We start from the raw sequence: 127,884 nt of genomic DNA, 5'->3' as shown, positions 1-127,884 counted from the left end.
ACCGGAAAATGAAATGTATCATCCAAAGCAAGCTCTGAAAATTATGCAAATAAGCGTACTCGGTGACAAACTCGAAATCGAATGTTCCTGTGGTGTCGAGTGATACTGCTCCGGATAGCGCATGGGGCACAGCATCGCTCCATGCCCCACGAACCGCAGCCAACGCACTTCTGTTTTTCTTTTTTTTTTTTAAAGTTTGTTTTAGAGCGCAGCTCAGGCGCCCGTTCCTGTAGCGAGCGCCGGCGTAGCAGCAAAGGATGAAAAGGCGAACGCGGAGCGCAACGGGGGATGAAAGACTCGAGGAGTTCAAGGAGGAGCGTACAGTGGAACCATGAGGCGGAAAGTGGAGGAGGAGGGTATGGCGAAAGAGGAGAAAAGCGTAGTGCGGCGACCACGGCTACGAGATGGCACCAGAGTAGTGCGCGTCATCTGGGAGGTCTGTGGCAGCTGCTGTGAATCGCGCCCACGCGCTGCCTCCCGCGATCTCTCGCTGCAAACTTGGCTCCGTTTGCAACGCGCCACGCGAGACAGATTGTCCGCACCAGCCAATACATCGCGAAATGAAAACGCTTGTAGAGCTGCCTCAGATTTTGCATTAGTGAGTAATCGTCGGTGATTTTAGGAGGAGCGAACACTTTATTTAGTAACGTTGAAATAGCTCATCAATTCGCGCTGAACTTTCTTCTTTTCAATGTCCATGAAGTGCTGGAAGTTGAAAAAGAAGCCACTGTTTCGTTACTCAACTTAGCAGGGGCGCACCACCAGTCCTCGTGGCCGCACCGCCGCAACAGCGTCTTACCGCCGCCGGCGCGCCGCGTTCGTTTTCCCGGTTTTCGTGTTTTATTAGCGTGGGAAAATATCTACCCAGCGGTCGATTTAGGAAACACTGGCCTCCTTGAAGACGTTGGGTTCAGCGAGAGCAAGGGGAAAGTAAACATGTCCGCAATAGAGATTAGCAAGAGGCGATTGGAAGATTGGTGGAAGGATAGTAGGGAAACGACAAACAACGGAGGCGTACAAAAACAAAGTTCACAATATGGGTTCAGAAACTTTGGTTATGAGCATTCATCGTGGGCTTTTTTTTCCCTTTTCTTTTACTCTTTTTTTTTTAACATAGGTAGGACATTGGGCAATAAAATAACAAGAACTTGGTGGCTTAACCCACGGCCCCGTTCCAAAGGGGACGCTCATAACATCCGTCCATCGATTAATCCAGTAGGATGCTTCGATATCCTCCTCGCCTGCCACTCCGTAGCGGGGGAGGGGGTGTCCATTGAGGCACCCTATTTTTCACTAGGTTATCTCGATGAGAGCGCTCTCCTCTCATTGAGGCGTCTTATCTACTCGAATAAGGGGATCATTGCGCGCCTTCCCCCTCCCCGCTATTTCTCGGTAGTAGGTGCCTCGATGCGCTCTCTCTCCAACGGAACCGGAGAAGTGGTGCACATTAAAGGGCCCCTCACCAGGTCTGGTCATTTTGAGCTGACAAGCGCAGAGCATACAACGCGCAATAACGATCATGCCTGCAAAGTATTACATCGGTACTCGCCGCGGAAAGACCTGAAATTTCAAACCAAACGTCGTTTTCCCTTCTCCTCGCGGCCGCCACGCTCCAATCTGGAGGATGACGTACACGTGCTAGTGCGCCTACGTACACGTGTTTGCGCTGTGACGTCGCTCGTGATGACGTGACTTCGAGAATTATTCAAGGCGACATCCGTTCTTTGTGTAATATGTTGCTTGAATAGACGAATTAAAGCTTAGAGAAATAATAAGACACACAACCCGAATCTCTACATATCTTTGTTTTACTTCGCACTGCAGCAAGAGAGATGTACTACCGTTTCGTCTGCTTGTTCCCGCGTCGTGCAACCGGATGCGCAGACAGCGAAACTATGTCATTTTCTACCGTGTTCCAGCGCGGGATCATGTTCTGTGATCCGCTTGTGTCTGCTTCAGTATTCGTGTAGCACTGACTTATACCGCTAGTCAGGTGTCCCCGTGCGCAGCGCGCAAAATCGTGCCCTGCGCGGAAACGAGACGATCACAACAGCGCGCGCGCGACAGAGAAAGTGCGCCGCGCCACAAAAAAAGAAGAAAAAAAAGGAGAACAAAAAACATGAAGGCGGGGCCCGTGACGCATGCATCACGCGATCCTCGCGCTCCGGTATGGGAGAATGCAGGGAATGAATTTCGCTTGCGGAGGCTAGACGAGGCAAGTGGAGAGAGTGTCTCGCTTAGCAGTGTAGCTCGCCTCCTGAAATCATGGGTTGCGGCACTGAAATATTTCTATCTCGGCTATTAATAAGCCGACTTGAAAAAATTCTGCGGCAGAGCGCTCCCTAGAGGGCACATAACAACTTCCAGTGAATAGCCAAAATTTGCTACGGGGCCTGGTAAGGGACCCTTTTAGACACCTTATTTCTCTGTAAGGTACGCGCCTCGATAGCAGCGCCGCCGATAAGCATGCGTGGGCTGCACGTTCGTCTTCGTAGTTCGCTGCACGTCTCTTGTCGATAAGCGCCGTTTCGTCCTGCGTGGTTTAAAATCAGATTGTCGGAGAGGTATCCGGACCCCGTGAAGCAAACGAGCGAAAAAAAGAAAAGAATAAGCGCCGATGCGTAGCCATCGTAACGCTGCCATGACGTCTTGATCACGCTGCCGTCGCGTCGTCGCGCTCTCATGCCACGCCGTCTATACACCAAACATGGAGACGATCATTTGTACCGCCATCATCCAACATTATTATCCAGGCTATAACATGCGTCAGAAGTATTGTTTGTATGTACATTTGATTTCCGGAAGAAGGCAGCTATTCGCTCCCTTTGACAATCATCTTTGACGGTTTCTGCAGCAATATTCTTTTTTTTTTCATTTCTCTATGCCTGAAATTATGAAAGTGGTTATTGCTGGAAATATCTGGCCCAAGACACACACACACACACACACACACACACACACACACACACACACACACACACACATACTGTGACACACAGTGTTTCTTTGATAATGCACATTTTTATTTGCATTGCGGATAAGTTGCTACATTGTAACACACGTAACACATACATGTATTTGTGATGTCTTTCGATGCCTGCTTTTACAGGTGGTATTCATCAGCTCGTGCATAACGTGCGCCATAAAACATCAGTTGCTCAGTCTCCACATTGCGCCGGAGCTCTCGAGTGACCGCATCCGAGACGGAAGATCGCCATTAGGCGTGGCGAAACTTGTGAGCGCGTAAAGTGACTTGTCGCCCAGAGTGCTGTGTACTGTGTCGAACCTGAGTGTAGCGCTGAGAACTGTGGGCTAGCAAGCCCCTTCAACTTCCCGGCTTATGAGAAGTCCCGTCTTTCTAAAAGTAATACGTATTTTTATTCTGGGTTCTTGGGTACGCGAGCCGCTTGCGTCCCCTTATGAAGTCTGCTTGGGTTTTTCTTGGGGCCCAAGCGGCTCGCATACGCAAGTGGAACATAAGGTTCTTGCGTCCCGTCACCTAGAACTTTCTATATGGTAAGCGCTATGTTAGTAATCTTTACCGTATCTTGTCACAGACCATTGTGGCCCCGTTCTACGTAAGACATGTCTATACTCTGCAACATACCGTTGATCGGTTTATACGGGTTTTAACCTTCCAAATTACCAAATGGGCGGCGCGTACACCATTATAATGTTTGATTGCTTATGTGACCATCCGGGGTCCTTTGAAGCGCGCCGAAAATATTAGCACGGGAGAGTATTTGCATTCTGCCTCCATAGGAATGCGGCCTTCGCGACCGGAAGTCGAAACTGCGAATTGGTGTCTGGCAGTAGATCACCACGGTCACTGGGACACTGTGACCTCCGCGCATGCAGCTGCTGAAGAAACGTCGTCAAAGCTTAACTTTCCATATCTTCAGGTGCGCCTGTTCTGCGTGATACAAATAAATCACACGATCGACAGATTAAACACTCTGAATTCGCGCAATAATTGTGCTGTTGGGTTGAGCATGACCTGTAGCAACTGTACAGCAGGAAAGCGAAGCGCACCGATCGAAAGCCTTTAGTCGAAAGCATTCGGTGCCAATTGTCTTGTATTTTCAAGCCGTTATACCCAAGGCACGTTATATGTATGCCATCAACAGCACGGACGAACTTGGCCTTGCGTGCGGTATCGCGTTAGGTTATTGCCCGAAACAGTGACAGTGTCCTCCGCGTTTTCAAAATGACAATCCGTATTTCACTTAATTTCGCACGGACAGCGATTAGCTGGCTGGAGTTGTGTGGTAATGGCGTCCCTTGACTTGGTTATTTATATGGCGCGCGCTGCAAAATGCCCTTTGCAGTATCGCGTGCTCACGTGCTATTTTGTTATTCGTTGTCGTTTGCAAACGACAACGAATAACATTAGCAACAATAGCAAGCGGTGAAGTCCGCTTGCCGTTGAAAAAGCACACGGGTGTGCTTTCTCAACTGCAAGCGAACTTCACCGCGCTAGATGGTGTGTTGCAAAAAAGCCAATGTAAAAGGAACAGAGGCATAACCATTCGAAATATATGGGGCAGTCTTCTACAAAGATACGCACGTTCAGAATGTTGTTGCCGTTGAGCTTGGTTAAGGAAAGCCGACAAGGAAGTTTTTAAGTAAGCTTTATCTCCTTTCATTTTTAACTTTCGTGAACAAACTGTACAAGTACGCGTTTCTTTCTTTCTACTTACTTAATTCATAGTAGAGCCTGCTGAATTAGAATGCGTATACGGACCAACAAATTTTGTGCCTTCAGCATATACAAGTTTTCTAAAATAACCATGTTTTATTCACGTGGATAAACAGAAGCGAATACCATTGAATATAGTTTCTCGCTTTAGTATGTAAATACCCCTGGCACGGTTGCGAAGACCATCGAGTGACATAGCCCTTCGATTCTGATGCGGCAGTTTTCCAATATCCACTGAATACCTGCGGTACTCAGTTGAAATGATGCTCTGGCCTTGCTGCTCATAAAAAGCTCGCAGGCTCGGCTCCCGGCCGTGATGATCACATATAACTATGGGCACTGTGTGCACTAACGCCCGTGTATTGACATTTTTGACGCGTGCTAAACAATTTTTAGGCAGCCGAAACTATGATCACGTGACCCTCCGCTATCATTGCCTCCGCCGTAGAGAGGTTTCGACTTCTCGGGCCGAAAACGTTAATTTTTTTTGGATAGCGCGCTAAACCTATGCATCCGAAACATGGCACGGCCGATGAAAGAAGTTTGGCTTTGACTGGCGGTAGCAAAGGGCGCTGCAGTGAAGCGTGATATTAGTCTTAATATTGACGGGGACTCGCGCAAATGGTTGCAAAACATTGGTCAATGGCTGCTGACATGAATTTGTTCAGGAAATCAGTGACTAGCTGAACAATTTAATTTGCCATGAAAAAAAAAAACTTTTATACTCTTATACACACCTTCTTTCATTAGTCTTGAGAGCAAAGAAAAGAAGGAAATTCAATCCGATATGCCCGAATTGTGGACGCGCACCGTGTGTTGGTCTTACTATCTTGGCACCCCGTAGCACTGGGTTTTATCGCAGGGATGTGTTCAATGCTGCGTGTGTCTTTCAATCAAGCAGCAACACCCTTACCGGGCTACTTCATACATTTCTTACTGCCCCTATTGTAATGCTTCTGAATTTTTTTCTCACTAAATCGTTCAAAGAATCTTCCTTTTATTTCTTTTAATGCAGTCATCCAGTCATGTGGCTGACTTTTAATTTACACGCCGCTCTTTTATTCCGCTTCAATCTTTCATGTTCGTTTTGCTGAAGTCATCTGTATGTACAACCAACTGATTCTTGGCCAATCCGCCACTGTAATTACGAGCCGTGTTATAATGATAATCATTATCATCATCTGAAAGGAGCGGCTTGCCAGAGCGATAGCGCCACCGTAATAGACGCGAATGACTAGCTGCCCTATTCAACGTATGCAAACTGCAAAAGATCGAACACCTGCTGTTCATGCAAGGAGGCAAACCGATCGATCGACTAGCAGATGCAGGATTCAGTTGCGGACAAACTTTACAGCTCCGTTTCGCTTGCAGGAGAAATGAAAGACGCTTAAAACAAGTTCGTGTTTAAGGGGGCAATGGGGTATGATAATACGGAAAATCAACGAAGGGAAATGTGGAGACTAATCGGCTGGAGGCTGTGACCCATGTTCCTGTTAATTCTGACGGTGGCAGTAAGATGCACGGCAGCACTGGCTGCTCATACCGCGACAAATAGTCGGTTTCTCTGTATTCCGTATTAAATCACTCATACGTTATACTTATGCTCAGCATGTTCTGAATGAATCTATCTGTTCTAATGCATTATACTATGGAGACTGCTCCTCTCTACGTAAATCATTATGCGAGGAAGAAATAAAAGAGTGGATTAATGCATACGTTTTTCGAATTTACGAAACGCATGTGGAACGTAGCGGAGGACTAGGATAGTTGAAATTGGCGGAATTAGATTGGAGGCGGAGATAAGCAGCTTTCAGTCGTAATGAGCGCGCCTTCGAGCGTGCAGATGTTCTAGTATAATGCTGCTTGCCATATGGAAACGTTTCCCTATCGGTTTGCTCTGCAGGTCGTAATCGTGACTAGTCACACTACAAGGAATAATCTACGTAGCGTTGTGCGTTATGAGCGGTTTACGTATGCCGGATAGCTTCACGCAATGCGAAGTACAGAGCTGTACCTTACAGCGGTTATCGTTTTCTACTGCCGAGCACGGCGCCGCAGGGTCGATTCCTGGCCGCATTTCGACGGGGCGCAATGCAAATACGCTCGTGCACCGCGCTTTAGGTGCGCGTCAAAGTATGCCCCACGTGGTCGAAATTAGCCCGGCGCCCTCGAACACGGATCCCCCTCTAGCCCGTTTCTTGTTTCGAGACGTTAAACGGCACACATATCCTACTTTCGTTTCGTAAAAGAAAATGTGAGGGCAACAAACTGCCTTATCTTTTCACGTTCTTGTGCCGTATACCTGGAGAACGAGGTATACAGGTCACCTTGAACCAATGCACTATACCGAAAGGGATAGGATAAAGTCTGAGAGCGGTTGATGGCGTCAGGGAGACCGTGTGTTATCTAAAACATGGCGGCCACGACGCGTTTCTGGCTCTGCGATCATTTCCGTAGCCTTCGAGATCTGTTTCTGTTATTCGGAGGCAACTGTCGCTGGCGAGTATATTTGGATACCACCAATTAAGTGGTGCGTTTACGCTGGTGTTCAACACGACACACGTGACGTTTAAAGCCTCGAATTTATTGTACGGTTCCGAGCAAAAAATTGCAACATTGCTCATTACTGTAATCGCAGTGCGCGCTCAGTAAGGCATGCATATTCTCATGTGTTTGTGCGCTGTTTCAGATGCCAAACATTGAAACTCATCGCACATCCGTAAGCGCACGTGTGCGCTGTAGAACGGTTGATAACTAAATACAATAACACTGCACTGTGCATCACAAATAAATATGGTTAAAGTATTTATTTCTGGCGACACGTTAGAACGAGCTTTATGCTGGATTTTCTTAAAAATATCTTCTAACAGATGCATGCGTCAGACTAAGTCGGAACTTACTATAATGCGCGCTTGAGAGAGATATGCATTGAAACCACAGGGCTGGAAAATCGTGTCAAAGCTCGTGCAACTCTTTATGTACAGTGAAAAGTGCATACGCATAGTAAATGACCCGCATTTTCTGCTCGGCAGTTGCGCTGATAAATATGTCTGCATGTGAGTCATAAACCTCACCCATGAAAAGTACGGTTGAAAAGTGCAGTATCGCTCAGCACACGAGCTCAAACACGCATGCCGCGAGCGAATTCTGCAGCACATCGCGAGTTTTGCGTGGCGATATACCTTTGAGTGACGCATTCACCTAAGGACAGAACTATAGAAACCATCAGTGTTTAAACTGCGTTTTCATCATTAAGCCCGTTACGTTGTCACTGACCGCAAGCGCCGAGTACAGGTCGCGCGTGCACTGCCGTTTCCCTGCATATTTATGAGTATAGCCGCTATAGCGACGCCCTGCCCTCGCTTCAAGGTGTCATCTCACCCGCGTTTGCCAGAACCGCATAATTTTGTGACGGTAACATAACGCTCGCTTCTCGGAGTTGTCAGAACAGCGGCTGCGTTTTATAATACCGCGTGGCTTTCCAAAAATACGTGCGTGTGCTGAGCAAACAATTAGCGAATTCATTTGCTTATTCCTATGACTTCTACTTATTCCTACTACATTTACTTATTCACGTAGCACAGCGGCGTGGCGAATGCCAACGTCACGGCTTCAGAGAGGGATCCAATAGTTCGCGGCTGCTCACTGTTCACAGGCCATCGCGTTCTGGGTTATACTGGCCGCGACTGTTCCTAATGAAATCACGTAGTAATTAAGCGCGCGGCGCTATGTTCGCTGCGTTAATAAATTCCTCTGCCCTCCAGTCCAGCGCATGTGGACCAGCCCAAGGCGAGACTGTCTCAGGGAACGCACGCTATACGTGCAGTTAGCTCTGCTTGACCTTGAGTTGCTTGCCAAAGTCCTGGAGAGCCTTATCGACGAAGCTGACCATCTTGATGACGTTCTCCTGACTCAGTAGCGACGACTCCGCGCCTGTCCACTTGCGTCCGGCGGCCGAAGCGGCCGGGTAGAGTCCACCGGGCACGCCGGCGCCGAACCCTCCAAACCCTCCGGCGATGCCCGTGGTGAAGAGCAGCCCGAATATTGGGATGATGATGACGAACAGGCCGAGAACCAGCAGGATGGGCAGCAGCAGCGTGAGTCCCGAGCCGCCCACTCCCGTGACGCCGAAGCGGGCCTTGTTGTCCACGTCGTGCAGGTAGTAGGTGCCCGAACGCTCGGCCTTGAGGTGCTGGTGCGCGGAAGACGGAGGCTGCTGGTGCGAGTTGTGGTGCAGCAGCTGCTCCTGGTCCTGCTGCAGCGAGTCCGAGCCGTGGTCGCATAGGACGCAGTTTAGTCCGAGCGCCAGCAGGCCGCATAACAGAAGGAGCGAGCGCCGGCCACAGAACATGCCTGGAACAAGAGCGCGCCTCCAGTCAATTCCATCACTGTAGTGTACTGCCATCCGTGCCACTGTTATTGCGTCATATAACGGCGTTCCCAAACGACACAGCAAGCTGTTGATTTGGCACCTCCCAATGCACTCATGAAGGCACAAACAAGGGCGACCTATACAGTGGGCAGAACATGGAATGGAGAGTCGCGATAGGTTACTGCATACATGGGCCTCTTCGCGTGCTCTTGTTCCCAGTAAAAGAAATGAAAATTAAATCTACTGCTGGCTAGCTTTCTTGAACTAGGTAATGAAGCACATTCACAAGCGCTAGAGTGCACTACTATTCCGTGACGGCACGAGCGTTGAACTCGCCTTACCAAAGCCGAATCCAATGTTTTTGCAATGAAGTCAAGAAAGCGTGTTTCTTATATATGACATATATTTCAGGTACCCTATAAAGCAATCCTCTTTTTTCGTGATTGAAGTCGCCAGGCTGACAGAAAACAGCATGGACGATCTGACAGACCACGTTGCCGTCTGCTTATCTTCAGGGATTCACCGTCCTTTTTTCGCTGTGGCGTGTTGTCCTCGTACATAGCGCGCGCCACAAATTCTAGAGTCACTAGCTTCAACACACCAGAAACGCACTGGCGTATTCCAGCGTGTGCTGGATACACGTTTGGATTATGCTTTCATGGAGGAGAAGCAGAGCTTGTGGAAGCATCTTGCGACGCTGTATAATCAGCCGTAATGCGCTGAACACGCTGTTGTGTTTGGTGTCGTCGCCGATGCGTCTACGCCAACGGATAAGAGGGACACTGTCGGTCCTTGCAGAAGAATCTGGGCACACTTTAGTTTAACACAGTTTCAATAAATGCAACAATGCCGATAAAATTGTATTCGGTGCTAAATCGAGGTCTGACAGCACTTCAACTTTCCAGTTGCAGTATTAACGACCTTGCGTGCGTTGTACAGTTTGCAAAATAGTGAATCGCCATTCGCGCTCCTGAAGGTCTCTTTAGAACGCCGAGTGCATTTGAGACATTATTGCGTGAAAATTTAGGCGCCATGCAGCTAATGGGTTAGCATATACCGGGAAGTGATCTGGTTAACATCTCTTCCGGCTCCCTCATTATTTTATAAATGTACACACGCAGCGTAAGATAAAGAAAAGTGTGCGCACGCTACTCACTTTCGATGCGGGTGGTGTCACGTGATGAACGACGGTAAACCGTATACGCCTTTGCTTATCGCCGCTAGCAGGACCGAGTGACCCGAGCGGGCGCTTTGCACGTTGGCGGTTTCCAACGACAAGCACGTTATCAGCCTCCTCACGGCAGCGGTGGACGAAGCCGGAGGAGGCAGAGTCCACTCCTATATAGGCGCCCGAGCCGCATTCAATTCTGGGCGCGCGACCTGGATGGCCAGCGAAAGGTGACACGACGTCGCACGCTCCGCCAGCTGCGCCCCGAAGAAAGCTGTCCCTGCCTCCCCCACCTCGCCGCGGCCGCTCCGGGTGCGTCCGCGCATAATGAGGACCACGCGTGGACGGCGATTCTGCGGCTGACGGGAGACGAGCGCGCCGAGCAGAACGAGAGAGTTGCTCCTGGATCGTGCGGCGAGCTCACGATGCGAGGGCAACGCGATGCTGGGCAAACGCGCGCTTGACGCCTCCGAAAACGGGGCAAGGCGTCAAGCTCTCCTGTCATCGTTTAACTGGTTACGCCGAGGACGATGGGCGATAAATTTGAGCGTGTGCTGACTATACGCGTAGCCGCCAACGCTAATCGCTTGCTATAGGGTACTTGCGAAGAATTTTTTTTTTTTTCCACCTTGCATTCGTCTTTAAAACAGACACCTTTTAAAGCGAATTTTGTTCGTCCAAGATTAGAGTATGTCGCTGCCATCTGGGATCCCGCTCAAGCATCACTAACCCTTGCCCTCGAAGCCATTCAAAGCCGAGCAGCCTGCTTTATTCCATCCAGTCATTCCCGTTATGCCAGCGTTACGTTCATATGAGAGAAACACTTAATTTACCAGATATTTCATCACGTCGCGAGTGCGGTCGCCTTTGCCTTTTCCACAAGATTTACCACCACAGGCTAGCACTAAAACGACATGTACTAGTGCTTCCTCCATACATTTCCTCCCGGACTGATCAGGTGCACAAAGTCGCCGCGCCGTATGTCTTGTCGTACAAACTGGTATTTCGATTCCTTTTTGCACCGTACGTGCACCGACTGGAACCACATTCCTGCATCCCTCGCTACCATTCCGGAGACATCAAAGTTCAAGACCGCTATTTACCCCGCCAACTGTTAAATCTTGCATGCTATTGTTCTGCGTTGTGTGTTCTATTCTACCACTCCTTTCTGCAGTGGTCACGGGCCTTGAAAATGAATGAATGAGGGTACGGGAAGATGCAGTACCTAGGCATAAAGTCCCTACCTAGGCACGGGCACCTATAGATCTTACGTTAACAACGGCGAAAATGTGTAACGATATATATAGATTCAGCAATGTTGATATATAGTGGTCAGAAAGTAATGGTAGTCCCTATTTAAAAAAAAAAAAGACGCATATACACTTTTGCCCCATATCCATGACCTGATATATCGTATAATACGAGACTCCGCGTATAAGATCCCGTGTGTTCCCTCATCCATATATTATTACATGAAATTGTAGTAAACGGGATGTATGACCGTTTTTAATAGGGGTTTGCTTCTTTATACGGAAAAGTATCACAGGTAAGCATCAGGAAGGAAATATAAATAGAAAAAAAGCAGAACACACGAGCATGTTTCGCAGGATACGTGCTGCTTTTCCTTATATTACAAGCCCTTATTGGCATATACATTACAGCATATGCATTGGGAGCACTTCTGTGTTCATCCTAGAGCTGTCGGGTCTGTCGTCCTTGTCTGTTCTCTTTTACTGGTTCCCAATATACGCTCTTGCAACAAAATTAACGCAATACCTACCCTAGACGCATCAGCCACCCTTCTTTGAACGCAACGTAGTTGGGTAAACATCCTTTCAACGTCACAGCTATCACAATTCAGAACAACGTCAGCGCTGCGTCAATTCGCTTCAGCGTATTACCACCATTCACACGTATGCGACGTGCGAGGCATGCGATGCAATGCGCTGTTGTCACATTCATGTAAATGCTACTACTGAAAAGGCAGCAAGTAACAATCGTTCATTAAACGCCGGCAGGCACTGATATTGCCGGTTTTCGCTTGAGTGTTAAGCGAAAATGAGCCATATATATACCAACTTTATAAGTCCATCCTTATGTCCACTGCAGGATGAGGACCGGTCCCTGCGATCTCCAATTCCTGATTCCAAGTTGTGCCTGCAGATTTCCTCATTTCATCACACCACCTAATCCTCTGCCGTCCTCGACTGCGCTTCCCTTCCTCTGGTACCCTTTCTGTAACTCTAATGGTCGATCTGTTAACTGCCATACGCATTACATGGCCTGCCCGGCTCCATTATGTCCTATGATTGTCTACTGGAATATCGGCTGCACCACCGTTTGTGTAAAAAGCATGTGACGCCTCCTCAGGCATAATCTTCATCAGCCCGCCAGGCTCGTTGGCCTGTTAGGCTCGGTAGGCAACATTGGTCACCGCACCCAATAAACACCGACGAGCATAGCTGCTCGGCGGTCAGTAATCGTTCGTCACCACCACGCTGCGGAACGTCTCTCTAACGGAGGGTGCCTCGAGCCCTCCCTCGTTCACGAACCCGCGTGGATCGTGACAGTTTGCTCTCTAATTCACACCACTGTCTTCCTGCTGTAATGGTTGGAGTCGGGCATGAAATAGATGGTAGCTGGAACATGCCGTCGTCGACGAACTTATCCACGCTGAGGACGTTGTTCAAGGGAGAGACTTGTTCTCATCGAGAACGAGGAATATGGGATTTATTTACAGTATTTACATGAGAACGTTATAGTTCATCAGTCTAACATGACTGAAAGAGGAATGCACACTGAGGAGCCGCCAACGGCTCCTTAAGTACACTCTGTCCTCCCTAGATCCCTAGGTGAGGGAAAACGGCCGTTCCACCTTCAACCAAGGGGAGCGTCCAAAGTTATCGTCGTCGACCCGCTTTTGAGCGGGAGGGTTTACACACTCACTTCCGCACACGTTTCACTGAACACACCGAGGTGAGTGGGTTTCTTGCAGGCAGGGGTATTGCCCCGAGCAGGCGCCTCTTCATCCCAGTGTTGACTCCTCAGACAATGGCCGCCGCGTATGTCCACGACTTCAAAGCCCCGTGAGACGGCCGCAATACATCTCCCAGGAGTTCCACCGCTTCAAACAAGCCGTGACGGTGACGGCGAATCTACTAACAATACTTGATCCTCCGACCACGTTTAGTCATAGCGGCGCCGAGAGGGTGTTGATGCGGCACATCGTCGCCCCTACAAAACGAGTCGCCGCAGCAGGTGGGGAAGGGTTCCAAGGTCGCTTCTGGGAAGCTCGCCACCTTCGCAGCTGCAGCTGGCTGGGATAATTTTGTAGGTTGGTACCCTTGGAGGCCATTCGTGACACTGTCTCTTAGTTGCGGCTAACATTTTTCGTTCCCTGTAACACCCGTTGCGCGGTCCTTAGCTTCTTGCCGAGCTTCTAGGTTAACCTCCAAATTTCTGCCCCATGCGTTAGAGCCAGTAGAATGTAGTGATTGTACACTTTTATTTCCAACGACAGAGGTAAGCTGTCGGTCATGGCTCGGTCAATGCCTGCCGTATGCGCTCCAGCCAATTTTAAAGCGAAGCGTTCTTTGTTTAGGAAAAGTTTATTCAACAAGAGAGGATACGAACAATAAGTCACAATCACGGCACAATTCCACCAGGACGATCACATATACAAAGTACGAAGCACTGTATACACGGCACGTTTTCAAAGAAGTGTCCGAGTCCTCACTCACTAACACATAACCACATAGAATCACGCGGCACAAAGTTATACATAAACTAATTGTCACGTTATATAAACTGATGTTGATATATACAGTGTACAAAATGGTTATGTACAATGATGATGCGGCAGAGACATTTTTCATAATTTTGAAGTGTTGCTGTGAGATGGGTACATACAAAAATGTGAGCCTTCCCCGACTTAATTCCCTGATTATGGCCTACTATATGCTGCTCTCTTGCCGAGGAGCCCGTACGCAGAACAAAACGCTACCATTTTTTACTGCCCTTACAGGTGCCCAAGCTGCTGGCCTTGTTTTCTACGTCAATGGCAAAACAAACGATACCTTTGCACCTTTACATACCTATCGCAACAAATCATTTCGTCAAGAGCACACTTTCTTTAACAAAGCAAACCCTTCCATCTTTTCTAAGGCTAATTTTCTAGGGTTTAAGGTTTGGGCATTTGCTTAGTCGGTCTTTCGCCGAGTAAAATGCTGTTCACTCCAGAATCGGTCCGCTCTAGTCGGCGCGCCGATCCTGGGTACAGCGCCATAGCAAAGGGTGCCCATTCCCGAGACAGTATAATGTGCGTGGTCACGTGGATCACGTGGTGCGGGTCTCCGCGTCTTGCCGTCTTCCCTGACAGGCAGGCAGTCGCTATGGTGCAGAAAGCAGTGCAGAATATGGTAAGTTGCATGACATTTATTTAACCACTTCACGAAAGCATCTCTTCTCAGGTTACATCGTGCGGGTTGGATCTGCGTAACTTTTAAACGCTTTTCTACGCTTACCCAACGAGAAAAATGTCCCTCCGTCCCCTCAGACGATCGCTTACAAGGTAAAGCTTGCAGCAGCGAGATACTTTACCTTCGTGCTGCCTATCGCTTCAACGCAAACGACTCGGCGAGAACACAACGCTAACGAAGCTCTCAGCACAAGCCGCACGCTGCAACCCTTTCGTAGATCGCTTCCAAGATATGGGCCCGCGCGTCTCTCTTCATCGCGAGGCGGCGAAAACACAGCGCGCGGAGCTATCAGCAGTCGGTACTTTCTGTCCGCATCGCAGATCGCTTTCAAGATACGGTCCGCGCGGCCGCGCCATACACGCAGCCGCCGCCGGTGTACGTTTGATAACGGTTCACAATAGTTCCATGCGGATGGATAAGGCGTTAAAGAGCCATAACGGCTTATAATGATCGGAACATGATCTGCAGCGCCACCTGCAGTACTTTGCTTGCGTTGTCAATGCACCTTGCACCGCCGTTCTCACCAGTTCGTGTCGCCGCAGCGCTGTCATTCTGGCCGGATCAAGTATCATAACGTTGATAATGACACCGGGCTCCGTGGAGATGAGCAAGTGGCACAATGCTTACGTATACTTAGACAACTCCCAGAGGAGTTTCGGCGTGATGCTTTACAGCGGAGCTGTATGCTAGGTTTGTATGTGTAGGCAAAAAATGATGGCGGCCACCCCGGAGCTAAAACAGCTAAAGCAAAAGCATATCGCCGGGTATGCCCTATAGCTGTGTTGGCGAGAAGTGTCAAAACGTGATGCAAAAATATCGTAATAGAAAAAGGTCAAACCGGAATAGACACTGTTTAGTATGGATTGCGGTTTGACGTGACGGGCTCTGTAGGCAAATCACGTAACCTTATCTCAGTTCCCGCGCACATTCTCAGAATGTGCGCGGCGACGGCGGGCGGCACGTAATACGGACGAAGATCGTGCCGCAAACGCCAAGCGTGCGCACCTTTGGTTGGGTCACCTTTACCGACTACACTCCCATCGTAATTGTGGGTGATTTCAACATAGACGTGTTTCGGCCTGGCAGAAAGTGGTTTGTGGCGTTTCTTTATGAAAGGTTCGGCATTCATTGTTACACAAACATCAGTGTGCCCGTCCGTGACGCGTCATAGGTAGCGTATAGACCTCATATTGGCCAAGAACCTTTCCAGTATCGCCACAGAGTCATTGGCCGTATATGATAGCGATCATAAAGCGATAGCCACCTTGGTGAACAAATAATAAATTGAAAAAAAAACAATCAAAAGAACGGTAAAGATTAAAAAGAAGTGTCACATCCTTTCACAGAGTGGAATGGCTCTGAATTTATTATTTGTTATTCTGTGAATTGCGTTCTCATGATCAGGGTCTCCTGTGTGCAACTGACTTAGATAAACCTATAACAGATTCTAGAGACATACTGCCGATGAGAAATTCTTGTTCTCTTGCCAGGCTGTTGAACATTACTTGTGTATTCAGCATATTAATCTTGAACCATATTCTTACACTTTCTCGGTTAAGGTCTACAATAATTTCTTGCAATTCATCCCCATCGTCTACGAACAGGAGTCCAGGACAATGCCATCGGCAAACCGGACATTGCTCAGATATTCGCCGTTGATCCTCACTCCTAATCCTTCCCAGTCTGATAGCTTGAATACTTCTAAGCATGCAGTGACTACCATTGGAGAGATTATGTATCCCTGTCTGACCGCTTTTCTGATAGGTATCTTTATGATTTCCTTGTGGAGAATTAAGGTAGCTGTAGAGTCTTTATACATATTTGCTATGCTATTTACCCATGCTTCCTGTACTAGTTGATTACGCGATGACTGCATGAATGTTGGTATCTCTACTGAATCAAATGCATTTTCACAATCTATCAAACACATATCGAGAGGTCGGTTGTACTCCGAAGGTTTCTTGATTACCTGATTGATGACATAGGAGGTGATCCATTGTAGAATACTCGTTCCTGAAGCCAGCCTCTCATCTTGATTGATTGGTCAGGTGTTGCCCTGATTCTATTGGACATTACCCTGGTGGATATTTTGTACAATACTAAAGGCAAACTAATGGGCATATAATTCTTCAATTCTTTATCGTCTCCCTTCTTATGAATCAGTATAATGTTTCAATTATGTTTATATTCTCCCCACTCTCCATTACACTCGAAGTCGGAAGGAATCGCGTATATTGCGTACCTTTATCTAAGAGTGCACTCTTAGACAAAGGTACACCCTTTGGGGTGTGTATTTGCACCACAACGATAATCGTCATCGACCTTGCCTGCGTTTCCTTTCTTGAAAACTCGGCGCTCGCTACTTTCCTGTCGAGAATGCTCTGTCATGCTGATAACGCGCAAGCCGTTCGTGACTGGGAAGTACCGGGCTCGCAGCGTTAAAGAAAGGAAATGCGGCACAGACATATGACGATTATTGTTGTGGGACAAGATAAGCCCCAAAGGGTGCAAAATTTTTAAAGCTGGAATGGAAAGAATAGAGAGATCGACGTCCCTGTGCAATATTTCATAATACTTTCGGTACTGCCATATACTGGGCCGCCCGCAGTGCCAAAGCACTGCAGGCTCTAGCACCCAAGACGATTTTGTTTAGAGAAGTTTTTGTTGAGTTAACAATACTACGTTTGGTCCTCAATTCCCGAATTGCAATGTTTCCTATATAATCGCTAATTAAGCAGTTATTCAAGATATCATGTTTTAAGATAGCGCGGACTGAACTGAATAGAGACCCAAGAGCCACATCGCCAGACTGTATGTTTAGCAAAGCCAGCTCCGAGAGCGAGCGCACCGCACATCACACGTTCCGCTAAGGCGAGTAGTTTAGCGACCACTTGGCCAATTAAATTTTTTAGCCCGCGTATTCGTGCAGTTATTACGTAGGGTGTTGATAAAGCCGCAACCGACAATTCCGCAGCAGCATACACATCTGGTCTATCGGGTACATGAGCTCGGGCTGCTGGTGCAGTCAAGCCGGCGGAAAGAGGGGGGTCTGCAGACATGTATTACAACATTATATATATATATATATATATATATATATATATATATATATATATATATATATATATATATATATATATATATATAAACTTGCCGCTTTTACCTTCACCGAATACGATCAGTAGTTTCCAAGTGCCGTAAGGCTTGACACAGGCTCCCCCACTCCTCCCCCTCCCCCCCCCTCCGTCAAAGTTGGGTGTGTGCGGCTGGCTCATCGATAACAAGAGCGCGGCCGCGGCTTGTCACGGTCGGCGGGGCGGCCCCGATTGCGCGGCCGAGTTGGCCAGCGCGACATGGACGACGCGGGCTCGTGCAGCAGGACGCGTGACCCCGTGTCCCGCGGGGGGGGGGGGGGGGGGTGCGACCCTGAAAACAATGGAGGGACGCGGACGCTTTCCCGCTTCAAGGGCGCGCGACGGGTCGACTATCTCAGAAACCGCAGACGCGCGCCATACACTGCGCAAACAGGCGCGCACCATGCACGTAGAATCCCTGTTTGTGGTGAAAGTGCACGCGGAGCAGATAAGTTGATCTCCAGTTGCGTAGAGTTGCGCGTATCAGGAATTGCAAAAAACGTAAAGCGCGCGATAGCATGACTCGACAAACGCATATATATATATATATATATATATATATATATATATATATATATATATATATATATATATATATATATATATATATGATGCGGATCCACCTGTTGGGAATCTCAGTGTCTGCGTACATCTCTGCGCACGCTTCTCTTAATTTTCACCTAATATGCAGCGTGTAATCTCGTGCAGCAATCTTTATGCGTACGTACCGTATACAGGCCACAACCTTAATGCGCTGCTACGTTTGCGCGCAACACCGTTTCCAATCTATAAGCCGAAATTTCAGTTCGTGCCGCTGATGCGCACTGGCCGTGTGACGTCGACGCAGTGATGTCACGGGGAGCAAGGCGATGCTTTTCGAGGGAAGAATCGTGAGGAATGCCGAGAGAAGTGCGATGGGAAAGGAGAGAGGGGGTGGGGGATGGCTAATGCTGATTCCGGCGTTGTTTTAGTTGAAACTGGCGCGCGCACCTGCTCACGCAAAGCCACATTCAGGAATGTCACATTCAGGAGGATTCACTAAGAAATTAACTAGTGACGAAATTTCACCTCGACGTGAGCATTTGGGGTTTCTTCCTCGAAAAGTATAGCTCAACACTTGTGTCGAGCGGCCGAAGCAGCGAAAATCAACGTTCTCGGCTATAGAGGACGCCATCACTTGCAACCCTTTGCGCCAATGCCAACGCAGAACATCATAGACTGCTGTGTGTGGCTACCATGCGCAATGAACGAGCGCAGTCTTTGAGCACGCGCATGTTGTTATTTTTTATATAGGGCGGCTTGCGCCTCTACGTCCACTGTTCTTAGTATTGAATCGCTATTTGATTAATACTTCCCGTGCCAGTTTTTCAGGGTAAGAGGATCTACCTGTACATGGAAATATAGTTCTTCGAGCTATAAAGGCACAGGCAATCGTATATAAATCGGAAGAAAGAATTTGATCACTCCCCCATTCTACGTATGTTGTTCTGCAATGTTTAATATTCAATCTTCTAATTTCCTGAGCGGTGTAGTTGCTACCGGAATGAAATCCATCGCCTCGTTTTTGTAGAAGCAGGAAGATCCAGACACCTTCAAGACGACCCGCCGACTCTCACACGTGCGAATAAACGATGCTCAACGTCAGGAGCGTCGTTCCCTCTGTAACCACATCGGACGGCTTAATTCATGCCCGAAAAGCGCTGTCGGAGAAACTTCGCACAGCTGAGAAAAGGCGCAAGCTCTGGCACGGGCGACCTGAGCAAAGATATAGCAATTCTCGTGATTTTTTGGCGGATCGACAACGGTCGGCGAATTTCCACTTTGTAAATGTACAGTTCGCGCGAGACCGCACCGATGGTGTATACTTAAAGTTCAGCAAAACTTGCTGGGCAATTTGGTCGTAGTTAACTTGGTACATATTGAGAACTTGTTGTATCTTATTACATGCCTATTGTTGCGTTTCGCCTGCGACACGTGGTTTTGCCGGCGCGACTGCGGCGGGGCGGCAGACATTTTGGCGCGATCGTCGTCGCCGCAACACTCATCGCCAGGTGTTTCCAGGCGCGACTGCGGCGATGCGACCGCCTAGGGATCATCCTCGCATTCCAGTCATTGTGCCCGAAACAGGCGATGCCAAAGCAGGGATCTCATTCCAGTCATTGTGCCCGAAACAGGCGATGCCAAAGCAGGGATCTCGTTCCAGTCATTGTGCCCGAAACAGGCGATGCCAAAGCAGGGACCATCCTCTCATTACAGTCATTGTGTCCGACCGGCAGCGCCACGACAGGGTGCTACGAGATCGTGCTCGACATGGTGCTACGGCATCGCTACGACAGTGTGCGTCACCATTAGCCCATTGTACATTCACGTGCTCGTCTTTTGAGGGGTTCCTTCTTGCCCTCAACTGCGAGAGTATAAAAACAGCTGCCCCCGGACGCCAAAAGGAGGGCTCCGATTTCTTCTGTTGAGTGAAGTGCTCTCCCGTCTCTCTACTTCGGTCAAACCTGACCGCCAACTCTTTGCGATGTTAAAATAAACAAGTTGTTTCGTTGTTACCAGTCGACTCATGCTTTGCCGGGACCTTCGGATGCTTCCAGTTGTACCCCAGGCCGCCAGGCCAACGCTACCCTTGGGGCTTGCGACCCAGGTACAACCACGGGCGTCAGCGCCGAGTTCCCAACAGATCGTACCAGCAGTCCGATCCAAACACTATGATGATGTAAGCCCGCTCCCTGTATGGGTCTGCAGAAGACCTACAGTATTGATAAGTAAATAAAAAAAATAGCGCAGTACGACAACAAACGCGGAAGGAGACTGGGGACATAATCTGGGACGATCACTTTGGGCGATACTATCGCTTCGGCCATCAGGCGCGCACTGATTGGCATGGTTGAGCAAAACCGAATTAGCTGATTGGCTGGTTGAGCACCGCGTTATGTGAAGGCGATAGAATCGCCGAAAGTGATCGTCCGCGAATACGTCCCCTGGACATGGCCTGTACCGTTTTCTTTTGTGCTGCCTTCCTATTGTGCAGACATCATATGTGCCAATCTTAATACATGCTTATACATTTTACCAGGAATACTATATATGAACAAGGAAACAGGGGGGCACGCTACAGTAATTATTTATGTATCATGTTAACTGTGCACAAAATGTACAAGAAAAATGAGTTGAACTATATATACAAAAAATATCACTATAAACCGCAACGGGAGGCTCGGTATGCCATATGCACGTTAAATAACCCTAGGTGGTCAAAATTAGTACGAAGTCCCCGAGTACACCGTGTCTCATAGTAATTATCGGAGTTTTGGCACGTAAGGCCGCGCAATTTAATACTTATTTTAGGTATACCATAAAAGGGGCAAACACTTGTAGTGAGCAACCATTTTTTTGTAGAGCCTTTCTCCCATTCCATTTGTATAACAACTCCTATTTGTATCAAGTGACCCGCTGCGCGACTTGAAGCAGGCTGTTTACGTTGGGCCACAGGTGCTTCGCACCGCCCCAACCGCTGCTATACAGCATTCCGCGCATTTTTTTTTTTTCCTCGTGTCTATCCGGCTGCCAGCTTTCACTCAGAGCGCGCCTCGCGCACATCATTCTTCCTGGTTTCGTCTATCTCGACGTCGCCAAGCGCAGCGGACTGTCACGCTTGCACCCCCCCCCCCCCCTCTTTTGTCCGAAAGCCGCCATTGTGAAGGCATCCGCGACGAACGAGTATATACTCGCTACTCGCGGCGGTGCTCCCCAAAGGAGGCGCTGCTTCACTTTCTAAGCAGTCATCGCGCCAACAAACACCGCGAGAAAGCGAAGCGATGGTCACAAAGGGAGCGAGGTGAGGGGAGAGGGTCCATCATGGGCTGCGTGAGAGGCCATGGAGCTATACTCATGAATGACACACGCTTGATGTTCCAGACAGTTGCTCGCGGAGGCGCCAGAGTCCATGCTCGCGAGGCAGAGACATCTCGATCTCTTTACGACCACGTCGGGTGAGCCTCGAGTACGGATGGATTTTTTCTTTCTTTCGTATTTTTTTTTTTATGTGGGACAGGACGCACCGTGCAAAATCGAATCGCTGCCAAGAGTATCCACAAACTGAATCAATCGAGACTTCAAAATGCTTGTTGATGTCGACGGATATTTCTGCTAAATCAATTCCCGTCACTTTCTTTTTTTTTTTTCACGCCTCTCTTTTTGTCCCCGCTCTTCTTTCCGTCCTCACCTTTCCCTTCCCCTAGTGCAGGGTAGCAAACCGGTGGCTTGAACTCTGGTTAACCTCCCTGCCTTTCTATCATTTGCATCTCTCTCTCGCTCTCTCTCTCTTGCGAAATCAAGGTTTCCCTTACGGCTCCACACGCGCGCGCGCGCTGGCGCGCACGCATAGATTTCAAGGATTGACTACCGGGCCGCAGATGAAATTAGAAAATGAAATTTATGAGAAAAAGTGTAACGCGCCTTCGCTATATATTTCATGCAGCTGTGAAACGCCTGAAACACCGCAATGACAAAATATGTGTGATGCATGGACCGAAAATAAGTTGCACGAAGTAGTCAAACTTTGGTGGTACTAAAACCATTGAAACCTTGATTTCGGCGAGTTGGTTCATTATGACAAGGAGTGAATGCGCCTGTCCAGAAAGAGATATTCTCGCCTCCCCGCTCGCCGAATAACCGGCCCGCGTATGTCTTGAGCCAGCCCTCCGGCCCGACGTATTGGTTATTATGGCTGCAGGTACGTGGATATCGGCAAACGGCTCATGAGAAGTGTCTGCCTTGATAAGCAACAGGGGAGCCAAACACTGATGGGGTTCACCAGAATTTAATTATATCGCCACTATAGAGCGTACCTTGGTTTCCATTGTCCGTATATATTGTTACGCGAAGGACGAGTCATTAAGACGAGCATCTATTTACAGTACTTAAATGATATTGCGCGACACTAAAAAACGACACGGACGTGAGAGAAGACGACCCACCAAGCGCTTGGTGTGTCGTCTTCTCTCACGTCCGTGTCGTTTTTTTGTGTCGCGCAATATCATTTAAGTAATGGATTAACAACTTGCCCGGAACGCTGCTTTCATTAACTATTTACAGGTTATATTTACAACAGCGGTTGCAGCGCTGACCGGTTAGATTCACAGCGCGAGCCCAGCTCGTTCTTCCTACTATTTTCTCGAGTGATGGCGCCCACGCGCCTCGTTCAAATAATAAAGTACCACACGCGTGTAGCATATTCCCCCGGCGGCAGAAGCGACATCCCTGAGCATATAAATGTCATCACTGGGAGGGTAATACTGCTTCAGTCGTGTAACGTGCACGATATCACTGGACTGGGGAGCAGATGGGGCGTCAGGGGCGATCTCGTAGTTGACGGGAGTCACGGCACGAAGCACTCGGTATGGGCCTGTGTAACGAGACAGCAGTTTGTCTGACAAGCCGACCTGACGCGACGGAGACCATAGAAGCACCAAAGAACCAGGCGGGAAGTACACGCCTTGGTGTCGCCGGTCGTACAAACGCCTTTGATTCTCTTGGGATTTCAGAAGGCGGCCACGGGCAATTTCCCTTGCGTGGGCACAGCGGGCGATGGCGTCAAGTGCATATTTACTAGTCGGTGCCGCGTGAACAGGGAGGGTTGTGTCGAGGGTTAATGCTGGTTCTCGGCCGAACAGAAGTGAAAATGGGGTATAACCGGCTGTGTCGTGGCGCGAAGAAATGTAAGCAAATGTGACAAACGATAGGGCGAAGTCCCAGTCAGTGTGGTCTGAAGAGACATATTTCGCGAGCATGTCTGTGAGAGTGCGATTGAGACGCTCCGTGAGGCCATTTGTTTGCGGATGGTATGACGTGGATAGCTTGTGCCTCGTGGCACAGGAGTGCAGGATGTTCGCGATAACTTTTGATAGGAATGTCCGGCCACGGTCTGTGAGAACTTGTCGCGGAGCTCCATGTAGTAAAATCACGTCGCGGAGAAGAAAATCGGCGACATCTGTGGCGCAGCTTCCAGGAAGCGCTCGGGTGATGGCGTAGCGCGTGGCGTAATCCGTGGCCACAGCGATCCACCTGTTCCCAGCGGTAGAAAGAGGAAAAGGGCCAAGTAAGTACAAACCAACCCGAAAGAATGGTTCCGCGGGAATGTCGAGTTGTTGAAGGTACCCTGCAGAGAGAGTCGATGGTGTCTTGCGTCGCTGGCATTTCTCGCACGCAGCTACGTATCTTCGAACGGAGCGAGCAAGTCCTGGTCAAAAGAAGCGTCGGCGGATCCGGTCGTAGGTACGTGACACACCCAGGTGACCGGCAGTGGGGAGGTCGTGAAGTTCGTGGAGAACAGCCGAGCTAAGGTGTTTAGGGATCACAAGCAGTAATGCAGGGCCGTCGGAGTGAACGTTGTGGCGGTAAAGTACGCCATCTTGAAGTGTGAATAAGCGAAAGGAACTGTTGGCAAGTGACGATGCCAGGCAGTCAATGACGATACGCAAGAACGGGTCACGGCGCTGCTCGTCGGGGACATGGAGCAGTGGAAAAACAGAGAGAACACAGACGTCGGTGTCAGTACCAGACGTAGAGGTCGCGTCTTCGACTGGGTAGCGAGAGAGGCAATCTGCGTCCTGTTGTTGGCGTCCCGACTTGTAAGTCACTGTGTAGGGATATTCTTGTAGTCGGAGGGCCCAACGACCGAGCCGGCCAGTAGGATCCTTGAGCGACGAAAGCCAAATGAGCGCATGATGGTCTGTGATTACTGAGAAGTGCTTGCCATATAAATTTGGACGGAACTTTGAAACAGCCCAGACGAGAGCAAGACATTCGCGCTCGGTAATCGAATAGTTGCGCTCTGCAGTTGTCAGGAGCCGGCTAGCGTAGGCTATAACGCGGTCGTGTCCGTGTTGCCGTTGTGATAAGACGGCGCCGATCTCATAACCACTGGCATCGGTTCGGACCTCTGTAGGTGCGGACGGGTCAGAGTGGGCCAAGACCGGTGGACTGGTGAGAATCGTGATAAGGCGTGAAAATGCGGCAGCCTGAGGGGAACCCCACGTAAAAGGCACGTCTTTCTGCAGAAGTTAAGTGAGTGGTCGAGCGATTGCTGCCAAATCTTTCATGAACCATCGGAAATAAGAACAGAGCCCTACAAAACGCCGGACGTCTTTGACAGACTGAGGTACAGGAAAAGCCTTTACTGCTCGAACCTTCTCCGGGTCGGGTTGTACTCCGGAAGCATCGACGAGATGGCCGAGCACTGTAATCTGTCGGAGCCCGAAGTGGCACTTCGTTGAGTTTAATTGGAGCCCAGCCTTGCGGAAGACGCCAAGGTTAGCTGAGACGCGTTCAAGGTGCGTCTCAAACGTCGGAGAGAACACAAGGACGTCGTCGGAAAAGTTAGAAACTTGCCCGATAACAAAGGCAAGTTGGCCATTTGAAACCTTGAAGCAGAGAGTCGATCACCCGTTCGAACGTGGCGGGGGCATTGCACAAACCGAACGGCATAATCTTGAATTAGTAGAGGCCATCTGGAGTGACGAAAGCGGTCTTTTCTTGGTTTTGCTCATCGACGGAAATCTGCCAATAACCACATCGAAAGTAGATGGACGAAACGTATTTGGCACCATGAAGACAATCAAGAGCGTCGTCGATTCGTGGTAAAGGGTAAACGTCCTCTTTAGTAATTCGGTTGAGGTGGCGGTAATCAACGCAGAAACGCCACGAGCTATCTTTCTTTTTGACGACCACGACCGGTGACGCCTTAGGACTCGACGAGGGCTCAGCAATGCCTCTGGCGAGCATCTTGTTTACTTCCTGCTGAATAACTTGCCGCTGTGCCGTGGACAAGCGATACGGTCGGCGGTGGATGGGAACAGCATCACCAGTTCTTATCCGATGCTTTAAAAGAGACGTCTGACCAAGTTGTCGATTGTCATATGTGTCGCGGTAGGAAAGCAAAAGGCGATAGAGGGCGGCTGCTTGGTCAGGTGCGAGGTCCGGGGCGAGCATGGGACGTAACGGGCTGTCCAGGTTCAAGGCATCCTGCGGGTAGTCAGGACGATTTGTAGACGCGTCGGCTGCAAAAGCAGTGACGTGGTCGTCTGTCACTGACCGGAGCGTGGCCACCGCAATGTCTTCAGGTAACACTTGCTTCGTCAAGCCAAAATTGATAACGGGGAGACACATCCGATTAGCGGCAAGGGTTACAACGGAGTGTGGCACAGAGATCTCGCGCGCCAGGAGGACATCACGAATAGGTGCGACGACATAGTCGCCATCAGGCACGGTTGCCGTTTAGGCCAATTCGACGAAGGTTAGGGCTTTTGGAGGTAAGCGAACAAACGCTGTAGTGCAGAGGGTGTTCGGTTGTTCGGGGCGAACGTCTGAAAGAAGAGGAAGCTGGTGGCACAGTCGATGAGGGCAGAATGCGTCGTCAGAAAGTCGAGCCCGAAGATTAGGTCATGAAGGCAGCTGGTCAGCACGGTGAACAGGACTGGAACTTGGCGGCCAGCAATTCCTATGCGAGCAGCTCGAGTTCTGGCAGGCGTAAAAACTTTTTTTAGGCTACGACATAGGTTAGCGCTCATTATGGACACTGGGTTCCAGTATCAATGTCGTCAACGGAACACCATCTACGTCTATTTCAATTAGGTTCGTGTTGGTAAGAAGCGCCAACGGAGGATTTAGACAGGACGAACGTGATGCAGCACTACCTCCAAGAGCTGCATGGCCTAGTTTTCCGTCCGTCGGTTTGGCGAGGAAAAGCGGCGAGGCTGGGGTGACAGGGAGCGACGGCGTTGAGGCGCCGGCGATCGCACGGAGGAGCGGCTGTCAGCGGCATCAGAAGTAATGTACAGACGGCGAGGAGAATAAAGGCGAGCGTCGGCGTATGGGCGAGGAACAGGGAATGAGCTCCAGTACGGCGGCATCCAGGTGGTGCGGCAGTGGCGGGATACATGGCCAACGCGGTGGCAGCGGAAGCAGATCGATTTGTCGTCTGGCCGGCCGCGCGCCCGGGGTTTGCCAATCAGCAGGATTGCGTGGTCTGGGAGCGAAATACTGGTCATTACAGGTTGTGGACATGGGAATGGGTGCCGAATCAGGTCGGGAGACAGAGCAGGCGGTAGGGATGCCAAGGTTTGCATTTTCTTGCCGCACAACTGCTTGAATAACGGACATAGTGGGAGCCGCTTGGTCAAAGGTACCGTCAGGGGGTCGTGGATGAGGGAGAACCGGACTCGCCGCTTCAATCCTACGGCAAACGATACGGGTGACGTTCTCTTGAAATGGTCGTGTGGTGGTAAGAGCGGAGCAAGAGGACGTGGCAGGGGTGTTTGGGAGCCGGAAAAATTGTGGGACGACGCAGCGGCTTTTGGCTACCTCGAAGCCATGGCATGCTTTGACGATGGCGTCGACGGTAGAAACGTCGTTATAGACGAGCAAATTGAAGGCGTCGTCCGCGATGCCTTTTAGGAGATGGCCCACCTTGTCAACCTCGGTCATGTGCTCGTCAACTTCCCGGCAAAGCGCGAGCACTTCCAGTATGTAGGAGACATACGATTCGGTCAACGACTGGACACGGGTGGCAAGCTCTTTTCGTGCAGCCTATTGGCGACCTGGCGGGTTGCCAAATAGGTCGCGAAGCCGCTTTTTGAAGATGTCCCAGCTGGAGAGCTCGATCTCATGGGTACGAAGCCAGACACGCGGTGTCTCGTCCAGATAAACGATCACATTGGCAAGCATGAGGGTAGGGCCCCAGTGGCGGCTTTGGCTAACACGCTCATACATACTGTCCAGTCGTCGACGTCAACGTCATTTTGGGCGGAAAATGTCCCAGGATCACGGAGACTAGAAACCGTAACGTACGTTGTGGTTGGCGCCGCATGTGTAGGTGGCGACGGGGTTGTTCCATCGGAAGCCATGGCTGAGAAGACGACGGTGCGGCCGCTTCGGAGCTCCGTGGCGAGGACGGGGAACGCTCCACCTCCACCACAATGTTACGCGAAGGACGAGTCAGTAGGACGAGCAACTATTTAGAGGTTATATTTACAACAGCAGTTGCAGCGATGACCGGTTAGATTCAAGCGCGAACCTAGTTCGTTCTTCTCTTTTCTCGAGTGATGCGCCTCGTTCAAACTAAAGCCCCTGCATCTACGGCGGAAACCTGGTAGGCGGAAACGTGTATGGAGGGGCTTTAGTTCAAACAATCAAATACCACACGCGTGTAGCAATATGTTTTACAAGCTGCTCCGCTTTGGAGTGTACTTCCTATATTACAGAGAAGCTGTTAAGGGCTATTTTCCCCTCTATCGTGTCCGCGTGTAGCAAAAAATTCCGATGAAAGTGCAATGTCGGGCCGACCCGCGGCGGAGGTGGAATTCGCCATTAAGAGGAAGCCTTAGCTCGGGTTCTCCTATCTAAATACATGTAAAAGGATAATTCGTTTTTCTCGATCACTGCACCAAATTTGGCGAGGTTTGTTGCATTTAAATAAATACTTGAAATCTAGTGACTGTTGGTTTCGATTTTTTTATTTTGTCGTCAATATTTTATTAAAAATTGGCAAAACTTGAACATTTTCAGAAAACGAAACTATCATGTTTACAACTCTAACTCAGCAATGAAAAATGATATCACAATTATGTGAATTACATCTGATAGTACAGCTAAGGCTGACAAAATTGATATGTTACATATGAATTAAAATAAAATTCAATAATATGGAAATATAGATTATGCAGAACCCTCGTACACAACGTAACAAATTCACGGAAGATACAAAACGACATATTGAATTTGTCCGCTTTGAATGATCCAATGGGTGCCGTTTACAGAACCGCGATACCTTTTCTTGGTGCATCGGTATTTTTTTTGTAAACTTCGTGCTTCCATTTTTTTCAAACTTTCGAATTATTGAAAATCCTTCTTACAAAATTCAGGCCCTAAATCGAAATTCCGCGTCCAACAGTCACTAGAATTTAACTTTCTCTCTCAAATGCAACAAATTTCATTAAAATCGGTCCAGGGGTTATCTCAGAAAAACGTTTTTGCGTTTTACATGTATTTGAATAGGCCGCGTCGGAGTTGGGCCCGAGCTAAAGCTTCCTCTTAAGGGGGCTCACATACACAGCTTCGCTGGGCATCCTTCTTTGCAGAGTGGAAGGACACCGAGTTTTGTTACAACTTTCATTTTTTGTGACAGCCATTATCTGCACAGTCGAGGCGCGCTCTTGCCGTCACCGCCGTGTTGTCCTCACGTGCGAAGAGAATGAGTCGCCCGCAAGCCGTGCATGGTCAAGTGATCTGCTACGGGCAAGTGCAGAGCGAGCATGCGAAGGCAAGCCAAAAATGCTGGTGGTGCATCGTCATCTTCCGAGCGCGCAATCTAGGGACGTCACGTGACCTTGTCCGAACTTCCGAGCGCATCACTGCCCGCGCTCAGAGGGCACGTGACCCACGGGGGACAGTTCAGAAAGCTGGCGGCTTCATGCGCGCTTGCCTTCCCGCGCGCCTTGTATCGGAAGTCACGTGATGTGCAAAATTTTGGAGACGTGGCACTTGGAATGGTGGAAGGAGTGGCAGCACGCGCACGGAACACTCCCTTTGGAACAAGCATGCGCGCTCTCAGCTGCCGGCGCATAGTCGTCACGCCAGCGTTGTGACGAGCGCTCGCGACCATCGACTTGACTTTGTTCACAAGGTGTTGCCAATACTGCACGTACACTTGCGGACGCGCACCAGCTCGCGTCTGCGCGCCCACGCATGCGCAGACGGTGCGGTACGGCTCGTACGCGTCAAAACGCGGCGCGATCTCGATGCTGCATCTTTCGCCATCGATAAGTTGGTTTTCCAGCAATATTTCGTTGTACAGCGGCTAAGCACACCGCATTTTGAAAAGCGAAATTGACGGAAAAGAATTCCCCGTTATATTCGGAGCACGATTTCGAACATACCTTAAAGATCTTTAGGAGGCGGGCAATTATTTGAAGAAAAAAAAAAACGCATCATATTCGTGTATACTCGAGTGCTATGTCGTGATGCATTATGTCCGGCTTTCTTTACCACTTTACTGGTTATATGCGCACTGCTAAATTATGGTGCTAACTACGCCATCCGTATTATACAAAAGCGTAAACAATGGTGCGAAAACAGCCAGTTTATATGCTTAGGCCTCGGTGCATACTGAATGACATCGTTCCATGCATGAGCAACAGCTAACACTGGCTTAATAAACCTGTCTTTCACCACTCTCTCTTAAGAGGAAGTTTATGCTTGGGAGATATTTAAATACATAGGAAAGGAGAAACTGTTTCTCTCGGCAACCCCAGTGCCAAATTTGAGATCTGTAGCATTTAAAAAAAAAAGATAAAATCTAGCGACTGTTTGTAGCAAATATTTGATTTAGGCCATGAATTGTTGAATATTGCCAATTTTCACAAAGCGAAACAATCAAATTTACCCCTCTAACTCAACAATGAAAAACAATACCACTGTTATGTAAATTGCATCTAATAGTACATCTAAGGCAGACAAATTCGATGTATTATAGAGGGCTCTGAATTAGACTGCCAATGAGGCAGTGTGACTGCTGCAGAACCCTTGTAAACATTTTAACGAATTCACGTAAGATATAAATTGATGCTTTAAATTTGTCCGCTTTGGATGCTCTAACGGAGGCAGTTTACAGAACTATGATAACTGTTCTTGGTACAGAGCTACAAATTTGTAAACATAGTGCTTTTATTTCTTTCAGACTTGAAAATTTTTGAAAATTCCTTTCAAAAAATCTGGTCTTAAATCAATAGTCCACTTCCAACAGTCACTAGAATTTGCTTTCTTTCACATGCAACAAATTTTATTCAAATCATCCCAGTGGTGATTTCAGAAAAGTGTTTCTGCGTTTTACATGTATTTGTATAGGCCGCAACGCAGCTGGGCCCGAGCTAAAGCTTCCTCTAAACTTAACCAAAATATCGCATTGTAGTGACAATGAACAACCATGTCACGTTGTAGTGACTGCGAACAACCACAGCAGCACAATGCAAGTCACGGAAACTAACTGTTCATTAGGCGAACCTGTGCCCAGCTAAACAAGTAACAGTCGTAACAATTATAGCCATGAGCACACATGTGGATCATCAAAGTCTGATCTGCAGGTCAAGCATGTCAGCTTTTTATATATGCATGACTCGTCGAAGGTTCCAGTGCAATAGCTGGTGCCTGCGTGCATTCCAGAAAGTACATCGCTATCCGAATTCTGCGAGTACACAGTCTGCTTACACAAGCTCGGCGGCAACAGATAGAACCAACGAAAACATTTGAGGAAGTTTTGATTTATATAGGTGCGTCTTGGCGCTTAAAGATAACTTAAGTTGTTAGCACTTGAAATGTGGTCCCCGAAAAAGCATGAACAAATTATAAACAATGTAAGCATGTGAATATAAAGGCAGGCTTTCTAAATCGCTCGTCTTCAGAAGAAACTTTTAAGACATATTTCCAGAATTTACCAGAGGCCTTAACTTCTGGGGAACTTGTGTCATCACTGACAGCTAGATTGAAGAAATGTATCAAGAATCTGAGATGGGTGTATTAAGACATTTTATTACAAAATGAAGCAATTCTTTTTTCAATGTACAATAAAAATAGCCACACTGATTGTCAAGCAGCTTTGTCAAAACTTAAACTGAGAACGATCACTTACCAGCACAATGGAACATAAACAAAAATATGTTACAATAACTTGTAGGCAAAACAAACATAAAAAAACCAAGCTTGTCAATTTATGACAGGCACAGCTTATTAAAATTCCTCACTGACTTCTGGTTCCATAGGTTCTTCAGCTGCATTTTCTTCGCTCTTGTGGGAGGCATCCTAAACGAACAATACAATTTGAACAGTTAAGTACAAGACATTCAGAAGCAAGTTCAAACACCTAGGCTAGAACTAGTTCACAACTCGGCGCCTCACCGAATCATTGCCATCTTCGGCATCATCTGCAGGTGCCATTTCTTCATCTGAGTCCTCACGTACTGATTGTGTCAAAATCTCTTCACCCTGTGCAAGCCATGGAATACAATTCTTACAAAACTAGGCCACTTAAACACATCAAAATTCTTTTTTATACAATTAAGCCTCGGTATAATGAAGTATTTAACTTTTTATATGTTCTTGTCTAAAGAGCACGTATTTATGAGTGTGTGCTACGGTGGACCAACATATATCAGTACCCTCAAGTTCTTGGAACGAAAGAATTTTCATAAGTGGGGGTGTTTGTGAAGAAGTACTCACAAAGTAAGGAACGCAAGAGCAGATGACAGTGCAGCAGTCCTCAACAAGAGGAAAAGAAAGACAAGGGAGGCTCGTGCAGCGAATGAAAAAGGGGCTCGCGCAGGAGAGATCGTTGGAACGCCGGCATAACTAGGGCCGCAAGGCCTACGGAACCCACATCTACGAGTGAGGCTCCCTTGACTGGGCGTCTGTCTTCGGGACAGAGAACATCTCGAGTCGTTGCACGGCATGGGACCTCAGAGCGGCCTGCTGCAACCTCGAACCTGCATCTATGCGCGAGGTTCAGGAGACTGGGCATCCGTCATCGAGACAAAGAGCATCTCGGATCGTTGCCTTGCACGAGGCCTCAGATTGGCCTGCTGACATCTCAGAACCCACTTCTACACACGAGGTTCAGGGGACCGGGCGTCTGTCATCGAAGCAAGAAGACGGCTTGGGCTGTCTTCTTGCATGAGACCTCGGAGCGGCCCGTTGCCGTCTACGGAGCTGTGGGCCGTCCACCTTTTCCTGTCCCGTACTGCTGCGTCTACTTTTCCATGCCAGTCATCACTCTACCAGCGAGTGTTCCACCTCAAAGGCTCTATGAGTTTCACCACACTCCGGACTTCAGCTGCAACCTCGTGAGACTACTATTTTTTTTTTTTTTTTTTTTACGAACAACCTTGCATGCGTGGTTCTAGTTGAAGATATTATTCGTGTTTATGTGCCGTCTAATATAATTGTCGTGTGTTTCTTAATCCTGCACCATCTCCTCCATCTTCCTCGCGTCACACGCCTTGCAACGTGACAATCCTACCGTCACAAATGGCAATAAGAACCTATCGCATATCGCCCAATGTGTGCTTTGGGTGCGAGTGAAAGCTTTTGAGGGCAAGCTGAAAAGGTTGGTGGCTTGACGAGTCCTGTCCTTCCATGGGAGCAAAGGGAAAGGGAAGTGCACATGAGGGGATGGGGGAGGGAGTGGGGGCAGGTTGGCATGCATCTTTTTTTTCTAGCACGGCTGTCAGTGCAGCTAAGTGCGTATGTAGCCTGCCCGCCCTGTTTTGAGGTTATTTCCTGCATGTGCAAAGGGTGGACTTGCCGAGATGCCGTGGAATCATGCGCACGGTCTTCACGCGTGTTTAGTACTGGAGGTTCTGTAATCTTGAGTTTCACAGACATATCGAAATTTCAAAATTTAGAATACTGAAATTTTGTCACATTAAAATTCCACCTTTTATGCAAATAAGCACAGTCACTGATGGATTTTTTTTTACACGGAAGAGGCCACAAATTTATTTGAATAATTGGGAAATCTGAAAATCAAATTTGAATGAGAAAAAATTTCATTTTGTTGAATTTGAGAGTCGGCAACAAAAGTTATGGTTTCATGCCCCGTTGACAATATCTTCACATAGGAGGTACGCAGCGAAGCCAGCCATGCTTTCGAGTCCACTCCACCTCTGCGGCTAATAGTGCCACTCGTAGTGGGACGATGCTATAATGAAAAGCGCCAGCAGTGGGGAGCTAATTTTTAATCTGCCTCTCACTATAACGTGTCTCAGAAACTCAAGATTATGCAACCTCCAGCACTAAATGCACGGGAAGTGCACATGACGCCATGCCATCTTGGCCCGCCCACTCTTTGCACATGCAGCAGGTTACCTCTAAAACACAGCGATAACTGCGTATGCGCTTGGCCGCGGTGACAGGCATGTGTAGCCATGGCTGTGCTAAAAAGGACATGTGCGCCAATCTGCCTGCCAACGGTTATCTAACCTGCACATTACATGAGACACGACCTGCCCAGCTCTATTGTTTTCTCTTAATGCCAACTAGATTACCGGCTATACCCGTTTACTCTCTGATCCAAACTGCTCTTTTTCTGTCTCTTAACATTATGCCTAGCATTCTTCGTTCCATCACTCCTTGCATAGAATTTGTACAGTTCCTTGAACAATGAACTTTCATTTGCAGGCCCAAGGGTCCACACTGGTGAATTATGAAAATGTGAAAGATTCTTTTGAAGATCAGTTATCCCAAACATTAGAAAACAAATTTAGCTTAACAAAGTTGGCCTGGATTCCAGCCACACATTACCTTCAGGTCCCGGTTCTTGAGGTTCCCCACCCAGAAGGCTTCGCGACAGTGGTTCACTGTCAACATGGCCTTGACACGAAAGACGAAGCCCTCCAGCGTCTTGCGCACTGCGGGCACTTGCCCTGTCAGTGCCACATCTTTCACTAGCTGCAAGCAAGAAAAGGCATACAAAGCGATTATAGTTAAATAATCAATGTCTGTTGAAATAAAGCACATTATGGCACCAATACCTTATCTATTGCAATGGTAAAGTGGTCATTCAGACTTGGCGCAATTGATTGACAGGAAGCCACCTGACTGTAGTTTCATGTAATTCTGTTGCGCTAAGGGCCTCTAACCCAGTCCTTTATTACTGCTTAGATATATTTATGCTACACCTCTAAAAGACACAGTGAAAGTTTCGAACTTAATAAAAATTGAGCACACTGTACCTTTACAAGATATGATAGCACTGCAAGGCTTACTACTCAGCATGACTTGGCACTGGATGCACCGGTGTAAATGGCTAACAGCATTCCTTGTGCAGTGCCATGCACGCTGTCATGGCACAGCTCCATGAACGGTGTCACCCATAGACATCAACGTGCCCAATGCTGAACCACACGAAATCTCACTAAAGTGGCCATACATTTATAAGTGATTGTTCAAGAATACCGCCCTAGGTGCCCAACACACTGCGTTTGTCAGCCTGCCATGGCCAGCACTGGAACAAACTGCACACGCCCCGTCTTTTTTGCATGACACAGGTGCGTTCCCAAGCCAAACGGTGCACAAACTCTTTACCTTCGAGTGGCTGCAGATGTGCTGGAGGTACCGAGTGCTCTGCTGGAGGTTCTTGAGAAGAGCCTGCACTTCGGCGGGATGGGACTTGAAGAGCGAGTCAAGCAAAGGCATGCCATTCCGCAGGAAGGAATCTAAGAACTGGCGTCCAAACTGTTGGCAATATAACAGTGCAAATAATGATTAATTTTAAAGGAACCCTGCAACACCTTTTCTTCAAAACTGAAAACACCTTGCAGAGCCCACGCTCACTTCAGGCTGTTTCAGTTAGTGCCTTTCAGTGAATGTACTTCTGCAGAAATCTTTTAAAACAATCTAAAGATAAGCGAAGTATAAAGAGTCCAACATTTACTTTTTCCATTCCTCTTCAACACAATGTTTCCGCTACGCTGCAGCAGTGCTAATAGCGATTCCCTGTGTATTGGTCCTTTTTTGACCCTTTCTTCTTTCTGCAGTGCCTTTATGGCAGCCCTTCATGGTTGGCACCAACAAATATGCCTGACAGCAACAAAGGAGTTGTGACAGAACAGACGAGACACAACCAACCGCTACTTCCCTGTATGCTAAAATTTTGGAGAGATGTGCAAGTGTGTGCAAGATTCTGTTCAGCAGTAACTGCTGGTCACGAATGATCACACAATGGCTGGTGCCCATGGGCTCTTGCACAGGCCTGTGACGCCATAGATGGGGCGTGATAGCGGGGGCCTCAAAAGCCGTATGAGAGATAGAGAGTGCAATCTTCTATCCGAGAGTGTGGGCTCCCTGCTGCATTCAGCGGTATATTTAGCTGTCATGTTAATGGCAACATTGTCTACAAATCATAAACATTCTCTTACCATGTTCAAAAAGTGCTGCAGTGCCTTCTAAAACTATCTAATAGGGAATTTAAGAACTTGACCTTTCCTTGACCTTTCTACTCAGTGTGGCAGAAATGTTAATACAGCAGAGTTCCGTTAATTTGATTTTCGGTTAATCCGATCCCTACCCAAGGTACTGGCCTGCGCCATGCATCTCTATGGGTCCAAACTTTTACTATTTCGACTCTAAAGCTGGTCTTCGCCGGAAAGCTCAAACTTGACCAGTCAGCACGCACACACCTGAACCCTATGGTGACCCCAGTAGCGACTCCTTTAGTGGCAGCGTCTGTCTTGACAGAGCTTAGGGGACAGTGAATGTGGTAAGCACACATCATCTCCCGCCGAAAACGGCTATTTTTGGCCTGCCCTAGGAGGATTTTCAAGCAATAACTGTAGCTCACAAGGTCTGAGTACAGTATCTACCCGACTTTAAGGTGTGCCTTTCCTTTTTTCAAGAAATCTGGGCCGGAAATCGCCCTTCATGGCACAATCAGACACGAAACCAAAATTGCGTTTGTGGCGTTCATATGCTTTACCACATACATAACACTACCGTATTGCGGTAAGGCTGACTTTACGAAACTGGCCACCAATGTGCACCACATATTAAAGACCCTCGCCCATTTTCTTGCTAAAGAATCGGGTGTGCAATAGATTTCTACTTTGTTTAGGCGTTTTATGTCATTTCTAAATTAGTTTTCTACTTTGAACAGTTAGAAAGAGGGCGCGCGTTTGATTTGGGGCCATGTAAAAATAGAGCAAATACTGCCGAATGAATTAGTGGTGCGTTTTGGCATTTCTTCTGCATCTTGTTTAATTCAACCCACAATATAATTCGATCAATTTCTCTCGTCCCGTCGGGGTCAAATTGATGGAAGTCGACTGCACTACAGAATCATACAGCACAATTCTGAATTCTAAGCATGCTGTCATAGTTGTGTAACCACAGGCCAATGCAGGGGCGTGAACAAGGATGACGACCAGTAGCTGCCACATGAGAGAACCTTTTCGACTCCAGAACTGGTGTGATAAGTCCGTCATTACTCTCATCTCATATTAAGCATACAATAAATGCAGCTGCGGTACCGTCAGAGCACACAAGTCTTTAATTTTGTGCTGTTCCACTGAGTGGTCGAACACAGTCTTAAATGTGACAGTGTGTCGTGAGCCAGTAGTGACAAATTCTACAACTGACTCTGCACCATAATGGGTTTCTGCAGAGGCTTGGAGACTAAGCCTTTCACTGCCACTAGGGCCCCCACCCTCGTACAGCCCCTGCTACTCCCGAGTACAGTCGTTTTCAGTTTACAGCTATCTGCCTGTCTCTCTACAAGCAAAAGTTGCAAAAAAAGAACAATTCGTACCGGTTCTGCTATCTATGAAGAGGTCATCTAAACATATCAATTTTTTGTAAGTTTAATTTCTGACTGCAGGTTGTGCAAATGTCTTAGTGTTCTGTCGCTCTGTCTCAGCAGGGCAGCCATGGTGAACCAGTGTGGCAATTCCGTCTGCACCGTGACAGGCGAAGAAATTTATGAACTGTTGATGATTTATGAATTGGAAGAAACTGACGACGAACAATCAGTTTCTATGTAGTATGAAACGTCCGCCGAACCGATATGTGCAAAAATAAAAAAGAAAAGAAACAACAGCCGGGGCTGAGGATGAGACTGGCAGCCATAGCTATGGCCAATGTGGCAATTCCATCCGTGCCGGGCTTTGGGAAACTAAGGAAATTATCATCTGTTCGCCGATGCTTAAATAGAAGAAAAGAAAGCAATGACAAAAAACAGCTTTTATGTAGCACAAAATGTAATTAAACGAACATCAAAAAAATCTTGGCAGGGGCTGAGGAGCAGTTTAAAAAAAAATTTTTGGCAGTCAAAAGGTTAGACTAATAGTTAATTGGCATAGATCATGGAACACCTAGTCATCCTGATAATCTAGAATGGATTTCACACTCAAGGCATATGTTGGAACCCATAAATGCAAGCCAGACTAAAGTGGCAAGCAAGGGAGGTTTCTGAGTCATGCCGATGCCGAACTCTCTGCATGGCGGATTGTCTGCATTTTCACAAGCACACTTTCAATTCCAGCTACACTTCATGCTTAATGCCAACATAATGAGAGAGTGCTTACCTTCAAACAAACAGCCATGTTCTTTCGCACTGATAATTTCTGAAAAAGTAGAGCAGAAGCAAAGTGAGCAACTCTCCTAAAGAAATCTTCAACCCTACATTGTCTGAATGCAACAGCAGGATCCATGAGACAAAGAAGAATACAATCATTCTGTAATTTCTCAGGCTAACAAACAGATAGGCATGGCATGTGATCACAATTTAATTTTCATTTACATGGTCTACAAGGACCTAAACAATATACTGTGTAATGCCTTTTCATACCAGGTGTCTTGGTGAAGAAGAACTCTTAAAAACCACGCAGTAGAGATGAAGATACTTTTTCTGTCAAAACACAATTTGTAGCAGTGGACATCATAATTTGCGTAACATCTGATGAGATTATTAATTAACTAGAATTCACAACTTATTTTCCTGACTAAGCATTCTTCAGTGGCAACATGCATGCAGTAGTAAATAGCTCAGGACTAACCTTGGCCACCTAGGGTTTTTCTTTACATAGTCCTCCTAAATCTAAGTAAACATTGTCATTCTTGTGCTTGCCCCTATAGGAATTCGTTCAGCATGGCCACCCTTTAATTTAATCTTCGAATAACTGAAACAGATCTTCAATATTTTACTAACTGCAGCGAAAGATGAGAAGAAACGCTCTGCACATATGTACTTTAATTATAGGGTTTTACCTGCCAAAACCATGATCTGAATATGAGGCATGCCGTAGTGGGGAAATACGGATTAATTTTGACAACCTGGGGATCTTTAATGTGCACTCAATGCACAGCACACAGGCATTTTCGCATTTCGTCCTCATCGACATGCGGCCGCAGCGACCGGGATTTGACCCTGCGACCTCGTGCTTAGCAGCGCAACACCACAGCCACTAAGAAGCCACGACACATGCACATAATGTATAACAGCGCTGACCTTTATGACCTCCACCAGCTTGTGAAAGATCTCGACAGCTAGGGTCCACTTCTCAAGCTGCTTTACCTTTTCCTAGAACAAAACAAAACAAAGCAGGCACTCACTTTAAATTTAATCTCCATCTTTGTAGTGTAGAAGCCAAAAGGTTTTCTTGAATGAGCACCCATACCTCTTGGTTCGTGGCCACTTTTACAGAGAGGCTTTGGACACCATCAGCCAGGTTGGAGAACATTGTCTTGTAGTAGACATTGAGAGTAGATCTGAGGAACAAAAGGAAAGGTTATTCGTAAAGCACTTCCACAGCAATGGGCCATTATGCACTGACGATTGGCGGTCCAAACCTGACAAAGCTTCTCTGGGTGCTCTGGAGCTCTGGAGAACCTCAGAAAAAACCTTTATCGAAGAAAGTACACGTACACATAAAAGAAGGAAAACTTGTGCTTGTTATAAATTAAGATTTCAAGCAGCTTATATTTTTTCTTAATGGTAGGGGTCGTGAGTGATGCTGACTTCAAGTATTGCTGGCGATACATTATTAGACACTTGAGCAAACTGCAGCTGTTCACGGTAATTTTCAGAACAAGGACAAGGAAAAGCTGAGTTTCCTCTCAGCTTGGCGACGGAGCATGAATTAAAATGCATGTTGTCTGGTCATGCGTAGTAGATGCAAGAAATGTACTGCGATTCCTCAGTACTTAGAATGTAAATAAATCCAGCTTCCAGAAGTTGCTGTACACGTGAGATGGCACAGCCACAAGACACAGTTGCAAAGCACAAGAATTAAAATTCTGAATCACAGCAGACAACATTAAGTGTGCACTGACACTGCACAGCTGATTACTCTAGTACATGCCCTAGACGCAGCTAAACAGAACATGAAAAGAAAAGGAAAAGCGTTACGTCTATTCAAAGCTTAGGTGAAGGACACAAAGAAATTTTAATACAGCATTATTTCATGTGTCAAGTGATATTGAGGTGGAAAAAGAAAAAGAAGTGTCCAACGATTACGATACTCCCTAGTGCGAAATTTGAGTGCAGCTAGCTCTATACGTGTTTTCATTTTGCAATTGAGCCTAAGAATTTGAGACCAAAATCACCGCACTGACTAGCAGTGGGCCAGTGCCATTAGTGCCTTCACAGAGGGAGGGGCAGTACGGGAACGCTGGCATGAGTGGCATCGGTGCCAGCTGTTAAAGGGCACCTCACCATGTCTGGCCATTTTGAGCTGACAAGCGCACAGCATACAATGCGCGCCCCAACGATCGTGTTTGCAAAGAATTACATCGCTACCTGCTGCGAAAAGGTCCGAAATTTCAATCCGAACGCTGTTTTCCCTTCTCGCGGCCGCTGCGCCTACGTACTTGGGTCTGCAGTGCGACATCGCTCGTGGTGACACGTGATTTCAAGAATTATTCAAGAGAACATCTGTTATCTGCGTGATCTGTTGCTTGAATTGACGAATTGAAGTTCCAAGAAATAATAAAACACAAAAGGAATGTCTGCATGTTTTTTGTTTTATTCATACCGAAGCAAGATGTACTTCCGCTTCGTCTGCTTGTTTGCACGGGCGTGTAGTCACGTGCACAGGTACCGAAACTATGCCATGTTCTACCGTGTTCCAGCGCGTGATCATGCTCTGTGATCCGCTTGTTCTGCCTCAGTATTTGTGTAGCAATGAATTATACTGCTTGTCAATTGTCCTTGTGCACAGTGCGCAAAATCGTGCGCTGCGCGAAACCAGACAATCACAACAGCTCGTGCACAGTGCAAAAAAAAAAAAAAAAAAAAAAAAAGAAGGGGGAGGGGCAAGGAAAAAAAAAATAAAGGCGGGTCCCGTGATGTATGCATCACGCGATCCTCGAGGTCTGGTATGGGAGAACGCAGGAAAGTAATTTCGCTTGCGGAGGCTAGACGAGGCGAGTGGAGAGAGTGTCTCGCCTCCTGAAATCACGGGTTCGTGACACTGGAATATCTATATCTCGGCTATTAATGAGCCGATGTGAAAAAATTTTGCAGCAGAACGCTCCCCATAGGACACGTAACAACATTCAGTGTATAACCAAAATTTGCTATGAGGCCTGGTGAGGGGCCCTTTAAAGAAGACGACGGCGAATGCATGAGCAGTGGCACGAAAAGTGGCAGGAGCATATTCTTGCGGTTATGCTAAGGGATGCTGAAAGCACTAGCAGTGGCACAAGCACGTTTGCGTGGTTACGCCGAGGGACGCCGACACCCAACCCAGGAATGGGCGCCTCTAAGGAGCTGCCCTCTAAAAAGAACTTAACTGTGCTATGCTTCAGTTTTTGCAGCTTGTTTTATACAAGGTACGTATTCATGCTTACACAGTTGCTCCAAAATTATGCAAATGTTACAAATAGTATTATTACTGCCGACATCATTGTCATTAATACTCTTGCCTTTTCTTGTGATCACGATTTGTGTCTTCAATGAGGCTGACTATGCTGATAGCACCCATTATTAGCATAAAATGTGAAATATGTTTTTGCCCCTTTCACTTTCCACCACAACACATAACCCAGAAATGAACACACATAAGCTTAGCAATGTGAATTCCACAAAGCTGTTGACTGATGTAGCGGTAGGGCAACCGTCTCAGATATAGGGCACCCTTGAACTATCACAGCATTATTTTCTCAAATGGTTGCCAAAGTGCTTCTGTTTTACATGCAGTATACCAGCTGGTGCAAGCCATGGGAGTTTCAGCTCCAGTTCACAAAAGGAATGGTTCGATTAATTGAAACAAGCAATAATCGTTACTACTGACGGCCCACCAAGATTGGAGGCCTCTTTCCACTTATCCAGCAGTTCTGTATGACAGAACTAAATTATGCATGTTGTTTTTACTGCACATTTGCTTACTAAAGGACCTCGCGATGCCTCTAGTGCAATGAAAACGCCAAAATCAGGGTATTTTATATTTTAATTTGCTTTTGAAATCAGTTTCCCCATCGACTGCAGCGTTATAATAAGATCAACAGTTTTTGGCAGTGGATGGGATGCAAAGGCATGTGACTTATTCTGTTCATTTTGCAACGTTCGGCATAAAGAATATATTGTGTGTTCATGCTATACATGCAATGACGACTTTAAAAATAACATGTCCTGTGCTTCTTACAGCTAGAAAGAAGTAACACATTTCTGCAATACAAATGAATTTAGTTTGTAAATGACACTAGGTGCGCTATCCAACATTCTACACTCAAAATATAACACAAAAATAAGCATTTTAACGTAGCATACACTTATGAGCAGTGTATAAGGTTACTTCTTTATATTTTGACAAGCATCTAATAGCTGTTCATAAAATTGAGTCTGCATGACAACTAGATGGCACCACGTATCAAGCAAAGCTATGAAGGGAAGGCCACAAGGAGAAGAAAACTCCTTGTAAGGCAGGATATACGCCACATTTTGATTGGAAGCAGCATAAGTCCTCGCTGGGTGAGCAAAATACAAAAGGGTATGCCTCTTTCTGTCGTTTGCTTTTATACTGAGTTCGTAAATTGAATTCCTTCTGTATGCCCGTGTCTATTTTCGCATTCACTTCAGGATAACACAAGAAATTCATTGTGATGCAGAACTTGGTGGATATAAAACGGTTGCAGGGCCCCTTTAAAGGGACACTAAAGGCAAATACTAAGTCTACGTGGATTGCTTAAATACAATTCCAGAAACCTCGCAGCGCTTATTTCACGCCAAGAAAAGACTTAGTTTACGAGAAAATTGCATCTGAACAGTCCGAATGCCTTTTTCGAAATTCAAACCTCCCGCCACCCAACCGAGGGAGTGGTGACATTGCCTACGCCATCAGCACCCTTTGCTGCTGTCGGTGAGGAAAACGGCGCCCGACAGACGGCAGTACCGAGCCAAGACAAAGCGGTGAATTCGCCGCTGCAGCTGTCTTTTTGTCAAGTGGCATAGACCGTTCGGGCATCCCGCGACATCACATGGAAGTTGAATTCTCTACTACTTGCAGTTTATGCGAGTTTCGCGAGCCAGCAAAACTTGCGCAGCACTACGCGATAACGAAACTAGTGAAACGCGAAAGCGTGGGCGGTGCTTTCGAGCGAAAATGAAACCTTTTAGCCATCCACGTTGTTGTCAAGGGTAATTTCAATTAGTTCTTTTTTCTAAAGAGATGAAATAGAACTAGACAAGTAGCATTTTATTTAGTATTATAATACAATACAAGGATGTTTTTTGCAACAAATGGTTGAGTACTAGTGACAGAATTTAACTGAGGAGTGCTTTCATCATTGGGCAAGTGCTTGAATGACCCAGGGGAGTCGCTAACCATGTCCTGCATTTTCCTCAATTTCTCTATTATTAAGGCTCTGTTTGCGATATTACTGACGCCTTAGAGACTCTTGAACACTAACACTCTTGAACACTTTAGCTCGATTTAATACATGCCTTTGGTGTTCCTTTAAAGGAGCTCTGCAATGAAATTTCGCACCATATAGAAAGCCTTGTTGCAAATAGTACAGATATAAGCCAGCCTTTGGGCAAAATTTTACATTTCAAAATATAATGAATGCATTATGAAAACCTAGCAAAAATAGACATTTTTGATACTGAAGCTGACACAAACAAATGTTGCCATCAGCGCTCGCAGGAAATTGTGCGGAAACCAGAAAATTGAAAATCATTGCAGCTCCATGACACAACCACGAGATCAGGCGACACCTGCAGAGTGGTAAAAATCTCGTGGTATTTGTGTCACACCTGCTGTCAGCCAAGTGCATGCATCGTTGGCTAATGTACTATATTTAAAAGTTGTCAATAACATTAGGCAATTACCTTCTCTGCAGCTTTGCCAGGATTGCTTCAACAGTACAGACAACTTATTTACAAGAAATTCAGCAAAAGGTAAATTTAACTGCAGTTGGACTTTAAGCTTACCCTGTTAAATTCCTGAGTCATTGTGTTCTGCTCATCTACTCTAATACGCTAATATCTACTCATCTGAATGAAGTATACAGCATTCCAGCCACAGGGCCAATAAATGGTAGTGGTGCCTTACTTGTCGAGTGTTGGAAACTGCTTTGGCTGCTCTTCCTCCTGCTGAGCTGGCGGTGATTCGTCCAGAATACTGGGCAGGCAGTCAGTTGCAAGTTGATGTAGGCTTTGAAGTACACACTCAGACTCCGACAGGAATGTGCTGCGTTGTAAAAAAAAAAGAAAACGTGAAGTCAGCATTAAAAGAAGTATGGGGGCCACAAGTACGACAAAAGGTTATAAGTCCGGAAGTTCCCATCAGAGAGGTTGAGATTTGTGCAAGGTAAGTAAAGAAAACCTAAACAAAGTGCTATTGTGTTTATCTTATGAATGCTTGCTGTCTATTTACTATTTCATTCAATCGTGTCAAGCATCTATGTTAGTTCTGCAATAACAAAATTGATCTCTGGACTTCGAGAAGTCAGGCAAGTGTTCCAACATTATAACAGCAGACATCAGAAAATATGGAGAAAATTGAAAGCTTAGTGCGAACTCCATAATACGTCAAGCTAAAAGTGTTATGATGAAAAAAATTTACACACAGACATACACACACACACACACACACACACACACACACACACACATATATATATATATATATATATATATAAGCAAGCAATCCGGTGCAGAAGAACTAAGAAGACATGGCTAGACACTGAACAGGCTGAAGTTCTAATTCTCAATTACAGGAGTGACTTAAACATTACTTAATTGATTGAATTGGCTTCTATTCTCCTGGAGACCATTGCTGCATCCCAAATATCTTTCTTTCTTCAGTGGCACAGTTGCCAACTCTCCCGAGTTGGTGCATCATTTAAAGCAAGAAAACTGGCAAAAACAAAGTAAGACAACGAATGACAACAGACCTGAGCATGACCTGAAGGCACTCGTTGAAATGGGCTCCCTGCGGCCTTTGTGGCACATTCGATGAGCCGACACGACATAGCCAGTTGCGCCGAAGAAAGCCCTCGGCGACATCACGAATGCCACGCTGTTCCAGCGAGTACATCTGAGCACGGTCAGCAACTGTGCCAAGAAGTCGCAGGAGAGCAGTTGCACCCGCTGGGTCTGTCACGGACTCGGCAAACTTGGCAAAGTATGAGAAGGCTCGCCTAAAAGGAAAAGGAAGTCAGAAGCTGCTATAAAAACTAAATAACTGCAAAGTTTTCTATGCCTGAAAGGAAAAATTAATGTAGAATACTAAAAAATAAATCAGTGAAAAATTATGCCTGCAGGTGCTTCTAAATGTGCACCAAGAAGAGAAGATTTAACACTTTTGCAGGTCACTGAATTGTCAAGTTTTGAGATTAATGTGGGTTCCCCCAGAGGACAGCAACAATGTTCTTATATTGAAATAGGCGGCAAGCAGGCAGGAATGACCAGTACAGTAGTTCTCAGAAACACACAGGGCATGCTGTGGAAACTAATATTGCTGGTAAGAGCAGCTCAAGCATGTCGTTATTACCTAATTATACTGAGAAATATAAGTTGTTACTTATAAATTGGTACTTATAACCAAAGATTCTTTTCTGGCATTTCAATCAGCAGTAGGACTTTGCAAAAGTGAACAGAAGTGTTCTAGAATGGTAGCACTCACTTTCCCAGTGCCATGACATAGGCCTGTGTCAACTGTGTTGTTCCAATGCGGTCAGATATGGAACGGAATGCTTCACACAGCTGGTCTCGACTGTCGCTTGTCTCAAAACCATTCCTGCCAAATCATATTACAACATGCTTATCAGACCTCAAGCACGATAAACTTCGACATTCTTATAACGTTGTTTCCGGCATGAAAATATAATTTTTTATAAAGATAGATTTTACACTATGATAATCAGCTAGAAGCATTGTAAATTTACTGTGTTACAGCTAATAATTTATTACATCCATGCATGTCCTAACGACATACATTTATAAATACACATACATAAATGTACAAACAAATTCATGAGGAATATACTGTTGCAAGCATACTTACAGCAGCAGATAAGTAAAATGCGGGGTCACTGCAGTAAAAGTTCTGTGTGCTTTGGTTAAAGACAATGTCACAAGCTGCTGTCACTAGTACGACATCTTACATTTGTAACTTCCGGCCTCATATGTGCATTCTAATACATATGTTATTGCTATGTCAAAGCTCTGTAATCTCACTATACATGCAATGCATTACACCCTTTTTTATGCTAGAATACTAACATACTTTGTCTCCAACTTAGCAGGTGATGCTGCAGAAGCTATTCCAAGCCCAATCATAAGAGTCACTCCACAAACTTTGCAGATGCAATTGTTGATCTGCGACACCTTCTATGAAATAACTACTTCACAGGCAACGACTATAACTTGAGGACATAAGGTTACATCAAATTACGTATTATTTGTGTGTCTTGGTGCTTCCAGCATACTACGTTTTGGTTGTGAGCACGAGCGGTGCGATGTGGACATTGGCCACATTGACATCTCACTTCACACAGTGGATGTTAGATAGGTTCAGATCTTCTATGCTTTACATGTAATAAATATGTTACATTTTGTGACACAAGTCCATACTGTTAATTGGATTGCATGACCCATACATATCTTCTCACGCACGTGACACACTACTTCATCATTGTAAATGCGAGCTCTCAGAGAAGTCTCCCTAGCCATTGTAGCATTGCCTGCTATGTATGAAACAAAGTATAATTAAAGCATCAGACTTACCATGAAAAGAAAGCGTTCAAGCAGGTAAATAATAGAGTCATGCAAGATGCTGTCTCCTTAGCTGCGCTTGTAAACATGGATGCTGCGTCAACAATGCCGTCATTTTGGGATATCAAGTCCTGGAAACAAAACCAAAAATTAAAACAGTGTTAACTTTTTTTTTGTGTATGCAATTCCCATCACTACAAACAATGTGAGTCCGAGCACTTCGATTGTATAGCAGCCGCACAAATGAATTGCTAGCAAATAATATTTTTTTCAGAAATGGAGGAAATGTTAGAACACCAAAAGAAAGATAAATTTTAAAGTGGTGATGCTGAGAATTTAGCATGGTCACTGCAAAAGTTCTGTCTTGGAAGCCTCAATAAATTTAAGTTATTTACCGATAAGCCAAACAAAAAAGCAAGTTTCACAGGATCAGATAAGAATACAAAAAGATAAGGGCAGCATCAACAAGACAAAATAATGCTGAAAAGGTGCCTTTATTATTTTTTGTAATAATGAAACGATGTGGGTTCTTGGTCTGTGTGAATGGGCAGGTGACAAAGTGATACAATATGAAAGGCCTTCAGAACATTATATTTAGACATGCCATTAAAGGCTAAAGGGCGTGTTCAAATGAGTTTGGCCGGGCATGTCCGGTATTCATTCTTAATTGACTAAAAAAATTTTTTTTCCTGCCCGAGTGCCAAGAAAAACAAAATCAGTCTTAGTTCTTCAGGAAAAAGTCTGTATTCACAAAAAAAAACACATGGAAGTGCCCAGTCTGTTAGAAACTCTTTGTAAATTTTGACAAATCCGCATTTTGGTTAGCTTCCAAAGAAAAAGTGTAGTGTCTACTGCTCAAAAATACTTAGTGATTGAGCATGGATCAATAGCATCGATTCTTGTTTATTATTACAGAGTATGGCCACTATGATGGGGTGTAAAAAATCGTAACAACGGAACATTGCACATTATTGGTCAAAGTTGAGATTCCTTTCTTCTCTCCAAATTTATGAAAGAGCACAGTGTTTAAAATTTGTCAGCCTGTTGCCATAAATGTCATTGAAATTTGAGGCAGATATCTTTGCCCTAGGTAGCACTAAAATTTCATGAGAAGTGCTTAAGTTTAGGCCTATTGTTAAATTAGCAGTACTTTAAAATAGGGAAGTGATCAAAATTTTTGAATACGAATACTGAATAATGATATGCACATGTATTTATTAGCAAGTTCGTTTATTTTAACATGATGTTGGAACATTGCAATTACATTGTCCTTGATAAAAATATTAAACTAGTAAGCCATTACACTAAAAGATTGCATTGTTTGGCTCATGTTATCTTTGGAAAATTGAGTAATTTCTGCTAGTTGTCTGTTCTTGCCAACCAGTGCCCTATTATACCTCATCAATTTCACCTAAGCTCAGAGGTATTTGACCCTCCGTCACTCATCTCATTCTGCATGCTGTCAAGCGATAAGCTCAGAATTGGGGGTGGAACTTGTAAAAGAGTGCACCCTCGCTGTTCACAAACCCGTGCCCCTTGCTACTGAAATGCTGGCTTTCCTGCACAGCTTAGACGTGTAGTGGCTAAGCGTGTTTTACAGGCGAAATTTCGCCAGAAGATTGAAACGCAAAATTTAGCTCCAAATTAGACACACTTTTTCGTATTAGATAGAAATAAACGCGAACAACCACATTTGCTCCCACACAGCCAACAATATATCCGATTTGTTTCGAATATTTGCACACCCCTACTTTGAATATCTTTAAAAAAGACGCCATCCTGAATTTTCTTTTAAGATTTCCCAAATTAAGTTGCTTAAACTAATGTGTTCTGGAAAAACATTTTGCACCAATTCTTTTGTTTTGGAATTACATAACGAGAAATGTGACTGAATAAATGGCACGACCGCTGCGACATACGGGGTGCCCGCATGCTTGTGGTTGCAGGTTCCTTTCTCTCATGACACGAAAATGCTCGAGGATGGCTTGGAAAGCGAGAATTTACAGAACAAAATTTTGGCAGGAAAACACTCGGCACATTCTTGGACAGGAATTGCAAAATATGTGCATGCATGGGCATAGCGACAGAATGGTGGGGCATTGTCACAAGGTTTGGCATGCTTGCTCTTGATATCAGGCCGTTAAGGGGGCATGGTAGGGTATATTTCTCACTGCGGTTTAAGAGTTCTATCATGAAAACCACAGAATAAAGCAAATTGAAAATTTGAATGGCAAAGGAGGATGCATTTTAGCTTGATTTCCATGTGCTTCTTTTGTCAAAAAATTTTGAGCAATTTTCACAAATAAGTATCAAATTTTGGCTAGAGCTTAATGTTTCGATGCACCTTTCCTTGGTAATGAATAATAAGATAACTGCCAAAATTGGTTGTTATATTTCGCATATGGCTGTCTTTAAACGGAACCTAAAGAAAGTTTGATTTGTGCATACAGCAAGCAAGAAAAAAATTTGTTTTTTCAGTCCTGGTTATGTCTAATTAAAGATAAACCTTAGGTTTAATTTTTTTGGTTAATATCACATTAATGATATTATAATATTAGAGGTTCAGGTTGTTGGCAACACAATGCACTACCAGCTGCAAAAGTTTCACAGTGATCGGATAAGTACTTTTCTAGATAAGGTACATCAAGTTCATAAAAAATCGAAAAATCTCATTCCGAGAAATACACGATATTATGTAGATGTTAGCCCACTTCAACTCCCCATCTTCTTCCAGGTGAAGCTCACCTTTCTTGCATTTCTTGCATACAGTACATGACTGAAAAAATTCCCGAAGGATCTTAATGTCAATAAAACGAAGCCTGGATGTCTTTGCTTTGTCGACATTGAAACTACCACATGGAGAACTTTCACCTATATTTAAAAAGCACACGCTACGGTGTACATTGTTGTTGCTGCTCTTGTTGTTACCAGTGCTGTTCTCCACGTATTGACTAGGTTGAGACTTTCTCTTCTGCGTCCACTTTGCATTAGTTCTTGGCATGTTGTGGCACCACAGTGTACTAAAACAATCCACAAAAAAAGCAACACGAGGGCAAGACTGCGCAACACACGAAAGAATCAGCAGCGATCACGCAATACAGTGCAGCAATGCCCCCTCAATGGCAAAATTTGCAGTGTCAACTTACAAACTAGTGATAAATTGCCTACAGTTTTCCTAACAAGTACAATTATACGATATAAAATGCAGAAACGCAGCAGCAAAAGCAAATGACATCGCACATAAACACGGTTCACGTCTGCCATTTCTAAATCCTTGTGGGTGTGACTTTTGGTGCAATGTTTAAATGGCTTGGAGTGCTCATTCACAGTTGCCATTGCACTGGCTTGCTCCTCGGGCTTTGTACAATTTGATGTAATGGTTCTGCAGAAACCAGCAAGGTGGAGAGAAGAAATTAATAAAAGGAAAATTGAGACATCCAGCCAAGCATAGCTAAGTGCTACAAAGGAAACCTACACGGGTTCCTCGAAAGCCTCGCCATTGAAGAAAAATTCGTCCTGGTCCAGTACTCAAACCTGGGACCATCGCCTTTTAGGGGCAGCCGCTCTACCATCTGAGCTAACCAAGTGGCTAGCAGATGGCAGGATGAAGTCGAATTTATCAACAACTCAAAGCAAAGGCAAGAGTTTGGCGTAAAATAGTTCTGCGGGAACCCGCAAGATGGAGAGAAGTAATTAATAAAGGGAAAAATGAGATAGCTACGCAAACGTAGCCAAGTGCTACAAAGGAAACCCATACGGGTTCCTCGAGAGCCTCGCAGTTGAAAAATTTGTCCAAACTTTTTCATGTGCAGAATTTATTTTTCATTAAACTTGATGAAATATTCGTAAACTTGAAGAATGAGCCTAAATTCGTAAACCCTATGGATAATTCAGGAGAGCTGGCAGGTATGGGACAACCTAAAAACACAGTGGCAATTGCTTTTCAATTCACAGAAAAATTGTGCAGGTGGATCAGCCAGATATCTCGGCCCATTTCCATGAAGTCATGGTGAAGGAAAACTTTTTTCAATATCGATGTCCAGCCCAGAACATATTTTTCGAGTGCACACAGAGAGGGCAGGCACAGTGCAGTTTTTGTGGACAGATCTTGTACCAAATTCTCAGGTTGTCATCGTGTGCAGTAATTTTTGTGTGAAACTCTATGCTTGAAAATAGATGCCCGTGCAAATGGCTCTTGTGCAACTGGTTACCTGAAAGTACCCGCTGACATCCTCCAAGAGGGAACACAGGTGGGGCACTACGGTGACCATGAACTTGACCACATCGGGCTTGGCACTCAGAGCCAAGTTGGAGAAGCCAATGTCACGCGGCACCTTGGCCTATGCACGACATTCAAACAAAGCAAGAACATGCCTCGTAAGCATGTTGTTGTGTGAAACCGGCAAAGCACAATGGTTGCACCAGAAAAAAGACATTGGTTGTTTAGCAAGCATTGCGGAAGGAACTACACCTTGAATGGAGATGCACGCTTTGGTCCACTGGAGGGAAGAGCCCAGTCCAGCTTAGCCGCCAGCTCTCCAAGCACAAACAGAAGCTCAGTTGTGGTGAGCTTTGAAGATGATGGCTGCAAGCAGAATCATACACCGGATCAATCCGTCGTTAAGCCATGATATTCTCCAACAAAGCCTTTAAAGAGACACTAAACAGAAACACTAATTCAGCATATATTGATAAAGTATTTTATCAAAACTCTAGTTTAGTTATTTCCCCGTAATTGATTGATCATTAGAAAAGAAAATGAAGGTCAAAGTTTCATCTTTCTATATGTCATGCCAAAACCCCAGTGCTGGCACATCAGTGTGACGTCAAGAATTTCAATGAACGTGTTTTTGTCTTTTTATTTTGTATTATGGCTCAGTAACAGCTCTTGAAATTGGCTAAGTTCAATCGTTGGTTCCTTAGCAATACAAGGTAGTCCATCTTTGCTGGTAAAAAATTAGCTAGGCCCGAGGAGATGCCATCAAAATCCATGAAGTCAAGGTGAATAATGGGCTAGCTTCAAGGTGGTGTCACTACCAATTTAATTTTAGCGACTTTTTTTACTTACCTACCTGGCCTCTTCTCAAGATAAGAGTGGCTTTTTTAATTTTGTTAAAGGGTAATGTAGTAATACAGCTCAAATAATTTCTCTCTTAATTGTCCCTTTAATAATGCACTTAAATGGCAATGGCTCCGCACTCGCAATGATTCATCTAAAACTGACAGCAGGGATTTGCAGTCAAATAAATGGCACTTGGCCTTTTGGAGCAGCTCTTGGAGCAAACATTTATGCTTTTGGAGCTAAGAAAATTTAAGTTCAGAACAAGTCAAACAGTAATGCGGAGCAGCAAATTACTGCTGCGGTGAATACAGAAAACTCTGCATGCAATCGAGAAAAGAGAATGTAAAATTTCATATTATGAGAAAGATTGCATTCATTATTCACTGCATATTGTAGAAAAATGCAATTGGTCTTTTCCATTTTTCTTCCACTTTCAGTTCCTTTTCTTTTACAAGATGAAGTTTACTGCAAATTAAGCCCTTATTCATAATTCTACACGTCAATAAAGAAACATTTCATTCCTCCTACACTTTCCTTGGCTTCGTTGTCTACTGTTTTCACATGGTTTGAGCGCCTAATTTCCTCAGGATCTCCTCACTCGTGACAAATTTCTGAATTTGTGGAGGATGTAATGTCTTGTTAATATCTGCCAATTGTTAAGAGCACATAAACTATAGTATATAAGGCCATAAACTGAGCTCCTAACCACACAACTGCAGTCACTGGAAGGCAACAGAAACAATTTCTCTTTAACTCAGCAATTACAATTTATAAAGGTGCAAAAAATTTGTTCTATAATCGTGATGCTTTTTTTTTTTTTTTCAGGTATAAGCAGCCCTAAAGTAATGTGCCTGTTAAAGAGTTAGGGCTGAACTGCATGGCACAGTTTTTGGTGTGATTAATGTGCAGTGGTAGCTCTGCGGGCGTCGTTCCGAAGCATGTGCTCGCTGTAATTGCATCATTACTGGTGGTTGGTGGTAGAAAAAAAACACCATGTCACGATGTCTGTGTGCTTTTACAAGTGCTTTCAGTGGTGGAATGTCTTCATAGGAAATATCATCGAGCATTGCACACATAGCTCCCCAGCCTTAAAGAGAAAGGCGATTTCTAAATGCAGTGCCAACAATAACTAGGCATGGCAATCTCCGCACACAAGTTTTATAGTTGAAAAGTAAGCCCCTGTGCATTGACTTCTGTCCTTGTGGCTATCTTAAATCACATTCTACACTTTAAAGGGACACTAAAAGGAAAAATGATTTCTTCTGCATCAGTAAATTACTGTTCTACAACACCAAGAACACCACTCTTACAACGATAAGACGTTTGGTAAGCCACAAAAAGCGCAAGAACGAAATATGAGCGGCGACGCCTACTTAAGTTCCCGCACCTGGGGGCTGTGGCGTCTTGGATTTTGATGGCGTCTTCTAGGGCCTACTATTTATATATAGCGGTATAGATTGGCTACATTACATTCTAAAGGAACCAAATATTAAACATGCCAAGTTTCGGGAACCTTTATTCAGCCAACGCGGCCCAAATGCGAAAACATACCTTGGAATCCCTGACGTCACACTGACGTACCGGCACTGGGGTTTCGGCGCGAAATTCAAATGCTTATACTTGGACCTTCATTTTCTCATCTAATAATCAAACAATTTTTTTTAAAATGATTGCCTGCAGGGTTCTCAAACAACGCTTCATTAGTATAAACTGATTTATTGTTTCGCTTTAGTGTCCCTTTAATTGTGTCAATCAATCGAATTTTCATCAACATCTTAAGAATGCTTGCTCGCAACGTTAGCCAACATGACCTGTCGTGGATACTCACAATATTTTTCATGCAGCAAATATGCAACGATGACACTTTGGGGAAAAAAAGAAGTATTATACAGGGCAATCATTGCAGAAAGCATAATTGTAGTCCTTTGTAGACTGTCAGAGAGGTGGTCATTACTTGCACAAGAATTCTAAACACCGATCCAACTAGTTAACAGGAATTCAATTACCTTCTAAATTAATTACTTTACGGCACATATTGCAATTTATGAATTGTAGCTGGTGAGCTTGCAAGGCTTATCCACTTGGAATGAATTTCCAGGATGACGCCAGTTTGGAGATATTCGCCATCAAGCTCGCCGCGAAAATGCAGTGTTATTCCTCTTTTTTAACAATGTGCCCTTTTATGCATTGAATCACAAAAGTAACTGGAACGCCCACACATTTTGTCAAACACTTTGGGAATGAATATCTCGGAACTGCTGTCATCCTGGAAATTCATTTGAAGTGCATAAGTCCTGAATGGCTAAAAACATTGCGATATGGGCCGTAAAATAAATAATTAAAAATAATTAGTGACTTTTAGTTAATTAGATGAATATGTGTTACAATTTGTCGTGCAAGTAATGTCTGCCTCTTCGAATAACCCAGCTCAAAGACAAGCACAATGATACTTGCCACAGGCTACCTTTAAACATTCCATAAAACATAAAATTGATAACCCTGTAGTTTCCAGCTGCAAGAAAGATTTCATTAGATAAAGGTTCAAGTGTCAGACACGAGGTTTCCAGAGTGAAAGCAAAGAAACATCTGCTAAACAAGATGCTAGTAGACATTAAGATCAAGTTAAATAGGAAGTGAGAGGCATGCCAGAATTCCTGATGCTAGATTGCTGTTTACAGAAGGTATTCAGAGACCTGGATTGGGGGAAGAATTAGGGATAAAAGTTAATGGAGAATACCTTAGTAACTTGCGATTCACTGATGATACTGCCTTGCTTAGTAACTCAGGGGGCCAATTGCAATGCATGATCACTGACCTGGAGAGGCAAAGCAGAAGGGTGGGTCTAAATATTAATCTGCAGAAAACTAAAGTAATGTTTAACAGTCTCGGAAGAGAATAGCAGTTTACGATAGGTAGCGAGGCACTGGAAGTGGTAAGGGAATACATCTACTTAGGGCAGGTAGTGATGGCGGATCCGCATCATGAGACGGAAATAATCAGAAGAATAAGAATGGGCTGGGGTACGTTTGGCAGGCATACTCAAATCATGAACAGCAGGTTGCCACTATCCCTCAAAAAGGAAAGTGTATAACAGCTGTGTGTTACCAATACTCACATATGGGGCAGAAACCTGGAGGCTTACGAAAAGGGTTCTGCTGAAATTGAGGACGACGCAACGAGCTATGGAAAGAAGAATGATGGGTGTGACGTTAAGGGATAAGAAAAGAGCAGATTGGGTGAGGGAACAAACGCGAGTTAATGACATCTTAGTTGAAATAAAGAGAAAGAAATGCTCATGGGCAGGACATGTAATGAGGAGGGAAGATAACCGGTGGTCATTAAGGGTTACAAACTGGATTCCAAGGGAAGGGAAGCGTAGCAGGGGATGGCAGAAAGTTAGGTGGGCGGATGAGATTAAGAAGTTTGCAGGGATGACATGGCCACAATTAGTGCATGACCGGGGTAGTTGGAGAAGTATGGGAGAGGCCTTTGCCCTGCAGTGGGTGTAACCAGGCTGATGATGATGATGTTGATTCCTGTTAGAAAAATACCCAAATTTTGTACAAAACAGAATTTCATCAATGCTAGTGTTTGGCATGTTCCCACCAATTTTCAGGATGTCTCCAACGTGCTGCTGCAACAATACTCACCTCATTGCTGCCAGTGACCAGCCCAACGCTGAGAATGTCGAAGACATCAAAGTCAAGTTCCCGCAGGAAGGGTCGCCACGATGCAGAGAGCGAGCCTAGTACTGTCACTTCTGGCTCATCTGCCTCTTCATCCTCGTTACCACTCTCAACACCCTGCACATTCCAGACTCCTATGAATTTTCAAAAGTGCTCTCACATGCCTGCTATACACACACAAAAATAGAACCGTTCTTTACTGCACAAGCCCTAAATGCAATGTGTGAAGCAAAATGACAATGCATGTTTGTGTTGTGTAATGACAATGAGCAAGCCACACCGATTTGCCTACATGTCAGCTTTTACTAACACCAATAATGCTGAGAGTCTGACGCAATCTAGTCTAATCAGGGAAAACCGTGAAGAAAATAAATGACACCAGTCAGCATCTGTTTTATTTACTGTTTTTAACTCGCACTATTGTTAACAGAAATGTTTTATCGCTTTTTGGGGCTTGCTTGCATTACTTGGCCATTGTTGATGCCCTGACAGGTCCTGACCAAAAATTCGAATAGTGTGGAATAGCTTGTGCAATTTCTCTGACCAAATCAGTACATATGCTTTGGTAAATGACAACATAACTGCATTTCTCATTACAAACAGCAATCCCGCAACTTTCCAAATGTTCTGAAGACTGCTAGGCCCCATAGCAAAGCTATTTTGATTTAATTGACACCAAACATAGCTTCTGTTGTCAGTGGTGGAAATATAGAAAAAAATCTCCCAAGTTGCATTGAATATAAGCCACAGGTTTTATGACAGCTGGCTGTCACTGTATCCTGATGTCATTGTTGTCAGGAGATAGAAAACGATCAGAAATCAGGAAAATTTCGGGAAACCTATCTATGGTGTAGTAAGCTTTCTGCATAGTTTTTAAGAACAAAATCACAACTAATATGTTTGTGCTATTGCTTTCTTATTTTTATGCTTCCATAGGACTGTCTGTGAACATGACCAAACTCTCATACTATTAGTTTCCTAATACTAAAGAAAAAGAGCTTCAGAAATAAAATTCTATTTGTTGCAATCAGTTTCCATTTAGCTTACATCTTCATCTCGATCTGGAGGTGAAGCAGATCTGGCAGACGGCCCAGCCTCATCGCCGGAGTCTTCATCGTCAGAGGAAAGCTTTCGCTTTTTGCCCCTGTGCAAGAACACAATATGCAGCAAACTTTGTGATAGTAATGCAGTTCACACCCTTGAGAGTTTTTTTCCTAACTTTTGCTGTTATATGATATTTCTGCTGTTCACATTGTTGCTTTGAGTTTTTTCTTTATGTCATGGTGCTTTTACTTTTATGCAATAATGCCACTGTGTGTGTATTCACTGTTCTTATGCTCTTTCTCCTACAAAATTATGTGAAAAAGTGCACAAAGCTATAAATATAACTATGCCACCTGTTCAAGAGCCAAGGAGTAGCCGGCACTGTATTTGCATGCCAAGATTATCTTTTTTATCATCATTTTAATAAAACTAAAATTAGAAGAAAAAAAGAAAGCTGCAGTGTCAATAAAATTTCTTAAACAAAATTTCACGTGTTTGCTTGTTCCTAAAATGCCGCAGTAATTCAGACTGTTCTACGAGTTAACGCCATGTATATATAAAGAAAGTTTATTTACTTCCACTTTTCTCATAGCATGATAACATATCTCTACTTTCAATTCCTGCTGTAAGAATAACTACAGCGAGTACAGGGCTGCATACAACTTATCCAATCTTTACCATTCATTCCTTGTACATGCATTTTCCGCTCCAGTTGGTAGACTGAGTTGCAATTCTATTTTTTTCAGCTGGACCACATAAATGCATGAGCACCTTCGAATTATATCCCTGCTGAAATGTGGCAATGGTTGCCAGGAATCAAACCCACAACCTCCTGATGAGCAGCAGACTGCCATATCCACTGAGCCATTGCAGCAGGTAAAATGTACACCCGCAAATTAAACGAATGCCTTGTAGTGATGTGCTGCCTTGTGATGATCCAAGCAATATTCCCTAGAGAATGCAAGAATCCTAACAAACACAAGCAGGTTGAAGGTTCCTGTTGGCGCTATGAATGATTTGTGTAAGCCACTCTGCACAGTATTAATTACTGCAATGTTATGGACATAGCCCACATGTGCATGGCACTATCTGTAATTGCAATTGTCTGAAAAGGAGAAACAGGGAAGTACAGTGCGCATCATCCTTGTGTAAAGCGCGCGAACAGCTGCCGCCGGGGCGCTCCGCAGCCAGCCAGCAATGTCTAAAGGTAGTGGCTGGGCCCGAGATTAGACGCGTCAGCCGCGCGTGCCCAGACACTTCTTATCTCGATCCCAGCAGCTACCGTTAGATGTTGCTGGCTGCCTCCAGAGTGGCCCAGCAGCCGCCGTTCCCGTGCTCTACACAAGAGTGACGCTGACTGTACATGCAACAGCGCACAATACTGCAATCTTTTTGTAGAAGCAAGCCCACAAAGTTATTGATGTAAAGCAAAGCTCCTCTAAACATTTCTTCATTTTTTTGCACGCTTAGTAACGACCACTTCCACTGCTGCTTCCAGTTAAGCAACAAGCATCTCTACAGCAATGCATTTCCGTGAAGCAGCCCTAGATGGCAAAAGTCATGTGCACCAACAGGCCACCTTGCATGTATGCGTTCTTTGTTTATGATGAAAATAACATGCACAAACAATTTTCAGTTAAGACATTCATGGCAAGAGAGCTGCCCTTAATGAACACATGCACTCATGACACTCATGTCGGTGTTCTGTTTAAAAAGACAAATCCACACACTTTCCAGTTGCTTTTCCTTTGCGCTTTTTCTTCCCTGCTGGGTTGTTGACAACTGGAGGCTTGGTATCTGCATCATCGATGTCAAACACTGCCAACGGAGGAAGGTAGCCGGGCACACCTGATATAGGAATGTGTTAAAGGCGTACGAATTACGACATTGGACAAAAGCCACATTAAATGTGCACAAGATGAGTACCACTAACACAATCCCAGTAATGTTCGTTTCACTTCAGCTTTATTCTTTTTATTATGCCACACTGTACATTAGGCACAGGTGATGAACCAAATAGACTATGCTGTAAATTAAATTAAAAAAAGTGTGGACATAAGAATTTCAATGTCAAACAATTCGCCTTTCAAATGTGAGGAGTTCATGTATTCCAGTCTTTCGTTTAGAGGACAAGAAATTATTTAGTTGGCCGCAGTATCAACATGTAGGAAGCAACTTTAATCAGAAAAAATTTACCATGAAAAGCTTGACATGAAAATGATTTAATTAACAATCTATCTCATATGAACATTATCATTCTTATGATCATACAAGCCCAATTAATGTTGTCTAATGCCAAATGTGCCAACCTCAATCCTGTCAATAACCCAACCTCAACACTCGACCTGATCATTCAGCCCATTCACCTGATCAGTCCATTCTTTTGATCTAACAGGCCAACAGTTATCTGTCCTCTGTATTACACATCCTGTTTAGGTACTTTTTCTTCACTTCCTCACCATGTCACTAACCCAAATTTGAATCAAACTCATATCAAATGCATCCTTACATGGTTTGATAGAAATCGAATATTTTTAAACAACGGTAAAGCAAATTTGTTTTGCTTATCCAAATGTATACTTATCAGAATATAAACATGCATTCGTTTTTGTTCTCTAATCCATGCTTGTCCCATTCAACTTCTTAAATGTGATGTCTATAATTCTTATTTCCCATTGCTCACTGCACTGTCCTCAGCTCCCACTAACAAGCTTTAGCTCCACTGGTTTTACTGGCAAAATGAAATACACAGGCTACACTGCTTTGCTTTGAAGAAAATCTGCAAAGTGTAGTTTATGACTTGGACACATTTGCCATATGCACTGCACCCTACTCTTAGACCAATGCTGACTTCTTTTTTATGGTTCAGTTGCCACAAAATATGCAATTAAGACGTAACACACTGGCTTACGAAGCCAACTCAATATTTCAGGAACAAAACCATGTGATCAGTAACTATTATTACCAGTAGACAAATATTACCTTGCAGCCACTTCTCAAGGTACTTCTGCAGCTCAACGATTCGGCGAATCCGGTCCGCCATCTTTGCTCTTGTCTGCTCATCACGCAGAGCACAGAACCCATTTACAAGCTGCACATGGGAGGGCAATAACAAAGCCCAGGTATAATTTCAGAAGGCTGACCACTACTCAAGCATTTTTTTTTCTCAGTATGGCATGCAATCTAAGAATGAATATGCCTCTTTTGCAGGATTGCCGGTCTAGACTTAGTTTAGGCTGTGAAATTGTGTTCTGAAGTCTATTCTATTCATTAAAGAGTAATTTCTCTGGGGTGTAGATTAAACACTCAACAGACTGACTTCAACTGTGCAAAGAACATGAACATATATAGGTGCCAAGACACCAGAATCTCTCTTTCAAAGAAACTATACAAGTTATGTTTCTTACCTTACAAGAACACTTTACGAATAAGTGTAGAAGGGATTGAGTACGAAGCATGTCATAGAAACATCAGGACAAAATAATTAGATACCGTGATCCCTTGGACATGGCCAAGTACATATTGTTTCCCCCAAACAGCAATCTCACTACAGATAGCATAATCTGGATTCTTGCCACTTATTATTCCCAATACCAAAAAGCTGCCAAACTTTACAAAGCCTTCGTGAAACTTGGCTTCATATCAGCGAGAAGAAATGGAATTTGGGCCGTGGATGCCGGTTCTTCATTTGTAGAATAGCTGATTTGCGCCTTTTTATGAAAGTATACATCCACATGTTTATAAATACACTTACTTCAATGAATGCAGTTATGTGCACATGTGCAAGACCACCAGTGACTCACTTCTCGAAACCAGTTGACACAGTAGAAGACTGAAGTGATGACAGTCTCACGCTGATCGACAGAAAGTGTGTGTAACGAACTGCACACATCGGTAGCTGGCATCTTCACTGGACATCCAAGCAGGGCATCTATGCCTTCTAGTGCCTCACCACTGGTCGTCTGCTCCGCAATGCGCAGCAGACGAAACAAGGAGCACAGAGTGAGCAGAGAACGGTGTCTGCAGGAAAAGAATAGAAAAGATCAATGTGAGCAAATGAATTTTGGCCAATAAACACATCATGCTTTGAAAAAGTGAGGTTGTCCACAATACAGCCAGCAATAAAAGGAATCCAGTAGACTCATTAATTGAGGCTGACTGAGCCGAATTTTCAGATATTGGAAATAATGTATGAACATTTCGTTGTTTCCCATAGATGCAATACAGAAAAATTATGCAGACCCAATGCACATCTTGAAATCTATGTGAAGCGAAGCTTCTGTGAAGCAGTTATTCAAATGCTATAAATTTGCCCATTTCATTTCTGCGCCATTGCCGAAAAAAGAAAAAGGAAAAAGCTGGTGCGTGCACACGTGCTCTCATGCATTCGTGCTACACAACATGACACACACGATGATCACTGCAAAGAGCTAGTTGGCATGATAGAAGTATACATGCAATTGTGGCCTAATATTTAGAGCATCAGGTTGCTGTGCTGAGGGACCAATGTTCGTTTCCACCATCAGACACGTAAATGATTTATTTATTGATTTATTTTATTGATTTATTTTATTTATTACGTGCAAGCAATCCAGCAAGACAGCATCACCCAGCAGTCACAGTCAGGACAGTCTGTGAGGATTCGCAAAGACAGCTTCACTTTAAAAATCTGCTTAATGCAAACTGTAAATTCAGTTGAGCCGAACCTTGACAGCTGCTACTGACAGCTGCCACTTGGGTCAGCGAGAGGCATGGATAGGCAGATTTGGAGGAGGCGACCCTGCTAGCTACAAAAGAAGCAAATGATATTTCTTTGGAAGTAAACAGCTATGCCCCTGTCGACTATGACATGAAAACCTGCGGCGCTCACACTATAGAAACCAAAATTGAGGACGTCTTCCATGTGTTTCTGCAGGCTGGTAATTAGGTGTGCACGCATCCCAGAAGCCACAAGAACAAACTTCATGCATGATGCAGTTGATAATCCTCCGCATACTTCAGTAAATTTTTTCAGCAATGCAAGGTCCCTAAAGAATTTTTGAGCAAGCCAAGTGAAATGTCAGCTTTTATGACAGTTCACAAATTTGGACAGTGTCAGCAAGCAACAAATATACTCAACAGGCTAAGCACGAGTGCTTAGGCCATATTTTGTGTCAGGCAAATCCAATATCTCTTTTTGTGTCTGCTTTTTGCTTCTAATGACATCTGATTTAGAATTTTGTGTCAAGGACGTTTTGGCACTGCTGGAATAACAGATATTTAGTTCTGTAGATCACTAAGACAAACTTCTGGTAAGATGAACAGATTCTCACAGTACCTTGAAGTTCTTAGTGGGAGTACACATCATTTCATTGAACACTTTTTTTATGAAAATGCAGCCTTGCTTTATTTCTGAAGACAAAAAAAAAAAAAGCAATATACGGTTGAATTCCACAAATTCGACCCTGATGGGACAGAAGAAATTGACCTAATTATCCGGCAGCTCAAAGTAAACATGATGTGGAAGGATGCCAAAACACACCGTTGGTCCCCCCCCCCCCCCCCCCCCCATTTGGCAGTACTCGCTCGATTCTAAAACGCCCCAAAATCAAATGCATGTACAAATTTTATGTACAAACTAAAGAAAACTAAACTAGAAATGACATTAAAACTCCAAGACAATCTAGGAATCTAACGAGCATCCAATTTTTTGGCATGAAAAATGGGCAAAGGTTCTAATAAGTGCTGCACAATGGCAGCCAGTTTTCTAAAGCCATCTTTACCACAATACATTTGTGCTATCCAGCAGAAGGTACAAGTGCCGCAAAGGCAGTTTTGTTTTTGAATCCTATTGCCCCACGGAGGCACTTACTGCCCAATTTTCTTGAAAAAATAAAAGAGGAGCGCATTATAACCAATAATTTAGGGTAGAATCTGGATAAATACCGTAATAAGATATTGTGATCTATGGTCATTGCTTGAAAATCTTGCTAGGGCAGGCTGAAAATAGGCATTTACAATGGGAGATGACATGTGCTCAACGCATTCATTGTTTCCTAAGCTCCGCCGAGGCAGATGCTACCACTAAAGGGATTGCTATTGGAATCATCATAGAGGCCTGGCATGTGCACGCGACTGGTCAAGTTCGAATTATCCTGTGAAGGCCAATTTTAGGATTGAAATAAACGTGTGGGCCCACACACGTGCATGGGTGCTGGCCGGGACCTTCGGTCGAAATCGATGTACAGTTAAACCTCGATATAATGAAGTCGACAAAATAAGCAATTTGCTTTGTCCTATCGAAATATTGCTATAGTGAATTCAACATCTTACACAATAAGCAGTGTCGCTAATAGATTTTTCTTACACAGAAGGGGCCACAATATTTTCCGAATTATCGGGTGATTGAGAAAAAAACAAAACAAAAAAACAAGTTTGAATGAGAAAAAAATCATTTTTAAAATTTAGAGAATCGGCGATGAAAGATATGGTTTCATGTCGTGTAAACGATATCTTTACATCGGCAGTACAAAGCGAAGCCAGCTACGTTTTCACGTCCACTCCATCGTCATGGCTGACAGTGTTGCCCTCAGTGGGACGACGATGCCATGAAAACCACTGGCAGCGGGGAGCCAATACTTCATCTGCCTCTCACTTTAATGCATCTCATAAATTTGAGATTACGCAACCCTCAGTACTAAACGCCCAGGAAGACAGCTCACATGATAACATGCCATCTAGGCCCATCCACTCCCTGCACAAGTGGCAGATCACCTTTAAAACAAGATGTGCATGCTACGTCTGCAGTCAGTCGAACTGACAGCCATGCGAATTCAAGGCCATGCACAAAAAGAAGACACGCGAGAACCTTGTTTGTATGCCAAAAAAAAGTTGCAATGCCATCAAATGATGCTATGCTTACATGTGTATCATTATCATCATGGCCTGCCAAGGCAAGGCAGTAATTTCGTTTACAAGACTGAAGTGAGTAAAGGGGCCAAGATGACTAACACTGTTCATAGTATTGATTCATGATAATTATGTGGCACAAACATATTGCGACAACACTTTTTTTTTTTTTTAAGTTGCGAAGGCACTGTAAGCTCACTTCTGGTTGGCACTTTCGTGTTCTGACTGGTCACTGGCTCATCTGGGACCACATTCATGAGACTGTGAACAAACTAAAGAGCACCTAGCGTGGTTTTCGTACTTGCACGACAAATCACAAGGCAGTGAATTCTGTCCTGTGCAAGGTCGGTGTTTTATGCCACTTACTGGCAACATTTGGATGTGACAGGATATGCAAATGAATTCACCGTAGAGCAATGTGTTCCTTTTTATTTTTTGCTTGTCACAAAGAATGGAGGTACATGAAAGCATTACTTGAATTGAGACTGCAGAACCAAATTGCTTCTTTATATAGCTGAAGAAATGCATGGTAAATAAATAAATGAAACTGCGATCAAGAAATTAAAATTCTTAATATCACGAGTTTTGATAAATTTATGTTTGCTATATGGATGTCGCACTGTAGCCATATAACATTCACTCAAATAAAACAGGGCAACCAGATTTTAGATTTATATGTTGTTCATTGCATTCAATAACATGTTACATCTGGGTATGATATATTAAGTTTGCCTGCATCACAAACAGGGAAGTGATGAAAAAAATAAAAGGTGGGAGGGGGGAGGGAAGCTAGCCAGCTAACTTTGCAGGTTTCAGGACTGACAAAGCTTACATCGAAATTTTTTTTCTATCTCAAATGCATATGGACTCATTACGTGTCATAAGTGGGCACAGAGGCACCAAGATGGGCAGCATCACTGATGTACTGCACTTTTGCGTGTTACAGGATTCAAATGGAGCCGTTGAGATGTTTTTCCTGCTGTCCGTCCACAAAATGAAACCTACAGTAATCTGGCCATCCATGAAAGAAAATTCCAGCTATGCGCAACCAGCCTACCAGCGCGTGAACTTGCAATCTGGCTTTCCTCTGCGACGCGACCTCACCACTCCCTTTGCATCCACGGCGCCAGTGCTGACGTCACATTCGCTGGCCAACGTAAATGCATGGAACCACGACGCTCTCTTCAGTGGGCATGGAGGCACCAGGATGGGCAGCATCACTGATGTACTGCGCTTTTGCGCGTTACAGGTGCATAAAATTTCACCTTTATTTGCTAAGAAAAGTGACCATCGTTGTCTACTCGTGCTCCTGTGCCCACAAGTGCTTTATTCAACAGTGTGGATTGTTTTTCCATGATGTTCTTTCTTCTTGGGCATGGCGATATCGAATAAATCCAGGACCTGACACGCTCTCCAAGTCTATTCTAGATACGGAGTCTTTACCTGAGGATCCTTCGGAGCAAATGAGTGTTACTTTTTTATTTCTAAAAGGTCTACAGGCACGTATTACGCAATCTTCAGAATGCCAGACTGAGCTGGCATATGACATACGATAAATTAAGTACCAGAAAAGCATTGACGGAAAGATTAGCACCATTCATACCAGACTGCACAAACTGGAAGTAAAAACTAAATCCATTGACGAAGTTCGGCAGTCTACATGCAACATACAATGATCGCTTGAGGCAGTTGACGCTTGGCTTAACTCTGCAGATTCATGACTCAATGAAATTGAGGACCAATCACGGTGCTGCAACCTACTATTACGTGGGATCCCTGATGCTAAGGAAACATGGGATCAATCCGAGGCTCTAGTTAAACTTGACACTTGAGAGTAGTACTATGCGGCCTACCTGATAGTTCAATTGAACGTACACACCGTCTCGGTATCTATGCTACTAGCAAACGCCACCCCATAATTGTCAAGTTTCCTAACCTTGGCACTAAAAACGCAGTGCTTTCCATTCACCAGAAACTTAAAGAACAAAACATTACGGTCAGTGAGGATTTCTCACCTGCCACACGCAAGGTTTGCAAAAGCTTACTATCTTTGCTAAAAACCAGCCCAGTGAACCGAGCTATCAGTTGCGCTATAAAAACTCCTAATCAACAAAAAACAGTATGTACATGACCCCGTAACTGCTACTATAAAAGAACTTCCCACAGTACCCGTAACTAACCCAAAGGCATACGCATGCACCACCAACACCCTATACTAATCAGTCCATCCCAGCATCACAAGATGCGACATAGGAACCAGTGAGGAGAAGCGGGCCTGCGCAACGAAAAGTGTCCTTTTTTTTCTAACATTCGTAGCATCCTTAACAAGAGCCAACTTTTATCATCTGCAATTGACACATGTAACGCCGATGTAACATGTAACATATGTAACCTAACCGAAACATGGCTTCATCCCAAAATTGAAGGTGGTGAAACCTTTTTTGCAGCACGTAATTTTTCAATATTTCGTCATAATTGTAGTGAACGTCAGGGTGGCGGTGTTTTATTAGGCATACGCAAAGACCTACCTTTTCACGTTATACAAGTGGCGAGTAGTTTAGAGACCGTCAAGGCAGAAACCCAAATAGCCTATCAGAAAATAATTCAAGGTGTATGCTATCATCCTCATAATCTAACACAATGTTTCATCTGTGAATTACATAATGTATTAAATTTTGTAGCTTCAAACCACAACAATCTTCCTATCCTATTACTCAGTGGTTTTAACATACCTAATAAGGTGGTCCTGCAATCCCCCTAGCATTCACCCATCTTGTTCTCTGGCTAAAGATTTCCTAGATTTATATTCGCTTTTCTCATTAGCTTAGCTTGTTAATCAACAAACTCAAATAACACAGTCAGTCGCTAACATCCTGGACCTCATTCTTACATCTTATGCCGACCTTGTTTCTTACATTACATGCCTGCCTAGTCTTAGCGACCATTTTCTACTCATATTTGAAATAAACAAAGTCCGACACAGGCTCCCTAAACAAAAGAAAAAGATTAAAGACTACAAAAATGCAAACTTTGATGTAATAAAGAGCTTGCTGCATTTCTTGATAATTTCGTGATCAACTTTGACAGCCGTAATGTTGACACTAACTGGAGTATATTTGTCGAAAAAATTATTGATTTAACAAATAAATATGTTCCAGTTGTCACCGTAAGCACCGATTCAAATGCTCCATAGTACAACAAACACCTAAAGCATCTATCGATCAAAAAGAAACATCTTTTTAGGTTTGCTAAGAACTCGCCTGCAAATGATCGCTGGACAGATTACGTGACAGCAACTAACCAATACATAAAAGCAGTAAAAGAAGCCGAGAATAACTTTTCAACCACAACTCTGCCATCTATGCTCGCAACCAAACCAAGGAAATTCTGGCGCACGATAAAGCCATGCAAAGATCATTGCGTCACCCTAACTGATAGTTCAGGCTACTCCATTTTCGAGAATGCATGCTGTCAAGTTCTATACAAGGTCTTCTCAAATAATTTTTTTTTCAAACACAAATACATCAGTACCACCCTCGCATACTTACAACTACACAGCCATGTTTCCTGTAGTAATCAACTTCAACAGTGTAACAAAACTTATTAGGCCACCAAAATCATTTTCTGCACCAGGATTCCATTAAATTGAACCAAAATTTTTAAAATGTACAATGGCTTATTTATCTTATTATCTATGGTCTTTAAACAGACTCTCGATACTGGTTCTCTTCCATCAAACTGGAAAACTGGGATAGTAGTTTCACTCTATAAATCAGGTAGCAGGCATTCCCCGTTTAACTATCGAGCAATCTCCCTTACTAGCATACTGTGCAAAATTCTTGAACATATCCTGTTCTCGCATATTATAAACTTCCTTGAATCTAAATAGCTTTTTTCATCATCGCAACACGGCTTTTGTAAAACCTACTCCTGTGAAACACTAGCAACTTTTGCACATAAGTTAAATGTTATTCTTCATAACTCTTCTTTAGCCGACAGTATATTCCTTGACTTCTCGAAAGCTTTCGATAAAGTTTGCCATGAACTACTTGTATGAGCTTAGTCTACTTAACAGTGACCCTAAACTTCTGACCTGGATTGAATGTTTCCTAGGTAATAATCTCAGTTTGTTTCAGCTAACCACATTAATTCAGGACTTAGCACTACAAAATCTGGAGTTTCACATCCGTGCTTGGTCCTTTTCTTTTTGTAATACACAGGAACGACCTACCTTCTTGCATCTCCTCAAATATTCACCTTTTTGCAGATTATTGCATAATCTATAAGAAAATAACTTGTGATAACCACATAACCATTCTCCAATCTGACCTTAACACAGTCTGTTCATGGTGCAAGACGTGGCAATGGAATTAAACATAACTAAATGTAAATTTATGCATGTAACCAGATAGAAAACAGCGCTACCTGTCTACAGACTAAATAACATACCATTGGAACTTGTATCATCGTACAAGTATCTTGGTGTACACATAAGGCTCTAAGTTTAGCTGGAATGATCATATAACACACATTACAAAAGCGAGAATCGCATTTTAGGCTACATTCGTCGAAATTTTTCAACATCATCTTCTTCCTTAAAGCTTCTCGTGTACAAATGACTAATTAGATCGAAACTTCAATATAGGGCACTTTTCAGGAAAATTTGTTGCATGCACTTGAAATGGTTTAAAACAATTTCATTCATTTTATTTTCTCAATACAGCCGTACCACCAGCATAACAGCTATGAAATTTAATCTTAATCTACCTTCTCTTGCATTCCGATGTAAAATACATCATAGTTTATTTTTCATAAGCTTTGCTACCATCTGCACTTGCATAACAAATTAATTTCTGTTTCCCAATATGTTTCTAACGGATTAGATCATATTCATAAAGTTGAAATTCCGTTATGTAGAACTCACGCATTCGTTACCTCATTCATACCGCGTACATCAAAAGAGTGGAATTGCCTTCCCACATAAATGGCTGAAATTAAAAATTGTGAATTGTTCCTGCATGCTTTAACAGTGATGTTATAACTCTTTTGCATATACTGTACCTACCGTAACACCGTAACTGCTTCTTTTTTGTTACAGTATGTTATTATTATACATATTACAAAAGATATTATTGTATTAAAGCTATTACTATATTAAGCTATTATTGTACAATTAGGATCGACCACTTCTCTTGTATCTGTGACCACTCCCCTCTGTAATATCTTTGACCCTGAGGATGAATAAATGAATAAATAAATAAATTAATTTGCATCTATCTATTTGCTTGGTTTTCCAACAACGTACAATCTAAGGAGTACAACAGCATTTAACATTTTTTCTACACAAACACCACGAAGCTTGCGTGTGGTCAAAAAGGACGAGAGGAATAACAGAGAGAAAAGTTGCACATAAACCTTCAACTTGCCACAGAGAAGTCAAGCCTATCAATCACACATCAAGAAATAGAAGCACACAAAGCCACATACTTGCTTTTGGGCTTCAGCTGCTGCTGCTGTGCCTTCTCAGCAAGAAGCAAGGGAAGCAAATTGAGCGCAATTGCACCATCAGGTAGGTGGTCCAGGCCATAGCACAGCTCATGTTGGATTGGTTCGCTGAGAGAAAATGCAAAACGCAAAACGACACCATTAACGATTCTTGCATTTTACATCAGACTAATCTCACTCTCTATGTCTCTCTTACTTTCCGTTGTTTTGTGGAGCAATTCTCATGGCTCCATCCTAACAGTAGCCACCGTATTCCATTGTTGTCACATTAGGCAATAAATAAATTTAAGAGTGCCGATACAACAGACTGGTGGGCTAGGTGGCATTGTATGTTGATAGCTATTAGCAAAAAGAAACACACACCACAGCGCTGTGTTCTGTGTGCCTTCTCTCATGTTGCGCGTTTTTCTGCGCTAAAAACTATTAACATTTTTGAAGTTGTAGAACTTTTACCACACGCTTCTCACACATAAAAGGATAACGCTCAGAAAGTATGATGATTGGGCTGCACTTGCTATCAGATATAATTTAGAATTAAAGCTGGTTCCAAAATGTTGGAACCATGATGAACCGTGACGTCAAGCCATAGAAAAAAATTTGCCGACGTTCATGTAGCATTAAGGCTAGGTAAGATGACATTGCTCATAGAAAGATAAACAAGAGTGCTGTGCACATTTCTTACAGTTGCACTCAAGAATAGCAGCCACAGAGACCACAAGAATGGAGCAAGCCAGTGTACCATGATGTCACAACACATCCCATCTTGGGCACCAGAACAGGAACACACACAGTAATTTATTTAAGGTGCTCTGACATTTTCCAGTTGTTTTTTCTAATGTTTAGAGGGTTTGGACATTAATGTAACACAATATACAAGTAAAAAATGTTGTGTCAATAGTACCCCTCTAGAACTTGCACAATATCATGGTCAGCTAAGAAAACCAATGTGTAAGCTCACATAAGTTTTCACTTATAAACACAATCATGTTGCAGTTGACTCCCTTCTCATAAACACATCAATGATGACTGCTGGACATGCTCTGCTAAAGGTGTATCACTGTCACATTCAATCCACTGTGAAGGTCCTGGCTGGTGGCTACGCAGTTCCTTGAGCCAAGTCTTCTATTAATTTGATAAAGAAATGATGTGTGGTAAATGATTTGACTTCAGCTGATCTGCATTCACTTGTGCCACCCTTGACAACAAATGTGCTATAGCTTCAAAGTGGCCATTTGGACTCCAAATGAAACATTTCTAGTTAAAAAATGAAACTGGAAAAAAACATTATACAAATAACACGTACTGTGGGAATCAATGTTATGCAAAGCATTTTGCAAGCTGGCTGAATCACTGTTTGGGTTCTTGCATAGCACTACCATATGAACCAACATGTAAAGCGAAAAACTGTGTGCATGATCTGAACACGTGTGACAACAGCAAAGCAACGATGACACATAGCACTACCATATGAACCAACATGTAAAGCGAAAAACTGTGTGCATGATCTGAACACGTGTGACAACAGCAAAGCAACGATGACAGTATAACAGCATGGCCACTGATTTATTGTGCTTTAGTGAAGAGATGTTACAGCCTGTTCCATTATGAGCTGGGTCAATCTTGAACGCTGTATAATATACAGAAAACTGTCATGCTCTTGGTTTCATAAGTGACTTGTTCCTATGTGACACCATACAAGCAAAGAACAATAGTAAGGTTGGCAATTACGTATGCATTCACTTCTTGTATCTGTGGCATGCAAGCATCTACAACATGCAAGTATGTTCTCTTGTTCTTTTTAAAAAAAGTGTGTTGTGTTGCTATGCAATGCAATGCACGCGGCAATTGTCTCAAAACACTAGAGGGCATTGGCATAAGATATACAAGTATGCCTGTGTCTGTGGTCAAATGAACAGGTGATCAGGCTTTTTTGTCAAGGGCCCTGGTTCATCCGACCATCAGACACAATTTTTTTATTGAGAATGCTCAAAACGAGGCAAGGCAGGAAACTGCCTACACAAAATGCCTGGTAAAAGACAAAAAATGCTTTGCATTAAAAACAAGAAGACAGACGGGTGGTGGTGGTATTCGTAGCTGGGTAGGGGCACCAAACAAAATTTTAGATTCAACTTTTTAATAAGACCCAACAGGTAAACTAAAACTAAAAAAAAAAGGGGGGGATGGGGGAGAGCAAGCCATCATTGCAAAATGCACAACGACCACAGCAAAAGTAGATTTGTTTGCTTGCAATAGTCACCACATTTCCTGTTCTATTAAGATACAAGTGCACAGGAGCCAGTTTGCAGACAAAAAAATAAGAAGAATGAAAATATTAGCAAGTAAAAAACTGAAGTAAAACTATCCCTTACTAGATGCGACAGGAAGCACTCTGTATTCCATCCAAAAAAAATTATTGGGCAAAGATGTCATTTGAGAACTCACGTTCGCTCCAGTTCTCCTGGTGTCACATCAACAATATAATCATCCTGAAAGTCTGTGATAATGGTGTCACTAATCCAGGTCTGAAAAATGACATTTGACAATGCATCAAAATAGTCTAAAGGCCCATTTCAAATACAGAATATTTCGTGCCAGAACCCTAAAACTACTATTGGGCAGGTCAATGGGGTAACAGTGCTTCTGATTGATGATAGCTCTGTCCTGCCAATCAATACATTTTTGGTGGCTGCTTTTATCACTGCTAGAAACCTAGGAGCATGTGACTCATACATTTTCAGTTAAGAAACCTCTTTCATATTCTCTGCACCTTCCTCCCACAAATTAAAGGAATCACGACCATCTCCAACATGGCACCAATCCAAGGATTAAAAGAAAAGAAAAAAACACACATGGTGTGATCCTTACATTATGCAATCTCACAATTCCATCGTTTCTAATAAATACCAGCTTGAGACATTTGGGGTGAAATAAATAAGATATTAAGACAGAGGCCATGACCACCATTTAGTCTATGTCAGAAATAAAATTCCTTCATGCCAGACAGAAACAAGAACTTGTACAGCTGGCTTATCTGGCAAAGAAGAATAGTAATTACATTCTGTCGGTACAAATTTAAACAATTTAAATAATTTATTTATATATACTCTAGCCAGTGAATGCCTACCTCAATGCTTTGGCCCAGCTCTCCACGAATAACGATGCGGCTGAGTTCATCATAAAAGAGAGACATTGCCTGAGGCCAGCAGGCAGTTGATGCTCTCACGAGCTCAAGGAGTTCGACTGCAGACTGAACCAGTTCCGCAGGAGTGGCATGGCTTGATGAAGTAGATGCAGACAACTGAAGCGATTCACTTGTCCTGGTTCCCCTGTAAGATGAGCGCATTGAAGTGCTTTTCGACTCCGTAACTCCCTCTTTAAATAGTCCATATTTGGCACACATGAGCTACGAAGGCACCAGTTTACTTTTGCTATCCCAACAAATTGAAATATAAAGAGCCACCCGAAAACAAGAGGTACATCGTTAAAATAAATTGGACAAATAAAAGGAAGATGAAGCTAAAATAGATAAGCATGATTAAAACAAAGTAGCAGGACTACAGAGTGAACAAATCTCACTTGGTTGAGGCCATGGCTTTGACTGTCATCAGTGCTGCAACAACACCAATCCTCTTGGATCTGAAAGAATGTCGGCAAACATCTTTCACAAAATGCAAAAGGATGTTTGACATAAAAAGAACCCACCTGCCAGCACAACCCACCTAAGTGCTTTCAAAGCATAAATACGAAAAATTACTGGTGCAAAAACTGTTTAGCGAAATCAACTCTTTAAACTTGGTAATGGTGCCAAAGACGTCTGTTGTAACAGATGACAGACACTGGAGAGAAAACAGCCCAGGTCTAAATATCTTCATTACAAGAGCTTGTCAAGCCACTATCATCACTACCAAGTGGAAACTTTTAACATTAACTCTTAACATTTGGTAATGGTGCCAAAGATGTCTGTTACATGGCCTAAAATATATGACAGATGATAGAGAGAAACAGCACAGGCCCAAATAATACTTTTGCTACAAGAGCTTATCCAGCCATTATCATTGCCCCAAAACACAAACACTTACCTGGGGCAAGATTTTGTCACCATCTTGCGTATTACCATGTGCAACTCATCCTGCGGGGCATAAAAAGAATAAATTTAGCTAAATTCATGTAAAAGCTATGCTTTTAAATATCAGTACCTGGTAAAACAAAGAATTATCACATTACAATTTAACTTGTTGGCGCCTGACTTTGCTAATTTCACAAAAAAATGTGCGATTGGTTTCAACGTCTCATAGCAACAGAGGGGTTATGAGAGACCATGGTACAGACTCCCAAGAAGCACTGAAAGTACGGCACACAACTGTTTTTTGCTTTGCATTCTATTAAAATTACAGAAAAAGTAGCACACCTAACATATTTGTTCTTTGTACTGACATGAACTACGTACAAGTCAACGTTACAAAGCAATGCCAGTAGAAACACGCCCAAACTGGCATACTGAGTTTTCAGTCTGCTGTTTCGCCCTTTCGCTTGCATATTGTTGCGCAGCATACAAACATATGAGAAATCTTAATGTGTTAACTTGAGGTAAAGCACAAGAGAGCACACAGGACAACAGAAGGGAACGAAGACGCAGCGTTCGTTGTTCTCTTGCACTTTGCCTCAAGTTACGCAGTACCAACTAGCCCACCAGTTTGTTCTTTTAATGTCTTGCGCACATGTTTAAGTAGTTACATGACAAAATACATTCCTTTTCTTGCATTACTGTGAAAAGAGTGTTAAGCAGGTCCTACTTTTAGTAAAGAGGAATCTAGAATGTCTTGGAGAATTTTGCATGACTAAAGAAGAATAGATCCTTCTACAGTTAGAAACAGAAAAAGAAAGAGATAGAAGACCAAATTTCGGAAATTTCATCACTTTTTTAAACATTATGGACACCGATAAACTTTACAGCCTAAGCTACTCGATGCCAACTTTAGTAATCCATCAGGATCACAACCAGAAGAAAGGTAGGGTGTGCACTATAAGGGTCCAAGGTACAGTCCAATACAGTCCACTTCTGCTAATTGCTAAGCTGATCTGCCTACGAGTTTCTTTCAGTAAGTTAGTCTTGCTGCAAGAGATACTGGTAGTGGTAGTTCTTAGCGCATTGAAGGGCCACTATGGTTCGAAGTCCATTGTTTGCTTTCTATTTCACCTTTTTTTCTTTCTTACCCTGGCAAACCAGCATAATCACTGGCATAAAGAGGGAGGAAAGTGAGATGAAAAAGAATAATAAAAGGATAAGAAAAATCCACAAGGCTACTAGCTTTTGCATTCCTCTCTGAAGTGGTTTAAAGCAAAGTACAGTGCAAAAGACTACAAGGACTTTCAGCACCATGGCACCAGCAAGGCAAGTGTGCGAGCACTTTGAATTCGCATAGTGAGATCTATTTAAACCACTTTTTAATGTGTCCGTGTCCAAAAATGTCAAATGATACTTGTGCATGTTTAATATTTCTTCCAAACTTTAAATGCAGGATGAATTCAACCAATTTCACATGTCTCATCATGGTTAGATAAGGATGGAAGTAGACTACATTAAAATAATTATCATTCCTGAGATTTGAAATGAAGCCTAGCCAGTACTACTCTACAAAATTGCAAAAGACACTTGACACAGAGTATCACGACACTTCAAAAAGTGGTACAAAGTTGTACTTCGGCACAGTGTTGGGCGAGTTGAGGTATAGCTATTTGAGGCCTTTTTTTTTCTCTCACATTTCTTTTTTATCTTGTGCCGCAGTACCTCGAAGAGTTGTACTCACCTGATACGTTTCCCCTTGTCGGCCTCCGCGATAGGCAATGAGTGCAATGATGAGAAAAAGCGTGCGAATCTGGCACAGTGAGAGGTTTCTCAGTATGTCCAGTGTGCTCTGTAGTGACAACAAAAAACACGAGGGAAGAATAATGTGATCTACATTCCAGACACCTTAAGAAACTATGCGTAGTTGAACCTCGTCATAATGTACTCGCATCTGATATGAAAATACCTTCTGTATATCCAACAGTTGTTATAAGTGTAGACATCGATGTTGAAAGGAAAAAAGATCGTGAGCGTTCCCATGCAAAATAAACACAACTTGGTGCCTTAAATGGGCCACGAAAGTGTCTCCTGTCAAGTTTGATCATCTGCTGATGGCTTGCTGTGCCAACATTTGGCACATGAGTAATGCTGAATTTCAAACATGCTTTCTACTGTCATTAATACACAACTACGAAATAGGTGTGTTCACACGAGAGCAGCACATTATCACCGCTGGCCATCGAAATTGTGGCTGTCGTCCATATCCTTCTGAGAGTAACATTAAAACCTTATATGGAGTCATATAATGGGAAATTAAGTGTAAAAATTTATTGCTGGCTCATTGCATATAATAAACCACTCGTAAACAAATGTGCAAGAAAGAAGTAATTTATTCCAGAAATAAACAAGAAATTGGTGCGTTAACCTTTCGTAACATCTCATCATAATGTAGTGTAAATCTATGCTCATCACTGTCTTTAGCTGTGCACCAAACGTGTAACGATGGGAGTTTCTAGCCCAATCCAGCATCCACCTACAAAAATAACTTGAACTCCATTCATTCAAAAAACAGTGAGAACATCTCAGGAAAAAATCTGAATGCTAAAATCACCAATGCACCGTGCTACCAAGTGGCTACAAACACAATTTTGAGTGTCTTGTTCGTGGATGAGAAGGTATGCTTTTAAAAAAAGATTGCACCTGTCCTTTTTATTGCTGTCATAGCCTACAACATAAGGCCTGTAGCTAAGAGACAGGCAGAAATTTTTAAAAAAAGTAGATAACTTGCAACCTGCAATAAATGAAGGCCAAATGTTATGCACTATCGCACCATGTCACCACACGGTCATGAATGAATTTGAGTGCTTCATGTGCATAAGGAATGCCAATACTGTCAAATGAGGATAATGTATTCATTTCTTGTTGCTGCTTTTGCACATAATTTTAGTGTTTATGAAGTTATGGCAGCCATAAACACAATACAAAAAAGGAAAGAAAGACTTCAAATGAAGACTACAAGCGTGCCTTGATGAAAAATTACCAGGCACTGCCCCTGGAGAAATTCAGAACTAGTAACATTGAAAAATAGGTACTGACATACCAAACTGCTTGGCGCATTAGTAAAAAGACACCAGGTTCTGAGTTACGGAGGCCGGGTAGAGCGCAATATTTTACAAAACAGTAATGCCACACTATAAAGAGGCTAAGGACAGACAGACAAAGCAAACCAAGTTCTGAGCTTTTAACTTTTGTCACGGTAAAAGGGACCTGGACACAAAACACTCAATGGTGACACGAGCAAGAACTGCTACAATGCTATGAAAAGATCGAAAGTTAGTTTAGCAAAAGGTCAAGCTTGCTACTGCGACAATTCATAAGCATCTAAAAACGGATGCCCAGGAAAAGGCAAGAACAGCCAGAGCTTACTTTTGATCCATCATAGCAACTTCCATGCCGTTGTGTTCTCAGATGCCTAATCAAATGATTCTGTACCCCTTTCAAAAATGTGGCCAAATAAGCTATCTAGGTCAGAAATTTGATACCACCTAGGTTAAGCCTTTGATTGTCACTATCGTACATGTACAATTATGGAAACAAATCCCAAATAGTCACGGCAGTGTATGTACGGTGGTGACCGAACGCTTAATGAGGCACTCCTTTTTGAAACAAAGCGCAGCCTAGTGTTGCTCTGGAGGTGCTGCCTCCCCCCCCCCCCCAACGTCCCGTGACATCTAAAAAAATATTCTTAATGTGCTGCCGCCCCTCTACTTTTGTCAAGACTGATCTTTTACATCGCTCTATGATCTCTGCCACCACAATAGTTTGGGAGTATTTGAGTTTTACCTAGCTTCCTGCCACAGGCTCAAGCCTATGCATGTGCACTTTTGATCACCATACTTGTGCATGTCGTTTCCAGTTAAAGGTGATGGGAAAACTGATTTCTATCTCATTTCTTATCACTCAAAGCACTACCGCGAGATGCTCGCTTGCGTGGATCTCTGGCAGACATGCGATTACTTTGTTTACAAGTGGTTACTCACAAACCAGTGATAGTATTGTACGTCCGTCTCTTTTTGTAAGGTGTGCGAAGACTGATAGAACCTAGTCTAACGATATAAAATTTGATTGTCGAAAGTTTCTCACTAGCTACTTTTTTCTGACAGGTGCAAACCACTGAGCATGCTTGCACGTGCACACATGACATGCCTCGTTTTTGCTATGGCCACATGTTCCTGGCGTTGCACTCCTTTAACAATCCACATTATTTTATATTTTTCAGGCCCTTAGTTGTTGGTTCAGACATAGATAGGAGGCTGCCGTATAGCTGTCCCTGCTGGGATTGCACCTTTTATGAGACACATGATGAAAGTGGAAAATGAAATGTAATGTTTCAAAATACTGGCCCTAGCTGTGCCAAACCAATCTAAAATATAAAAATAAATTGTGTGAATTCTATTGAAACTGTAAAAAATTATTATGCTACTTGAACTTTGTTTTCAACAATAAGTAATGTTTAAAAATGCACATATTTAACTCCTTAAGTGATTTATTTTGACCAAAAGTGACCTTATTTTGCTTCTTATGGCTTACTTTCAAACTTCACTCCATCGAAAAACCCTCTTAAAGCATATTAAACCAATTTGCTTTATGTTTTACTCAAAAATACCTCATTTAATGTCTTCACTATGAATATATATGTACTTCTCATTGCCACAAACAATACCATTAGAAATGAGGAAATATGCTTCATTTTACCCTGTTTCATAATCAACTATTCTGCGAAGTAAAGTTCTTCACCAATGAAAGTTTTTCATGCATTTTTGTACTTCCAGCAGGTCACAACTTTTGTCGAACTTCGTGAAGAACGACCGGTGCAGAGAGCTTTGCAACAGACCTCACACCAGATCCTAGTTTCCTTCCAGAACCACTTTTTGGTTGAGTCTTTCTTCCTGCAGCAGATTGCGCACCTTCATGTAGGCTCTTCCTTCTTCGTTGCAGGCAGGTGCGACAGGAAATGGCGCGCTGTGAGGTAATCGTTTCCCAACAGGCTGTGCGGTTGGTCTCGCTTGTCAACTTGTGACGAATCGCTGTACTATTTCTCGATGCGTTCAATAAAACTGACGATGTGCGAACTTTCCCTCAATCTTCTGGTAGAGCAGGCATGAATTGAGGGTTGCATCATCGGGAAGTTCCTGAAGAGCTTTTTGAAGGAAACCATTTGCCACTTTCAGGGAACTGGGTGGGAGGCGATGAATTGATTCGTCTTGTCAACACCTCCCGCTGAGTGATTGTAAACGCACCACTGATGGCTTTACAACTGTGCTTTTCCTGCTCCCTCGGAGTGATTGTGAGCCTCCACTGTGGGCAATATTCAATAGCAGTGTTAGTACGCCTTTTTTCTTCCATTGGACAGCAGTGCACTTTCCCTTTTGATAAGCAAGGACTTCGTTCTTCATCATCTTGTTCAGGAATTTGAGCGGGACACCCTTTCTGGTGGGTCGCGCCTTTCCGTAGACGTCAGTCTTATGATCAATCAAGATGTCAACAAGCCAATACCTTTTCCCAAGTAAGAGTTCGATCAATTTCGGCACAACTCTTGCATTGAATGCCAAGCAGACGTCTTGTTGACGAGTTGTACTGATGTTAGTTCCTATGCCCGTGTAGAAGATGAAGTTTCTCATATATCCTGCCAACACTTCGCAAAGCAAAAATTGTTTCATGCCAAACCTGGCACTCTTGTAATGTCACCAACTCAATTGGCCCTTGCATAGCAGAAGACTCTCATCGATGGAGATGTCTCTCTCTGGGAATGAAAACCACCAATACCCCCCCCACTTCAGGCTGCCTCAAACTTCTCGAGCAGGAAAGTAAAAAAAGGCAAAGTTTTCTATAGCTTCTGCTTCAGGTGAGTCTACAAGCTGGAACTGCTCTCATTATTTACAAAGTGAAAAGCATCCTCTTTATCAAGTGGTGTATGTTCGTGCTCATAATGCCTATGCAGAATGACATTGCTAGCAGCCTGTTTCCGCTTCAGTACATGCCTCCTTCTGGCTTTTTTCATGATGTCCTGGTACAACAGAAGGGACAGAAAAAGCCAAACACCCTCAGAGGTAACTGGCGGCCACTTTCTAAAGCCTGAAGTATCATCCTTTAGCTTCTTCAAGAGGAGGAACTGTTCAGCATACCAATTTGTTCTGATGACAATGAGTCCAACGAGTTCATCGTTGAAAAACACTTCAAAGTATTCCAGCGGGTCGGGTTATCAGGGCACTCATTATTTCTTGGTGACCCAAAAAATGGAAAACGGGCCAGATGCATAAGGGGGGCTGTCGGCGTCCACACTGCATCACTGTCGGGCCAAGTCAATGACATTTTCACTTTCCAAATCATCATCTTCGGTAGAAGCAGCGATGAGAACTAAAACAGCATCCTCTTCACTCAAAAAACAAAACTCTGGTGCATTGCTTTCACTGTCACTTTCACTATGTCAGAGTCTACCAGTGGCTTTCTTTTGCATGTGCGAACTGTCAGTGGCAGATGCCAGATGCCACCGTTTCAGATTTGCCAGAAGGTGCAAAAAGCTCATGATTCCAAAACGTCTTTGTGGGCTGACAGAGTGCTGCCATCTATATAGTAAAAAAAAAAAGTGCTCTTCCAGCGTTGATGAAATGGCTGCCATCTGTACTGTAGAACATGAAGACTGAATCAAAGGAGCCTTTAAAGTGCTGAAAAAGTCAGTTTCACCCGAAAGGCGAAGCATCAAATGTGATAACAAAGTAAGGATAGTAGCTTTATCGGCCGTATGAACTTGTAAACATTTGTTTATTAACTAAATTAACAAGCACAGTGTCAGGCGCACACAGGTAAACATGAACACATTTCGCTCAATGACCGTGGAAACTCACTGTCAAAAACGCTGGAGTGAGGAATTGCAGCAGCAGCAGCGAGCAAATTGACCTTCATGCTGTCTCTCACTTCAACACGAACGAAACGTCGAAAGCACAGCGCATACGAAGCTACTGGCACTATGCGCACTTTGCCAACATCACACATCGCTTTGAAGAAGAGGTCCATGTGGGTACGTACTCTGTCCACATCGCAGATCACTTTCAAGATTATGGTGCAGTAATCAGCAGCTGTTGGAGTAAACCCCCCCTCTCCCTCACCTCGCCCCTGTGCCTCACGTGTAACAGATGAGGGCACGCTTCTTCCCCGCCTCCTTCCCTCGCATGCACAAGATTGAGCCGCGATCATTGGCTGACCCTCACAAGCTTAATTAAAATTAAAAATTATTCGCTTCTTGTTTCTCGAAATAGGTCACTCTAAGTTAGCTAAATCAGCAATAAGACATGCGACCTCTTTCTGAAAAAATGGGCTCTCAAAGGGTTAAGGCTGAATGCATGAATATTACCAAATTTAAGGCAAATAAGTAAAGGCAAACTAGGCATTTTCATACTCTTCATTAAGACAAGCGTTCACATTCCATTATACTTCAGTGCATGTGGTGCATAACCACGACACACTCATTGGAACAACCAGTGCATCTTCTCTTTGTGTCGGTGGCATATGCAGAGGAACTATTTTTTGAAGCAGGAGGCATAAATAGCAAGCACATCATGCTTCCTTTTAGAGGGAGGGGGAAGAAGTGTCTCCTGCATTCTTGATTTGTCTGACTATAAATGATACACATAAAATATAAAATTTTAATGCAGCGAAAAATACAGAGAACTCTCACTTTTCCTTATATTTTATACATGTATCTTATTGTAATTTTCTTCTCCACTACCTTTTGTCTTAACCTACATCTTTTCCATGGTCACGAGACAGTTCAGGTGTCCACTGAGGAGTAAAACAGTTGCTTGCAGCCTTGCATTTCCTACCTCCTTTTATCCTTATTGTTCCTGCTACAACAGACTACTACTATGACCACTTGCTGCTAATGTGGTCTGTGCACTCTTATCCCATTTGAAAAATTGAACTATCATTGCCAACCTTGAAGAAGCCACCATAAGGGGCCATGAGAATTGTGTGCTGACGAACGAGATCCAAGGCACAATCAAAAGCAGCATCCATCTGCGACGTGACACCGCTGCCAAAATGGGTGACGAGATTCAGCACCACTTCCTGGAAAAAGAATGGCCATCTTAAACCACCAGCACAGACCAATTAATTTTTGAGCCCCCAAGGTTTCTGTATATCCACAAAACACAACAGAAATGCTAAGGCAGAATGTAAAGAGCACACATTGCCCAAAAGTGCAGTTGATTCAGTTTAAGCAATCTCTGTCAAGCTACCTTTCCTGATCAGACAAATGCTTTGCAGATCTTTCCCTAGATTTCTATGTATGTAGCGAACCTGTCTTAAGACAACCGTCCTTTGAGATGAAGAGGTTTTCGAGGCGCCTTCAAGCTTATCTTGAAGGTAGTCCGTTGTAATTCGAAACTAAAGATACTGAAAACAAGATTGTCACACAACAGACATTTAAAAATATTTAACTTGCAAACACATTCTTTACACCATAATATAAACCTGTAGATCATACTTGGTGCAATAACTTCAGGGATAAGTGTAAATAATAATTACTACAAAGAGGCTTAGAAAGCTTCTAGGACAAAAGAGAAATTTGTGCAACTTTCTTAAAAAGGAGGCTAGGGCAGGAATGACTTGAACCTGGACAGCTCAACATTTATTTTTAAGCTTCTTTCCAAATTACTTCCTTTTTATCCGTAGCTGTAATACATGTTGTTTGTCACATTCACAGGTGGCTGCTTGGCTTTGTTTACTAATACAGTATTACATGTTGCAAAAATGCAATTCCCGTTCAGACAACTTTCGCATTTCCAATTGTGGGAAAGTCAATGAGTGAATTGGGATATATATATATATATATATATATATATATATATATATATATATATATATATATATATATATATATATATATATATATATATATATATATATATATATATATATAAGTGTTATTCAACCACATATGCAATGTGCAGCCTACTCTTTGAGTTCACAAAAATCAGAAGTTACACATTTTACTTTGATCGCAATAAACGCTTGTTATACCAAAGTCATCGCTACACATGGTACTTCATTAAAAGGAGAGGGGCCCGTAAGAGAGCCATTGTAGCATGGCAAGTGTAATAACAGCACAGGAGTTCATGATACACATTAAAAATAGACACACTCATAGTGGCAACACGATAGTGGCAAAATTCTGCTAACGTTTATAAAAACCTGCTTCATCTGCTAGCTATCATTACAGGATATAAACTGCAATCTTAGGCCCTCCAAACTGAGATGAAAAGCAAAGGGTCGCCGTGTACGCTGCACTGAAGAGAACCTTGTTGATTTGTTTCTGCAAAATTTGTACTAAGTCGACGCCAGCGCCACGTTTCAAATAATAATACGATATAAAAAGAATGCACTAAAGTCATGACCATGAAAGAGTTACAATAAAATTAATATTTTTATTAAAGCAATTTCATTATAAGGAAGGTTCAGTGCATAATGATTTAATATGAGGCAACACATAAGCATATCTATGAGCGTCGAAAGACAGAAACAAGCAAAACGTGCACTTGCAAGCTGTTCATTCATTCTATTCATTGCTTTTACTTAGGTCTTTTTATTATCGATGTGTGGCACAACCTGCGATAGAGATTAGGCTCTTGCAATTTGAGGGCTTAATGTCATGGCTCTTAACGTCCAATGTATATGAAGAAATCTACTATAGAGCATTTAAAATACAGTTAAACCTCAACTTAACTAAATCATCTATATAGCAATGTATTTAAATCTTTATCCCTAGAAGACCATGTATATTGAACCTCAATGTAACAAAGTGTAGTTAAACACGATTTCAATAAAACGAAATTTCCCTGCCGCCGCGAAAGAATACCAAGACAATAAATGGAAACACTGGAGGATGCAGATGGTCATATGATACATGTGGCTGCTTGCGAATGTGCCTCTCAAATCGCGCAACATGCAACCAAAACCAGCAGCGTTATGTATACAGTCCAAGTGTGATAAGACCCTACTGTGTCCCATGCGCTGTATACTTTAAGTGCGAGCGAAAGCACGTGAGGCAGAGCCACAAAGGATGATGGCTTGATAAGCACCGCCTTGCCTTAGTAGCAAACAGAAATGGGAGGAGCGAGGTCGTGGTAACACAATCAAGCAAGGGAGTGGGCGTGTTTCCTTTTCTAGCACGGCCAAGGCTACACACCTGCATATGGCTGTCAGCGTGGCTTAGCACATACCACGGAGCAAAGAAACATTTAGGAGTGGAAACTCCGCTGTTTGCGGCGACCAGAAAAAGTCACATGCCCGCAGAGCCGTTATCGTGCTGGCGGCGCATGGCAGCCTGGAAAGAAATCACCGCCGTTGAGAGCGCGCTGGAGCCGCCTGCGCGGGCGCTGCATTTCTTTTTTTCGCTGCAGCTTCTACGACGCGCCACATGGCGCCGCCACTGTATGTGGCCCCATCGGCGCATACAACAATTGTGACCTTATCTGGTCACCCGCGCTCGCTCGCGCTGACGGGAGTTTCACCTCCTAAATGTCTTACTCCGTGGCACATACGCAGCTCGCGCACCCTGTTATCAGTGACTGTACTTATTCGCATAAAAGATCAAGTGTCAATATAATGAAGAAAATTGCAGATTTTACCGACTTTGTTATATTGAGGTTTAACTCCCATGAGCCTAAATAATACAACACACACATATCCCACTAACTGTTTTATTGCAATAATGAGGCTTAAAGCTGAAAACAGCAATGCTGGTGGTGACATTTGTGATGTGTTTGAGCAAGCTGTGTGGGCTTGTCATTTCATCGCGATGCTGTGTTCTCTTGTCTACTAGCATAACCACTTGTGATATAAGTTTCCTGATACAATCATGAGCTTGTACTGATATTTCTCTAGAAAGGTAATGCTAGCATAAACCATCGCAACAAGGGTGTTCAAACTAAAGGTCTTCAATATCATGCCAAGGATTTCTTGCTAATCTCAGGTGAATGACATTCAAACTCGATGGACTGACAGCAAGGAGTAAAAAAAAAAAAAAACAAAAAAAAAAGCTCACATTATAGTTATGTTGTGGCTCAAATTTAACGAGGCAGCATGAAGTCAAATAGAACGCATGCACAATCATGAGCAAAATTCTTCGCACAGTTAACACAAATGCTTGAGTTATGAAAAAAGTACAAGCATGCCTCTCTGGTGGTGCCTTCATAGCAGACGAACATGCGCTGGTACATGCGCTCTCCAAACTTCAGCACCTGTGGTTCCGGACACCAGAGAAGCACCTGAGCCAGGTGCATCATCGTACGGCTGTACACTTTCATCACCTGTCAATAAAGACGAGGCAGAGGTAAATTGATGTAATGTACCCCGAATCTGACATAACAAATTGTTTACTTTTCAGAACTTCGTGCCCATAAGACGTCCTTCATCTTAGTATCATTATAAGGAAGTGTGTTTATCTATGATCCCACTGCAGAGAAATTTCATTGCAACAATCGTACAAGGTGAGGGCATCCTAAAACACAAGCTCCCATGTGACATCACACATAAGATTAACTACAGACACACAAAGCTAATAATAAAACCACAGAACATAAAAAATTGGACTAATTGGTTATGCATTATTCAGAGTAAAAGTGCCACAAAGTCATGCTGTTGTACTTTGTATCATGAAGCCAAGGAAAACACAAGGAAAGTGAACAGTTAATTTGAAATGCAGAAAATATGAGACAAGTATTTCAATTAAACGGAACAGTTAAATTCCCCTCTGCTTTTCCTAGCTTCACTGTTTGTTGGTTTAGTGTGATTGTAACTAACAAAAATTCAGCCCCTTGGTTCCTCCTAAACTTCTTGCATATGCAAACTATGATTGTCTATTTCTTTTGTAAATGAACATAGTCCTTTAAGGCAGATCTCTGTTCTTCTACCCCCAAATGTAACAAAAGACTTCGTCTATTTTCGTTATTTCAAGCATTATAACTTCTTGAATTCACCATTCAAATACGAGTTAATGAGCTGCTTCTGATAAGCTGAATAGCAGTGGCCCCTACAGCAAGTTCAGAAATAAAACAAGGAGTTTTTGCAAGAACAATGACATCTAAAGAATGATTGCGTGCATTATAGAATTATCACTATCCCGATGGTCCAGTGATGACATTGAGAAGCCACAGGTGTCACAAATGCAGAAGTTGTAAAACGTTTGAAGGCCCCTGTGTTCATTATCAGTGCTTTCATTGGGTCACTGAAGAAATTTTCTGAATTCCGAACGCAACCATCCTTGCTTTCCTGAGGTTCGGAGTGCCAAGATACCACAGGAGCTGTGCAACAAGATTTGCGACAAAGTTTAATTCCCGAGTAGCTTTTGAACTTTGGTATGGGCTAGATGCCACATTCTTTTGCGTATAACCAGCACCCCCAATTACAACACCCCAGAAATAAAAAATAAAAATCTGCACGTATATAACTCACAGAAATAACTGCATAATACAATGCTCAAACCTCTACAAAAGCAGCCTTCATTTGTGGATGCAGAACTCATCAATGTCATATCTTATTCCAGTGACTCTGTTCCCCGCTCTTCAGTGAAGTTGATAAAGGTGGATTCACAGGACAGACATGATCGTGAACAAATCAGTCACGTGACATGCGACGCGAATCTGATCACTTCGCAGCTAGAATTCACGCAACAGAAGATGACAGCGATGACAGAGCAGCCCTCGCATGGGCAACGACGATGAAGCAAACACAACCAAGCCGAAAATCCCAACGGTGATTTGGCTCTCTGCCGTATCGCGAAGTGCTTCACATGGCCCAAGGGAGCGGTGCAGGAACGGGTGACGTATGAGTTTGCCGGGGCCACGTGCACCGTTCGCTAACTACTAAAGGCAAATTGGCGACCTGTAAAAATAAGGAGAATGGGTGCCCATGAAGGAGAGGAGAAGGAAGCTTCAACATGCAGGGGTTGGGAGAGGGTCGGGTTCCCTAGGAGAGCAAGAAACATTTAATGGCAAAGAACCTTGCCTTGAATTGTGGCTTCACGGCTGCAGCATGCACGCAGCCGTGAAGCCACACCTCAAGGCAAAAATTTGCATATAGTCCACACCCCAGTTTTACTGTTAAATTCATTGAACTTTATGCTGGGGGTTATACATGCAAAAATACGGTACCTTTTAGCACTGCCACCTAGGTCCTTATAGCAGGATAAGACAATGTTCAAGCGCTCAGACACTGAGAGGAAACCAACCTGAGGGTGCGAGTCAAAAGTTCGGTCAAGGAGGCTCCCCGTGAAATGGCCACTACGCACTTTCTTGCGAAGGAGACTTTCCACAGACTTGGCTTCAGGTTTTGGTAAGAACTTGTGCAGCATGACAAGGAACAAGATGTCAAGAGTCTGAGAAAGGAAAGAAAAAGAAAAGTTAACAGGAACATGACACATACCGAGTGTTAAAAAAATAGGATCTTGTTCCGACTAAACCCCTGGCTTGTTGGCACTCAACTTTCACACAGAGGTTGTGCTTTGCAGTGGCTTCAGAATAATACTGTCTGTGGGCATCGCTTGTCCCATCCACAATAAATCCAATGTGTGCATCATCTGGGGTGATGCCACTCAAAGCGCGGATCCTGTTGCAAGGGTACAGTGGTGCGATCTGTCACAGCTGCAATAAATACCATGTTTTCACTGTAAGCTGTAACAGATGGCCTGTGACAGATGGTGCCACTGTTTCATCGGAATGGAATACAAATTTTTTTGAGTGTCAATGACCACTTAGGATTTAGTGTAGACAAAACAGGCAAGTAATGCCCACAACTGCGTTATTAAACTGAACCCATTGCAAATTGTTACCTCTGTACAAGTTTTAATGCAAAACGAAGCAGCTGTTTAGATGGAACAGCCATGTGTACTGACGCTCCTATATATGCCCCTTGAGTACACCAAGGTTCCAAGTTTTCAACTTTCAAATGTGTATTTAAGACAACGATGTGGGCAGCAATAACTCACCTTGTGTTCTGCAGCAACCTTGACATTCTCAATAATCTGCACAAATGCAATGCATTTTGTCCTTATTACTCAAACTTTTCAATAAATACCACTTGCATCATATGCCACATTATAACTTGCAAGAGCACAATCAACACTTGTGTATGGATGCCACTATTTGAACAGAATGATGCTGCTTGAGAAGGCATGTTCTTCTTACATGCTGCATTCTCATCAAGAAATAATTCACTGGCTCTATCAGGGTATGACAGAACCAAAAATTATTCCTAATGCTTTGGCATGACAGTGCAAGATAGCTTTTGTACTTGGAATAAGTGCACATTCTAAAAAATGCAACACTAACAGCTTGTGCTATCGTATCAAACAAGAGGCATGCAGGGAAAAAGCTTCTTTCAAAGGACATGGTATAAAGCTGACAAGGAACACCATGCAAAATCAAACATTCATGATTGTTACTTTCGTTATAGCTGCCCGAATATTGGCAATTTCAAGTACAAGTTAAGCACGAAAGCAACACAAAGACATTTATCATATTTACCATTTACCATACTATGGGCATTTTACCAAATTGTCAGTATAATTGGGAACATATTGAAAAGCTTCTGTAAACAATTCCTGTGGACAAAAAAAGGTAATTTGACATTTTCAGCATCGAACTTGCACATGTATCTGTATATTCAAGTTCAAGACTGATTTAGAACCCACAATGCGTATTTTTATGTCTCCATGACATCACAAGCAAACCAGATAAAAAGTAAAAGAATAAAGTGACACGAACCTTCATCCAAGCATCACGAAGAAACCTGCGGAGCTGCACAGCATTTGAAATTTCAGTGAGTGTTTGGAGCTCCTCGTCTTCCTCGGTACTGTGTATGCGTAAACAACAAATATATTTCTAACATCTATTTTAGGTTGTGCAAGAAGAACAGCTGGCTCTGCCTATCCACTGCAACTGAGCCAGTAATTTGCAATAAACAAATAAATCAAAGTTAACACTTCATGAAATTAAAAGACAACACATCTAGTGTGACAGCGCACCAACAGCACACTATCATGCACTGTGGGGGTGCTCGACTCTCACACGTCACCTGATGCTTTCCTCGCATGGCTCTCGCTTCTGTAATGCGGCTTCTCTGCGTAGCTAAGCACCGGCGGCGGTCAGTGCAGTTGCAGACCAGTATGAGAGATGGTGCAAGTGTTGCGCTGCTAACGCCACCTAACAGCGAGGTTATTCGAGCGCGAAAGGGAGTAGGCTCTTCCTCATTGGATTGGAGTCGGCGAGCGGTGTGGACCTTTCGTGCACTCGCCCATCGTTCGCAGGACTGTTCTGCGAAAAGCTCAGGATGAGGACACCGGAATGGAAGAACACGATCGTTCAAATGTGCCACAGTTCGCGTGACCATACACATGAACGATCAGGAGTTGGTGTCCAGCTTGGGGGCAAACATATTCGCTCGCTATCTAGTCGCAGTGAGCCATACTTCCTCGATTTGTCGCGTGCCCATCGGCATGTTCTATGGCTAGTAATTTGGCTAGTAGGCATTAGTGCATGAAAGGTGCAATACATGCCCTTGTGATTGTTTGCACTACTGTGTTGTCATTCCTTTGGCCCAAGAGCATGTGTGAGACTCCACAGCATGCCCAAAAATGTTTCAATGTGAAATCCTTGTCACATGATCGCAGAAATACAATGCTTTCTGTTGACAACAACCATGCCTTTTGGCCACTTAATAAGCAGTGTGAATGGTGCGTGACACACATCAAACCCCTTTCATTCTGGCTGTCAGCTGCCTCAAGCAAATTGCTTGTGATGCAAAAGGCCAATCTCACCATAAGTTTTCACCACGCTGGCAGTACTGAAAGAATCGGTATTCAAAGTATCAGTATACAAAGACTCAAGCTAGACGTTTTTTCTTTTAACCTCTTCTAGCTGGTTGTTACAGTCTCATAACACACTCGCTCTGAGCTCCTACATCATAATAAGACATTCTGGTGTAATGTGTACTTTCTTGCCTATCAAAAACATGGAAGCTTGCCGCCACCTCCCACTTAGAAAACAACACTCTGCAGATAGAATTTCTAACAAGCTTGAAAGGAATTCATGCGGCTGACCCCAACCAAATTCACAATTCACAGGAATCCTCTCTGCAATGCGTGCTGTCTTACAGGCTGCCATGAAACGCAAGACACTTCGCTTTCCAAGCTAAGGGACATATAGTAAACAAAACATGCAGATGTTAAAAAAATTCTACAACTAAGTGCCTACCTTTACTTTTTGTGACTATCTCACAAATATCAACATGGAGCAGCAAATGGTGTGAAAAACAAATGGCAGTTTTAGGTGTTGTTCAAATGTTTTTTTCCAAGCAGAAATTCAGACAGTTAAGAGGTTAAATATAGTCAATATGGTCAATGTTGAAACATTACCAACACAAACAAGGAGCTTCATGACTGAGGCAATTTTCTTGCTCACACATCTACTTCAACACGAAAATGCAGATCGCCCTGAAATATCAGCATTACACCACACCTTCTTCTCTATACCGAACACTACATTCAACATGCCTATTAAAACAATGCTCGGATATCATTCAGATTTGAATATTCCTCCACTGAACCAGTATCAGATAAGCTGAGACATAATAGCTCTTTTATTTTCCACAAAGTGGAAGCTTGTCACCCAGCCATTTACCACAAGAGATATCTCAGCTGATGTAGGCAAACTCAAAGGTAACCTCTAGAAGTCGTATGTAAAAATTAAAGTATCCTGACAAGTGTGATTATTAGAATAAAGTAACGTTGAAAAACATAACATGGCTTATTTGACGTCATGGCTGGGGCATCACGAAATGGTTATGCGATCAGTCATCACCATGTTGAAAGGCATGTTTTATCACAGCAGAGACAGATGGCACCACTGTCCTTGTAGCAAGATCAACATTTTTTTAGAGTCATCGCTGCAGATGGTACGGACTTTGGCTTTACTATGAACGAAATAGATAAGCAATGCTTATAAGCAGGATATTAAACTGAATAAACTTCAAAATGATAGCTGTGTGCAAAGTTTGTGGGAGAAATCAGGTCGCAGTATAGCTCGAAGGGTCATGTATGCCTGGTTGTTCAAGTTATGCAATAGGCAGTACAGTTAAACCTCAATATAACAAACTTTAATATAACGAAATACTCGATGTAACGAAGTATCTAACTTTTCATAACCACTTGTCCATAGAACACGATGTATTTAGAACCTCCATATAACAAAGTGTTTGTATGCGATTTCAATATAACGAAATTTCCCTTCCACCGCAAAGGAATCCCAATAGACAGCTTTAGTTGGCCGTCCGCAACTACCCACGTACACAGCATGCGAGACCGTATGTACGTAACAAAGCATGCACACATGAAATGGCAACAGTTGGCCAGACGCAGAAGTTGAGACGGAGATTGCTGGCTTGCACGCGCAGGAGCCGGTAGTGTGCTACTCAACGCTGCCATATGCCAGCTCCTGAAACTGTGGAGCCAATATCAGCCCCCAAAAGTCCAACCACAAGCCGGAGTCATATCTTCAGCAAGAGCCATATAGAAAAATTCACTCGTGTGGACACATGAAAACAAACGTCTTACAAAGCTAGCAGAGCCCGTATTGAACGCTACGCAGCTTTAAAAAAAGATGCGGGCGCACGCAAGAGACCACGCTTGCTCCTGCGCTCCTGGGTTTCCTGCGTATGCAGAGCTGTCTAACTGTCTAACAAATAAAAACTTCTGCAGACGCAAATGGTCAAATTATTGAATTACAAGCGGCTGCTTGCAAACACACCTCTCAAATTGTGCGTGGCGCGACAAGAGCAACTGCTGAAGTACAGCTGCATCATCTTCCGAATAAAGTCCAAGTGTGGACAGATCCTATCATGGCCAGCGCACTTTGTGTTTTAGGTGTGAGTGAAATTATGCAACGGTGAGACAAGAAAGATGATGGGTTCCATGAGTATTGCCTTCCTGCACAAGCAAAAGGAAAAAGGGGAGGGAAGCTTGCTCAACGCAATCAAGCGCGTGCGAGGGGAGGGGGTAAGTTGGCGCTTCGTGATTTCTGGCGCATGTCTTGGCCGTGGCTGCGCATGGCTGTAAGAGCAGCTGAGCGCATACGCAGCCGTGCACCCTGCTTTAGAAGTAATCTGCCGTGTGTGCAAAGAGTGGGTGTGCCCAGACATTGTGGCATCATGTTAGCTGTCTTCCCACGCATTTAGTATTGAAGGTTGCGTAATCTCGAGTTTCGGTGACCCGTTGGAGCGAGAGGCAGACGAAGCATTCGCTCCCCGCTGCTGGCGCTTTTCATGATAGCGTCGTCCCAGTGCGGGTGATGCTATCAGCTGCGGGGATGGAGTGCCCGCGAAAGCGTGGCTGGCTTCACTTAACCCTTTGAAGGTTTTTGCCGTACATGTACGGCAGCGGTTTTTTGTCCCGCAAGGTCTTAGCCGTACGGATACGGTTCCGACCCTCCGTTTGAAATTTCGCGCCATAATGACGATACGTGCTCACCGGGAGGTGCTGCCACCTCTTAGCACTTACAAGATGCGTTTGAAATTGGTGCTACCTTCTTGGGGACATAGATAAACAGAGCTGATTGCTAGCTTCAGCGCGTCGCTCAGACTGTGGCAACGACCCTTTGGCGGTTTCGGTTGGGGGCAGTGGTTTCGGTTGGGGGCAAGGCACGCGAAACGTCAATTTTTTCTTTGTCGGCACTCTCTTGCAGGGCGGTGGCAGTTGATTTCTATCTTGATTGTCGCTGCTCTTAGTGTGTTTATCAGCGCCGTTCGCGAGGTATTCTCGCTCTCAGTGGCAACGTGCTTTCGCGGTTTCGGTTCCGCCGCGTGATCGCAATGGAAGCGCGCGAAACATGGTTTTTCTCTTTGTCGGCACGCACTCGCAGGGGCGGCGGAAGTTGATTTCTATCTTGATTGGCACAGCTCTTAGCTTGTTTATCTCCACCGCTCACGAGGTATTCTCGCTCTCTGCAGCAACGCGCTTACGCGAGAGGGTGCCTCAGACCTCTGCCCAAGGCAGCCGCACGCAGAGATGTCGTGTGCGCCAACACAACTCCTCGCTCCAAGAGAACGGACACGCATTTTAGGTGTGCAGATTGCGATAAGGCGCTGTGCGTAGAACCGTGTTTCAAGGAGTACCACGCTTGGAAATACTATTGAACATTTTGCAGTTCTGAGTGATGCCGACACCAAAATACCGTTCCTAATTATTTTTTACTATTTATTCCCGACTTTATACATTTTGAACATTCAAGATCCGCAATAAAGTAATTTGACCACCTGGGAAAGTTTTTTTCAAAATAGTTCGACCCTCAAAGGGTTAATTCATACCGCTGATGTGAAGATATTGTTGACGTGGCATGAAACCAAATCATTCGTCACTACCTCCCAAATTCATCAAAATAAATTTTCTCATTCAAATGTCCTTTTTTTTACTGCCCGAAAATTAAGAAAATTCTGCGCCCCTTTCCTTGTCAGAAAAATCGATCGGCAGCTGTACTCATTTGCATAAAAGGTCGCGTTTCAATACAACGAAATTTTGACATAACGAAGCAAATTGCTAATTTTACCTTCTTCGTTATATTGAGGTTTAACTGTATATATGAAAAAGAGAAAAAGACGAAGTCTCATGATTAGTTCTATCAAGTAAAACAAATGAATATGCAGTAGAATTATTAACAGCCCAATTATAACAATACCTGAAATTTGTTGGCGTAGATGTGACAGGTAGAATGTGACGAAGTTCAAGGTTGGCCCGCAGCTCAGAAACCACCTGGAATGTAGGCAGATGCAACCAACAGGTCCTGTGAGCTGGTAGAAATTCCGCAGAAGCCATCATTTGAATAATCTATGTTTTTGTTTAAACACCATTAGTCATGGCTGCAGTCTTCTGGTACCACTAGACCTCGATAACACTGATGCAATGAATTACTGGATTCAACTAACTTAAAATCTAGTTGGTCATGTTTAATGTCAATGACTAGTCTACTTTCATAATAAAACTGAAAATGCAACTTTTGAGACAATTTCGGTCACAGTACAGCTAATAATTGTTCACTTACCGCTCAATATATGCATTCCAGTAGCAAAAATGTCAAATAGTACTAAGAAAAATCAACATGAAAGAGCACATTTTAAACACACATACCCGTTCTGCCCAATGGCTTGGCTGGCCTGCAGCCAGCAAGCTCTTGCGCCAATCGTGTGTGATCACACAGTTGCATATTAAGTTATTAATGTCTGTGAAAAGCACATTCGCAATTTATTACTGTTCACATATTGGCATGGCAAGCCACTGGTCAGCCGTAAAAATCAGTAGGGGAGACTTCACTGGCCAGTTAAGTCACACTTGTGCTTCTTTTGCATAACCTCAATCATTACCTTTTTTTCTCTTTTTTTTTTTTTGCTGATAACAAGATGTATGCTTATAATGAATGGTGAATGTATTTTGATGTTGCAACTTTGTTATAATGAGGTTTGACTGTATTATTAGTTATTCCAACTGATTTAGAGAACAAAACAATTTTGTTAGTATTTGTTTTATTTATCAAATGGCACAGTCGCACCTCAACATATAAAGTTATATTTCCTGCCAAAAACTTCTTTAAATTGAGAATTTTGAGGTTTCTACATTTCACTACGGTAGAAAACTACACACCCTTTTAAAACAGTTTTTGCCACTGGAACTTTTTCAGTAAGCACACATGAATGAATTTCTCTAAGAATTAGGGGCAATCATATCACAACCACTACATAGGCCCTAATTTTGTATGTTCATTATGTTCATTGTTAAACATTGCTAAAATCAGGCTGAACTGCATGCATTGTAGGCCAGCACTTTGGGCCACTTCAGGCCAAACTGGGTACAAAATAAAAAGTGTGAAATAAATGTAACAAATATATCACAACAATAAAAGCAACTAACATAACAAAGAACACACTTCTGAATAAAAATCTCTAAGCATAATATTCAGGAAATCTACTCCAAGACACCGTGAAGAGAATAGTGAAAACTAATTGCACACACTGCTAATGAAAGGCTGTAAAGTGCTCACAGCGTTACAATTCAGCATGTTCTAATATTTATTTACGCAGAACTTAAAAGCCTCATGTAAAGCTATAAGTGTCTATTATAGAGTTAAACTTCAATTCAACAAACTCAATAGTACCTGGCAACTATTTTGTTAGATTGAGATTTTCTTAAGATCACTTATTATGCCCATGCATTGAAGAACCACAAAATTCTGCACGATTATCACCTTCATGCACACTTATCATAAACAGCGAGCCTGTTCAAGTGTTTTGTCTTAATCTTAAGAGAAATCTTAAGAGACCAATGGTGTCGATTAGCTGAACTGAAACTCTGCATACGAGTATTTTCCCCAAATTTCCCCATATTCCACCCACCCCCAAACTTTATTAAATCGGGTGAGAAATTGAGTGAACTTTACTACTTCGGGTTTTCAATGCATTAAGCTCTACAAATATGTGTCGGAGAGTTGGAAGCACTATTTCATAACATTGCATTCTGTTAAATCTAAGTTTGACTGAATGTGCCCACAGAGGAAGAAAAATGTATACATAAAAAAACAAAAGCAAACACTGCAGTGGAATCAAACAAGAAAACACTCCATAGCTGATTAAGAGAACTTCTGCAAAGTGACAACTGTCTTTCCCAAACACTGCCTACCTGTGAAGCTTCCTGGGCAGTGCAATTGGAAAGCACAAACTTAACGGTTGGGGGCAGTTGACTGAGCTTTAATGACTTCAGCACGGTCAACACACGAGTTCGCACCTGTTGAAAAGGAAAGCAAGGCACACAATCTCAAATGAAGAAGCAGACACATTTTCATAGCTTTTGTTCGTGGCCAAATATTGAAAAGTATGAAAGATCTTTAGAGCGCAGTGATACATGGAGGTTGTGCGTGGTTCAACAACACATCAACAGTAGGTCATGAGTTAAATTGAGACCCTACTGTCAAGGACAGAGCTATCGCATACTCCTTCAAATCCCAGATTGTCTGCAACCCAGTTGAAATAACAGACGAAGAGGGAAAAAATCAAGGAGGGGCTCTCAGAATTTATCTTTTTATACAGATAAACTTCTGGAAAAGAACAAACTTTGACCAAGCTTACCCCTCATCCCTCCTCTCACAAAAAAAAGGGGGGGGGAGTCAGTGCAACATTAGAATCAAATCACAGGAAAACAGAAATGGCATATTGTGAAGTTACCTCAGAAATCACTTCTGGTTCCACGTACAGGTTACTGAGGGCTTCAAGTACGGTAGGGCCAAGCTCTTTGTCATCAGTAAAGAGCTCACTGTAAGGATATCAACAGCGTCAGTTAACCAAGCATACCACTGAGTTGTATGGCAATTCGTGAATAAAAAAAATGCACAAGATAACAGCAGTACAGTTTTTTACACTTGGAGAAGACTGCAAAGAATGCTCATTGTCTTCCTTGCACCACTCTCACCGTCTCCAGTCGTTCGTCTTCTCTGCACGAAGCATATGCAATGGCGGATGCTGGTGTCACAGTTATGCAGCTATGACAAAACAAGGCCCGAGTTCTGATGCTAGCCCCTTCTGATGGGCTGGAGAGCACAGGCACAAAAGGAAATTACTCCTACCTCTTATGAACGTCAGCATGTGCAGATCGACTGTGTGCTCATTGGTGTATGTCGCAAGACTATTTTATAAAAGGCTTCCTGCTCAGCTTCAAGGTGTGACACGGGCATTGGCGCACCTAATCATATGGGAAAACTAACATTAATGTGAGCACCCTCACAAATCACCTAGATCCTGGATTCCAACATGGGAGCATTTTTGCTGAGTAGCCTCGCGTGATGAGTCAAAATGCCTAGACTCATCTACATGTTACATTGAGAAACTATTCCATGTTATTCTGCCTCGCTGCCATTGTGTCTAAGGAGCAATAAATAGCCTTTGTTGTGTTTCCACTTGTGTGTCTTGAGTCGTTTGTCTCTTAAGAGCTAAACAACCTCAACAACATTCAAACAGAAAATACTTAAGCTGCAATAGTGCAACGTGTAGCCTGACGTGTTAGTCAGATGCGGTCAGGCTGTAATTGTGATTGTACAATGTACTGGCAACACCCAGTTTGGGAGATTCTTATATATAGTACAGTTAAACCTCGATGTAATAGAATCAGTAAAATTGGCACTTTACTTCGTTACACTGAAATTTCGTTACATTGGAATCAGACTTATGCAATTAAGTTCAGGTGCCGATAAATTTTTATCACATGGAAGGGGCCGATAAATTTTCCAAAATATCGGGCAATTGAAAAAGAAATATTTATAAAAACAAATAATTTTGTTGAAGTTGAAAGTCAGCGACCAAATTTACAATTTCATGGTATGTCGGCATCTTCACATCGGCCATATGAAGTGAAGCCTGCGACGCTTTTGTGTCTGCCCTCATGGCTGATAGCATCGCCTGCAGTGAGATGACACTATCCTGAAAAGCGTAGACAGAAGGGAGTAAACACTTTGTCTGCGTCTCGCTTCAATGCATCTCCGAAACGAGTTTTTGTGACCTCCAGCATTAAACATGCAGGAAGACAGCACACATGAAGCCACGGCCTTCTAGACCCACCCAGCCTTTGCACACATGGCAAATTACTTCCAAGATAGGGCAGGGCAAGCTGGCTGCGTATGCATTTAGCCGTGCCGACAGCCATGCGGAGCCACAACAAAGAGGAGATGGGCGCGAACCTGACTCACCACCTTGATCACATTACCGTGCATTACCCCCCCCCCCCCCCCTTCTTACGCATAAAGACAGCACACATCAAGCCACCATCCTTCTTGGCTCACCATTGCATACTTTCCCTAACAATCACAGCGTACAACAGGAGTGTCTTGCTGCTACACTGCTCTGCTTTGGCAGCCACTTTCTGTAACACGGTGCGCAATTTGAGAGGCACGTTCGCAAGCAGCCAAAGGTAATCCAACCATTTGACAATCCGCATCCATGACAGTTTCCATTTATTGTTTCGGTATTACTTCGCGGCAGCAGTGAAATTTTGTTATATTGAAATCATGTATAAACATACTTTGCTGTAGTGTGGTTCAAAATACATGGCGTTCTATTAAAAGAAGCTATAAAAAGTTGAATGATTCATTATATTGGGAATTTCATTATAACGAAGTTCTTTCTATCCAGCTTTAACTGTATATGCAAGTGTTCACAATTTCGATCATATACTATCACACACAGCCCAATAACTAAGCTTGTGGTTATGCACACACTGCTGCCTCGTGGCTGCAGTTCCACATCCCTTCTGATGTGGCAGACTGGTTATGAGGTTATACAACTCTGGCAAATGAGTGCATAATCTTACTTTACTCCCATTTGATGTGGGACAATCACAGCTTGCAAGGTTGCTGTCATAAAGCTTCTGGCGAGAGTGTCAAAGAGAAAAGTTTCAGGTTCGGTTTGGGTTCAGACTTATGCATATATTCAGGTTCGGTTCAAGTTCAGCTCCAGAGCAAAAATTTAGTCGAGCCTGGTTATATCGCACTCGGGTATATCGAATTATTCTAAATATTGAACAGTGCAAAAGCCCCCTTGAATGTCACATGTAATAATACAGAGGCGTTGGTTTTCTTGTATTGAACTCCCATGGGATGCGGTACATCAAACCTCTTGCGTGCGCCGCGTCCCCAGCTCATTGATTCAAGGCAAGCAAGCGTGCTGCTTTCGCTATTTCCGCACAAGACGCTGGACAGGCCACCCTGGCTGACGTGGCTTTGGACTGTCTGCTGGAGCACTCGCCGCCTTGTCGGCGCCAGCGGCAATGTCTCCACATTGTTCTAACGGTTCCCAACGTGCTCGAATGCCACAGTCTGCAGCAGCACATTGCTTCATCCCAGGCCATGCGGCAGTTTATGCCCCAAGGTTGTGTAGAACGTGGCCAGTACATGCCACCTCGGCTGACGTGGATTTGGACTTTGTCAATTCGGGTGCTCGCTGCCTTGTTGGCAACATTGCTAACATCTCGAGGACATTTTGATGACTCCAAGCATGCTAAAATGCCACCGTCCGCAGAAAGACAGTGCTTTGGCCCTGGCTGCGTGGCAGTTTGGGCCCACCGTGATGTGCTTGTCAACTTTCTGCTTTTGGATATGCCAATCAGCAAGCTCCTGTTTGTTGCGATTTTAGGCAAATGTCAGATGTGCACAGGTTTTATTAGGAGCTTATATTTGCACAATTTTGTATATCGAATTATTAATGCAAAAGCCTTATATGTCTCATCAGTCAGTCAACCTCGACTGAAAACGCATGAATGACACCGAAAGGCACAAAAAGCCCACGAATCCTCTACCTTTGATGGGAGCCGAAGCATGACTATTTATGGGAGTCGAACCCATGACCTTTGGTGTCAAAGGGACACTAAAGGCAAATATCAAGTAGACATGAACTGTTTAAGTACCATTCCAAAAACCTCGCAATGCTTGTTTTCTGCAAAGAAAATACTTAGCTTATGAGAAAATTGCATCTGAAGGGTCCGAATACCTTTTTTAAAATTCTAATCTCCCGTCGCCCAACCGGGGGCGTGGTGACATTGCATACGCAATCACCACCCTTTGCTGCCGTCGGTGAGTAAAACGGCGCCAGACAGACGGCGCTACCGAGCCAAGACGGAACGGTGGATTCGCCGCTGCAGCTACTTTTTTTGTTAAGTGTAGACCATTTGGGCATCCCGGGACATCAAATGGAAGTTCAATTCTCTGCTACTTGCAGTTTGTGCAAGTTTCACGAGCGAGCAAAACCAGCACAGCACTACACGATGATGAAACTAGTGAATCGCAAAAGTTCAGGCGGTGCAGCGTTGAGCGAAAACGAAACTTTTTGACCGCCTGCATCTTTCTCAACGGTAATTTCAATGAACTTTCTTTTCTAAAAATGAAGTACAACTGGTCAAGTAGCATATTATTTCACCTTATAATACAATACAAGGATGATTCTTGCAACAAGTAGTTGAGTACTAGTGACAGAATTTAACTGAGGAATGCTTTGGTCATCGGGAAAGTGCTTGAATGTCCCGGGGGAGTCTCTAACTATGCCCTGCATTTCCCTCAATTTCTCGATTATTAAGGCTCTGTTCGCAATAATATTGATGCCTTAGAGATTCTCGGGCACTAATCTATCACTTTAGCTTGACTTAGTATTTGCCTTTAGTGTCCCTTTAATGAAGGCGAAGTTAATTAAGATAGAGTCAATAAAGGCGCTCGAACCCACGACCATTGGTAGGAGTCGAACCCACCACCGCCTTTGGTGGTAATTAAGGTAAGGTTAATTAAGGCACATGTAATTAATATAAAAGTTCATTAATGCACTCGAACCCACGACCTATGGTGTTAATGAAGGCAAGGTTAATTAAGATAGAGTTAAATAAGCCACTCAAACCTGCGACCTTGGTTGGGAGTCATATCCTAGACCTTTGGAATTAAAGAGGAAAGTACAATCGAACCCACTTATAACAATATTCAAGTGCCACGAAAATTTCATTGTTATAACCGATAATTGTCATAACTGGATTGCATGAAAAAGTCAAAATAGGGGGATGACAGAGCTGTCGTGAGAAAACTATAATGGCGGGGAGGCCAGTGCTCCTCCTCGCCACCTTCCTCCATCTGGCTACTGACTGTGTTCTACGGCTTCCTGGGCATTCCGATCGTGTGTAACAATCTGCGGCTGTCAGCATTAAAGAATGGCACTGCTATAACAACTGCAAAGAGGGGTCACGGGTGGCAAGCGATACGCGAGCTCCACTGAGGCATTGTCTCGGTGGCCCCAAAAGGAGCCTTTTAATATATGCGAGAAGGTTGCCAGGGCAGCTTGTCAGAGTGAGAAATCCAGAGGAAACACTGAGGCGAGATCGCCACAAGCATCTCACCACATACTTACATCTCACCACGTACGTACATCTCACCACATGCAAGCCAGTACGTACGTACTGGCTTGCACGAGAAAACCCCATGTCCATCAGCCTTGCATGCTTTATGCAAAGCTTGCCAACATCATTCTCTAAGGCATCCAGGTGCTCCACGCAGTGCAGCAGAAAGTTCCTCATGAAAACAAAGCACCAGAGGGACTGAATCATCTGCTAGGCATCCTGCGAGGACAATGTTGAGACAGCCTGCCCTACCGCGTCATCGCTGCTGTCGTTGCCGTCGCTGTCCGATGCAAGCACGTTCGAGATGATTGCCTCATCTGTCAGAAGCACTTAGTTTCCAAATCTATAGCCGTGTGCTTTCTTTTCACCAGCAACGTTATGCATTGCCGGTGATCAACGGGCGGATCAGCGATCTTTCGTTTCAACGGCAAGTCAAACGAGGCTGAAAAACCACGTGGCCAGGAACAATTTCGACACAACCAACAAAGACAAACACGAGCGATTAAGCTGTTTGCAGAACTGTGCTGAATGAGGAGCCAGCGAGCAATCTGGGAGAAGCACCATCAGCACGGTCCATTCATGTTTCAGAGGGGGGCATGGCATGGAGTCATGGGCACAGCCCATTCGTGTTCGGAGGGGTGGAATGGCGACGGGAGAGTCACGCGGAGAAGGCTGGAAAATGATCGCACGGAGGCTGTTGTGGCAGCAGGCCATCGTTTCGTTTTCTTCTTTTCAAGGATTTCACATTTCCTTACCTTTTGGCACAGACACTCAGCAGCCAGACTTCGTTATAACCGATAATGCGGCATCGGGGCATTGTAGTAAGCGGGTTATTTCACCGTGGAAAACATACAAAAGTTGATGGTGCAGCGGCTTCTCATTGTTAAAACTGACATATTGTTAAAACCAGTATTGTTATAAGTGGTTTCAACTGTACACTAAGCAAAGTACACTAAACAAATTAAGGAGGATGACTAAGCGAATTAAGAGGATGAGTAAGCAAATCAAGAGGGATGAGTAAGCAAATTAAGAGGGATGACTAAGCAAAGCAGACTAAGAGATTTAAAGGGGATGTGTATGTCATGAGTCCGTCCTTAACGTATGTCTTTATTGCATCGGCACTTGTGCTTTCACCTTCAAGTTGTCTTAGGGATAATATAAGAGACACTGTGAATTTTGATTTATCGAACTATTTCACGATCCCCTTCGAGTTTAATATATCCGGGTTTGGTTGTAACAGTTCAAACCAGTTTTAACAATTCGAACAGTATAGGACACTGGGTATATGGCGCTCTTCAATGAACTTCTTTCACATTCTCGTTTCAAACATGTCACATACCAGTGACCCAAGGTGGTCCAACAGTTAGTTTCTAACCCGGTTCCCTTAGCACAGCCATTCCAATGCTCTACCCGTTAGACCATGGACTACCCAGTGAACCAAGTTGGTGGGAAAACAGAGACAAAGACAGGCAGACAGGCTGACAGACACCGGAAAATGTGTGAAGTATCCTAACAGGGATAATTGCATTAGGTGAAACTTACTAAACACTTTAGAAAATGTACAATTCTCTGCAATGCCGTGTATGTTTGATGACAGAATGTGCAGAGTACAACAAATGGCCTCTAATTATGTGCTGCAGTAACTTGCAGGCAATCTAATATAGCTGGTTCTACATACTATGGCTCCTTAGTAGCCGCCACCTTATTTGTCGATGCTAAATCCAGCGAAACCATATCAGGGGGAGCAACAACTCGGACGAAATTTGTGTGTCAGCGCACCCATCATGAGGAAATACAATGAAAGATCCAGGAACTTTTGAAAAAGAGAGATAAAAGGTATGTCCTTTTCTTTAAAAAAAATCTGAATACTTCGTACCCAAGTTTTCGAGCTGCAGCTAGGTGTTCAGAGTCCTCCAGTATGTGCGGCAGAGCGAGCACAACGTCTTTGCGCACATGCATTGGAATCACAGGGAGGACCTCATCAAACACTTTGTCCATGAATGCCTAAAAGTGGGGGGGAAAAAAAGAAAGACATCACAGTTTCGTCCATTACGTGAAGCATTGGTGAGATAGCTGGCACGATATTATGCACAGTAAGTCATGCACTGTTCCAAACCGCTATTGAATGGAGTAAATATTCACAGATGCGCGTGAGCCATCTATTTATGAGAAGAGAACTTAGTTCAGTGAGAATTGGTCAGAGGTTTCAATTGCAGGGGTGCCATTATGTGAACCAACAGAAAAACAATGGCAATAGCTGTAGCACATTGTTGAATTGCTATTCATTCTATACAACTTGCAGCAAGCATGTGATGACAATCTTCTGATTACTTGTGCATTAACCTATGCAGCTTGCTTAGTAAGTATACTGTCACCCTACTAAATTGCCATACATCATCATCGTGCAATGCCATCTCATTCCAGATCACAACTGTAGCAGTAAATTAAGATGTTCTGGTCGATGCCAATAAGCAACCTCTACAGGTGAAAGAATAAAGAGACAAACCTTCGTGCCCGCCAGGCCATCCAGCCATTTGAACTGGTTCAGCACCTGGACGTGGAAGGTGTTGGCTGGCGACCTATAATAGATATATATATTCCGGTGTTTTATATATGTCAAAACCATATGATTATCAGGCATGCCTTAATGAAGGACACTGGATTAATTTAGACAACCAGTTTGAGAATGCCTACCAGTGAGATTGGTTGTTGACATCAAAAATAATTTTCCTGCCTCGAACAAAATATACTCAAATTGAAATTTCTAGCTTACAAGCTGAAAAGTTATGTGTATAATGAGCTACCTCACGTATACCTATCTGGAGGGCTTTAATGCTTAATTTAGGCCTGATGATCATCAGAAAGTCACTTTTTGTCAGCTTCGGAAGTAATTCTCCGGAAAAGTACTTGATTTCGTAGTCGAACATTATTTTTAGAAGAAACTAGAGCAATGGGAAAATAATTATAAAACGATGTTATAGCTGAAGCAAACAATGTTTATGCAAAAATATTATGAAAACACCCTAGTTATTGCTTTTTACTGAGCCAATTAAACAAGGGAAAATCATAAATGTGTTCACCTACATTGTCACATGAAAGAACCATGTCAGCAAAATATTTTAGAATAAGACTTGTCATTGTAAATAGTTTCATATTTGACTAAAAAAATTTGCCTCCAACCAACCTTTGCTTATTTGTGATAATTTCAGAGTGCTTACGTCACCCAAAATTTTTTTTGAAGGAAAAACACTTTGGTGACACCTTATTCACACAATCACCAATTAGTCCAATTTTCCCCCAAAAGAATCAATGATGGTCGACTTTGGGGTCCGGGACGTTTCGCGTGGAATGACTCCATACTGAGATCCTATTATGTGGTTTTTTATGGACAAGAAGTTATAAAAAGTGGAATACTTCATTATATAGAGAATTTCATAATACTGAGGTTTACTGCACAATCTACATAGTATTCTACACTTTTACTGAATATGGCCATAAACTGCTTAGAAACTAAACATTTTTCTCATATACTGCAGTCTAAGTTTTTAATGCCATCTGCACTTTCATTGGTATTTTAAATTCAAGATATGCAAGTGAACAATGCCCAATGATAAGCAAAAATTCAAAATGTCACACTGCCAAAAAACTATTTTTCTTTCTTAAACTTTTACTTACTCGTCAGTAACAGCTACTTCCACCATTTTTTCCAGCAGCTGCTCAGTCAGACCCCACTGCAATCCAAAGAGGGAAAACAGGATATAATATATCACACTAAAATCATTTAATCAAAGTTGGTAGTTTTGTTTCTTTTTTATACATTATCAGGCACTGTGATTCTGACAACAGTGAGGTCATGCATAAATGATAACTAAAGCATGCACGCACATATAATAGAAAAAAATATGAGGGGGATGAGCACAGAAAAGATGAGCAGTTGCTGCTTTTTAATCTTTAAGCACAGTACCAGACTGTAACTTGTTGCCAAGTCTTACAGCATGCACAATCGTACACATCCTGGTCTGGCACAGATGAAATTAGCATATGTTTCATCATTGGTATGCACCTTCCCTTGCACTACAATTTAGCAAATGTAGGGACACTACAGGAAAATACTGAATTAATCACGAATGCCAGATTATCTTTTTACAAACCTCACATTCTTTTTTTAATGCCAAGGTGGGACATAGTTGTACAGAAAGTTGAAACCAAAGGTGCTGCACAATTCTGCAATTCAAATTGCCTGTGACAAAGGTTTCTTGTATGGCTGCACTGACTAGCTTGGAAATCACCACACTCTTGTCAACTTCTACTGCCTACTTGAAGCCAGAGGGCACATAAAGTGTTCCACACTCCCAAGAAACAGCGCCGACACAGCAGCGTCTAAATGAAGCACCAGCTCGTTCGGTAAGAAAATTCACCGAGAGCTATTCTTCTTTTCCTGCAGGTTGAAATAGAATACAATAACCCTTATCTTTATCAGTAGTCAAGACCTACAAATACCAAATTAGCTAACAGGAGACATTACATAATGTTACGCAAGTTACTGAACTCAGACATTCCTTTTACTTGAAATGCAGAGAAATAAATTGCACCTTAAGTTCCTCTGCCAACTGATTTGCAAAAAGCTAGCCCTCGGCCCTTCACCAAATGTAGCACACCTCATGACCATACTAAAACCACCGTCAGCATAGCATAAATCTGTATTTTGCCAAAACCCATTTAAAAAAGATTCTTTTTTTCTTTGCACACGCCACTAATGATCAAAATTGCTTAGAACACGCATTATAGACTGCCACTGCGCTTTGGCTGAATGAGAAGAAAGGAAAACGAGGGGCCAATTTTTATTAGTCGTATCATAAGAAGCCAACAAACAAAAACACCAAAGACAGCATAGGAGAAATTACATGTATTTATTAACTGAATTAAAGATACCTTGATGGTGGATGTTTCAGATCCATCGTCAAGGTGTGAAGGGAAAACATAAGTGACCCAGAAAGTGGATGGGAAAACAGTGCCACAGTAGCCCAATTGGTAAAGGAGTCGCATGCATAATGCGAAGATGTGGGTCCGCGCCCCACCTGTGGTCAGATTTTTTCATCCACTTTCACTTCCATTAATTTATAGTTTCTCTAATTCAATTAACAAGCACATGTGATTTCCCCTATGCTGTCCTTGGTATCTTAATTTGTTGGCTTCTTGTGATAAGACTATGCTTTGATTGCATTTCTAACATTCTACAAGTTACTTTTTGTTAATGTGTTTGTTTTTTTATGACTTCACTGCTTGGACCTCGAGTCAGCAGTATGTAATAAATAAATAAATAAATAAATGTGAACTGGCATCATATTATACCACAGTGGTGGCACCAATCCTATCCAACACTTAGTATGCTTGATTTTCTCACTTATGAAGGCTCTGTCCTTGGTAAAAGTGATGCTTTGAACAACATCCTCTGAGAAACAAATATATCACTGCTTGATATTGCCATCCCTTTAACTTTCCTAATTTCACAGCACAGCAGAAAGAACTTATGTTGGAGTAGTTCTAGAAACTCATCAAAAACATTTAGCACACACAAACATTCTATAAAGCTGATAAAATGGGAAGCTGAGCAAAGGAGCTGCAATTACAATAACAATGAATGCTGCGAGGCAAAAGCAAACCTGAAGTGGCTCCACTCGAAGAAAGAGACGGAACACACTGTCTCGTTGTTTTGATGTGCCACTGAAAAGGTAAAAAAAAAAAAAAGCTTACTGCACCCCGCTAAGGTTAGTCCCTCTGAAAGAATGCCAAGAAACCTTAAAATTTAAAATAAATGGTCAGAAATTCAACACCTTCTCTATTTCCACTATTTTTCTATAATATGCCCAATAACACTGGCTTTTGCACACAGAACTGTGGTGACTGTGCTGACAATTGCATAACAATTTATTCTAAGCCTCTTTCTTCCATAAAATACTACCATGCTTCTTTGGCACAAAAAACAAAAACAGAGGGAGAAAAAGAATCACGCTGTTGCCACTTTCTAGGCCTAAAAGCAAAAGCACATAATGTATTATGAAATTATCATTATCCCTTACATACAATGTTCATGGAATTTTATGAAGCAGTAAAGGACACTAAACAGAAAAAAATGAATTAGTTTACATTGATAAAGTATTCTTGATGAACTCTACTTGTGTTGATTTTGCAGTCATAGGATGACTATTAGAATCAAAAGTTATGCTCAAACTGTAATTCTTGAATTTTGTGCTAAAGCACCAGTGTCAGCATGTCAATGTGATGTCATGATTTGCAAGGATGTTTCGTTTCTTTTTTGCATTGTAGCTACTATGTCAATTCAGTAAGAGTTCCCGAAACTTCCCAAGTTTAGTAGTCTTTGGCTCTTCTATAACAAAATGTAGTCCATTTTTACCGCTAAACACATAACTAGGCACGAGCAGATGGTGTCAAAATTCATGGCATCACAGCAAGGCTGGTGCCCGAATTTCAAGTTGGCATCACTACCCTTCTTTCATTTTTGCATGTTCCGTGGTTTACCAAGCATCTTCTTGCAGTAAGAGTGACCTTTTTGGTATTGTAGAGGCATAATTCGCTAACACAGCTCAGATAAGTTTACTCTTTGGTGTCCCTTTAAAAAAATTAAGCCACAAGACACCCAGAAGCACTTTTCAAATGCAAGACAAAGTAAAATTAAGAAGGAGTGTTTATCTGAAAGTGAAGACATAATTAAGTAGTTTCCTGCTAAACGTACAATAGTACACTGCAACTGTGCATGAAATCCTTGGCTAGATAGTGAAGTGTATTACAGAGCTACTGAGAAAAAATTGTATTTTTAATTAATTGGTTAGTTCACACAGTTAATTTTCTTTCCCTCAACAAAGCATTATAATATTTTAAGGAATTTGTAAGATCTGTTGGGTTATCACAAGGCACTGCCTCATGGACATTCTCCTGAATTTTTTTAATAAAACCATGCATCAGCTGAGTCACCAGAAATCTAAAGTTGCCCTTGACCAGCTTCAAAGCATTTCCATGATGGCACAACCTCAAGCGTAAAACTCTAGCAACTTGTTTTATGTGCTGGCTTCTATTAAATCTATCTTTTGTCTCCCACGATGTTGATTTGAGAAGGCCTTTGTTGTTCACTGCCCCCGTCAATTTCCTTCACCTGCTAAAATGGACCACGTGGGGGAGCACCTGATTGTGTGAAAATTGTGTTGTGAAGTTGATACCCTTCTGCAGTCACACCGTGGATAATCCATGTAACATTATTAAAAATATCACTTGAAAATTAATTCTTAGGGGAACTACAACACAACAGCAGAAAAATTATTTTTAAAAAGGCCATATTTTTGCTAAAGATAACATTTACTTAGAGATGACATCATTTTCATATTAGCTCTAAAAGTGTGCTCAGCAGTGGATTTCTTGCAGTGTGAAAGGTGATTTATAACATGCTACCTGGTGCTTTTAAAAATTTCAGGAGCAGTAATGAGAAAGAGAAGGCTGCATGCCTGAAGACACTGCCGTGAGAATACATTTACCAAGGCATTGTCAACGATAAGAAAATGTTTGGCCAAGATACCAGTGTCACTTCTTCACTCACTTGCACAAGCACAAGAATTAGCTGCTCCAGACTGCTTTTCAATCCTCAAATTGAAAACTGCTTGCAGCAGTTGGTCTGAATCCAATAATTTTATTATTAAAGAAGTTTATCAGCATAGCTGCCACTATGCTGGTGTCACAGCTGGTTGTCTTTCAAATTAATTATTTAACAGGCTGTAGTCTTTAAGGATTCTTTCTTTTAATTTATTGATTTTTTATCAACTGTCTCACTGAGCTGCCAATCTGGCTTATTTTCAAACTTCACTCCATCGAGAACCCTTCTAAAGCTTTTTCAACCAATTTGCGTCATGTTTGAAGCGAGAACCACATTTTAGCTCTTCACTATGGAATATGTCTGTACTTGTCATTTCCACAAACGGTGCAGTTAGAAACAAGGCAAAGTGTTTTATTTTACCCTGTTTCAAAACCAACTATTCTGCAAAGCAACATTCTTCACCGAAGAAGTTTTTCATTCATTCTTGCATGACACCTTCCTCCCTTCTGTACACGGCGGCGGGCTGCTGGTGTCCACATTGCACCACTGTTGGGCTAAGTCAACGTCATCTTCTCTTTCTGAATCATCACTTCCGGTAGAAGCGATGAGAATACTACCATCTTCTCTGCACGATGAACACTCTAGTGCATTGATTTCACGCTAACTTTCATCGTCGGAGTCGAGCAGTGGTTTTCTTTTGCACATGCGAGCTGTCAGTGGCATGCACCATCGTTCCAAATATGCCAAATGGCGCAAAAAACATGAGATTCAAAAAATGATCTATGTAGTAGAAAACAAAGACCGCAATAAATGCGCCCCTCTAGTACTGACAAAATGGTTACCACCTACATTGTAGAACACAAAGCCTCAATCAATGCGGCCTACGACAAACTGAAAAAGTGCTGACATCTACATAGTAAAACAAAACACAGTGAAAAAAATGTGAATTTCGAATGCTGGCACTGCAGTCATCCATGTAGTAGAAGTGGAGGTGCCGAGTCATCGAAATAGCTTTGAAAATGGGGCTATTAACTCAGCTTGTCTAAACGTAAATTAACCAGGATCGCATTAAAAAAACTGAGCTCGTCCAGGACAATTCAGGGGTTTATGTGCACCTAAATCAAAGTACACGAGCATTTTTGTACTTCACGCCCACCAAAATGCGCTTGCTGCGGCCAGCAGTCAAATCCGCAAATTCGTGTTAAGCAGCAGAACGCCCTATCCCCCGAGGCATTGCAGCAGGTGAGGCAAAAAGAGAGAAAATTTAAAAGAACTGTTACTAGCAGAACCACTTAACAAGTGAACTCAGGAGGGGGAAGTATGTCAGAGGTAGCAAAACTTCTTAGTTTAAGAGCAATTACAAAAAAGTGCCATTTCCAATGCTTCCAGACCATTCCAGGCAAAGCTTGTAAACCAACCAACCAAGAACAACCAGTAATTTTAAAAATTACTGGATTTTACATGCCAAAACCACAATCTGATTATGAGGCACGCCGTAGTGGGAGAATCCAGAAATTTGGACCACCAGAGGTTCTTTAAAGGGACACTAAAGGCAAATACTAAGTCGATGCAGACTGTTTAAATACCATCCCTGAAATTTCGCAACGCTTGTTTCATGCCAGCAAAAGACTTGGTTTACGAGAAAATTGCATCTTAAGGGTCCGAATGCCTTTTTCAAAATTCTAATCTCCAGCTACCTAACCAGGGGAGTGGTGACGCTGCATATGCCATCACCACCCTTTCCTGCCGTCGGTGAGTAAAACCCCGCCCGACCGACGGCGCTACCGAGCAAAGACAGAGTGGTGGATTCGCCGCTGCAGCTGCTTTTTGGTCAAGTGGCGTGGACCACTCGGGCATCCCACGACATCACATGAAAGTTGAATTCTCTGCTACTTGCAGTTTGTGCAAGTTTCGCGAGCCAGCAAAACCAGCACAGCACTATGCGATAATGAAACTAGTGAAACGCAAAAGCATGGGCAGCGCGGAGTCGACCGAAAATTAAACCTTTCGACCGCTCGCGTAGTTGGCAAGGGTAATTTCGATAGTTCTTTTTTCTAAAAAATGAAATAGAACTGGACAAGCAGCATTTCATTTCATCTTATAATACAATAAAAGGATGTTTTTTTTTGCAACAAATGGTTGAGTACTGCCGCCTGATAGAGGGAGATGCGGGCCCCTATCAAGCTGCCGTTTGTTTGTGCAGCTTTTACCTGCAACCTCCTCCGTCTTTTTTTGATGGGAACTTATTATTATTATTATTATTATTATTATTATTATTGACAGAATTTAACTGAGGAGTGCTTTCGTCATCGGGCAAGTGCTTGAATGTCCAGTGGGAGTCTCTAACCATGTCCTGCACTTACCTCAATTTATTTATTATTAAGGCTCTGTTCGTGATAATATTGACGCCTTAGAGATTCTCGAGCACTAATCTATCACTTTAGCTTGACTTAACATTTGCCTTTAGTGTCCCTTTAATGTGCACCTAAATCCAAGTACAGGGGTGCTTTCGCATTTTGCCCCCATCGAAATGTGGCCACTGTGGCCGGGATTTGGTCCCTCAACCTTGTGCTTAACAGCCAAACACCACAGCCACTAAGCAATCGCGGTAGGTGACAACCAGGTTTGTCTCGAGAAGCATGCAACCATAAACGGGGTAATTTTTTTTGCTCACCTGTTGTCATTCAAATCCTGATAAGTCACTGTAAGCGCTTTTTGCAACCTGAAAGGAAGGCAAGGAATAACACCCAATGTCACTGACCCCATGACACAAGTGCATGTGCATGAAGTGGTTATGCCTAAAACGAGGCTGATGAAGGATTGGTCGAAGGGCTTTTATGCTGCAAAGCAACACCTGGGCAATCAAGTACATTGTAGTGCAGCAGTCCTGGTCTTTATGGAAGTTTTGACACATTCAAGGAGCATACAAAAGTGCATCTGGAAGTGTTTGCTCTCATTTTTAACAGAGAAATATGCAAAGAACAGACACCAACACAGGGCTATGACAACCTGATGCAAGCTGCCGCAGCCATAATGTTTTTTCTTTTTTTTAGGTGCCTTGCATTTTCCCACTCATAGTATAGAATCGATGAGAAATGTAGCATTGCATGCCAGAGACAGGATTGCTGAAGTAAGATAAAACTGGAGACAATTTAAGTCCTATGTTGAGTTTAACTCCAATTATGTTTCTTATTTGCAATATGATGTGGACCAATTTAGAGAACGGAGCTTCGCACGGAAGGTCACTTCTAAACACATACTTCAGTGGACATACTCTTTTGGCAAATGATGCTTTCAAATGGCCTATCTAAAGAGCCCTCTTAAGAACAAAGTGAACTTTCATAAGGCCTTGTGGGGCTTGTGGACAGCAGTCTGAGAAACAGTGCAGTAAAGAGGCCCTCTATATAAATTTTGATCAGTTTGAGTTCTTTAAGGTACACCAAAACCTAACCACATGGGTGACTTTTCTTGTCGTAATGCAGCTGCCACAAATGTAATAAAATATTATGCTGAGCAAGAGAAAGGCATAGTCACTGGACAACTTCTGCAAGTCACTGAGAGAGATGAGTCATTGGTGGAAGTATTGTGAAGGCTTGATGTTGTCTAGATAAAATAAAGGCAAGATCACTTATTTTATTCATCACTTAAATTACCTAATTTATTCATTCTATTTTACAGATGGACACTAGTGAAAAGCTGTGGATTAATTTTGAACACTTCGAGTTTCAACGCGATGGCATTAAGGCCCCATGTTGCAGAAAAACCAGTGTCGGTGTTGCCGAAGTTGACTGTGAGCGAAAATTTCTGTATATATTTAGGTATATGTATATGCCCCGCCCAGCTATATGAAATGCGGCATATGTGGGCTATACTACCACACCATTCTATCACCAAAGTTGCTCACACCTTGTCTTACATTTTTGACAAAGTTGTACCATCCAATTTTGAGAATGACAGCCCACAAACAAATGTCATGAAAGAAAACACCGACAGCACATACCTTTTACGTTAAATCTTCTCAGACTTGAATATTGAAAGCGCAAAACAATAACAGAAACCTGAAAATGATGTAATTTCTTGGGTGCAGATGTGCGCTACCCTAGCCCGGGGATCGGCCCACACAAGAGGCCCTGTTTATATCAGAAAGATCACCTTTGTGCATAACATTCACTACCAATATTTCCAGGTAAACATTATGGTCACATAAGCTGCACTTGCCAGGAAGCACGAGAAGCAACCAGAAATATTTTAATGCTATTGCGTTCCACTCTAAAAGGCAAGGCTTAAGCGCCCTCTGAGTTTCTTTAAGGGGACCCTCACCTGGTCTCAGTGGAAGTTTCACTTTTACAGAGGAAATGGTAAAGGGTCGTCCAGAAAGAAGTTTACAGCAAGAACTTTACAACTGGTTTGTTTTTAGAGGAGATCGGAGCAATGAAAAGTTGCATTGTCATGTTGCCAGGAGGTGAGCTTCACTGCTCATATCAACACTCCCTCCCTTTGCTTCAATCTAGTGTCTGTAATCGACATTCCTTCACTGCCTTCTTCCACACCAGAGCCGAGGGACCTTGCCATGTTTACATCACGAGCCCCACTTCACTTCTTCTTTTTACTTTATTTCCTTTCTTTTTAGTAGCGCCGTGCCCTTGCAGTGGCATTTTCGCATGTTCTGCAGTGGATGATATACTGAAGCCATGTGCCGGCACTGCCGGATGTTGCAGGCAGTGCACCTAATATTGAGACATTTGTGTGTGTGACACTGATTTTCTGGCAGGAAGTGGGGCTCCGTCGCGAGGAAGCGTGCACGGGCATTCTTTCAATATTTTGCAGGCACAACCGTCAAAGTGTGATTGACACATTGCGCTCGTCTGTTTGCAATGCTCAAACATGGTGAGGAACTCTTCAATATTACCTAAATATAAGAAGTGTTTTTGCATACTGAGCCACTGCAGCAAGTGAATGACACATTCGGAAACGTAATACAGATAGTTTTCATGTGACTTCACGGAGGCAGCCCTCACTGTGCTGGTACCCAAACATGGCCGCCACGATGAGATCAGGGCACCGTAATATCACACGCACAATGTTTTGCTTTTTGACAGTGACTGTTTTTCACTGGTTTATCACTGTTGCTGCTTTGTTGTTGGATGCAAGACGCATCTGTCGTGCTCTCATGTCGTCACATTTCTTGCTTACACCGCTTCTCAACGTGCCAGTGCTCAAAACTGGTGGCCGTGATAACATCTGTGCAAACTATCTATTGGTCTGTATAGGCAAACATGACATATGAGCAAGAATGATGAGATGACAGAAAGCATCTAAATGTAATTATTAGTAGGAGCTACAAGGTACAAGAGATGTTTATTCAGTTTTCACAGCTAATGCATCATCATACAATACGCAGGAAATTTTACCTGTCTTGGTTATCCAAATACTCCTTCATTTCTTTCAGGAGTTCTGCTACAACCTGAACAAACAGAGGAAAACAAATCATAGTGATGCAGAGGTAAATGTGACAACTATGTATAAGCTGTTCCCGTAATAGCTACAAGAAAGGCATGATGAAAAAAAATGTTTATATTATATAGTTTGCTCACCTGAGGATATTCTGGGTGTTCTTTTAAGCTTTGAGTGAAATCCCTGCTGAATGTGGTAGAATCAGCACCTAGAGTTTGGAAAAGCATTGAACTACTACAAAAAACACATAATTAAAGTACATGTGTCCTCACTTCTACTTTATGATGTGGTATTACATGTGTATTATGTACATAACCTTGTCAATACAGTTTTTACTTTTGTTTGACCAAGGGCTCAAGTGAACAGTCCACAAATGCAAATAGCACCACTGAATTGTAATAAATGTCTGAATGAATACTTATTTGAGAAGCCTTGTCAGGTTTTATGTATAGTTTCGAGTTGCAGCAGAGAGTTAAAAGTGTGGATAAGTTTTTTTTTTTTCAAGTTTTTTTATGCCATAAGGCAGCCCTTGTCGAAAAAAATAAGAGTAATAAGTTCACAGTTACAGTGAAATTTGTAAATCTGTTATCTGAGAGCTTTACCTTGTCTGTATAGATATTACTCATACAGAATACACCAGGTTAGCAGAGACTGGTAGGTGATGCCAACAGGTGACGATAACTTGTGGCACCGAGTTTAACCAACGAGAATACAGCTACTACTGCAGTAAGCAGCCACAATTAGCTGCTGGTGTATAACATCAATAGCCACATAATTATTAATATTCTGTCCTTTATTTTCCTGCAACAAGAATACCCGTATGATACAAAAATGTTTCTAATGCATTGTCACTGCAAAAACACCACAAAATATCGCTTCCAGCGTTGTTACTGGCATTCACATCTCTGGTAACCCGGTATCCCGTGAAGCAGAGACATGGACAAGCTAAAACTCTCTGTTGATGGTGCTGTTAATTCAGACAGTTCTTGGAAAATTGGTAAAACATGAGTCTAGCCTCATCTAAACGACACTGCAATGTTGTAGCTAATTTGGGTGGCATAGTAAACTTTTTTATAGAAGTTTTGTGACCAAAAAGGAAAATCGTATGAAAAGACTCTGCCGATATGTAGAGACTACAGCTAAAACAGGTGGTTTCACCATATTGCAGATTCCCCCCCCCTCCCAGAGAGACAAGCAAAATATCAACCAGGTTAGATAACTGAATTACTCCCTTACATTTTTTTTGTTCTCCATCATCTTCAGGCTCATGACATACATTTAGCCCCTGTGTGTTTTGTGGGCGGCGCACAAAAATGTCTAAAAGCTGCATGTTAGCCAATGAGGAACATAATAGCAGCAGGCTCCAAAATAGTACTGGGCATTCAGTATTCTTTAAATTGCAGCTAAAATTAAACCCACACTCATTTTTGCACCTCCATTAAATGCAGCTGCCATGGCAGATAGTCCTCCTTGGAACTTCATGCTCAGCAAAAGAATTCCAGCGCTGTGAAATTACACCTTGCCTGTCAACTATCCTTTGCATTCCTTGTGAAGTCACATATCCTGCCTTTGCGTTATATACAACTTTCTGCAAGGAAACCCTGCATACACATTGTCTCTTTGACGCCTGCTAAATTCCCTGTCTCGTGTTTGAGCTTGCAAATGAGCTGAGTCTCTTCAGGAACAGTCTCAACATAAGTCTAACAAGTCTAAAAATCCCATGCTCACGGTGTTGTACTCACTCAGGGTGTTGTGCTTTCTTCCAGAGTTAAGGATAAGACCAGCCTTTTTGGCAAGAGAGCAGAGGTAGGCTCCTTTCTTGTACTCATCGTTGTCGTCAAAGACCTTGATAGACGTGAACGACCGGCCTAAAATATGTACAAAATATTTATAGAAAAGCAAGAAAGAATTAAAGGATTAATTTACACAAGTGTGTGGGACATATATGTAGAAGAGTGAAGACTCAAATGCTTGACTAAAACACTAATCTGAATGGCCAGCTTATGACATTACCTGGTACTAGTGCACAATGTTAGCTTACAATTAATTACCTTTTAATAGGCTAACAGTTTTCCAGTTTTCCTGTCAGACAATAAAAATTTTAATAGCAAAAATACGATCCCAGGAAAGATCTGACATAAAACCGCGCGAGCGCTTCCGTCGCCATTTTCACTTCTATACTCGCATTTTACGCTGGTTTCATATTTTTAATAGCATGGCTTACCAGCACGTCAGCCCAGCAAACGCACTTTGCTAAACAGTTCTTGTACGTATTTATTATAGGTTTATGGTATTATTTATGAAAATACAGAAACAAGTGCACAAAGTACTCAAATGATGTTACGCATGATGTTACGCATTTCAAAAAAAAAAAAAAAACATTTTTTTTTCAAGTAGTGCTGGCTTCCTGTCACCCAGTCTCAAGTATCACTCGTGAATTTGAGACTGCGTAACCTTCGTTGAATTTTTCCCGTAGGTGGAAGTTTAACTGATGAAAACAACTAATACGAAACAAATGCCCCGCGTAAAATGGAGGTTTCAATCAAGTTCGTTGAAAGGCCGTAACTCTGCACATCACACGACAGGTCTTTGAACTTCGCAGCACAACTTTAGGAAGCGGGATTTCACTGTCGCTATGTGGCCACACCTCGCATAAACTGAGGCCTGTGTTCAGCTTATCACGAAGGCGTTTATGTTTGGAACATATCGTACGGCTCATTCAGCGAAGTATCGCGAAGAAAGCAGGAAATTTCGAAGTGCATCGAAACTAACCGTGTTGAGACCGCACCGACACCTCCGACATGTGATCTCCGAACATGACTCGCCGCTCGCCCTGCGAAGGTGCATTTTTTTCTGGAAGAAAGTGAGACATGAGTAAGCCTTCGACGGGAAGTTGCCATGACGGGTAAGTAAAGCTTTAATAAGGATAGCAAGATATTCACGTTTGAGAACTTTCGAAGGAAAGCGCGCCGTTTTCGACATCGTCCCCTACGATGTCACAGGCACGTCAAAACCTGCCCAACAGGCAACCTAGTACTCCTGGTGGCAAACGTGAAAACAGTTCTACGCGCGCGCGTGCGGAAGCGCATTTTTGACACGGCTTTAAGCGTAGGTAGGACGTATCATCATCAATCAACCTGGCTTTGGCAGTGCCTTTTCGCGGTAGCCAAGAGCCGCGAAGAGCCGAAAGAATACGAAAGAACGAAAGTGAACAAAAATAGTAAGAAGTTGTTTCATAAAAGTCAAGTTGAGAAAGTGGCTGTAGTAAATTGCTGCAAAAATTGACAGTTTGCACAGCACTCGCCCGGTAGCCCTGTCGTGATGTGAAGGCGTCCGATGCGGACACGAAATTTTCTGAAAGTTTCTTTCTGCTTTTATGTAAGTACATACTACGCATATACGCCGACGGTTTGTTCGTTGTTTCGCTTCTCGTCTACACTCGCACTCATTTCAAATGCGTGAGGGCGCGAGTGCCAGTGAGTGTGAGCGGAGAGGAGCGCGAGTGCAAGTGAATGCCAACGAGCGTGAGTGGAGGTGAGTGTCAGTGAGTGTGAGCGGAGGTGAGTGCGAGTGAGTGTGAGTGGAGGTGAGTGCCAATGAGTGTGAGTGGAGATGAGTGCGAGTGAGTACCAGTGAGCGTGAGCGGAGGTGAGTGCAAGTGAGGGCCAGTGAGTGTGAGCGGAGGTGAATGCGAGTGCGAGTGAGTCCCAGTGAGTGTGAGTGGAGGTGAGTTCGAGCGTGAGTGAGTGCCGTGAGTGTGAGCGGAGATGAGCGTGAACGTGAGTGAGTGCGGGGCCTGAAAAAATTGTGGTGAGGTAGTGTGCGTGAGTATTCTTCCACGCTGCCGACCTATGCTTATTCAACATGCCTGACATTGCCTCCTTCTCCTTCTTGTAGGCGCTCCTGCCAAAGACAATGCGCGTACATGCCAAATGTCGTGGTGCAACTTATCCTGGTACGGACGTGCAGCGCTTATACGTACCAGAGAACAAGGTCCCCTGGAGTGTTGAGTGGCCCGATTACAAGCCACCTGAGTTCAGTATACCTGTCCTATCGTCCAAGCCTTGGGCAGACCCCGAACTAGGGTAGAAAATTCTATTTTCAGGTTGTCGCGCGCGAGTTGAAAACTATATTTAAAGAACATAGTTCAAGCTAATCGTTTTGGTGCGATAGTTTTTTTGGACGAGCTATTATTTATTTGTTTTATTGTTACATGTTCCAGTTCAGTGAACTTTTGTTTGAAGATGCTGCTAAGCATGTTAATTGCTAATCACTCGCGTTATATGTGTCGCAGTGTGGTGTTTTGCATTTATAGAGTGCCTAACTAAACTCTTAGAAGCATATCCAAATGCGACTAAGCCTCTCAGCACAAGAAAAAAAAAGTATTCTTAAACGAAAAATAATTGTAAAGCACAGCTTGGCTAGTGAGAAGACAAAAGATTTAATGATTACCAAATAATAATAATTGTGAAGAAAAAGAAGGAAAAGCACTGATTTTACGAATGATTAAACCACATGGAGCCTAAAAACGATCTTCTGAATGGCTGAGCAGACATTCTCATCACTGTGTCCACCAGTGAAGGCAGCTGAAAAGAGCGGAATAGCTAAATCAATGGCAATTTGATGAAGTGGTGTTTAAGTCCTTTCTCGTATACGTTAGAATATCATAGGCAAGAAAATTGAAAAAGAAAAGAAGATTTATGATCCTGTCTTAATTGCAAGATTAAATATAACAAGCAGCAAGGGTGCCAGGCCATCCCTCTCAGTAGTGGCGGCACCAGGAATTTTCTGTTAAGGGAACAGAACAGCATTCTACATTTTCGTTGGACATGCAAGAGGCACACCATTATTTGGCACTCTGTATAGTGCTAGGAGGGGGCTGATGGGGTAGGCAGGAGGAAATATTGGGGTCGGCAATATCTCGCAGTTGCCTGGTGGTGCCATGATAAACAACCACTGTGTATCACAGGTCTCATGGCCGCTTCTTCCTTTTCATATAGGTATAGTGTCGGTGCATGTACATAGATTAAGTGCATGCTAAAGATCCTACAATGGTCAAAACTTAATCAGAGCCCTCCACTATACACAGTGCGGCATCCTTCATAGCCCCCTGTGGAGTTTTAGGACGTTAAACCCTGAAATCTTAAGCTTTTTTTTTGTTTCCGTCTGGTAGCCAAGAAATGTATGTATCGTGATGACATGATACAGTAGCTCACTTCATTTCTTCAAGAGCTGCAGCTTCTGCATGTGGGTACTACACAAAGAATCACACGCAGTGCTCTTGTTTAATTTTTACAAGGAATATCATAATATCGAGCCACGTTGCTACACGACATCAGTAAACTTTGTGCAGTGTTAAGATGTCCCGATAATAATGTTGATGACATCAGGTCGAGCATATAGAGACCAAGTTTAGTATCAAATTAAAATATATATGTTTCCCAATCTTCATACTTGCCAAGTGTCATTTTCTTACATGCAAGAAACACACGGTAGAGTTTTGGAAACTTAAACGAAAATATGTGTCCGTGTTTCTTTAAATGCAAAAGCTGAGGCTTTTGTACAGTGAGCGACAGCTAATGGCTCAGGTTGTCATTTCTTGTCAGTTTTATGTTGCAATGTCTGTTTCTTCATTTTCTTTCTAGCTGAACTGACCAGAATGTAAAAACATTTGCTTCAGGTTTTATTTTTTTGAGTATGACGAAACTAGCTGTCACATGTTGCTGCAGTTACTGCGAAGCGTGAATTTCTGGGAGCAGGTTAAAGTATCAGATGCTCTGATCTCAGTGTTGTCAAAGGAGGTGAGGCATTGTAAAGTTTTATACCAGGCTAGAAAAAAAAATTCAAACTGTGTTCTTGATTTGCATGGCGAGCCCTTAAATATGTAAAAGTTAACCCAGCACAGGAAAAGGGAAAGGAAAGGTCTAGGTGCTCGTAGTTTCTTTTTTATCCCACTCAGAGGGACCTTGTCCAGAGTGAATGCAAGACATTGAGATCATGACAGAAATAACATTATGTGTGCAGCTTTTTAATTAATTCTTCAATTATCATTTGGCCACTGCATTCTTAATGTATCCATGTTCCTGTTATGTTTAAAGACATTAGCTGTTTCTACCATTAGCCCTATTTGAGCCGATGTTGTTATGTAGCAGTGCAAGTGATTTCTGTATTATTTGTTTAGTTATTGCAGTACTGATAGAGGACATCGCTTGTGAGATGAAATTGAGGTGGACAAAATAAAAAGGGAAAAAATGATGGCACGTTGAATGTACTTCAACTGCCAGGTCAGCAAGCAAATGCATTGTGATTTCGTTGGCTGGCCAATTTTTCTCTTACGTGTTTACTGCCACTAAAGCTTCAACCTTATTTCGAAAGCATTCGATTCCTAGGTGAAATTGAGCTGAGTCAGAAGGCATTTGATAGCAGAAAGGAAAAATGCTTGCAGCTCTTCCAATCAAAGAAAATGCTGGCATGATATTTTGGATATTTTACCCAACAGGGCCAATTTCTCACCTTGTTGGAATGCCTTAGATGGCAATGTTGATAGACGGAGCCATGAAGGGACATACGCCGTGGTCGAAGGCAAGCCCCTGAATTCCCATGGCAGAACAGGTCTGTCTGGACGGGGGCGATTGGGGCGATGGGGACCCAATCACGCTGGCGATCCGATTGTCACAAGGTCAGTTATGTATAGAACAGCGAAACTGCAGAATCATTTGAAGCACAGGAAATCGTGTCTATGTACAGGGAAGCGCATATTTTACTTGAAGTTCTTGAAAAAAGATGTTGCGCTTACCACTGCACTGTTCTTGCTCAAATTTCACAGAAAGATTGCATTTTAAAGTCTAGGTCGTTCAGTGTAACACTTGGCATAGTTGCTTGCCTGTTTTTTAAGAAAAGAATCATAAACTACTTTCGTCTGTAATTAAAATGGCTGCTGTGGAGACGGCGCTAGCGCAGACTTGTGTTGCCACCTGCCGGCAGCTGCAGGAAGGAGCTGGTGTAGCCTGCACCTGCATGTGGTTACGCAAGTGTTGTCTACTTCTGCATGATTTGAACCGAGTCTGCTCCTGTGTCTCTTTCCTACGACATTTTTCTCGTTAAGGTTGGGCTACAGGGAGTGAAATTTCAGGACAATGTTCGCGCAGTGGATGGAGATGCGGCGGCACTATGGATAATGTTCGCTGGTTTGCGCTGCATGAAGAAAGAAAGAGGCGGGCCACACCAAGTGTTCTCCATGTTGCTGCGAGCACATATCTAATGTACAAACTAGAAAGTACATCTTTACTGTGCTATTTCAGATTGATAATAGCCTGATAACATGTGAATGTGCATTTATGCTTACGATTGTCTCTGTATCACACTCGTGTCAGGAGTAAAGATAGGTGCTGCCACAGTTGGGCTAGAACTGCTGATAACTTGTTGATGTGTTGAAATGGGCTGTTAATTATGTTTCTTTTACTGTAGAATTAAAAAAGGAAAGAAGAATTACAACAACAAAAAAGCACCCAACATCAGGAATCAAACTTGCTTTTTGAGCGGGAGGTAGAGATGGTACCCTTGCTCTAAAGTTTAGCTTTTTTTTTCTTGCATGGTATTTATTGCATCATGTATAATATAACTTAAAAGGGTTTGAACAAGAGCCCATTGGTATGAATCCATCTAAGAAAACAGCGTTAAAGACACGGACAAGAAAGGAAGAAGACAGGACGAGAGTTGTTTCCACCATTTGGTTTAATTGTGCGTGTGCAAATGCATACCTTGAAAAAGAAGGGCGAAGAAAAAGAGGGGGATAAGGAAATTTCCAGTTCTACATGGATCTGAAGATAAAAGCGAACGAATACGTGAGGATTAGTCCTGGAGAAATCTGCACTCCTTGTCGGTCAGGACGAGTGAAGGGACACTGATACATGACAGGCTTTTGCGCATCATCGAAAAAGTTTCTAAGATTTCATGGGCGTTATTGTCTCTATACCTGCGCAAAACCTTGGTGTCTTGAAGCAATGGGGTGCCCCCAGATTCGGTGCAATGAATAGCCAGATTGCTCCTATTCTTATTCTTTACGTTGTAGACATGCTCCCTCATGTGGTCACTGAAACACCATCCTGTCTGTCAGATGGTCCTGCACGCACAATAAAAGCAATTGTTGGCAGTCAGCACTTGTCCTGTCTTCTTCCTTTCTCATCTGTGTTTTTAGTGCTGTTTTTTTTCTATGGATGTATAATACCATATGCGAGAAACATGCAAGCACTAGCCAATACATCTGACATAGATGGCCTAGAAAGGACCTCTGTATATATCACATTGTGAATGCTGTACACTGCAGAAAAACTGCAAGTAGTTTTAACTTAAAAAGGTGGCCTTGATAAGTTGCCTGTCATTGTGCTAAAGTTTAACTCAAGATGGCGGCTTTTTGGTGGACATTTTGCTCATTCACTTGCTTTCACAACTTTTTTTTCCTAATGTCAGCTTGTTAAAATATTTTTCTGCCACCAATATAGAAAAATTATACACAAAACTTGGCTCTCCAACAAATGCTGAATCTTTTCAAAACTGTGGGTGTTTGCTGTGTTGACAAAAGAGGTTGTTGACATCAACCAGAACTCGCGTCTTCTACAGCATACAATCACTGCAATTTACTCCCTGCACACACCTGCAGTGTAAGACGAGCGCAATACAGCACTGGTACCATTCATGTTCCTGTTGCCAAACAAGACACTGCTGTACCTATCTATATTTTCATTGAGGACTCCTCCGTAGCCCATCGGATGCTGTCGCCAGAGCTGTACACAATCTGCATTCTCAAGCAGAAGTGGGCCACTGGTTTGAAGAAGCGTATACAGTTATTGCACTTGTGTATTTATTTTTTATAGCACACAAATTTCTGCGCATATGCACACTATTAAACATAACCACTGCACCAAATTTGACGAGGTTTGTTGTATTTAAAAGAAAAACTTAAAATCTAGTGACTGTTGGTTTCGAAATTTTGAGTTATTTTGCCAATTTTTTATTAAATATTGGCAAAAATCCAAAATTTTCAAAACATGAAACTACCAAGTTTACAACTCTGCAACTCAACAGCTAAAAAATGATAATACATTTCTGTGAATTGCATCTAATAGTACATCAAAAGCGGACAAAATTGGTATGTTACACACGAATATAAAAAAATTTAATAATAGGGAAATATAACTTTTGCAAAGCCCTTGTAACCAACGTAACAAATTCACGTAAGATGTAAAATGACATATTGAATTTGTCCGCTTTGAATGGTCTAATGAATGCCGTTTACAGAACCGCGATATCAGTTCTTAGTGCAGAGCTATGAATTTGTAAACTTTGTGCTTCTATTTTTTTCAAACGGTCAAATATTTGAAAATCGTTTTAAGAAAATTCAAGCCCTAAATCGAAATTCCGCTTCCAACAGTCACTAGAATTTAGCTTTCTCTCTCAAATGCAATAAATTTCGTTAAAATTCGCCCAGGGGTTATCTCAGAAAAATGTTTTAGCGTTTTACATGTATTTGAATAGGCCGCGTCGGAGTTGGGCCCGAGCTAAAGCTTCCTCTTAATAACAATGATCAAGGGGTTTTTTCTCACATTACTATTTATATAGTAAATTGTTGTCCTCCCCCTCTTTACCTGTAGGTGGAAAAGAGATGCTGAAGGCATGAAGGTCATAAACCAGTGCAGCCAACTTCCAGTGCTGCAGTTTGTAGCCATTGCGAGGAGAGACTCAGGCGAGTGGGCTATTCCTGGGGTAAGTAGTGGTTAGTCTAGTGCTCTCCTTCATTGATGCAATCTGTATATACAGACAGTGTTATAGAGACAGTTAACCCAAACAAGTGAGCATGGTCAGAATCTATAAGGACCCACATACATGGGTGTCATGTCAAAAATTAACTGTGCAGTGTGTGTAATGCATTAATCAAGCTCTACTCACCTGATTTTCAAGCAGCACAGCTGCATAGCTGCTGTACATACTTAAGCACCATTTTCATGTGATAATGCAGTATTCATCTATGTTAGTCGTTTTTCCAGACGCAGTTGCGAACAATGTTTCCTGGGTGATATGAGCTGTAAAACCTGTAAAGCTTGCTTTAAGTTCGGCTTGGGCATTATGATTTGGCAAGAGCGCTGTTGCTCACACTAGAATTGGAAGGGGCCAACAGATGACTTCTCTCTTCAGGGAATGGTGGATCCGGGGGAATTGGTGAATGCCACACTGCGGAGAGAATTTTACGAAGAGGCCATGAACAGCTTGTCCCTGAGTGAAAAAGACAAATGTGCACTGGAGAGATCTCTCGAGTCATTCTTCAGTAAGGGTGTTGAGGTAAGTGCTGTAGCAAGCCAAACTTCACCCTTTTGTGTCACAAAGTATCTCGCTACGCTGCTCAGGCGATGTGGTATTGATGTCTTGTTCTGTGTGTAATTGAAGTAAATATCAGTTCTTCTATCTGCTGGCCCCTCTCTGCACTGCTTTGCTGCCCACTGGCAACAAAAATGGAGCGACCTCTGAATTCCACCAAATTCTCCAAATACCCATTGATGATCCTTTGTTCAATGCCTAAACGTGCTTCTATGCCAACTTTCACTCTCTTTATCTCAGCATGACCTTTTCCTGTCCTTGGGCCTTGAGCCTTTCTTGCCAATTTCTGGGCCACCAGCAATAATTTGGTTGCATCGAAAAGTGACTTTTCAGATGCAATTTTGTAGCGGCTGGGAGGTATGATTCTGGTATGACCCTGGGAGGTGTGTGCGAATAGTAAATTTTGAGGCTAAATTGAATACGAATTGGATACTGCCAGAAGCAAATCGAATAAAGAATACTTTTTGAATAATTTTATATTAATGAGCAGCCATTTTCACGATTGATGTATGACAATGTTCACATCCTAGTATTCATTAGGTTAGCAAGTTTCTTTCATTACATTGCACATTATAAAGCATTCTTTATTAATAAGTACAATTGGTGAATTAAGAACAACTTATTTGCATACACAGGGCTCTTCAGAGAGTCCAAATGATTGCTGTAAAGCCAGACTGAAGTCTGGCCCCCTGAGCGATGTAGCGCGCTCCACTGCATAAGTTCTCAAGTTTTACAACTATAGTACTGTACCCGCGAGTCTGAACATTGTCGTACTTTTGCTCCAATTTTATATTTGATTGTGCACAGTTGACATTTTAAGATATTCTAGTCTATTAGAAAAATACTATTAGGTATATAGGAATAGTGACTGCTCGATTCAAAGATCAAACTGAATAGGACACTGTTCGATTCTTTATTCTAAACTTTCAAATATTCGCACAACCCTAGTGTCAGAGAACCATGCCGACTATTGCATTGGGCATGGAAGGCTAGTGTGTCTTTTAGGCAGTTCATTTCCACAGAAGAGAGGCTGTGGCATACTCGGTGAATCAATATAGCATTGTTGTCAACAGACCAAGAGGATGTTACAGATTCATAAATAGTGGTACTCACTACTCTGGACTTGCTTTGGATTGCTTCAAGAAAAGACAGCAATGGGCAGCATCCTTCCAGGAGTCCTCAAATGTGGTCTCACTTGTTATTGACTTCTGCGATAATTAAGGCGCTTTAATTGTAGGACCAACGTGTCAAATGTGCCACAAGCCAAAACCATCCTCAAAAGTACCTTGTGATCACCTCGGTCTCATTGCTTGTCTTTCGTAACAAAATTTTAGCCCCTTGCTTCCCCTTATTCTTCTCACTCGAGCACCTTTGTTGTACACTGCATATGCAATGTGCTGCATGATAAAAGTCTCCTGGGGTAATATTCACTTATTAAATGTAGTGTATACGACAATAGCCGAGAAGCTCTGCATTTTTTCTCTTTTTTTGTACATATGTGGAAGCCAAAACTGCAGATGTTTCCTCAGCATATTGCGAAAAGTTTAAGGGCTGTGCATGTTACCCAAGGCTAAAAAAAGGTTGGTGATACCTGGTGTGGAGGCATTACTAACGATCGCATGTCTTACCAGGTATCGCATACCAAAGCTCACATGCTATTCACTGATAACACTGATTCCTTACCTCCTATGCTTCATGACAGCTTATGAAATGGGAAAAAGGACTGTGTCATTGTCGTGTAGGCATACAGAACTGTGTGCCATTTGAGCTTGGTGATATATCACTGAGATTGCACAATATTTTGAACTTAATGAGGTCTGTTGCATTTAAAAGAACAATATAGTGAATGTAGTGCACATATTTTTGTTTTTATTTACATCCATCAGTTCTCTTTTTCCAAAAATTGACACAAATTTGAAAACAACAACAATAAAAACTGAAGGATCAGATGGTTTACAATTTTTTAACTCGGCAATAGAAGACACTATCATAACTATTCAAAGTGTGCCTATTGGGACATCTAAAGCAGACAAAATTGACACACCATACACTGGTCTGAAATATATTAGTAATGTATGAATAAGACTTACTAACATAACAATTTCGCTTACCAATCTCTTAACACATATTTGTCCACTTAAGACACTCTAGTATATGCATTATATGGGATTGTCACTTCTGCTTTTGGTTCAGTGATGGAGTTGTGAATTGTGAGTTGCTTCAGTGTTTTAAATTTGCCACTTTATGGCAATTCTTGTAAAATTCTTATCGTTGTAATGTACGACATTGCAGCAGGAGAAGGGGTCAAATTATGGATCTGTCACTTTCATTGGGTGGTACCTGGTGGGCGCCCATCGATCAAGTGAGGCATTTCACCAGTTACTCTGTCAGGCGAAAGTGCAAGTATCCTCGAGATTGATCGGTTAAGAATACAGCCACAAACCACACAACACCTCAGGCACTACTTCGTATCTTTAGCTTCTGTCACACAGTCACTAACTGAAAATCCTGGCTGCCCTGTCTGCACTACTCAGACCACATATTGCATGTCATCGACTGTATTGATAGCATATTCAGGAAGCACAAGATATGTGGGGTATTTGAGAATGAAGCTTTGGCAGGCCGCAGAAATTAGCACTCATTTATATTGACCTTGGTTGCATAGCCTTGTGTGGCACATTTCTTGCAAAGTAGCAGCTTCTTTACCAGCACAGATGAAAACACCTGGAACTCTATTTGGCTGACTTGGGAGATTGCTGCCTCCCTGAATGTTCTCGGCATCAAAAAAGACCCCGTGGCTTGTAACGATGACATGTCAAAGAGAAAGTAACACTGCTAAGTGTCAGACATAATCGGGACAGTTGAGTTTGTCTAACAGGTGCTGGCCATCATGAGTGACAACCTTTGTAAGATCAGTAATAGCCATTTCCAAGCAGTTACAGGTGCTAAAGTCAGGACATGAGGCACCAGCTCATATATGATGGCTTCACGTGCTCCCACATGGCTATCATGTGGGAGCATGTGAAGCTATTCACATTGTAGCTTCTCAGTTTCCATGATTTGAACCCACTAGACTACTCTATCTGAGTGGTTATAGAGGGGGACTAACAGCCACACAATACTAAATACTCCTAGGTTTTGTGGAAAAACAGCACAGCATGCACGTCCTGGTCCGAGCACACAGCCATTTTCAAATCTGCATTTGTTTAGTCAATTTGTTGAATGTGCTTTTATTAAGCATGTTTTCAAAACAGAGAGAACCAAACAGTATATAAAATTAAGTGAAAATGTATCTTGTATGAAATATTATTATTTTTCCCAAAATCATATTTTCATATACCTTGTGGACCTGGTATACCTAAAACAAGCTAATGGAACAGCACAAACGGATAAAAGACAAGGGGACACAAAGGAACTTGTGGGTGTGCCCTTCTCTTCTGTCTGTGGTGTTCCATTGTAGATTCTAGCCAATTAATTGCCCAGTTTTCTCGTTACTGAACTTCTTTTTTGTTAAGTTCTTGGGGATTTTGTGGTAACCTCAACCTTAAGGTGCTTGTGTGTGCACCTTTGCTAGTCTTCCATCTGATGATTGCATATCTCTATCATAAATACCAACCAGCTTGCCCAGCTACAGTTGGGCTTGAAATTTGAAAAATGAAAATTTTTTTTGCTCATATCAACATGTTACGAATATGTGCTTTGAACTGATGGGGTATATATCTGAGGTATTTTCTTGTCGTATGTGGCTTCATCATAATGTCATTTGACTGTATCTCAATTGCTGTAGATTCCTTCTGGGGGCAGACAGTATTAAATCTGCTTATTTTGTGCCCTAGCTTCGCCCAATTGATTAGACATTAGTAAAAGTATTGCAGGCATCTTCTATCATGCAAGAACGGTAAGTGTATGTGCTAAACAAATAAGTGCTAAACAAGTATGAGATGCGTACAGTTCAGTGAACACAAAGAAACACCAGCCGTTCTTTGAATTGTTGATTTATTTAGTGGAGCCATTCTATTGCAGCTTTTGTTTGCTTATTACATGTCACCCATTTGATGCAGGTTTATAAAGGCTACGTAGATGACCCACGGAACACAGACAATGCCTGGATGGAGACAGTTGCCTACAATTTTCATGATGAAAGTGGCGATGTTACGGGCAAGTTCTCCCTTGAAGCTGGCGATGATGCGGCTAAAGTCAAGTGGACAGATATCAACAAGGAGCTTTGCCTGTATGCTAGCCACTCTGATTTTGTGCACAAGGTCGTCCAACGACTCAAGGCTCACTGGTGATATTATTTGTTAACCCATCACTACCCAACACCAATGAAAGTGTTTATTCACGTTCATATGTATTGTAATCTTTTCCGACCTCGAACAAAGTGTGTTACAAGTCAGCAAAGTTTATTATTATTATTATTATTATTATTATTATTATTATTATTATTATTATTATTATTATTATTATTATTATTATTATTATTATTGAACCCAAAAATATCGTTGAGGAGCACTCAAAGCAAGGCCTTAAATACTACCCTCAACAGCAATAGCTGGCCAATCAATATTGACAGCTCACAATAACG

The 127,884-nt window shown here is 43.1% G+C and overlaps 3 protein-coding genes across 6 annotated transcripts; 1 reads left to right on the top strand and 2 right to left on the bottom strand.

Annotated features, from left to right (window-relative positions):
- Window positions 1–7,836: 7,836 nt before the first annotated feature.
- LOC142570458 (uncharacterized) lies at window positions 7,837–9,104 on the bottom strand. The gene has a single exon (XM_075678842.1). It carries the CDS (start codon window positions 9,102–9,104, stop codon window positions 8,526–8,528), a length of 579 nt encoding a protein of 192 aa, XP_075534957.1. The 3' UTR covers window positions 7,837–8,525.
- A 22,313-nt stretch (window positions 9,105–31,417) lies between these two features.
- Window positions 31,418–115,987, bottom strand: Fancd2. Its single transcript, XM_075682096.1, has 42 exons — window positions 115,871–115,987; window positions 115,701–115,781; window positions 114,671–114,796; window positions 113,069–113,136; window positions 112,886–112,938; window positions 110,149–110,196; window positions 105,535–105,595; window positions 103,547–103,602; window positions 102,378–102,450; window positions 101,748–101,875; window positions 95,179–95,266; window positions 94,637–94,741; window positions 92,646–92,719; window positions 87,684–87,771; window positions 86,906–86,941; window positions 86,150–86,296; window positions 84,096–84,230; window positions 80,857–80,988; window positions 74,606–74,713; window positions 72,878–72,927; window positions 72,375–72,434; window positions 71,923–72,124; window positions 71,241–71,320; window positions 68,781–68,906; window positions 60,209–60,425; window positions 59,388–59,496; window positions 58,136–58,253; window positions 56,409–56,505; window positions 55,326–55,478; window positions 51,085–51,198; window positions 50,825–50,953; window positions 46,626–46,744; window positions 45,523–45,636; window positions 44,792–45,037; window positions 43,948–44,085; window positions 39,073–39,163; window positions 38,904–38,975; window positions 37,981–38,019; window positions 34,988–35,137; window positions 34,205–34,351; window positions 31,805–31,891; window positions 31,418–31,708 (listed from the first exon to the last, which is right to left on the bottom strand). Exons 1-42 carry the CDS (start codon window positions 115,908–115,910, stop codon window positions 31,637–31,639), a joined length of 4,377 nt encoding a protein of 1,458 aa, XP_075538211.1. The 5' UTR covers window positions 115,911–115,987; the 3' UTR covers window positions 31,418–31,636.
- An 83-nt stretch (window positions 115,988–116,070) lies between these two features.
- LOC142572758 (ADP-ribose pyrophosphatase, mitochondrial) lies at window positions 116,071–127,647 on the top strand. Of its 4 annotated transcripts, none has more exons than XM_075682093.1 (6): window positions 116,074–116,306; window positions 116,826–116,962; window positions 119,428–119,607; window positions 122,579–122,690; window positions 123,120–123,263; window positions 127,361–127,647. In XM_075682093.1, the coding sequence occupies exons 1-6, from the start codon at window positions 116,265–116,267 to the stop codon at window positions 127,589–127,591; spliced, it is 846 nt and encodes a 281-aa protein (XP_075538208.1). In that variant the 5' UTR covers window positions 116,074–116,264; the 3' UTR covers window positions 127,592–127,647. The 4 variants fall into 4 exon arrangements, with proteins under 4 accessions (XP_075538210.1, XP_075538208.1, XP_075538207.1 ...); XM_075682092.1 differs by having other exon boundaries at window positions 116,076–116,306; window positions 116,826–117,013; XM_075682094.1 differs by lacking the exon at window positions 116,074–116,306 and adding an exon at window positions 116,349–116,462 and having other exon boundaries at window positions 116,826–117,013.
- The last annotated feature ends 237 nt before the right edge of the window (window positions 127,648–127,884 follow it).

Source organism: Dermacentor variabilis, chromosome 2 (assembly GCF_050947875.1).
Source record: "Dermacentor variabilis isolate Ectoservices chromosome 2, ASM5094787v1, whole genome shotgun sequence".
Classification (NCBI taxonomy): domain Eukaryota; kingdom Metazoa; phylum Arthropoda; class Arachnida; order Ixodida; family Ixodidae; genus Dermacentor; species Dermacentor variabilis.
This window is presented reverse-complemented; position numbering and strand designations above follow the sequence as displayed.

Excerpts from the sequence above, each read along its gene's own strand:
- LOC142570458 (XM_075678842.1), bottom strand. The coding sequence starts at position 9,104 with ATGGCAGTACACTACAGTGATGGAATTGACTGGAGGCGCGCTCTTGTT.
- Fancd2 (XM_075682096.1), bottom strand. The coding sequence starts at position 115,910 with ATGTCGAAAACGGCGCGCTTTCCTTCGAAAGTTCTCAAAC. Across the intron at positions 84,231-86,149 it reads CTTTTGACTCGCACCCTCAG|GTGATGAAAGTGTACAGCCG; the intron begins GTTGGTTTCCTC and ends CTTTATTGACAG. Across the intron at positions 51,199-55,325 it reads TGGTCACTGGCAGCAATGAG|CCATCATCTTCAAAGCTCAC; the intron begins GTGAGTATTGTT and ends TTCTGCTTGCAG.
- LOC142572758 (XM_075682092.1), top strand. The coding sequence starts at position 116,265 with ATGCGGACACGAAATTTTCTGAAAGTTTCTTTCTGCTTTTAT. Across the intron at positions 117,014-119,427 it reads TGGGCAGACCCCGAACTAGG|GGCCAATTTCTCACCTTGTT; the intron begins GTAGAAAATTCT and ends TTTACCCAACAG. Across the intron at positions 123,264-127,360 it reads TCTTCAGTAAGGGTGTTGAG|GTTTATAAAGGCTACGTAGA; the intron begins GTAAGTGCTGTA and ends CATTTGATGCAG.